Genomic DNA, 128,369 nt, shown 5'->3' with positions numbered 1-128,369 from the left:
GAAAATAATAAGGATAAGAAAAACAAAGACTCAGGATATTAATAATTATTCTAATGAATGATCCAATGGAAAAAAGAAAAATCCACAACACGAACAAGAATAAAGTAAATAACAACAACACTTACAGCAACCAACATAAAAATCAATTAATCAAAGAACAATAATAAATAACAACAGATTCAGATTATCAACAATCAACAACACACATTCCACACCTAAGTCTGAGAAAGTACTATGGTATTTCCGGCTGTTCTATTTTAGTACAACATATGAAATTCACGTGACGCAATACAGATAGGATACTATATATGCCATAGCGGCTATTTATTTGGGATTGGTCTTTAAAAGTATGATAAGCTTATCATTATTTCATAAAATATCATACTTTTCTTAATACTGACATAACCACTCCTGGATCGCTTATTTAGTGTTATTCCAAATTATCAACTAGATGAATGAGAAAATATTTGTAGTTTGCAAATCCTGTTTTTCTGTTTTATTTATCTGTATTTCCTTAATTTTTAATATAGGATTGCACATTCCATTTAAGTAGGACCTTTTTCATGATATCCTACGCTGATTAAGGACTTCTGAACTCACGTAGGCTTGAGTGATCTCGCCACCTGCAAATAATCACATGACCGATCAGCAAAACAGTCAGAACCAGTAACAAAAAAGAGACAAGCCCTAGTCTATGGTATACGTGTAAATTAAAAAAAATCACCTTCAGTAATTGGTATATGTAAGATATATTAAACTCGCGGATAATGTTCTTTAATTTGCCACTTAGTTTCATCGTTGTATACTTTACATGATTGGTATCATAGATGAAGCAGAAGACGCTTACTATTCAGGAGCATTTTCTTACCTTATTATCATTTTCCTCATTTTCCAGAGTATTCGTGTAAAGCTTTCTTTTGTTCATAATTTGCCCTAGTTTTGTTGAATTTGACTTTGGATAACAATTATGTTGACAAGTATTTTCTTGTTGTTAGCGAAACGTTTTGGTATCTTAGGAATATCACCCTGAGGATGATGAGAAATCGATTGTAAAGTACGAGTAGCGAAATATCATATTTGGACACGGTTTAATCAGATGAGCTATGTACATTGTTTACGAAATGCATGTTATATGATAATTCTCCGTGATACAGCTTTCATCGAAGCGATAATATCTGTAACCTTTACCTTAATATCTTGATATAAGTATGACTAAAGGGATGATAATCTTAAGAATGAAAACACTTGTCACAAGGTTGATTATTTGCTTCAAAATACTTTTCTCTAAAGAAATTTCGTTATATGACCAAAGTGACCTTGACCGTTGTTTCTGAAAGTAACAGAATTTATTCTATGTACAAGGAATGGGCCTGTGTGCCTTTTATATGTTGTTAAATACAGTCTTTGTCTTTCGGCTGAATAGGCATGGTTCTTGGTCTCAGTTGTTACAGCCATGAAGTTTTAGTTTTCTTGTTCTATTTAGTCTTTTTTGAATTGCAAACTTTGTGTTTCTTTCCTATCAATCATATTTTTCTTTCCAGATTTAGAATACACTTATCAGCCTTTGACTTAGGACTTTAAAATATAAAAAAAAACCAATCATAATGAATTAAATGTTTGAAGAACCGATGCACACACGTATGAATATAGTGCATTTGGTAATCTTTGACTGGAATCTGGATAGGGATCTGGAATACAGTACTATTTTTCATTCTAGATAATATATGTTGATCTCTTTGGATAAATAACATCATGTGGTGATTCCCTATATTTATGTAGTTCATGTCGTGACATTAAAGAACGTAATATATGGTCACCGACGTCATAATGGTAAGCGTCGCTTCGACACATATCATTTCTAATCGATGGGAATATATATATATATTTAAAGTGAATTCCTCATTTTTACAGCATGTTGCTTAAAGTCTGATAAATGAACATCTGTGCAATTTCTCTGTTGGATAAGTTGAAAAGAAATAATTATTTAGTCAATAGAAAATAAGCTGACAAAGTCTGGTGAAATGGGTAATGCGGTCAGAAAAAGGTCATTCAGTGAAAATAATCGAGTACAATTACATATCCATGTCTCCGTTTTGTAACAAGCATGCAAACATTTGGGTTGACTGGGCCGGTAAGTGAACAGTTATAGCAACAAAGGTATGTCCACTAAGGTCCAGAGATATTCCAAACATCGTCAAGGGACATTGGTTTGACCTTGATACCGAAGGGAACGAGGACAAATTCTATATATGGAAAATCGACCCACAAAGGATCAAATGAAGATTCAGCGCAGATAATGGTAGATTTAAGCAAGACATGACCCAAGATTTTCTGAGATTAGCGACTTAAGGAAGATAGGCCTGGTGAAGAATTTTAGTACATAGATATATAGGTATGTCTGAAGTTACAAAACTATGTAACACAATAACAAATAGAATGGCCATGCGGTGTCATGATTTATTTACAGAAATATCTGCAGGCAGTATTGGTTTCGAAATAAAATCGATTTGAGAATAGATAGTCAATTTTTATTGCAAAATTATTTTTAGGTTAGCTTTGCTTGTAAATTTTGAAATCTTAAATTGTACTCTGGTGTTGAATTATCGCTGTTTATTTCAAGGAGCATAGAATATAATAAGCTTAATTATTGAGTATTAAATGCATAAACATATGTGTTCACCGGTTTCCAAACATATTCCATTAATATGAAAATTATTGTTTTTGTATATGTATATAACCGTGAACGAGTAATACTTATGTATATCGTTATATAAAAAATAATTAAGTAAATCCAGCCTCAAACAACATATACTCGGCGCCAATGAAAACGCAACACTAAAATTTTGGACATAATATATTCTTCACAACAAGGATTAGATTCTTATTCTGCTGTATTTAGCCACAACACAATGCACAACAAAACTAACGAAATAATGGTCGAGTAATATCAACTCCTTGTCGTACCACAGGGCATTGTCGTAAAAGCATGAGTTTGCACGTCGGCGCTCTAAAGTGCGTTATATCCTTGCTCAGTCACTACTAGTGAACACTGTAGTTACAGGCAGACATTTTTCCGTCATCAATTTTTTAAATTGTCATCATTATTTGCTACAAATGCCTCGACTGACAGACAATGAAAGACACGAAGCTCGGGGTATGCTGGCAGGAGGGCTTTCTCAGAGGGAAGTTGCCAGGAGAATGGGTTGTTCTGCTTCCACAATCAATCGACTGGCAGAACGAGTGCGACAAACCGGATCCGTGAGAGATCGACCTCGTCCGGGGCGACAGAGAGTGACGACGCCAAACCAGGACCGTTACATTCGACTAAGTCACCTGCGAGATCGTTTTCAAACCGCGACAAGAATGGCTAGACAGACGATAGGAAGTCATGGCAGACGTTTGTCAGCTAGTACTGTGCGCCGTCGCCTTCGCACAGCCGGATTGGCGTCGTGCCGTCCATTTAGAGGAAACGAATTGACTCAAATTCGCCGTCAAAATCGTCTAAATTGGACAAGACAGCGCCGAGGATGAACCCAACGTCGGTGGGCTGGCGTCCTGTTCACCGACGAATCGAGATTCCGCCTCAGAGGAAATGACGGTAGAATTCGAGTGTGGCGACGTCGAGGTGAAAGGTTTTTGGACTGCTGTGTAACGGAAACGGATAGGTGGGACGGGGGCAGTGTGATGGTGTGGGGAGGTATCTCTTTTGCATACCGTACCCCTCTAGTAATTATTGACGGCAATCTAACAGCACAGCGCTACATCAACGAGGTCTTAACTCCTGCTGTTGTTCCATTCTTTGCTGGACATCCAAACGTAACGTTATTACAACAGGACAATGCACAACCACATACCGCTCGTATCACTACAGACTACCTTCAACATCAGAACATCGCAACCATTCCGTGGCCCGCGTTTCCCCCGGATCTTAGTCCGATCGAGCATCTTTGGGACCAATTGGGTAGGGCTGTGAGAGAGCGACCACAACAGCCCCAGACGCGTCGGCAGCTTGAAATCGCTCTTCAGGAAGAGTGGAGGAACATTCCTCAAATCAAAATTCAACGCCTTATTCGGTCAATGCCTCGAAGATGCCGCGCTTGTGTCGCTGCAAATGGTGGCCACATTAGATATTGAACGTGGTAATTTTGATTTTGGGCGTATGGACATTAGTCACCGGAAATCAAAGTATTCCCATGATGTAGTGCTGATTGCATTGAGTGAATTTTGTTATGGACATAATCAACTTTTAGGTATTTTATTAAATATTGTATTCAAAACTATAACTGGTAAATTTTGACAGTAATTTAAAGGTGTTGCGTTTTCATTGACGCCGAGTATATATTAATATACATGTAATCAGTTTACGTCATCATTTTTTTCATATAAAATGAATGAAGTATTAACAACAGTATGGACAAATGGTCAAACTTTCGAGGAAATCAACTCCTTTATTAAGACAAAAATTCTACACAAGTTACCTCACATATAAAGAACTATACACAAAGGCTATAAAAACAATGATTTCAAATGTCTCGATCATACCTTCGGCTGGTTAAATGCTGATGGCCTAGAAATAGCGTTTTTAAGATATTGTCTGAAAACTTGTCATTACATAGGTATGATATATAAATATATCTGTTTCTTAAATGACTGCAATTTGCGCAAAATATCTCATTTCCACATGATAATGGGGTGACTATTGGAGATTTTGTGGTCGCCACGAAGACTTCATCGGGAAATTTCCTAGTTTCTTGCTCAATTTGAGATTAAATCTGTTCGATACTAACTAGTATGACATGTATTGTATCGTTGGAAGACTTGCTCTATTTCTAAAAGCGACGTTACTTCCTTAGGTTGACCAAGATTTATATTACGAAAGCCGTCGATGAAGCAGAAGACGCCTATCCTTCCGGAAAGCATGGCCTTATTCTTTCTCTTGTTTTTTTCTTTTTTTTTTAAGATTCCTATGTTCGTGTTATGCTCCAACTCTATCAATTTTGATTAAGAATTACCTTTTTTCCATTAAGATTTTTTTTAGCATTTTCGAGTTAATGTTATGACATTGATATGTGTGTTAATGACTGGTTCTCCAACGAAAGACCTTGGCCGCTTGTTTCCTTGTCATATCAATCAAGGGCTGCTAATCCATAATACACGCAGGATCGTTACAACGGAAAACGTTTCGGCTGTTCATTTCTCTCATGAATATGACAGTATTATAACCAAAAAATATAAACTATGTTCTAACCGGTAACAATCTATGCAAATCTGCTTTTATATAGCCGTACAAACATGTAGAACATGTTTCTTTGGTTGTAAGGATAGTATTTTAACTGATGATTATGTTAATTGTTAGGAACAACGTAGTTATCACGTAAATATCAAGAAACATTGTTTCAATAAATACAGAATTGATTATATATTCCATCAGCACTTGCAATATGTGTAAGTTTAATACCATAAGAATATGTTTTGCAAAGCCCAGGAGTTTCGTCCGCTTTCCATTTCTATTATGATCCGTGACAACATTCTGAAATTACATCATTTGAATTTAATTTTATGCCAATAAGCAACAATGCATCCCCCTGAATTTACATGATACTTACACATAGATCCTTTTTTCTTATATTGGTACTGAATTTTCCGAGACGTTTTCAAATAGCGGAAAATAAATGTAAGAAATAAGAAATGAAAAAGTGAAATATAAAGAAATAAAAACGAGACGAGAATTTGCTGTGAAATATAAACAAAATCATCCAATTACAAAAAACAGCTTTTATTATATTGTATTACAACACATAATGATTAGTGGAACAAGCAATATATTCCTCACTGCTCTACGTATCCAGGGGGATAATTGATAGTATATCCGGGAGGACAGCTGGGAGTTTTGCAGCATTTACCCTGAACAGGAGGATTCAAGTGGCAGGCAGAGGGAAGATTCCAGTTAACACACCTAAAATACACAAAAGTAAATCATACATTATCGAAATATAACGCTATAGAATATTTTGACGGGCAGTTTTATCATCATTGTATTTTTTATGATTTGGAGTCAGATCTGTTCAGTTTTCGAAATTGTTATTGTTACTAACGTGTTTCGTGTTTTAATAACATTATATTTCATAGGCAGGATTGTATATATATGCTTGGCGGATGTTTTCGATATAAATTAAGACGCACATCCTTTTGGGACATCTGTTTATATTCTATTTGTGTCTTTTCATGATATTGGCCGTTGTTTTTTATCGATTCTAATGTTGATATATCAGTTTTCTCTAGATTTTTTTACAACATGTAACTAATTGAAAAATTGTATACGTTACGGTTGTTTTACAGTTAATGTTTTAAACTTTAATAAAATCAAAATGTTTTTCGTGAATAAAGCGTTTCATTTGAAACGTTACTGACGTACATTACCAATGTATTATTCTATTTCCTTGTGAAGAGAGCTGATGGGTATCTGATGTCTTTTCAATTGTCATTTCAATTCACGTTGAAGCTGAAGCATATGACTTAATAGGCATTGCCCTTCTCTCAGACTACAGGTCCGTACATCGGTTTTTTTTATTACTTTATTTTATTACATTTTGATATGGTCTAGGTTGCATTTTGATATTTTTAACATATCATACAACAGAGAATGTTAATGTCTCGTTTAAAGCATGAATTGCCGAATCGACATCACAATATGTTTCTTTTTTTACAATACCATTACATTTTGGATTTTATTTTTGTGTTTACATATTTTTACTATTTTTTTTTCTAAACGGACCACATTTTGTCGAGTACACCGAAGTTATAATGAGTGAGTAGTGTCCGCGTAAAACTAAGTCCGCTTCCTGGTTTCATATTAATTCTAAACATGCTAGTAATTTTGCTATTTTGGCTGTGAAAATATAATAATTAGAATATCTAATAGTGTCTTCAGGAAAATCAAATATATTTCACTCGTGTTTCTAATATTTAAACATGAAAATATTAGCCCATTCCCTTGGAGGAGAGTAATCTTATATTTCATAACTAATTGAAGATTACAAATCTAAACATCCTAAATCTGATTAAAGTGTCAAACTACCTGATGTAATTCAATAACATCAAAACTTGATTACATACAACTTGATTACATACAACATACAACTTGATTACATACAACTTGATTACATACAACTTGATTACATACAACATACAACTTGATTACATATAACTTGATTACATACAACATACAACTTGATTACATACAACTTGATTACATATAACTTGATTACATACAACATACAACTTGATTACATACAACTTGATTACATACAACATACAACTTGATTACATACAACTTGATTACATACAACATACAACTTGATTACATACAACATATAACTTGATTACATACAACTTGATTACATAAAACTTGATTACATACAACTTGATTACATACAACAAACAACCTGATTACACACATGTTGATTACATACAACATACAACTTGATTACATACAACATACAACTTGATTACATACAACATGATTACATACAACTTGATTACATACAACATACAACTTGATTACATACAACTTGAATACATACAACTTCATTACACACAACTTGAATACATACAACTTGATTACATACAACATACAACTTGATTACATACAACTTGATTACATACAACATACAACAACTTGATTACATACAACTTGATTACATACAACATACAACTTGATTACATACAACTGGATAACATACAACATACAACTTGATTACATACATGTTGATTACATACAACAAACAACTTGATTACATACAACATGATTACATACAACATACAACTTGATTACATACAACTTGATTACATATAACTTGATTACATACAACATACAACTTGATTACATACAACTTGATTACATACAACATACAACTTGATTACATATAACTTGATTACATACAACATACAACTTTATTACATACAACTTGATTACATATAACTTGATTACATACAACATACAACTTGATTACATACAACTTGATTACATACAACATACAACTTTATTACATACAACTTGATTACATACAACATACAACTTGATTACATACAACTTGATTACATACAACATACAACTTTATTACATACAACTTGATTACATACAACATACAACTTGATTACATACAACTTGATTACATACAACATACAACTTTATTACATACAACTTGATTACATTCAACATACAACTTGATTACATACAACTGGATAACATACAACATACAACTTGATTACATACATGTTGATTACATACAACAAACAACTTGATTACATACAACATGATTACATACAACAAACAACTTGATTACATACAACATGATTACATACAACAAACAACTTGATTACATACAACAAACAACTTGATTACATACAACTTGAATACATACATCTTGATTACATACAACATACAGCTTGATTACATACAACATGAATACATACAGCTTGATTACATACAACATACAACTTGATTACATACAACATACAACTTGATTACATACAACTTGATTACATACAACATACAACTTGATTACATACAACAAACAACCTGATTACATACAACTTGATTACATACAACATACAACTTGATTACATACAACTTGATTACATACAACAAACAACCTGATTACATACAACTTGAATACATACAACATACAACTTGATTACATACAACTTGATTACATACAACATACAACTTGATTACATACAACATACAACTTGATTTCATACAACAAACAACTTGATTACATACAACTTGATTACATACAACATAAAACTTGATTACATACCCCATAAAACTTGATTACATACCCCATAAAACTTGGTTACATACAACTTGATTATATAAAGATTTGTTTTGATTGAAATTTAAAACAATGACATAGACACCGCCAAGCTTGACTAAACATAATACATTTCTAAATAGAACTGTGATATAAAATATTAGCATGAAAAACACATTATGTAACAAGGATTAAACAATAACGTGTCTAATCATGTCAGTATCGAAGCATGGCAATGTCAATTATCACTTTTGTATTCTAAGTCAACAAACTCATATAAAGATCCCTACTTGTTTTTGCACGTGTAGTATCCACGACTTGCGTCCATGCACGTACATATGTACGTGCATCCGTCATCGAATGTCTGTCCTTGGGAATACAGTACGTTGTTGAAATAACAACCTCGAGATTGGCCTGCAAGACATTAAGCGTCATGGTAAATTTATCATTTATTTCTAGAAAACAAATAATAAAACTTCATTGTATAACTTATCAGCTAAACATATTTTTTACGAACAACAAAAATGATAATCTTCAGTAATTTTTTTTCACTTTCTCAATATAACGTGATTTTGTCATTTGAATGATTTCATCAAATAATGGCATGGGCAAATCAATAACTATATGTAATGAAAATATGCTCATGAAGAAATTAGCGATTGAATGAAAAAAAGTTAAGAGAGATGAATAAACAAAAGCAAGGGAAAATATTGAATGTATCAAATCAGTGCATCTTAACCATCAAAGGAAGAATAATGAATATGACTAATCAAGTACACGCCCCTGTGTGTTTCTCCTACCCATGCCCACCTCAAGTTATTACACCATACACTGTAATCATGAATAAGGATTTGCCGTTGGTGAAAACTGGAATTGCATTATACTTTAATGTTAGTACTATAACATCGCAGGTATACCAAAAGAAAAATCGAGTTTATTCTGAAATCCATTCAACTCAAACCACTCACATTAAAATGACAAAACTGGAACAGAACAAAAAAAAAAGAAATACAAAACAGTTCACAACTACAATTACCTGTATATTGACCACCTGTACCAGAACCAGTACCACCTCCGGTAAAAGAACCTTGTGACCCAGATCCCGTGCCACCAGTTCCGGTGATAGAGCCTTGAGACCCAGTTCCTGTACCGCCGCTTCCGGTTGAAGATCCTCCGCCGTTGCATACTGGCTGCGCACAACATTCACCTGGCGACTTCTGAAGGGTACATCCTTGGGGAATATTGGTATACTGCGTACATCTAGATATGATATAGTAAAAATTACTGTGAAACCTGTTATTTGCTAGAGCCTTGCCATTTCTCTGTTTAAGAAAAGAATAGAGGAAACTGCTTATTTTGTGTAATTCTATTTCTTTCTTTTTGAAATAGTGTTATACTTGTATTTGTGAGTTGAATGACATTTATTCATATATCAGAATTTCATGGATTTTTTACAAATTCTTTTTTGAAATTTGATGATAGATTTCGAAATTTACCCATCGTCTTTTTTTCCGTTCAGTGAGAAAATAATCAATGTAAAAAATTACATACACCATGACCATAATCCAAAAGATGAAAAGACTACTTTAACAAGGAATATTTTCAATATCAACTGATTAGATAAATAATGTTGTGTTTTGTTTATCAAACTGGTCTCAACTACGACTAGTTTCAAAGTAACCAACAAGTGTTTTAGCTACCGTATAGCTGGTAATTTCAACGGGTGAAACTTTTTGCAATTATCAGACAAAACGGTTGAATTATGTTTCAAAGAATAAAAATTTCGCGACCTTGATGTTAAAGAAAATTTAAAGCACACGTGACTCATTATTTCACGAATAAAATTTTCGCGGCACGTTAATGTACCGCGAAATAGCGAAGATATCGTCCTTTTAAAATAACCGGTTAAATGGTATTCAGAAGTAGATAGCTAAGGGATGGATTAATAACCAAGGGTTGATGATGAATACAGAATATAGACCACTTCCTTATTAATAACTTACCGATATTCATTCATCATTTGGATCAAATCAATCACATTATTGTTAAGATACTTTAGCATGTTGAAGCATTCATGATATTATTTGAAAAAAAATGTTACTTTCCTTAAATTTGATATTGATATAAATGCTTGTATAACATAATCCGCAAGTAAATGCGTCAATATATTTTTGCGTAGATGTCACTATTTTGATATACTCTGGAGCGGTTTTCATTGGCTGTGCCAGTCAGAAAGATTTAGTGGTGTCTTAATACGGACAATGGCATTACGCCACTATTGAAAATGACAAAAAAAAAATGAAAGTTTATGAGTTAAATGATTAAAGATGTCTTCATTTGTTTTGATTTCATATGTTTTATACAGTTTTATACAAGTTGTCTCGAGCTTTTAGATTTTGCTTGCCGAGGTTAGAAAAATAAAACGTTCTAAGACTTACTGCATCAAATCGCATACGAAATGAAAACGCATTTAAGATCCTTCTATTTAAAGTATTAAAAGGTTTGAATAACATACAGCTGTGTACAGTAGTATTGTCCTCGAATGCCGTCTGTGCATGAGCAATTGTATAAGCACGCGTCCTGCCAAATCTGTCCGGTGCTGTACAACTGCCCCTTATAGTAGCAACCACCAGCTAGAACAAAAGCAATGTTACTGAACAAATGTCATTAAGAAATTAGTAGCAGGAAGTATATTGAAACATTGAAAAAGCGACAGGAAGGAAAAAATATACAAATTTAACTTTGTGTGTATAAAACAAAACGTGTTGCATAGTACTATCGAAAATGCAAAAAAGGGGGATATTACGTGTACTTGTAAAAATAAATCTGTGGTTTTACAGCTGTCAACATCTGAAATTTCAAGTTCTCAAGTTTAAAGAAGAAAGGTTTTGATCAATCGGAGAATTAATAACTAAAAGTTGTAAAATGACATTATTTTTAACACCACAAGGTTCAGTATTAATAAATACTTTGTCCAGTGAATCCTTGATTTGGATAGGACGTTACAAATCCGCTTGTTCCGCCTTGTGTTCCAGTTCCAGTGCCGCCTGCGTTAGTTCCTGTTCCAGAAAATCCGCCTCCCTGAGTTCCAGTTCCGACGCCACCTTGTCCTGTTCCAGAAAATCCGCCTCCCTGAGTTCCAGTTCCGATGCCACCTTGTCCTGTTCCAGAAAATCCGCCTCCCTGAGTTCCACTTACCGTAAGTTGATCTGAGAAGATGTTTAGAAATATATTAATTTATTACAAAACTGGTCAGTTGTGACATTTCATACGGCCTTGTCATACGTGTATGATAACAATTTTCTGATATCATAAAAAGGTCACCTCTTGATGACATCACACACAGTTGTCTCGTTATTGAAAAACGTATAACGATTTTGAATTAAGTTCGCCATACGAAGAATTCAATTTGAGAGTTTTTGTTTATTTCTCAGAGGTTAGGGTTACTTAATCAATAGGTTCCTACAATGGTGCTGATGTAACATGGAGTCTATTGAACTTGTTAAATAATTTGATGAGTTTTATGACATGCACGTATCAAATCATTGAACCATATAACTTCCACATCAAAATCGACACCCGTGTAAAATCATCAATATACAGAGAGCGCAACAGAAATTGTTAGGTACCTGTGCTTGCAAATATCGTAAAACATTTGGAAAGTAGATATTGAATTGTAAATGACAGGATGTTGGCGACAATACGGTATTTAACTGACCACAGAGCCCACAGAAGTGGGGACAATGAGTTAATGCCCAGCTCGCGTAGGGATCTACGCAGGATGCTCTTGTGTAATCTTTGCAATTGGAAATAGAATCCTTGCAATTTCCGCTACCTACAACAAAAAACAAACAATAAAAGAACATCACACATGGTGAAATATATAGATTGAATAGATGTATGTCATTTTACCGTTTTTTCTTGACCATAAAATATTATTTTTCATAAAAGAAGGATGAAACAAACTTATAATGCGAGTCTAGAAGAAAGAAAGAAATTCATACTTTCATGTGATATCATTGTTTATCAACATTACCAGTGCCACTAGTACCAGTTCCACTCGGCCCTGGCCCGATGGTTCCTGTTCCGGTCCCTACGCTACCAGTTCCACTCGGCCCTGACCCGATGGTTCCTGTTCCGGTCCCTGTGCTACCAGTTCCACTCGGTCCTGAGCCACTAGTTCCTGTTCCAGTCCCTGTGCTACCAGTTCCGCTCGGCCCAGATCCACTTGTTCCTGGTCCTACACTTCCAGTTCCAGTCCCAGTTCCTGTATCTATGTGAGTGAAGAAATGTTATTATGCTTTATTGATATTGTCGTTAAATATCCCCCCCCCCCCCAATCCTATTCCCGTTAGGTGTTTACTGATATCAAATTATGATGTGAAACTATTCTGTTGATTAGAACAAATATTTCTCTTTCCTAGTCTGTCCGACTTACAGACAAAGGAGCTAAAAAGACAAAATTGGCACTAAAACACCCTTTCCTGATTTGTCTACAGTCCATCCGATCACAAATTGTGTAGTGCATTACTAGAATTAGAAAAGACGTAATTGCGGTAACATCCAAGAAATTACTGATATTTTGAAATTTCAGTAACCAAACGGTCCATGTCATTGAAGTTAATTGATGTGGTCACATTGCATGTAGAAGAACAAATATCTACTGAACTGCTATTCTGATCTCCGTACAAGCAGTAGTGTATTACTAATTACGAATATGAACATATCTATGAATTAAAGAAGTGCTGATACGTAGTGATACATTTACCTTGCGATTGCGATTCTACTGTACAAGGAAAAATGTTCAGCGATTTTTGGTGAAATGAAATCATCCATGATAAATATATGTTAGCGACGACAGAGGTAGCGAAATAGATTTACAAAAACCTTATAATATCTCAGATGAATAATATGTTCAGAACAGGCTGCAAAACTCTTGTCGTGAAAACCATACGCCATTTTGCATTACTGACGATTTGGAGACATCATGCTACACATACTGTAAAGTTGTAATATTCATGAGCGATTGAATTTTGGTTATCAAGGATAACGCGAAATTAAGTAATCCGCAAACATTTGACAACAATAAAAATATTATATTACGAAATACACGTATATCAATGCATAGATATAAGCAAAATTTAATATTTGGGAACAAGACGGTAGCGAACCATAAGCAGAACGACTTTTATCAATTAAACAGTATGTTGCCTTTGAAGTAAGACAAATGTATACTAGATTATTGTATCTACACTGCCGTAATACTGAAGTATGCATAATTATTGGAAAAAGGACAAGATTTTTTACTTACTACAATAGTTGCAAGTTACTGGACAATTAAACTTGGCCCATCCTATGTATTGTCCTATGCAACTATCCGTTCCGTAATCCTTGCAATTGGGTAAACGATCAACACAAGCAGTGCTGACGGTCGTTGTCACTCCTACAACAACAGTGAGCGCGCTTTTTAGGAACATCTTCACTTGCTAAGAATTATGTTTTTACGGGCAACGTTTTATGAATGTTGGGAGGACAGGTTAACACAATCTGTTATACTGATATTAACACTTTCACTTTATTTACATTTGTAGATGATGTTCATTACGTTGGCTGAAAAATGTACATTGAATAAAATATGAACAGCATGCTTCTGCCTACCACTTTTAATCTCCTATGGATAGTGCCACAGTTCCTTAACATACAACTGTACTTTACATTCCTTTTCAATCAATATTGAAAAGTACGAAATTCCTTGAATTACATTATAGGATAGTATATGTATTGATTAGTTGGTTGTCTTAATTCGAAAATATATATGTCCATAAATTAATTAAATGTCGAACATTTGTATGTTCTCGGTGCTGATCAATTTCTTAAGGACTAGAACACGTTCTGCTAATTCTCGAAATCGAGTGCTCACGAAAACGTGTGATTGTTTGAAAAATTGAGTTCTTTGAAAATATATGACTCAGTTGCTAAAAAGTTGTGCATCACTGAATATATTTACCTCTGTATTGACAGTAAGACTATTGTCACATTGCTAAAGTAGTGCAAAATCTCTGCGTCATTCAGTTGATGCAGGAGGTAAAGGTAGAGCCATTCTTCTTTCGTTAATAGCGCAAATATAATTCAAATATCATGTATATCCTATCTTTATATATCAGTATATTGACAGAATAATTCCTGTAATCAAATTTTGATCATTGTATGATCACCTTGACCATGTAAGACAGGAAAAAATAATATAGAAGTATATACTACCGGTGTTGCCACAGAATCCACAGTACTGGTTGCAGTTCTCCTTCGCCCATTCCTTGTACGGTTCGTTACAGGCGTATTGTCCGTAATTTTCACAATGCGCTAACTTGTTCCTGCATTGGGCAGGACCTACCGGTGTACATGCAGCTTTCTGACAGCATCGGTCGTTAGGGTCTGATGTTAAATGGCAATTATTGGAAAGCTGGCCAAATCTGGGACACCTATAAGGGAGCGATGTACATGTTGAACATTGTAACACGCATTTTTGGCCTCGTGGAATCGACGTAACGATAATTGCTTGAATACCATTTTGTTGTCAACTTGGCTCTTCATAATGGAGGAAAAAACAAGGTTCAAAATATCTGTTACGAATCTGTTTCCATTTTCATAATCCTTTGGAATTATAAATCATGTTTAATAAAACACTTCATGTGTTGTACACGACAGGTTTTTGATTAATAACATATGTATATAGGTATAAGTAAACATTTATGCTCAATAACACGTATATCTACAACAATTGGTACAGCGGTGAACCAGACTCCTGTATACCTATAGTTTCATTAAGCTGTTGGCTTTAGATAACATATTACTTACCCTGTTTTCTCCATTATAACTCAGTCTATTAAATCTCAATACTGTTAGCAGATTAATATATTACACTTTGATATAGCTTTATCTTACTTGGGTGACACCTATATTTTATTATGCGTTACGTCTATCATTCAAACGTTTTGTATTTCTACATTTGCCCCTTACAGCCCATCAATATTTCCTGAAAATTCGGTACATATTTTCCCATATGTTAGCAAAACTTTCTCTACCAAGATTGTTGTAACCACCTCACTAAAATGCCAATAAAGTGTCGTGAAAAATATTTTTTTTTGCTAAGCTTTTACAGCCTAGAGACCGACACAATTTGAATACCGACATCATACACAGTGCTATTCGTTAAATTTTTTTACTAGGAGACGCCACAATGTAATAAAACATTCATTTCTTATTTTTAGACTAGTACCGTCGCCATTGATATTTCCCTGAAGTCTGTTGTCGTAGCTGTTTAGTAATGCCACGTTTAAGGTTCCGAGAGATGTAGGTAAGTGAAGATGAATATTTTGCGTTTTTTTTTTCGGTCGCCATAATTTACAAGTTTGGAAATATTCTCCTTCTGTGTTCGCTTTGAGTTTGATCTACCACCTTGATGCTCGTTCATATGCCAAGCGGTTTCTTAATTGTAAATCATCTTCTCATTTGAGATTGAGCCATTACTTACCTGCATTTACGCGACGGGTGTCGTTTGTAAGGTTATAAGATGTCTACTCTTCCAGAAAATCTTGTTTTATTTGTAATATTTATGTAATTTTTCTCTTGTGCATATTTTGCTCTAGTTTCATCAATTTGATTTTGAATTTAACATTTAGGTATTTTATTTGTTCCGTTAACGCATTTAAGGGCAGTGATTACTTCCATTTTGGCCATGGTAGGCTTATCTCATAACGTCACAAATGCTCAAATATATTTGATATAAGCAAATAAACTTATCTGTTTCATACTTAAATATGTCTAGTCGTAACATTTCGGTTCACATTTAGCGCATCCAGTGATTATCATACACCTCACCTGCTCCCGTATGTCATACCTATTGGCACTCTCAAGCTACGTCTTGTTGTACACGTGTTTTCATGCATTAATTACCTGTCCGTACACCTGTACATGCCCTTTGTGGCGTCGGTGCATTCACAGTCGTAATCGCATCCATCCTGCCAGGTCTGTCCTTGTTGGTATATTTGACCCTTGTAGATACACGCTCCTACAATATTGATCAATGGCGAGAACTAGAAATAAATTCATTAGTTTTAGTATATTGACGATGAAAAAAACTAACGTAATAACATTATTATTATCATTAAATGATTCATGATAAAATTAGCAAATGGAAAATAAGGTATGAAACATGAGGAGAAATAAAACGTAGAGACATCACACAGTTTTGCCCATTATAATGTAAAAATAGCATCCTTATTGCGCTGTTGCAATGCCAAATTGGTTAACAATACAACTGGAATCCGTCTAATTTCTATATGACCATACATCATACTTAACTGAAATCCAAACAGACTTAATCCATTTTTCATACTTGCGTATCCGGTTTGAGATATATTGGGATTATTTCCAGCACTGGGCGGTTTGCCATATCCGGTTAAGGATCCAACGAATCCAGTTGGGTTCATTGACTGGCCCCCTAAGACTGGGCCACCCATTGATGCAGAGCATTGGGGTACACGACAACAAGTAGGATCCTTAGTGTCGGGAACAAATGAACAGCCAAGAGGCACATTGTCAAACCGAGCGCACCTTTTGAAAAAAATTTTTTTTTTACTATTACGTGTCCATATTGGAATAGTACGACTAATATCTTTGAATACTTATAAAGGCCAACGAATTTTTGGTCGGAAAACCTCACTTTTATCGGCATCTTTTCCCTTGGGTGATCCATCTAATGAATTTTCATTTGAGAAAAATAGTCATCTCTTGAGAAATAGGCCATGAAGATAAGCCTTCATAAATTCAAATTACCAGGAACATTGTAGAGGAATACAAAGTCGTGATATTCCGTTACTCATTTACTGGTTTGGATGGTTTTTTTTTTGGTTTCATTACCATGTATATCATATTAACTATCGTTAATTACTTTTATTTCAATAATAAAGTGTTTAGTTATTCAAAAGGTATCAGCATATTTTATTGGCAAATTAAAACTGATTTTACAAATGAACATATATTGCACGACTTAAAACGTAGTTATTGATAGTTCTTACCTATCGGTACACTGGTGATAGTGGTTCCTAGCATCCTCACAGCGACACTTGTAGCTGCAGCCGTCATCCCACTGCTCGCCCTGGTTGTAATACAAACCTTTGTACACACAGTAATCTGAAACAAATTTCATATAAAAGAGCATTTTCATTGTCATACTCTATGATAATATAAACAACGTTTTCGCATTTTTTGTCATGTTTTTAGTATCTTTACAACAGCAACATGTCCTACCTTTAATCAAAATACGGAAGTCAAAACGATATAGATATACGGTTAATAAAAATTGCCCCAAAACCGGCAATTCAATTGAGCAGGGAGTCCAGCTAGTGGACAAAAAACAATTGAAGGCTATTTCTGTAACATCATGTGTATAAATGTACATCGAGGGGGAGGGGATTTAACACTTACATGCTACAAACTGTTACTTTTTGGTACGTTAAATTTAATACCCGATGTAGACATGTTGCCTGATGTAAACAGTATACCCATCATTTCTTGGTATTACAAACAAACGATATTAAAAGAGTGGATCGTCTGTACTCACCTCCACCTGTAGGTGGTGTTGTTCTGGCATAAAATGGTGGTGGCGTCGTTACGGTTTGTGAAAAATCACAGGTGTATGTCTGGCAGCAATGATCGGCAGGATCAGGTATCTTCGTACATTGTGCTGGGAGGTTCATCATGCTCGGGCATCTACGTAATAGAAATCATACGTCAGACTAAAAACTCTTATATACCAAAGTTTTGATAAAATCATGTAACATAAACAAGTCGAGCAATCAAACAAAAACAACAAAAAAGGCGATTATATCATTAAATTCGCGTTATACAGCAGATTGACGTAAAAGGAAACGTTGAAACATGCCTATCATTACATCTGTACTGTCCCTGTTGAGCGTCCAAGCATTCACACCGGAAGTCACATCCATCGTCCCAAGAGTCTCCTTGGTGATGAACGACCCCTTTGTAAATACATCCTCCTAAATAAGACGATAGAAATAAATATCAGCTCCAACTCTAGTCATCAGATTTCTATCAGTCACCAACCTAACACGTTTTACAAGTTAAAACAATGCGTTTAAACTGCAGCCAAATGCGTGTTACTTTTAATGATGGAGGAGTCTAAAAGCTTTTGAACATCCCTTGTTGTTGATGTTTAAAAGTGGGCATAAACTGAACAGTTTTCAAGTTAAAGAGCGAAAAAGTCTGCAAACAGTAATTTTGTCCGTCTTACTTAGTTCCATTGTAACACATATATTGTCAAAAAAAACACCTAGGCACTAGGCCTGCTATATATACACAAAGTTTTGTCGCTGAGATCAGTTGAAAGGTTTTTAAGTTGTAGCTCGGATAAAGCCTCCAGGGTGGACGCACGGAAGGAGGAATCCCAAATTAGTATCCTACGCGAAGGATGAAGTAACGCTAACATGCTTTATTGATATCTGTATCTTATCATGGGTAGGTAACAAACTAGGTGACAGTGACTGTTGAAAATGTTTACGTGTCTCCATATTCATAAATGACAAGGCGCACGTAAATCCGAAGGAATTTCAGCTTCTTGTGTCTCACAATAATTTATTCTTAAGTATTTCACACACATTATAAAAAAACTTAAAATATGTATGTGTCATCTTCGACGGTGCGTACAAAAACGTTGACATGCATAACCCATGTTCTTGTACTATAAAATTTGACATTTTTCATACGATACCTACCTCCAGTCGATCCAACAACAGTGTGGCCAGCACTAAGACCAGTGAATGACGAAGAAGGTCTTCCAGAACTAGTTGGACCAGGTCCATAGGCACCAGATGCTACTGTCTGTGGAAGAGCAGCAGTGCCGTAACCCGAGTACCCTGGTTTGTAGCTAGGAACTGGTATGTGTACCTGTTGTCCATTGGCTCCATTACTACATGTGGGTACTTTGCAACATGGATCTTTTGGATCTTCTTGCAACACACATTGGACCGGTAGATTCTTAAAATCGGGGCATCTACACAAAGTAAGGAAGATAAATGTTTCGGCTTCTTCTTTTTACATGATCAAATATATGTTTTTCTTCGAAATGCAAATTATCTAATTCGTTTCATTCACACTTGGAAAACACAATTCATTGTTTTATTACGTGACTTTTTCTTTGTTTTCGTAGTATCTAAAACGAGCGTCGAAGGTAGATATATCAGAATCGTATTACTGCGTAATTGCCAAAATACTCTCTGACTATGAAACACCTCTGAAATATGCAAATTATGTTCAAAGTTTATGATTTACCAGACAAAATTTTAAATTTATATTTCGGAATAAATGATAGCGTCATGTTAACATATTACCTGCCCTCCCATTTGTAATATTTGTAATATAAAAAGGAACATAATTGAACGAATTAGGTTCAAATTGATTGAATGCTACTAAAATTGGTTGAATTTACTTGGGCTGACATCGGTATCGTCCAGTTTTGCCATCTTCGCAGACACACGTCCATTGACATCCGTCCGTCCATCGCAGACCCTGTTGGTAAAGCTTCCCCTTGACATAACAACCATCTGAAATTAAATTGTAGTTATTCTTTCATAATATTGCTATAGTCTCTATTTATACCGGCATTTTTTATGTTAGATAAATTACTCTAACAATCTATACCCCTAACGTTCTACTAGAGATTCAGTCGAGGCTTTATTCATGGAATACAGGTAAAAATATTTAGTTGAATACCAAGTTTCGCAAAAAATATTTTTCCACAAAGACAAATGCTACACACCAACTCTCATTGGAATACTGGAGGCGCCACCTGAGTTGAGACCTGGAGCCTGAGACGGCCCCCCAGGAACTGGTGTAAGTCCCCCGGGTCCTGTGGATCCACTGGTACCAGAAGGAAGGTTGGGTATGGGATAATTGCCAACTACTCCAGAGACAGTAGAAGACCCTATGAATGAACCCTGTCCGCCATCACACTGTATTCGTTGACAACATTGGTCTTTAACTTTCACAGGATTGCAATTAAGCGGCAGGTTTACATAATCTGGGCATCTAAAAATTGGAAATGCCGAATTTAATAATATCTCGTAATGAAATCAGGATAAAAAGGCAAATAGATTAGAAATTTCCTATTTATAATTTTGAATTGAAAAACGGTATCTAACACAATATGTATATGGTACAAGTTATACTTGTAATATTGCTTTCTGCTTCCACTAGATATATTTTTACAGTTCATCTGTGTTGCTGTCGATATCGCAGCATATAAATGTAGTTCCAAAACATCCCTTGAAGAAACATTTGGCTCCAACAACTGTATCCGACATTTGATTTTTCCGAGGACGATTCAGTAAATATGTTATATGACAAAGTTTATTGACATGAGTAGATATGTTTAAAGGCATGTTGCTGATGTAAAAATATGTTTTTATTGTTTGTTATCAAAAACAACAATTCATTCACAATCACGTATCTTTATCTTATTTCAGAACATTGAAAACAGACAAAACATCAAACTGATGAATTAAGATATGATCATTTGTTGCATAAAATATTATTTTTCTATCAGAGCTTTAAAAAATTCGCTAATTTGTCGAGTTCTACATTATTTCCTATCTTTACATCGTCGCAGGAATTAAGTTTTACATAGTACAGGTTTATGAAACAATGTACTTCAAAAACCATTGATTTTCGCTGCTTTCGTGTGTACTTTTTCTACGAAGTTATAGTCCATGATTTAGTAAAATTTTGCAAGGGTATAGATTTTGGGAATTTTATTTATTCACAAAATCCAGTATTTTTAGATTTAAAAACATCTATTATTTCACAGTGCCCTTACAATACAGCAACATACCGTTTGTTACATCTATAATATCCGTATTTGGCATTCTCGCACATGCATTCATAGTCACAACCGTCAAACCAGGTCTGACCCTGGGAATAGTCAACACCCTTGTAGATACACTTCTCTGTAAGAAAATGATAAAGGACAGCTTTCACTGCATCATATTACCATCCTAAATCTGCATATTTACTGATACTGATACAAGAAATATGAAAAGTTCGGTAGCTATAAGTCAGTTCTAGATGTATATTCAGTGGAAAAGAAAACTGCTATTTAGTGCAAAACAATATTTTTCATGTGTGAATTTTTTGAAACACATTCATAATTTCGATAATATTGAAAACAAGACACTGAACAAGTAATGAAAAAATCAACAATCAAAAATAAAAATTACCTGATGGCAACGGCTGAGTGAATTCCTCTGAAAGAAATCAGCGAAAATAACGTTTTCATAAATTTAGAATGAAATAAATTGAACATAAGAAATTAACTAACCAGTTACTTATGATTTCGTTAATTTTACGGCATACACATTAAGATATGTAAACTGGATCTTAATTTAGATTCAAATTAGATTAAACTAAAGCAAAGTATGAAAGAGAGAAATATCTGTAAGGTGTCTACTGGAAAAAAAAACACATGGAGAATGAGACCAAACTGCCATATAAGTCTTGGTCAGACTAGGTAAGTTAGCGATTACATGTTCCAAAACGATACAACAACGGAACCACCAGACACATTAACAAGCATCGGAGACGCCCAAATTCATATCGCAAAAATATATAGATGATAGTTTACTCAAAAGGCACATGAGAAAAAATTGTATCATAACTTGCAATCCACGTATGTGGCATTAATGGTTATGTACAGGGGCGTTTGAATACATTAATGATCTGTTTCAGCAGCAGACAAAACGATAATTTCTATCAACAACAGTGTTCAAAATTTAAACACGTTCATCAATGACAAGTTTCAACCAGTCTTTGGTTTCATTCGAGATGTTCACTTCTCCATCTCATTATTTTGGTGTCTTAAACATGAGTAAGTAAATGATCTTAGATATTTGGTTTAATCATTATGTCATTAATAAATGCAATTTTCAGCACATAATTATTCCGCATCATTATTTGTCAGATGTTTTTGTCAGAAATAACATCATATACAGTTTTGTACTTTCAGTCAAATTACAAAGAAATAAAACTAATGGATGATTTCAGAATTAGTTTTTAAAAAAGTATGCTTGTATACTATTTCAGCTTTTTTATCAACGAGTTATTCAACTGATAGACTCGAATATTTTCTGTCTGTAGATCCATTAGTTCCAAAGTAGGATATGTTGTCTCATTCTAGGTAAAAACTGTGATTATCACAGTTATCAGAGAATGCTGATCAAATCTCAAAGTAATCTCAGGTAAATGTTATGATGATGAAAGATATAATAGAATATCTTAAGCGCGCATCTAAGGCAAGGTAGATATGGTGGGTGATGACAACTATCTGAAATTATTATATCAAATCAAACGTTTGTTTCAAGAAGAAATTGTGATAACAGTTATCAAATCTAAGGTATGTTTGAAAACACTAGAAAGTCATTAAGTTACCAAAAAATAAATAACCAAATATAGTTTACCAAGATAATAATCGAAATTAGAAAGTTATATACTTAATGGAATACGGTTGTCATGCAGCGAATGGAAATCAAAAATATAACCGAGTCCGTAGATCCTGAGTTCAATCGAATGTAAGTTTCATAGATATAGGACGTATCTACATCATTAACTTAGGGAGTTTGTACTTACGACAGAAATTACAGAAGAGTGCACAGTTTTCCTTTGCCCATTCATGGTATCCAGAGCTGGTACACATGCTTGCTTGATACAGGTTACAATTCTTAGCTTTGTCAACACATGGTGCAGGTGCAGTCGGGGTCACACCTGCAATTAATTCCAAAAACGCATAAAAAAATAATGTATTCCAATTCAAATCAGTTATCATTGAACTACTGTGAAACGTAAACTTAAAGCCCACACTCTGGAATAGAGGAACATTGCCCTTTAAGACAGTTTTCCTTTATACAGAGATACAAATACTATTTTATTGAGCTTTAAAGCGGGTTTAATTGTATATAAATATTTTAAAGATTTTTTTGGAGAAAATATTTGCCCTTTTACCTACTCAATTAATACTTTAAATTTTTCTAGAGGGTACATGGATTATAACTCTTTACTTAATTGTCTTAATCAGATTCCGAGTCGGTATTTGGATTCAAAAGTCCTTTAAACACAGTTCAAAAACTTATCACTCACTGCATTGAACATATGTCATCATAAAAGTTACATGATATCGACATGAAGATTTGTTAACCCGAATATCACTTTACTGACCTACTCCTTTGCCACTGATAGCCCCAACACCGTTAAATGTTCCATACTGTTGGTTAAAGTCACAAGTTGGCTCCTGGCAGCATTTTCCGGGTAGCTTTTGAAGATGACATACAGGTGGTAGATTCTTGTAGACTGGGCACCTTTAAGAAGAAACCTCATAGCGTTGATTTTTATATTTACATTTATTCATCTGTTAAAAAAATACTTCAATGATTTTTTTTTCACATACGTTTCCTACATAATACAGGTGTTTTTGGGCCTTATTTTGGCTTGCATTTCAAAGCCAACATTTGAAATTTGAAGTGTTCATTAAGTACCAAATTTTGTGAAAACACATTATCTTTATTGAAAACAAATGCTATTAAGCTTTACAATTTGCTTCATGGATAAATATGTATTACTGTTTTACGTTAAGGGAATATTTGTTCGGGGAGTTGTCATAAGAGGAGAGGGGAGAGTTATGCTTGAATTGAATGGAACTATTGAAATTTTGACAGTTTTCAGTGATAGTGAATTCTGCGATTACCTCTATTCTTCAAAAGTTTATATTCACTTTGAAATACCATGTGAGCTAATTTATTTTATACGATTTACAGGACATTTATTCAAAATGCACAAAGTGCCAAATTTAAAAAAAAAAAAATACTCGTGATGTACTGAAATTGAGAATAATGACCACTTCTAACGTCCATTACATTATATTAGTCACTCTAAAGGGGCTTGGCCTACCTTGCTTGGCAGCTGTACATGCCTGCGCCAGCGTCCGTACATTGGCAGTCATATTGACAACCATCTTGCCATGTCTGTCCTTGGAAGTATTCATGTCCCTTGTAATGGCAGGTACCTACAGAAACAAGTGAATATTCATTTCTCTTGGTTAGTGTCTCGTGAATGTGAAGTGGTCATTTTAAGTCGGAGTCTATGAAAATGTAGGTGGTAACCGTAGTCAACAAATTTCTATAATGCAAGAGGACGGTCCATGATTTCAGCTACCTGAAAAACGTAAACCGCCCTCGGTATGAATCTACATCACCTGACACGATGACTTTCTACCGATCAGCCAGTTGTAACTAGACCATTAATAGATATTCGAATACAGAAATATAACCGCAAAAATACCATTTCAGATTAAATTAAAAGCCGATCTTAATCTAAACACATTAAATAAGCATTAACAACTATGACAATGTTTGTATTTCAATGAATTTAAATACATGAAATCAGTATTTATAGTCTTGCATATAGCTTTCTAAACAAGTATTCAATGTGTATCTTTTTCAAATGTATGTACACTATGTGTTGATTTAGATAAAGGCGATGAAAAGAACAATAAAATTACTTTTGAGTGACTTCAGGGATTACTTTCATTGATTAATTCCAAGCACATACTTATCCCGTTCAGATTTCCCAAACTTTGTCCACTCGTGGTCTGATAGTTCGGGTTAAAGTTGCAAACTGGCTGTAGACAGCACTCTCCAGCTTTTTTGGTGAGTGTACATTGCGGGGGAAGGTTATAGTATGAGGGACACCTGGAAATGGTAATGGCAATAAGTCCCCACAATAAATATATGTTGTATTTTTGCTAGTCAGTCAGTTTTCGATTTAGTACAAAATTATTTAGACGTTCTGTCGACTTTTCAAGTCGATTAATAGCAGATTTCGGCACTATAGATGTGAGGGCGAAACAACAGTCTTTGCTTACGTCAGCCTTCAAAGAAAGTTTATTATCATGACGGAGTTCAAACCGACTTTATGAATGACAAAAATCATTTAGGTTTTTGGATTGATAATGTTTTTGACGAGTCTGAAATGCATGTAAACATATTGTGCAATACCTAAATCCTTTTTATGTGATAAATTAAATCTCAAAGATTCAGACAAAAGGGAAATTCAAATATCACAAATAATAAGTATTCTCATTTTATGATCATGCAAGATTGTTGTGGGACAGCAAAAGATTATTTCAGATCGATTTTATAGATACACAAGCATGTAAATGTAACCCAGATGATAATATATTTAAAAAGATAATGTGTTGGAAACAAAAATGATAAATCTCTGGTACTTTTCCTTTCATCAATTGCAACACATGTATGTTGTAAAATTATTATGCGATGCACCAGGCTGCCAAACAGCCTGTAGGGGTCACTCAAGATGAATATGGGCATACCATCAAGCCGTCATCCTTCACTCATAATTCTAACCAGGTTTGAAGTATTTCCAATGGAAATTAAAAATTATGCTGAAAATTTAATTTTCCTAAATAAACTATATTTGACTTAATCCCCTCCGCACGGGGAAATATAACTGTGGTAAAACACCTCAAGATGCTACCATTAATGAGTAGTATTTGATTCCACCATATCTGGGGTTTGAGAAGAAGATTTTTGAAATTTTAGCCCCTTTTGGTCCCACCCCTCATGCCCCTGGTGGTTGGGGACTGCATAATTCACAATTTTGGTTTATCTTAGACCAGGGAAGGTATCTGCAAAACTTCTTTGAAACTTTGTTTCATTTGACCTAAAGAAGAAAATCTAATGGTAATTTCTTTTTTGAAAAACAGTTACATTCCTTATGCCATGTATATTTTGTTCTTTTCGGTTCGTCTTCATTAAGTGTTAATAACCTGAAGTTGATCGATTGGATATTTACATTCAGTTGATGACAATTATACGATGTTAATTTTTCAATAAGATTAATTTGTACATTAAAGATTGAATTGGTTGGAGTCTTATTAGTAAAAATAACATCCATAAATTACATGTTTAAGCGTTTATTGTAGCTGAGCTTATTTCATGTTCTTAAGCCTACTCCTGCAGTCGTAAATGACGATAACGCCGGACATTTTCGCAAATCTGGCAACGGATGCAATAGTTGTGTTTGCGATGTCATAACTTAACTGCATCGAAAGTAATCATATTTTGACCAATCAGAAAGCTGTAATTAAATTCCATGCTGACCGTTCAAACAAAATAACCTTTGATCTCTTTATACGAGTATAAAAGGGGCTTAACTTACTTGTTATAACAGCTATATTTCCCCTTTGAGGCATCGTCGCATGTGCAGTCATAGGCGCAACCATCAGACCAGGTCTGTCCTTGTGTGTAGGACTTTCCATTATAATAACATTTTCCGTCTGAAAAAAGAAATATCCAATTCTGTATCATTTTTTATCCTCTTCATCCAAATCCATCATATAGTAAACAAAAATCAAGAAAATATCAACTTGTCAACATTACCATATAATTCAAACTTAAATTCATTAATACTAGGGGAAAATATGAACTAAAGATAGATTTACACGATGACTCCAAAACAAGTTCAAAGAGAATTAAACCAGGTGTTCCGAAAGAGTAAGCGTCTTTTGCTTCATCAATGACATCCGCCGTGTAAAAATTGGTCAATTCAAGTAAGCAATGTCACATTCTCAACGCCACCAGCAGGCAAGTAGCATGATTTGTCCACTACCAGAATACAATACAAAACTCTTATTCTTTCTCATTCTAACACTTCCTGCCTTCCAGACTTTAAGCAATGTATTCCCTTTTGTAGTTAAACTAAAACGGACATTTCCTTCCAAGTAAGTTTTAATTAAAGATGAGAGGAAATGCTTTGCGACAAACATAAGGTTTACCTTTCCGGTACAATCTTAAACAAATACTTACAGTAGCCATTAACGCCATGAGCATTGAAGTCTGGGAAAAAAGAAACGTCAAATCAATTTATATAAAACTCGTTACGTACAACATGAGCAATCCAAAGACGTGTGGTTTACAATCGAGACAACAGTACATGCTGTAGACCTGTTGGGACAAATCTGTCATTTTTAGAACAATCATTTTATAAAACAAATAAAAAAATACATTTAAGATTATATCGTCATTGAAAAAGGTCATGTTTGCTTATATCAAAGTTAGTAAAATGCTTTATAACCGAAAATGAAACAAAAAATGATGTTAATATCCTGACTGTTTATTTGACTTTTTGCATAATTTGTCTTCGTGATTCATACCACACTGTTAAACAGTATTAATATTATGATATCATAATAACGTGCGATTTTCGGAATTCGTTCGGAAAGGGGATTCGACGGAAATAATACAGATCTTACGCAAAGTGATATTACGAGAAATCCTTCGCTAGCGACCACACGTATATTTGACGTTATATTTTACTTTTATGTTTTTAACCTTATAATGATGTCACATTTTAACTTACGACAGAAACCACAGAACTGTCTGCAATTATCATGGGCCCATGGTCCGAAGGAACTGCACACCTGCGCATCATAATCCCGACAGTTGGATAGTTTGTCCACGCAGTCTGGAGGAACTGTTGGAATGGCAGCTGCGGTAAATAAGAAATAGAAATGTTATTTGTTGAAGTCACTGAATTAATGCATATTTGAACAAATTTGTTAACATTATTATTTGGAATATTTATATCAACCTATTTGCTTCTTCCTTTGCTGATAAAATTATTTTTGGAATAATTGCTGAATATCAGTTACTTGCGTATTCAGTACTCGGTAAAATGTTTTATACAAGGTTCGATCGAGCTGATATAATTCATTTAGCAGGCTAATATAAACGCAAATGGACACATAATTACAGTTACTACGTTTTAGTGGTAATATTTATGTTACAACAAAGAAAACAATGACATATCAATAGAATTTTAATTCAAAGTGGCATTCGATCAAACTAGGGCAAATTATGGAGACTTCCGAATACTACAAGGATAATATCAATGTTTTTTTTAAAATGATCTTCGGAACAAAAGTGTCTAAGTTAGTTTAACATCATAAGAAAATTTTGAAGAAAAACATGAACTGCATGAAACAAAAATATAACGATATTATGATAAAATAAGTACACTCTACCGTATTGAAACTTTGCAGAGTTAAGAAAAGATAACACAATGGAAAATGGCTTTTGGTCAATGTGACCAAATATTCATATAGTTGAATATCATGAGTATTCGAAATTAAATACTAAATCACTCTTATATACGTAACAAAGGGGTAATAGAATGTCAATGTTAACACAACAATGGAGTTATAGAAAGTGTCACAGGTTTTACACAATTATGGGGTAATAGAAGGTGTCAGTGTTTTGACAACATTTGAGTAATAAAAGATGTAACAGTGTTTACACAACAATGGAGTAATAGAAGGTGTAACAGTGTTTACACAACAATGGAGTAATAGAAGGCGTCACATTGTTAACACAACAATGGAGTGATAGAAGGTGTAACAGTGTTTACACAACAATGGAGTAATAGAAGGTGTAACAGTGTTTACACAACAATGGAGTAATAGAAGGCGTCACATTGTTAAAACAACAATGGAGTAATAGAAGGTGTAACAGTGTTTACACAACAATGGAGTAATAGAAGGTGTAACAGTGTTTACACAACAATGGAGTAATAGAAGGTGTAACAGTGTTTACACAACAATGGAGTAATAGAAGGCGTCACATTGTTAAAACAACAATGGAGTAATAGAAGGTGTAACAGTGTTTACACAACAATTGAGTAATGGAAGGTGTAACAGTGTTTACACAACAATGGAGTAATAGAAGGCGTCACATTGTTAACACAACAATTAAGTAATAGAAGGTGTAACAGTGTTTACACAACAATGGAGTAATAGAAGGTGTCACATTGTTAACACAACAATGGAGTAATAGAAGGTTTAACAGTGTTTACACAACAATGGAGGAATAGAAGGTGTAACAGTGTTTACACAACAATGGAGTAATAGAAGGCGTCACATTGTTAACACAACAATTAAGTAATAGAAGGTTTAACAGTGTTAACACAACAATGGAGTAATAGAAGGTTTAACAGTGTTTACACAACAATGGAGTAATAGAAGGTGTGACATTGTTTACACAACAATGGAGTAATAGAAGGTTTAACAGTGTTTATCCAACAATGGAGTAATAGAAGGTTTAACAGTGTTTACACAACAATGGAGTAATAGAAGGTTTAACAGTGTTTACACAACAATGGAGTAATAGAAGGTGTAACAGTGTTTACACAACAATGGAGTAATAGAAGGTGTAACAGTTTTTACACAACAATGGAGTAATAGGTGTCACGGTATTTACACAATGAGGTAATAGACGGTGTCACAGTGTTTACACAACACATGAGTAATAGAAGGTGGTACAATGTTTACACAACACTTGAGTAAAAGAAGGTGTCACAATGTTTACACAACACTTGAGTAATAGAAGGTGTCACAATGTTTACACAACACTTGAGTAATAGAAGGTGTCACAATGTTTACACAACACTTGAGTAATAGAAGGTGTCACAATGTTTACACAACACTTGAGTAATAGAAGGTGATACAATGTTTACACAACACTTGAGTAAAAGAAGGTGGTACAATGTTTACACAACACTTGAGTAAAAGAAGGTGTCACAATGTTTACACAACACTTGAGTAATAGAAGGTGGTACAATGTTTACACAACACTTGAGTAAAAGAAGGTGGTACAATGTTTACACAACACTTGAGTAAAAGAAGGTGTCACAATGTTTACACAACACTTGAGTAATAGAATGCGTCACAATGTTTACACAACAATGGAGTAATAGAAGGTGTAACAGTGTTTACACAACAATGGAGTAATAGAAGGCGTCACATTGTTAAAACAACAATGGAGTAATAGAAGGTGTAACAGTGTTTACACAACAATGGAGTAATAGAAGGTGTAACAGTGTTTACACAACAATGGAGTAATAGAAGGTGTAACAGTGTTTACACAACAATGGAGTAATAGAAGGCGTCACATTGTTAAAACAACAATGGAGTAATAGAAGGTGTAACAGTGTTTACACAACAATTGAGTAATGGAAGGTGTAACAGTGTTTACACAACAATGGAGTAATAGAAGGCGTCACATTGTTAACACAACAATTAAGTAATAGAAGGTGTAACAGTGTTTACACAACAATGGAGTAATAGAAGGTGTCACATTGTTAACACAACAATGGAGTAATAGAAGGTTTAACAGTGTTTACACAACAATGGAGGAATAGAAGGTGTAACAGTGTTTACACAACAATGGAGTAATAGAAGGCGTCACATTGTTAACACAACAATTAAGTAATAGAAGGTTTAACAGTGTTAACACAACAATGGAGTAATAGAAGGTTTAACAGTGTTTACACAACAATGGAGTAATAGAAGGTGTGACATTGTTTACACAACAATGGAGTAATAGAAGGTTTAACAGTGTTTATCCAACAATGGAGTAATAGAAGGTTTAACAGTGTTTACACAACAATGGAGTAATAGAAGGTTTAACAGTGTTTACACAACAATGGAGTAATAGAAGGTGTAACAGTGTTTACACAACAATGGAGTAATAGAAGGTGTAACAGTTTTTACACAACAATGGAGTAATAGGTGTCACGGTATTTACACAATGAGGTAATAGACGGTGTCACAGTGTTTACACAACACATGAGTAATAGAAGGTGGTACAATGTTTACACAACACTTGAGTAAAAGAAGGTGTCACAATGTTTACACAACACTTGAGTAATAGAAGGTGTCACAATGTTTACACAACACTTGAGTAATAGAAGGTGTCACAATGTTTACACAACACTTGAGTAATAGAAGGTGTCACAATGTTTACACAACACTTGAGTAATAGAAGGTGATACAATGTTTACACAACACTTGAGTAAAAGAAGGTGGTACAATGTTTACACAACACTTGAGTAAAAGAAGGTGTCACAATGTTTACACAACACTTGAGTAATAGAAGGTGGTACAATGTTTACACAACACTTGAGTAAAAGAAGGTGGTACAATGTTTACACAACACTTGAGTAAAAGAAGGTGTCACAATGTTTACACAACACTTGAGTAATAGAATGCGTCACAATGTTTACACAACATTTGAGTAAAAGAAGGTGTCACAATGTTTACTCAACAATGGGGTAATAGAATTTGTCACAATGTTTACACAACACTGGAGTAATAGAAGGTGTAACAGTGTTTACACAACAATGGAGTAATAGAAGGTGTAACAGTGTTTACACAACAATGGAGTAATAGAAGGTGTAACAGTGTTTACACAACAATGGAGTAATAGAAGGCGTCACATTGTTAAAACAACAATGGAGTAATAGAAGGTGTAACAGTGTTTACACAACAATTGAGTAATGGAAGGTGTAACAGTGTTTACACAACAATGGAGTAATAGAAGGCGTCACATTGTTAACACAACAATTAAGTAATAGAAGGTGTAACAGTGTTTACACAACAATGGAGTAATAGAAGGTGTCACATTGTTAACACAACAATGGAGTAATAGAAGGTTTAACAGTGTTTACACAACAATGGAGGAATAGAAGGTGTAACAGTGTTTACACAACAATGGAGTAATAGAAGGCGTCACATTGTTAACACAACAATTAAGTAATAGAAGGTTTAACAGTGTTAACACAACAATGGAGTAATAGAAGGTTTAACAGTGTTTACACAACAATGGAGTAATAGAAGGTGTGACATTGTTTACACAACAATGGAGTAATAGAAGGTTTAACAGTGTTTATCCAACAATGGAGTAATAGAAGGTGTAACAGTGTTTACACAACAATGGAGTAATAGAAGGTTTAACAGTGTTTACACAACAATGGAGTAATAGAAGGTGTAACAGTGTTTACACAACAATGGAGTAATAGAAGGTGTAACAGTTTTTACACAACAATGGAGTAATAGGTGTCACGGTATTTACACAATGAGGTAATAGACGGTGTCACAGTGTTTACACAACACATGAGTAATAGAAGGTGGTACAATGTTTACACAACACTTGAGTAAAAGAAGGTGTCACAATGTTTACACAACACTTGAGTAATAGAAGGTGTCACAATGTTTACACAACACTTGAGTAATAGAAGGTGTCACAATGTTTACACAACACTTGAGTAATAGAAGGTGTCACAATGTTTACACAACACTTGAGTAATAGAAGGTGATACAATGTTTACACAACACTTGAGTAAAAGAAGGTGGTACAATGTTTACACAACACTTGAGTAAAAGAAGGTGTCACAATGTTTACACAACACTTGAGTAATAGAAGGTGGTACAATGTTTACACAACACTTGAGTAAAAGAAGGTGGTACAATGTTTACACAACACTTGAGTAAAAGAAGGTGTCACAATGTTTACACAACACTTGAGTAATAGAATGCGTCACAATGTTTACACAACACTTGAGTAAAAGAAGGTGTCACAATGTTTACTCAACAATGGGGTAATAGAATTTGTCACAATGTTTACACAACACTGGAGTAATAGATGGTGTCACAATGTTTACACAACACTGGAGTAATAGATGGTGTCACAATGTTTACCCAACAATGGGGTATTAGAAGGTGTCACAGCATTTTCATTGTATAGTAATACGTCGTCACCAAATAACAGTAATATTGAAACATTCACCCCTCCGCTTTTTTATTCTGAAAGCAACAATTTATAACAAAATACTACACTTGAGGAGAACAACACTCACGATCACATATGCGACATGTGCGAGCACATTGCGTTGTTGCCCACTGCGTGTAAATACCACCACAAGAACTCTTCGCATAGGTGTCACAGTTTGAAAGTTTGTCCTGACAAGGGTCAACAGCCACAGGTGGTGACACTACATATCAAAAGTCATTTTAGTTCTTAATGATGGCAGTGACGTTTACTTTTAATCGACAAAACAAAATCAATTCTCTTATCCTTTTTAGTTCACATCAAACTTTCATCAAGACATCATGAAATCTCAATCTGAAGACCAGTATAAGAGACCAATTAAAGTATGTCATTCTCTCCCGTTGTTAAGAGAGTTCATTCTCTTCATTCATGCTCTTTCAAAGAATTTTACAGATAAAATTTGGTTGTAATCCTCCGAAAAACGAAAAACGATTTTAAAGGTTTCATTTACCCTATAGCACCTGTCCTATTGTCCTATTAGATGCCAGACCACTTGTTCATACTGAATGTTGCGAACTTCATCGAACAGAGCTTTAAGCGAACCTTGGTCATACTCTCTTGATTCGAACAGAAGGAAAATAATCTTAAAGATTTACCCCCATTTCCGCCCTTGTGCTCGCCCCAACTGGCCCAATGAATGCTTTCCGTTTTCAAAAATTCGGCCAAAATTCCCTTACTTGAAAAATTATACTATATTCATCTTCTTTGCCCACCTTTAGTCTTCATACGGTGATGTCATAATTTTATTAAAATGGTATATAAATTCATTCAATGATGTCTGATGTTTAAGAGTGCATGGTATTATTCAAGTCATACGAAATTAAGAACATAAAATAAATTTCTTTACAGGAATAATACTCACAAGTCGGGACAAATGTCTGTGGTGAAGGTGGTATTACTGAAAAAAGTTGAAGGTAGGCAATTCAGTTTTGATGAATAAAATATATCAACAACATCAATATATATAAATATGATCGTCTGTTAATGTAATGGTAATGAATAAAATAGACTACAAAATCAATTAGATATCCGCACGGCCAGTTGTTTTTAGTACCTTGTGCAACTTATTTCCAACAAACAAAACTTTCACTTATATTAAGAGAAATATACCGCATTCATGTCCATAATGCATTTCATGATTTACATATTGTCTACTTTCCACTATGCTGAATACAAAACTGTAAGGAAAAACAATGAAATGATAAATCAATATTTTTAATAGCATATAAGTCTGATGCTCTAGTTAGGCTATTCAAATGCTGGAACCATATAAACATTTTTCATGAAAAAAACAAAACAAAAAACAAACAAACAAACAAACAAACAAACAAACCAAAAAACAAAAACAAAACAAAACAAAAAACACCTACCTTGACAAGTCTGCGAGGCAAACGCTCCTTGAATTTGTTGCAGTTTGCTGAAGTCATCAACAGTCATGACATGAGTGTTGTCCGGATCACTGGCGATATCATTCAACTCCGACTTACTGATGCCATGTCCAACACCAACAGAAAAGACATCGATTCCTTGCTTCTTAGTAATAGAAGCTTCATTTACGGTTGCTGGGTGGTTGTTCGAACGGCCATCAGTAATCACTATTTCGATGTTTGGAACACCGGGACGGTCACCGTTAGCCGTTGTAAACATCTTGGAATAAACCTCTTTCAGAGCATCTGCCGTATTGGTACCGCCGGACTTGTAAGGTATGTGGTCAATTGCTGCCATCAACGATGCCTTGTCTGTATATTTATCAAGATTAAACATGATATATGGTCTTGAACTGAAGGTAGTTAAACCTACCCGGATTTTGTTGCTCCCGATGTCGAAATTCTTCACCATACCTTTGACAAACTCGAGCATCTTGTCAAAGTTTGTCTTTCCAACACTACCGGATGAGTCCAGGTTAAAAATTATGTCGGCTTTGGAGCCAGCATGACAATCTGTCGGTGTAAAATGAAAATATTATCAAACGATAGATATCTATGAAATGAAAACCATTTTCAAAAATGAACTGAATGTCATAAGTAAGATAAGTAGATTCTTGATACAACACGCTATCTGTATTTCGAAATCAATTAATTTGAGTCCTATTCGTGACTAAGCTACAAACGAAATGTAAATATCGTAAGTGACTGCAAAATACGTTCATAATCTTATACACTGTTCCGTCAAAATTCCATAAATATGCGAGATATTTTCATATATTTCATATATTTTTCGTATATGGCTAAAATGCCACCCTCGTCAGAAACACGAGTTTTGAATATGGCGTCATTTTGAGCTATATATTGCATAAAGAAACTAGACAGAACATTGTCTTGGTTTGTAGCCCGTGAGATGTCCTGTCTTAAAAACAAGAGTCAGATATACTAAGACTCCTGGCACATGGAACTGCATATAGCTTTGGCTTATTCAATTTTCTTTTGACACATTTCAGTGGAATAAAATTCATTTTTAGATTAATCTGTGGACATGTGAGATTCAAATTGGAGGGAAACGCGCACTTAAAAGGCTCTCTTAACCGTTTGAAGAAAGTACAAAGCTTTTGTTAAATGTAGTCTACCTAAATATCCGGCATGGTATAGTTTGCTGTCATTTGAACTTCTTAAAGAATCATATAACACTGCTTTTGATGATATTAAACGATTTGTATCTGATACAGAGATCAATGTATGGGAACCGCAATACTCTTGAGCACGGGGAGTTGATTCCATGTATCAAATGGTAGGATAACGAACATGCATTCCCTTTATTTTTCACACAGATATCTTAATACAACACAAGTGGGCAACAAAACATACGCAGCCCTAAAATAATACAGAATATACAGATTAACCTAATTATTTGAATCTAAATATCTATATAATATTAACATATCTTGGGATGATTAAAAATGGAAAATGACAATATAACTACCTATCGTAAAAATGATTTTACAATTCTTTATCTTAAAGATTATAAATGCTATTACCAACGACAGCCCACTATTCTAACAGGTCAGAAGGTCAACACAGAAAACGTTTAATTCAACTTACTAGATGCAGTGTTGTTTTCAGGCTTGGATGCTGAAATAGGAAGAATACATGACAAAATAAAGCAATATACAATTACAGAAGATCATCCTTCTGTCATTCAACCATAAATGTGTTAAGAATAACCCAACTTTTTTTTATTCATCGGACTACCATAAATCAAACAAATTTTTGAAAAGAATTAATTAATCTTTTACCAATTAACTGTCAAAAATATCACCTTAAACAACTTGATGTGATAATTGACTTGTTTTGCATAACCTCTCCACATTGCAAAGAATTAAGACCGTCATCTATAAAGACGTCCATTAAAACATATAAGGTCATCTGTCTACTGAAAAACAGAAACATTTGCCGTTTACCGGTAACAATTCACTACACATAATGTGTAGAATATTCAATTTTTTCTGTAAAATAAGGTTAGTTATATGAAATTGTCTTAAAACACATTCTGTGTATGACACAATTCGGTAATTGGTGTTATCTACCGGTATTTAGTACTGTTGAATAGCGCACATGATAGTACGGAGAGTCGTTTTCCATCACACCGTCTTTTTATTAAGTGTGGCGTTTACTAGATATTCGGCACTACTTTTGTTAACATTGATCTGTGGAGGTAACGCAAGCATTCACATGAACAAAATATCAAACCACTTACCTTCACATGCTTTGCTTGATAGTGAACCCTTCATGGACGCCAGAGCATCGAAGTTGTCTGCTCTAAAGACGTATTGACTATCTGGGTCGCTGGCAATGGCTTTCAATTCAGCATCGTTGATACCATGGCCGACGCCAATGGCCAACATCTTAATGCCATCCTTTCGCGCCAAGTCAGATTCTGCTGCAGTCAGTTGCCTGTTGTTTGAATTACCGTCCGTTACTACTATAGCAATCTTCGGAACATTTGGTCGATGACCTGAAAATGTGCATAAAATGTTATCATTTGGCTTTTTTTTCTGAATATATCACAATGTTTTTACTCGTGAGGCAAACATTTAACAAAACATAATTCCAAAGAATTTAATTTGAAAATAGGCATCAATATAAAATTTGAATAAGGGGATGCCACTTAAGTCCTGTAACGGACTTCGACTGACCTGCCGCTGTCGTGAAACTGGTGTTATGAAGAAACTGAATGGCTTCGCCGGTATGTGTTGCCCCGCTATGGTAAGGGATTTTGTTTACAGCGGCAATGAGGTCGGCTTTCTGCAAATGCTCTCCAAGTGTAAATTCAGTTTTATGTGATGTTTGGAAAGTGTCCACGCCGATTTGGACATCATGTGGTCCAATCTTAAAGCTGTTGCTCACATTCGTTACGAAATCTAACATTTTGTTGAAGTTGGTCCTACCGACGCTACCAGAAGAATCCAACAAGAACACAATATCTGCCTGGGCACCACATTCTGTCAAAGATATTTGTTATGGCGACAGTTTATACTTCAAATTGTCTACTTCTATTGTATATTTCTTACAGTTTAGGTTTTAAATAAAAGTTAACGGCAAAGCACGGCAGAAATAGACCAATCATTTTAAATCAGGGATTGTATTTACCATTCTATCGATTATTTTACAATAATTGAACCGATACATAAAAACACATTTGAATGAAAATTTCAAAGCAATATCAATAAACCAATTTTTAACGTTAAATAAGTCATAAATGCTCTCATTAATTACTCTACCAGTTTCATTTTTGGGAGGTGGTGTTGCAGTCGCTTTCACTGAAACAAAAAAAAACATCAATTGTCAAATGTAATGTTTGGAAAATATCTAAGTATTGCATCACATTGTTTTTTATTTCGTGTAATTGACTATAAGTTCACCTGTACTGCTATCACAAAATTTCAATATTGGTTCAATCCTACGACACTTTTCTCTTCTGGCAGAGATTCGTTCTTACTATCACCATTGTTTAAAGTTTCTAGGACAAACGTCATCTTTGGAAAGAAAATAAATTCATTATGATTTTAATTGGTGTTTACTTTAAAAGTGTTTTTATTGCATTTGTTTGTTTCTGATATTTTTGTATTTCATTAGTTTAATAAAACATTGACAAATTTACCTTCACATGCCTTCTGAGCAAGTGTCCCTTTAATCTGTTTTAAAGCATCAAAGTTATTGACGACAAACACGTGCTGATTGTCAGGATCAGTTGCCATGGCATTGAGTTCGGTTGTCTTTGGTCCACTTCCGACGCCGACGGAGAAAACAGTAATACCATCACCCCTAAGGCGCGCAGCCTCAGTTGCAGTGGCTCCAGCACTGTTGGACATGCCATCAGTAATAACTATAGCAATTTGAGCGGCGTTTGGTCGTTCACCGTTTGCAGCTGTAAAACTGACCTCTCTAGCGTATTTCAGCGCGTCAGCTGTGTTCGTCCCTCCGGAAACATAGTTGATATTAGATATGGCGTTTACAATCGACTGCTTATCGTGGTACTTATTCAAATGGAACTCAAGTTTCGGCTTGTCACTAAATGTAACAACAGCAATCTCAGTTTCATTTGGACCAATGGTAAATCCTTGAACCATGTTTTCAACGAACTGTAACATCTTCTGGTAATTTGCTGATCCAACACTGCCTGACGAGTCAAGGATGAAGACAATATCAGCTGGTACAACGCCACATCCTGTAAACAGATACATAATGAATATAGAGTTAGATTTTTATTCTACCACAACATAACTAAGAATTTGCGAAAAGAATACTTTATAAAACTAATATAATATCGAAATTGATGATATTCTAACCAGATCTCTATTTCTCTGATGACGTCACAATGCATGTGATGCCATGACATTATGATGTCATTATTGAACATTATTAGCCACCAAAACACACATCTCCGTGATTACACGTTTGGTCTGAACAGAGCTGATATAATTAGTCTTATTTCTTGTCATTTCGTTTCTACTTAAGAATGAAAACTAATTGAAAAATTACTTCTTGTAAACATTGTACATTAATACGTAATCTATTTGATGTTTTTTCTATCGTATAGTACACCGAGTATATAATCATAAAAACACTGTATATTTAAAGCGTATATTTGATTATCATTAATTTGCTGCTTCCAAAATAACGTTTCATCCTTAAAGTGACTTTCTAATATGTAATAGATAAAACTTAATTCAATATTAAACATTAATTTTTCTTCAACATCAAAACGGACTGACAGAAAAGGCTAAAACGTTTTTCCAACCTGGTGAGGGCGTTGTTGGAATGGGCGTGGTCAAAGCCGTAGTGGTGGTTGTTGTAGGTGGTGGAGTAGGGCACGCATGGGTATTACATGTTCCTGTCTGACGATGTGGCCCAGTACATTGTGCTCCTCCGTTTGCCGGAGGTGGGTCGGAACATGTTCGCTCTTGGTAATGTGTACCACCTCCACATGTTTTGGTGCATGGACTCCAGAATCCCCATTTTGACCAACCGCCATCAACTAAATGCAATTGAAGTTTTTGAACATGTTTAAACTCATTATACTTTGCTTCATTCTAACATGTATTGAAAATGAGTTGTTTCCTTGTGTGTCTTTGTTTCATCTATCAAACAATATCAAAAGCGAACAAAATTTTCCGATATCGATGACATTGTAATAAGATTTCATGATAACACAAAACGGATCATAGAAAAACAAAATTTTGTTTTCTGAAAATCTCGAATCGAATGATTTATTTTGGTTTCAAAAAGGATCTTCTGTTCAATAGTCATGGCATGGTTTTCATATTTGTTTCGTAGGATAATATATACAATATAAATCAGTGGTACATGTATCTCCTAATATTTTTGTATTGTTACTATGAACTAAAAGTGAGGAACTTTGAAAATTTATTTGAATATAAAATTCATAGCAAGCTAAAATAGCCCGAAAAAAATTGCAGCATTGAATTCTTTTTCCTATAGAATGCGAAAGAATAAACGCTACAAAAGAAGTATGGAAACTGAATGACGGGAAAATCATTCCTTAACTAAACATTGTAGGTCAAACTTGATTTTATCAATTTAATCCTGTTAATAGAAAAAACACTTTGTTTTACGTTCAAATAAAAGGAAGCGTTTAATTTTAAAATATTATGAATCGTTCAGGACATAAACCGCCGACGTTAAGCATATCTTATCAAACTGAGCATATGACTTTCCTCTGTCCCCACGTGATGTTGTATTGACACCCACGATACCATATGTCAAATCTCAAGTAATGGCCTTCTATAAACATAGCCAATCCTAAATAATCATATCTATTTCCTGTCTGGTCCAAACCATCCTATATTATAACCTCGCTTTCATCCACAAATAGTTTTACACCTACACACCTGTCCACATGGCACTCTCGTATTCATCAACACATTACTTGAAACGATAATACTAGTCTATATTGTATCCACACTTTCATCTACATACTGTTCACAACAGATACATTAACCAACATTGTATTCTCGTTTTCTATCAACAACTTTTTAAACATCAGCCTATATCAAAGCCTCGATTTCATTTACATATTGTTTATAATTGAAAAGTCAACCCACATTGTACTTTTGCTTTCCATGAACACATTGTTTAAATCGAGAACACCAGTCTATAATGTAGTCTTGCTTTCCTCCAAATGCGTTTAAAATCAGAAGCTCTTGTCTGTTATATGTCCTGCTTTCAATCACATGATGTCTATATTGAATATATTGTGATATACTATTTCTACTACGTCGTACGACTTTTACTTTGTCAGCGATGTAATTCCGTCAATCTGTTATATTTGCTTTCGCTACAAGAACCTTACATGAACATGTATTATATTCAGTAATATTAATTACGAAATTGGACACGCGCCTTTGGCTTTGAGCATCAAAGAGTGCGTTCGTTTACCTAACAGACTTTAGTGAAGAAAAACCAAATATAGCAAATTTCTATTGAATACAATGAAAATTGACTGATAGACAAACACGTACAAAAAATCATCGGTAATTGATTTTTTGCTTTCATTAATAAATTTTCGCTACTTGAAAGAATTAAATGAATTCGCGAAAAAATATAAACCAAAAAATAAATTTGACGAAGAAAATCGTCGCCAGTTGCATAACTTAAAATCCATTTTTCAACCTTTTACTGGAATCTTGAACACCTGAACGATCGAAAATTGCAAGACAGTGAAATGCCGTTGAATGCTTTTACATGGTCTAACTTGGTAGACAATGAAAAAGACTTGTAATATACTTACTCTCACAGGCCGTCTTCTTGAGTTCGGCTTGCAGAGTCGTAAGAGCGTCAAAGTTGGATACCGTGAAAACATGCTTGGAGTCGGAGGCAATGTGACCTAACTCGCCATTATCGATGCCGCTTCCAATCCCGATTGCAAACGTTTTAATGTTCGTTTGATGAAGTTTGTCGGATGCAGCTATTGTGGCAGGTTTGTTATTAGACTGTCCATCCGTCATCACGATCAGGATATTGGCCACGTGATCTCTGTCCCCAGCGGCGTGAGTAAAACTGTTCTGGGTAACATAAGTAAGGGCCTGGCTGGTCATTGTACTGCCGGATTGATAGGGAATGGAGTTGATGGCGTGTACTAGGGATCCTTTGCTTAAATATTTGTTCAAATTGAACTGGTTGTGGGTCGAAGTGGAAAACGTTGTCACGCCAATTTGGACGTTATGGGGTCCAATATCAAATGAATTAGCAAATTTTGCAACAAAATCCTTTTGTTTCTGGAAATTTGACGATCCTACACTTCCGGATGCATCTAGTAAAAATACGATATCAGCAGGCACAGTTCCACAACCTGTTAGAGAAAAGAACGAAAGTATTAAAAAGATTATTGTTTATAATCCGAAATTTGCATATAAATATACGCGATACTGACAAATTCAAGGAAGAGATGGAACAAGGGGCCCATAGGGCCTGTATCGCTCGTCTGGATTTGGCTCGCTGAAATTACTTCATCAAAGCTGCAGGAAAAGAAATTCTAAATATCCAAGCACACAACACAAAACACATCTATTTTCCTATTTGAACCCAATCCTCTGCCCTTATGTGATCCGCCAAACCATTCATACCTCACACCAAATCTACAGGAGTAGTAGAATTTGAAAGAATTCTCCTTATTTATTATACAAAATTGATCCACTTCCCCCAACAATTCTTCAGAGTAAATTTGGTCAATATCCAATCATTCCTACGCGAGACGTAGGATGTTAAAGAACTTGCTCTATTTGCCTTGCTGGGCCCCAGCCCTCCCACACCAGGGAACCGAGACCCACCATTTGTACAAAATCATTTTACCTTCACAAAAACAATACTTCATACCAAATTTGGCCAAATTCCAATTATTCAAACAGAAGGAGTAGGATTTTTATAAACTTGTTCTATTTAAACTGTTGGACCCCGGCTCTCTCGCCCCAAGGAGCCGAGACTAATCATTTGTACAAAATTTGTTCTTTTTCCCAAGATTTGGTTTTCAATGACCGAAGTTTACAGCACAAAAGATTTGAAGGGAGTTAATTGGTTACTTCATAAGCTGATAAAATCGCAAGAATACACCCACTGGTCAACAAAACCAAATTTCAAACTCGAAGTCGACAAAACTGGGTTAAAATCTGAACAAATGCAAGATTTGAACGGTGATGTGAAATAAGACAATACGTTCCATCAGAACAATCAGTTTATTATAGATGACACCAACAAAGTAAATATTGATAAAATAATGGATAACATTATCATTAAGTATAATGATAAAAGTAGCTCCTAATTTAAAGGAAACAAATGCTATAGTGAGATCAAACCATTTGCGGTAACAAGTTTTTAAGATCTGCAAAGATTCGTTTAACGACAATATGTCATATCAGTAAAGCGTACACAAATAACACCAGAAACATTTAATGCTGAGCGATGTCAACACGTCAATCACATGACGAGAATTTCTCGGTCATTTCAAGTAAGCTCTACTTTTATTTCCTAGTACGATTATGATTATTTCCAGGTAAGCAATATATAATTAGGTTGCATTATAAATATATAAACCCGAGGAAATTAATGAGGAATATGCTTGACGTGGTTCTCTGAACACATGAACCACACAATAATACATCGTATAACATCACATCATGTCTTACTCCAAATTTTGGACAGGACCACACCATCAAGATAAATTCATTTATTTGAAATTAAAAAATGTACATTAAAGCATTCGATAACTTTTGAAAAGTAGGAAATAACATCCACATTTGCTTCGCCACATTTTTAACAAGTTATCAAAACAGACACAATAAAAATGTCCATTGAAATGACAATGAACGCACTCAGATGGGATATTACTAAAAAGAATTAACAACAAAATACCGCGAAATCAAGAGAAAAATTCTATAAAACTACGACAAAACTAGAACAAACGACAAATTTACACGGAGACTTCTGTAAAAAAAAGTAAAAGGATAATAGGATCTGGTGTTCAGGAAATTTACTCGTCGTTTCTATCGCCGACGAATCTCGTCAAGTAAATCAAGGTCAATCCAGGTAAGTAATGTCACGTTCCCAAATGAAAGCATGTTTAACAGTAACGGAACCATGAGCACCAACTACGCCCAATTCTATTCTGACGACCATAAAATGTACCAACAATCTGCATTAACCTGCATCACTCGAAACCCTGTGTTGTGAGTTCATCTGCCTGTTGTCGACATCATGACCCGTGATATTAGGAACAAGTCCTTGAATACCGAATCAACTGCAACAAATAGTATCGATTGGATAATCAGGGTTGTTGCTATCTTTAAATGAAGAATTCGCAACAGAGAAATCAATATTGAAGAAAAGGATTGAGTTAATAAGCGACTGATCTAAACGTGTTTTGACGAAAAAACGTTTTTAATCATTGATATTTTCTTATGAGCTATTGTCGACATTATTGTATTAAGTACACATGTACTGATAAAATTTGACGCTGGTCTTGACTATATAGTATTCCTACTGTAAATACCGGTGAATCAATGAAAAAACACAAAAAACAAAACAATATATATATCATGAAATGGCAATAGATGTTTGAAGGAAAATAAATTTTAAAAATACAATAAACTCTTCCAATAGTCCAACAATGCGACATTTTACTCGGTGCAACTTACCATGCGATTCAATTTCGCTTCAGAATCTATGAATGTGACCCACCAAATAGAAGACTCCTAAAGATACTTACAGAGCAAGTGCAATATATACGTAATTCACAGAAAAGGAAAATCTAAATAGAGTTATTTTTAACCAATAAACATGACCATCATCTGATTAAAGATTGAAGATTGAAGGTAGACCAATCAATCAACAGTATTTCCTCTTTTTCTGATGAAACTTGTATGTTACTTTTCAATTTCTATTCAAGTCAATTTCATTACATGATCAAACCACTTCATGATGGCCAAGTGTTTTTAAAAACTAGAAGGCAACCACGGGTTATTTGTCAACATATCCTCTTAAATTATCTCCTATTGTTAAATGCATACTTGCCTGGATTAACTGTAGTGGCGGCACCATTGGCCATATGTAGACCTAGTGCACACCACAAAACTACAACAGCTTGCAACATGTTGACGGTCCAAATCCGCCGCAAAAAATAAGAATTCGTTGGTACCTGCACCTATAAGAATAAGACAATGTCGTTTATCAACAAAACTACATCACGTGGTACTTTTCTGCAGATAAGTTTGAACGGCAATGGGTTCATGTCACCGTTATTGCATTATCTTGTTTTAAAAATGCACCGCCTGTTTATTCAAACTTGATAAAGACATCACATCAGTATTTGCAATACTTCCTTTCACTTTCTGTTTCATTTCTTCTCATGATGTTAATTTACCAATATAAGTTTGATTTCACAATTATTCGTTACTGCAAAATATTAACATACAAAATAGGTTATTTTAAAAATGCACCGCCTGTTTATTCAAACTTGATAAAGAAATCACATCAGTATTTGCAATACTTCCTTTCACTTTCTGTTTCATTTCTTCTCATGATGTTAATTTACCAATATAAGTTTGATTTCACAATTATTCGTTACTGCAAAATATTAACATACAAAATAGGTTATTAGTGTCGTCTCGTTAGCAAACAAAATGCCATTTAACAACGGCATGGTATAGACAGTTACAGCATGTCAAACGCCATGGATTTTACATATGTTGTGACAAAAAGAACACCTCAACGCCAATCTACATGGCAACAGAATCACTTCAATATTCCATTCAATAAACTTGCCCTTTCAAGAAAAAAAATATATTCGCTACTTTTTAGCAGGATGGGTACGCAAGAAAAACATTACTTTTCCCATTCACTAGTTATATTTTGTTTTAATAATGTTGGTAAAGTTTTGGTAGCAAATACAAAAAGCAGGCAAAATAACAAATATTCATCACGTTTTGTACGTATTTGAGAAACATGTGTTTTGACCTATCATCCCTCAATGACCTTGTAACTATAGAACATTGCACTGTCACTGAAATACCTTGTAGAAAGTACAACACTTCGGATTGAGTTAGACTGGGCTCAGAGTTGGGTCATGTATTGAATGTATATTCTTGGTGTTGACCTTTAAGTGAAGGCCACAGTGACCTATAGACAATGTACTACACATTAGCTTCCATTAAGATAACTTTAACAGCTTAAATGTTATTGATCAGACAATAGTATTTTAAAAATTACGTCCTGTCACAGTGACCTAACGGTAGTACAGTGCACATCTGGGTTAGGTAGTAAAGGTGTTCTGCAACTTTCGATAAGATAACTGACGGTTTAAAAGTTATGATCCGGATACGAAATCATCAGAAAAACCAACACTAAGATATTCTCTTCTTTCTTGATTTTGCCTCATATTGGACCTTAAACAAGAATGTTCCTCCAAGGGCAGTGATAGTTTCTCAATTATACTTTTCATATCTAAGGGTTATGTATGTATGTATGTATGTATGTATGTATGTATGTAAGTGCGTGCGAGTGTGTGAGAAGGGATGAGTTTCAAAGACACTCTCTTTCTGATTTCAGTTTTTTGCAAGGACATGATATCTCATCTACTTTCTTTGATTTGGCAGGAATTAAACAGTTTGTCCCTCGGAAGCAGAGTGTGAGTGTGATTAACTAAAAATTTATTAGACAAACTATTTTCTTCTAGATTTTAGAATGATTTAATTTACGGATTTTAATGTTGTGTGTTTCTTAACAGTGTCCTCACGCAACATGTTATTTTGGTAGGACGACATTTACTGCCAAATAAGAGTAAGTCGTAATTAATTATTTTCGATATGTATGTACATATGGACAAAAGATTACCTTTGCGAAAATGTCATTATTGCTCTATGACACAATTAGCATTAAAGAAATACCTTAATAAGATACTTTTTAACGCTTCAAACGTCGTGTTGATACAGACTGTATTGTATCTAAGCATATACGTTTCAGAATTTCTTTGCATAACCAGAGTAGTGACTCAGGCCTTCAAACGATAAGACGTTTATATAAAGCTGAACATAATGACACGTGTTACGTTCCCATTTTGTATTCTATTTTCAAACTAAAAAGGTAATTTTAAAGCAAAATATATATGTTCGTGTATATAATCACATACAAAACCAACACCTTTAGTCAACATCGAGTGAAAACGAGGTTACCCAAAATAATGATTTGTAAAGCATTGTAAATATACCACATATATGTGTACAATTATGTATGTTTGGAATATGGAAATTTATGTAGGCTAAATGACAGAGAGGAACTAACGAGGATATCAGTCAAATGGTTACGCAGATATCCGAAATACAAGGGGTGTTGTGTGTGTTTGTCTTAGGGTGTGTCTGTATGTCTGTTTTTTTGGTTTTATTTTGTTTTGTTTTGTTTTGTTTTTTCTTTCTTATAGGGTTCCTCGTCCTCGTATCAGCCACCGACACCGATTCATTCGGTTACTAAAACACATTGTCACATAAAGTTTATTCCAATCAGGAAAAATATTTACTCTTTTAAAAAATCAAGCTACACATCGTCTTGTATGTAGTAAAAACATTTTTTTTATCTTGAACTTATGCGAATGAGTACCTCAGGGTCACCTAGGCTAACACTGAAGTGCTTATCAGGTATCACGTCCGTATTGTTGCCTTTACTGACGCCTTGTGCATGCACAGATAGTGCACAATAACAGCTCCAGAGAGTTATCGAGTAAAGGAGTGTACGATGCCTGCTTTGCAGTTCGTCCGGTTTTAGTTAAAATTTCCCTTTCATGCATAGACGTCTTTTTGTGTTATTGTACAAAAAGAACACAGTAATGCAGAAGGCAAACCGAGGCTGGTCTCATTTTTTGGAACACTAAAAAAATAAGGTCAAGTGAATTCGTTTATCTCACCAAAACCTTGCATCACACCATTCAAAACTTCTGAACTAGATAACTCTATTCTATTATAATCAAATCTATATCTATTGATACTGTATTCATTAAAGAACGTGTGCATACATTTGAACCGTGCCACTTAAAATACAGTAAAATAGTAAGTACAAGTTTTAACATAGTTAGAATAGTGATTCTGATGAATTAACAAAACCTTTCCCTGTCTGAAAGTGTATTAAGGTGTACTACCTTCCGGTTCTTCAATGTCAATAAAAAGGACACGCTTTGCAATATCGGTGAAAACCTGGAATATGAACATGACCCACTATGTGCTGTTGTAGGTTTGTTCTCCAGGGGTTCTATCTCCCAACAAAATTTAGTAGGACAACAGCCCGACCAAGGAGGCTCTGTCTGGTTATACCAGTTTCCACCAATATTATCATTCTCGATGCGTTTCCTGGACCAATAAGAATTAACTAAAAGCATAATATCTGAAAAATTGATAACAGTTTACGCTCGTCAGTGTCAGGAATTTTTAATATTGGCCAAAGATCGTATACCAGTCGATGGACATTGTATAGTCATTAATTCTACAAGGATATTTCTTTTTCTTACTCTTTGTAAACAAAAATGCGATGTTGTTTACGCGTCACGTTACTTTACGTAATACAATGAAAGTTCATCCAAGCTGTATTATTTCATTTTACTTTGGTCAAAAAATCACAAACTATAAAGCATAGTCAACTTGATTCTGTCCAGTGCTTCCAAACTGTGTGAGCAGACTAGATATGTTGAACAACACAAAAGCCCGCGGCAGCAACCAAGGAGACATTTTGTCTGTCTTATGAAATAACATTGAAGACTTGCCGGCAGATCTTATAGTTGAGAATCAGAACTAAAACTGATGATTTGTCTCCAGATTTTTTTTTTTTCTATTAATATCCAATATTGGTCCCACCGTTTTTGTGAAAATTTGAATTAAATAAATATGATGACCATAACTCAAAAGAGAAAAGAAAAAACTGACCATAAACAAATAAGAACCTGATCTGCATATCATAATGGTACATCTATATACTCACTTAAAGTTCTTTAAGAATCAATGAGCGGAAACGAATTTAAGACGGAATGACAGACAAGCGTAATACTACATGCCTCCGACCATGAAATGTATGGAATGAGGTGTACTTCACTATCATTCTATCACACTTAGTGGCTACCATAGAAAAGGAAATGAACAAGTAAGGCTCTGCCGGAGAACTAAGTCATGTGACATAGAACACAGCACTTGATACACATGTATTACATGTTTTGCATGACTGATCGTTACACATGACCTAAGTCCTGCAGTCCGCAAAATTATGAGATAGCATTGTATAGCGCGTTTTCTAATTTTTTTTTTATTATTTTTTTTTTGGGGGGGGAACACATTCAAGTAATAATTTTGTCGAACAATCAAACAAAGATACCTATGCTCATTTATCTATCCAACAATTGCCGGTCGAGATCATGTTATCAGCTATCTATAATAAGGTTAGACCCAGTGTAATTCTCAAACTTTCAGTTAACGAGATATAATGCCAGTAAATCACATTAATACTCGTGTCAAAATTTATCATCAGAAATCTAATACTTCTCAGAGGAATGGTTTATCTTATCACAATCATATTACTGATCTTCCTAGCGGGATATCAGAATAGTTACATGTATATGTTTTAAGTACAGGATAATGGAACTCAGTCTGACTTTTATTTTCAGTGTGGTTAAAGTATTCTTAACAAAACAAAAAAAAAAGAATAATTTTATGTAGTTTAACTTATTCTTTACTGTATCTAATTCTAAACTTCTATTTTAAGTTGCTAGTCACTCGTGTGTCTTTTGTACAATCATTGAGATAGCAATTGGTAGGCACTGCTGATGGACATTTAGACCTCGAGATATGCCGTAATCTACATGCCACAGTTTAATTCGTTCGAATAGTGGCACGGTTCAGAATGTACTCATGTACTTGACATTGTTTTGAAATCATGAGATACATAACGATTACGAAATCTAAATTTTGAATTTTCTTTTTTTTTTTTCTCTCATCAATATTGGTGTTCCTCAGCCAATTCCTATGTTTCAAAATTTAGTCCCTTAGCACACTGGCGAGTCCTAAAACGCAAAAGCAATGACAATCTTATCTTCCTGCTACAGTACTGCAAAATCAGAAAGTATTGTAGGGTTCAATTTTCACTTTTTTATTTTTCTTTATTTTTAAATACAATTTCGTTGGCACATGATTTCGTAGATAAATATAGTTCTATAAAACTGTTTATAATAGTTCGTAAACATTGTTGGTTAAGTGTACCTACGAAAAGAATAAAAATAAAAAAACACACACACACAAAAAAAAATTAATGACTTCACAGTATACCAAATCCTTTAATCTTTGAAAATAAGATATCCAGAATTAAGGTATTAACGATGGAACAAGAAAAACATTTGTCTCTGTTATCATGGACATTGGTTTGACACAGTCCACCGTTTCTAGAGCTTGGAATGCAAGTTAATGATATAAAACGACAATTAATTTTCATGGTCTTTCCCGTTGACGGATTAGCGAGGCAACCTGATGACAGAGTCATTCCTTGATCTACACCGAGGGACATTAAGGTCACATTCGACGACTAAATTATGATGTTAGTGGTTATATTTAAGTATCCATTTATTTGTTATCTCTTTATTTATCTATCTACACATTACCATACTTCTGTAAACCTTGGATTGACCAAGAGTTACATGGCATTTGTCGTTCATGAAGCAGAAACGCTTATTCTTCCGGAACATCTGGTCTTATTCTCCTTTGCACTTTTTGGGTAGTCTCCGCGTAAATATTTCTTTTGCTCACATTTTTTTTAATTGAGTTTGGATTATGACTGTGTTAACATGTTAGTATTTTTCCTTCTTCTTCAAAACCTAGAAGGAAGAAACGCTGTTTTTGTACGTGTTGTGACGGTGGTTACATCAATATATCTATAGTATGTTAACTGCTTTATGATAACCGTTTGTTTGAGTCATACAGGAAATGGAATTTACCTTCTTAATATTAACTGCAAAAAATAGCACGAATTGGAGAATGGACGCAGGCAGAAAAAAACGGGTTTCAATTAAATATTGTTAAGATTTACCAGATGTAAGTGATATATTCAAAGAATCTAAAAATAACACTCCATTGCGTTTGGAACAGATGGAACGTGGGCGCAATAAAATCTTTTAACGATTATGGTGTGGTTAGATATTGCTGAATGTGAGGCTGACTTGAGACTAGTACATAACTCAGTAGCTTTCATTCAGCTACAGTGTACACTTAGATTTATTAAATGAAAAAATCTACAATCATTCGTGTTTAAAATCTATCAAAGCGCTTGTTCGCGATAAATATATGAAATTCCCAATCTAGATTCTAATATTTTATGCGATAATTTTTTTCCTTGTGTTTTCTACAGCCTACTTCAAAATGTATGCCTTTAGTATCCCCGACGGATCCTTGAGGACTGAAACAGGTGCGTGATTCAGATCAGTTAGTTATCTGGCTCTTTGGTATCTAATTCTAAGTTTGTACTGAAAGGTGTTATTCACTTGTGTGTCTTTTTTTGAGTGCAATTAATAAATTTGACATTGAGAAAAAAAAAAAACAATCAAATTACATGTTTACCCTAATAAAAGTGGCTTCAAAACAGACATGACCACAACCTGTATTTTCGGTATAACAATATATTTTCTGTCGAGGGGATATTTTACAATACCAAATAAACAGAGAGGATTTTTCATTATGATAACGTCGTTCTACATAGCCGCCGTTGGGTATTTAAGACGATAAATTTCGATAGTTACAGTGCTATGTAAACAAGACTGCCTTGTTTGTGGTTTTATTACAAATACCACAAGCTTGGGTGTATTGGTGTGAATGCGAAATTTGCGGTAACTTTTCTTTTATCGCTTTAACCCGATAAGAAAAACTGATATTGAAAAGACTTATTTTGAATAAAATGTTATGATAGCATTTCATCACTAACGAAATACACAGAATTTTATTTTAAAGTTATTAACGTTTTTTTTCAAAGTTTAGTTAAGGGACCTTAAAATTTGTTTTCAGGTCTGGTGGGATTTTATGAAACGAATTCGATATAATTTTATTTTTCTGGGCCATGGCAAGCAAAAATAAATGTTCAAGGCAAGTTCCATAAAATGCCATATGAAATGAAAACAAATTTAGTATATTTTTATCATATAACTCAGTAAAATAATATTTTGACAGATTCTGAAGTCAAATGTGAAGGACCAAAATCAAATGGAGGCAGTCACATCATTGTATATATTAGAACTATTGACATCACAATTAATCTATGACTGACACAGCCAATGCTCTTAGTCAAGAAATCGCCTTTCTCTTCAGCCTTACTTGTACACAACTTAAACATAAAGTTCTTGCTCCTTTAATGTATACACATCTTCAGTTTATGCTACATTTGACCCTGTGTCTTTCTACCCCTTCATTTCAGTAAGTCAGTCACTCCTTTTCCCATATGAATTACAAGTAAGTTTCGTGTTTTCTTCTCTGCAATCCAGAAAGTCACCATCCTTCTACTCCATTGAAAACAAAAAAAAACAAACAAAACAAAAAACAAAAATTAAAAACAAAATAAGTTTTTTTTCTGATCATTTCAATAAGTCAACTAGACACCAAACTCTTTCATTACTATAAGTCAAACTGTTCTCTCCTACAATCCATTGACAGTAATGATGTGCAAACTTTTAAGTTCATCCTCATATATAAAGCAGTTATCAGGTTTCTTTCATTCCAATTCAATGAAATATTTCACACAGTCAATCAGACTCTTCTGTATATTCCACAAGCAAGTGTATTTATAGTGACCTTCTTTCTCTCCCAATTTTCTATATTCATCAAGATGTCATTTACAGTACATGAACTATATATCCAATATATAAATAGAAACAAGACTTCTATTTTTTCTGAACACTGCTGGATACAAATCTTTTTATGTACCTGCATAATTAATCAGAATTTGAGTTAACTAATACCTTATTAGGAAGTATGCATAACAATGACATGTCTCATGAGTATGCAGAAAATTTCAGATAAGCAAAATCAAGATTTTTGGATTCAATTCTCAATCAATGTTAACTCTTCATTACAATAATGCCTTCAACGCCACTTACATGTGTACGTTTATACCTATTGTTTAAATGCTGATAGTACAGGTATGTTACATGTGTTATTCTGTTGATGAATCTTCATTTGCGGAGGAAACTAAGAGAATAAGAGTGACTTTTACCTCTCCTTTTGTTTGCATTATGAAAACAAACAAAAATACCAGTCTTTATCAACTTTTAAACTGGTTCTGTTTTCATGTGTGGAATATGAATTTCATACAGATTTAACTTCTGAGAAAAACTCTTTGAAAAAACAAATGCTGAAATTCAAATTCCAATGTTGTAGCTTAGTTTGGTTAGGGACCAAAATAATAGAATGTTGTTGTGTATATATCCAATGAAATCAGGAAACGTTGATTTTTTGAAAACCATGAAATTTGTGTCCATAAAAACATGATTTAATGGTATTTGTCATCGAGAACATCACTAAAACGTTGATTTAAGAAGTAGGATAACTGTCACCTAAACTCACTCAATAATTACAACCATTAGAACTGAGTTAAAATAACTTTATTAAACCATTATTTTTTTCATTCTGAACATGACTATATATCATATCAACATAACAAAATATTTCTAGATAAAAGATATACACAATGAATTAATATTTAGAAATTCTGCCTTCAACCAAATTTATTTTCAGAACATGAAATGTTTCGTTCTAATTTCAGAACACATATTTCCATGAAACAATAATATAATAAACATTCTTTTCAAAATATTGTTACAAGAAATTAAGCATTTCATTGACATATGTTGGTTTTTACGAAAAAAGTATGAAATCCAACAACATCTATCAAAAAGATGTTTTTTTTATATGGCAGGCCAAATATCCACACCAAGTTTCTCAACAGTTATCAAATTCATGTCAAAATTACCTCTATACCAGGAAATTAAAATATTCGTAATAGCAAATTGTTTGGAAAAATTATACTACAAGAAATTTAAGTAACATTGTCTGTGTTCTTCGTGAATAAAGTGATGCATTATTTTCTCACATATAAGGGTAAAGAAACAAAATAAAAAGAAAAAAATATTGGTGATTTCAGAACAAATTCTTTTTTCAAAATAAGCCATGCAAACAAACGGAGACACTGCAGTAATTTTTGCACCAATACTTCAGATTATCTTAATCCTCATTGTAATCCATCACAGGAGATATCTTTCCAACAGAGTGAATTTATCGTCAATATCAGTGTCATTTGAAATCCTCAGCACCAACCTCAAAGTTTATCCTCCATTTATAATTTGAAAAATTGACAACAACGTCTGACTGATAATCATCTGACTTTATCACAATGAGGACTTGTATTTTATGAAGCGTATGAGATTTGTCCTGGCAGTTGAAATCACCGGGAAGTGATCTCCCAAGTCTTTCCTGTTTGTCTTCATCTGTTGAAAAAGACAATATAACCGCCAAATTAATTTTATTATGAAATGTACTGGAAAAACCTCTACACTCTCACCCGAACAAAAGAAGACAACTTCATTTTCCATAATTTTGAAAATTGATCTGTATGCAATACAAAGGGTAATAAATATTTACCAAAAAAATTCTATCTTGATTAGACCTTTAACCTAAACCATAAAGCATACACACATATTTTATATGGTCAAATGTCCTGATAGAATTTAAGTAAAGGTCTTACATGATCCAAGTCCATACTATAAAACTGAACGCATGAAAACCGGGTATTCTATACAGCTCTCATCTTACAAAACTTGTTATCGATGCGAATACCATCTTTATTACAGGATGTATTGGTGGAAAATGGTCCAAACTTCAATGCATAAAACAAGAAATCACAGAGGGGTATAGGCCCAACCATCATTTGATATTCATTTGTTCTTTAAAAGTTGGTTATTTTTCATCATTTCCTTCATTCCTCTGTTTTTGCTCTTAATTACATGAAACTTGAACATTCCTCTTGTGAACCAACCGACCCCTACACACGACATTTGAGAAGATACATCAAATATTTTTCAAGAAATAGCGATAGCCAAAATTGCTTAGGGATGATTGAACAATGGACGACAGACCATGGGCTTAAGCTGATTTCAATAGCCCACCATCTTGGTCAAAAAGAAAACAAATTCCAGGGACAGCCAAGCCAACTTGAGCAAAGGGAAGCAACTCTAAGAAATTCAGTTTTGCTTTTTTGCTGATTTAAAGTCCTCTGAACGAGGACAGGACCAAGGAAAATGACTTAAGGAGTAAGGACAGGACCAAGGAAAATGACTCTAGAAATGAGGACAGGACCAAGGAAAATGACTTGAGGAGTAAGGACAGGACCAAGGAAAATGACTAGAGGAATGAAGACAGGATCGAGGAAAATGACTCGAGGAATGAGGATAGGACCAAGGAAAATGACTCGAGGAATGAAGACAGGATCGAGGAAAATGACTCGAGGAATGAGGATAGGACCGAGGAAAATGACTCGAGGAATGAGGATAGGACCAAGGAAAATGACTCGAGGAATGAGGATAGGACCAAGGAAAATGACTTGAGGAGTAAGGACAGGACCAAGGAAAATGACTTGAGGAGTAAGGACAGGACCAAGGAAAATGACTAGAGGAATGAAGACAGGATCGAGGAAAATGACTCGAGGAATGAAGACAGGATCGAGGAAAATGACTCGAGGAATGAGGATAGGACCAAGGAAAATGACATGAGGAATGAGGATAGGATCAAAGAAAACATGAGAAATGTTAGGACCAAGGAAACGACACGAGGAATGAGGACAGGATCAAGAAAAAGGACTAAGTATGGGTTGGTGAATAAATATATATAAACTTAAACTAAAAAACTTAGATGATACAAACAAAAATTTGTTCTCAAAAGTAGTCCCTCCTTTCTTTCCTGCTTACTCTTACCAACATGTACAAAATGCATGCATATAGGGAGGTTTTGCCATTGGATAAATATTGTATAAGGCATCCTAAGGAGTTATCTACCTTTGATTTGAGTAGTGGGAGGAGCTGTCGCAATCTTTCGAGCAGCCGGATCTCTGACAGGATGTTGTTGAGGTGGTCTTCTCCGAACACATCAAAGATGGCATCCAGGGCCTCGGCTACAACCCATAGTTCTCCATCGCGACAGGCCACCTCTAACAGGAACTGCCCAAGGTTCTAATTAAAGAGTTCAAAGTCTGTATTATGGCTAAAGCTCAAAGATTATGCTTCATATTTATTCAAAATTTCAAAATAACTTTTTTTTTATTTTTCCATATAAACATTATGAAATTTAATATCTTTATCATGTTGCTTACCACTAGCATTGGATGTGGCTCTTTGTTTTTGGCGAAGTGGGCTCCAAACGTGGCTACAATCCTAACAGCATTAACACGAATATCTGGACCGTTACCTTGCTGTCCCATCTCATATAAAAACTGTAGGTCCTGTCCAGTAACCTCCAACAGCTGTCAACAAACAGCAATTTTAAGTTTACATCATAGCACAGATACCAACATCATACAAAATTTGTGTCACTGTTAAAATACATTTTTCACACACACACTTGTACACTGTACTTAAAATTTACATATTTCCAAAGTACATATGAACTGATATCTGCAAGACGGACAGAAATTCATTCATTGCATTTTTATTGAAATTTGGCTAATAATTCATTTTGGAGATTGTTTCAAACCTTAACTTAGAAAAGTAAGCAGCCACTTGTGAATATAATATGTGAATATCTGATTTAATATTTCAATATCTAATATATTCTACATTGATCATTTACACTAAAAAATGTAACAACAGATGATTGTTTACTCTTGAGAGGTAAAATGCTTTTTAGAAATTAAAGTCCAACGTACAACCTTGAATAACGACCAATGAGACTTTAAAACACTGTTTCATTTCCATTCTAAAGCTTTTATATCTATACTCCATAAAACCCAGTATACCTGTACACAAACTTCCTCTCACTGACCAGGATGAGACAAAAATTGTATATATAACACTTAAAGACGACACCCCAAAAACTTGAAAACTAGTCGACCTCAAATATAAGTCTAACATTAAAATAAGCCTATAGTTTCTTATAGAGATAAACCTACATTTTAATTATCACAGGTAATAAAGAAAAGCCACATCTTCAGTTTTTAGAGTAATTATTGTACCTTTGGGGACTCATGTTCCGCCAACTTCTGTATGACAGCTCGCATAGCACTAGTAACGGCTTCCAAAAGGTCGTTACGATCTCCGTCTACAAATTACACACATACTTTAACACATTAACAGATGCTAAAAATCAACACAAGTAATAATTCCGAAAGTATGACTGCTTTTAATATTAGTATTTCATTCTGGTTCTCAATGATTTTCATCTCCATTAAAATGTTTTAATCTTTATGGTGACAAAAAATGTTGTGTTGCTTTCATTAGCATCTTGGTATGCATTGTTTTATCATAATGCATCAATCAAGGGCAGGAAAATTGAATTACAACACCAGGAGGCCCATGGCAAGTACATCATAAGGTATATTATGGATGAATTGTGTCTACAGGTCTGTTGAATCAATGCAAAACTTTTCATTTCATGGGCAATTCACAATGTGCTTTAATGCATTTATTTCTTATATTTTGTTATTTCATTTCTATGCAAGTTCTTTTTAAAAAAACAAACCAACAAAAACAATGATTATTATGTCAAGTATTTTTTTTCAAAGCAGCTGAATGAATATTCAATGCTCAATTTTTTGTTTTATTTCTTTAAAAATGTTATGAAGATTTTTGTACCCCATAGAAATTTTCTTTATTTTTATAATGAATACACACATTATGACTTTTAATGAGTCCCAGGAAACAGTTTCTGACCTCACACTATTATAACTACAAACAACCATCACTCAAGTCTTCAGAGATGATTGCCTGTAACAGGTAAATAAGTCCTCATGTTTTACACACACAAAGCAGCAATAAGTTCTACAACATTGACCTTGACTTCATTAGTCACATGACTATAACTGAGGTCAATGAAACATTTTTTACAGATGTTGACTCGTCAAGATTTCATTCACAATTCCCATGAGTATACGTATTCCAAAGCAGTTTTGCATTCAAGAAGTGTCTGAACAACAGGACAGATTATTTCACACAAAGAAAGCCTTCGTTGAAAAATTTGAAGAACAATCTCAAACAAATATCACTATGGTTGCAAAATTTAAAGAGCAATCTAGAAACTTCTTACTGCAAAATCATTAATTTTTGTTGAAATTTATTTTCATTGAAATTATTTGTATTCTTAATCCACAAAATCAAATGCCCGTAAGCTGTAAAATTATTTTAGGTAAATTTATTGAGCTATATTTACTCACAAAATCAAGTGTCCCTGAGACAACATTATTTGATAAATCACAAAAATTGAGCTCCACAACAAATTACAATTTTACAGTAATTAAGGCCTTTTCAGTACTCACCATGTTTGGTGGCGGTCAGTTGAACTAGACCCTGCCATACACTATGAAGGTTATCCAGGCCTCCTAAGGCTTCAAGATCTATAGAACTGACCAGGTTATTTACACACAGTAGGGCATGAACTTCCAGCTTCTCAAACCTGTCAACCATATTGTTAAGCTATCAAGTAGTGTCAACTCTATTCTAAACACAGAGTCTACTTCATTGGCTCATGACATTATGACGATTCCTGAATGAATATCAACCTTACCAAACTGTTTAATGAAAACACAATTGAATGTATTTTGTATCTATTTTGCATTAGTCACATGTCCAAGGAGTTGTCACACTACTTCAAATTTAAGTCAGGAGGTGGGCTTATCACTGGACCATGAAATCGTTTTTTTTTTTCTAATTTTACTGAACATCAGTTTACAGGTGGATGGACTTTTTACCAAGCCTGGGCTTATTGTTGGATAAATATAGTTCTTTATAAGTTTTTAATTTATTCAATATGACATGGACAGGAGTGCAAGATTCTATTTTTCACATACCAGAATACTCAAACTTACTTGCCTGAAGACAGGCAAATTTTCAGCTTAACAGGACTATTTTTCACTGTCAAGACAATCCTATGATATAATTTAGATCTGACATCTAGCGAGTGTTTTTATATGCGAATCGTGTGCTTTTGGACATTCATTTATTACATAGAAGGACAGACAGACCAGTTACACCTGTCAGATCAATTTACCTTTTCACTAAATTTTTCTGCTGATCACTCAGACCCGTACCATCCTCCGGTAGAATACAAGGCTGAGCTTTCTTCAACACCTTTAAAATACCAAAACGATAATATCTTAAAAAGATCCATTCAACCAACTATATTCACTTTTTGCCCTGGCAATTCTTAATATTTTTCATTTTTCTTCCTTACATAACAATACATTATACTTCATTACAATGAGTTAATAAATACAATGCATAACCAAGAGTTTGGCAATTTATCTTGTATTCAGCTACAGTAAAATATATCATTGTCCTTCATCTAAAACAATTCAAAATTTTCCATAAATATCTGGATTATTTTAAAATTGAAGGGAAGTTATTATGTATTGGATTCTCTTGCTATATCTGGAGTTCACAAAACTGGACCACTGTCAAATCATATATTTTCTTGGGGAATAAATTTTTGAAGTTTTTTAAAAAAAATATTTTGTCGAAATTTGATTTCTTGAATAATAGGAGCTTAACAAGTCTACTAATACTTATTTGAACAGTTCATAGACATATAAATTAATGGATTAAGTGTACCCTGGAAATAGACAAAAATAGATCAACCACAAAAGTGAATGAATTCATCTACCCTTGTTATCAGCTGGTGGAACAGTGAAACAATTGCATTTAATTTTCATAAGATAAGTTGCATCAAAAGTCTTCACTGCCATCAAAGACATCAGCTACTAAATAATTAAACTTCTCACGACTCATGAATATTCATATTTTGCGATAGTTCAAAAACAAAATCTTGAGAAAGCATCTAACAAAGATAATATTACTCAAACAGTTTGTTAAGTTGGAAAGTGATGACTTAAATGTGTTTTAGCTTTCTATACAAATGATAAAAGAACATATCATCTGATTTTTCCATCTGTCACTGACAGTAAGCAGTGAAGACATCCATGAACACATGAAATTCTTACCTTGCTAAATATCTCGTTACTTAATATTGCACCTTGAATTTCAGATGAAACACATAAAGGAGACTGAAAAAAAACCATTTTGAACTGATCATGAAAACACAATGGGTGAAAATGAGATTACAAATATATCAGATAACTATCATTTCTTTTGTCTTCTTCTCACCAGTTTTAGAGTTTCACTATAAATGCAAGCTGTCCAGCACTTCTTGACAAAAAATTAGGGCTAATTTTAGGGCTAAAATTACAAAATTTTAGGGCTTTAAGGCTAAAATTAGGAATTTTGTAACTAGAATAGGGAGTATGAAAGCATTAAACTGACTTACCTTTGAAAATTTGACAAAATAGAAACTAACATACAATGCCTTAATTGCAGGAAAGGTGTCTTCCAGGGTTTCAGTGTCCCAGCTGCCGTTGGCTGTGACCTTAAGAATCACACCTCTGTCACTCAGTCACAACCAATAACAATCTGGGTATATAGATCCACTGGTCAACTGCCTTTTATTGTCTACCCTGAATCAGAACTACAGACTACATTAAAATACATTTTAAGTATGAATTTAATGAAAATATTTTCAGTAAATTGTAAGAAATATAAAAAAAGTAGGAACTGACGCTAAAAATTAGGGCTTTTTTTAGGAATTCCCTTTGAATTTTTCATTAATTTTTTTAGGAATTTTAGCAAAACTGAAAAAATTAGGATTTTTTTGAAGTTTTAGGGATGCTGGACAGCCTGTAAATGTTTTACTGGTCTCCAATATTCCTCTATACATTATCATACTGGTCTCCAATATTCCTCTATACATTATCAATGTATGTAGGTTATCTTTAGACACAAAAAAAACATTGAAAATTATGATTAATCAAAACAAAAACAAAAAAAAAACCCACAAAATTTGACTGATAAAAATGTAAATTATAATTATTAAAAAAACAAACAAAAAATAAACAAAAACAAACAAACAAGAGGCCCATGGGCCTTAACGGTCATCTGACAAAAAGCAAGCCAAACCTAGAAAGTGGGTTGAGGTCATTCATTTGAACAAACTTGGTAGCCTCTCCTCCAAGCATCTTACAGGCCCAATATCAGCACTCATGGACTTTTGCTTGTTGAGAAGAAGTCGTTTGTATATTTTAACATATTTGACCCCTGTGACCTTGAAAGTGGGTTGAGGTCATTCATTTGAATAAACTTGGTAGCCTTTCCTCCCAGCATGCTACAGACCCAATATCGGCACTCATAGACTTTTGCTTATTGAGATGAAGTCCTTTGTATATTTTAACATATTTGACCCCTGTGACCTTGAAAGTGGGCCAAGGTCATTCATTTGAACAAACTTTGTAGGGCTCCATGCCAGCATGCTATGGGCCAAGTATTAGCCCCCTAGGCCTTCTAGTATTTGAGAAGAAGTTATTTAAAGATTTTGACATATTTGACCCCTGCGACCTTGAAAGTTGTTCAAGGTCATTCATTTAAATAAACTTGGTAGCCTTTCCTCCCAGCATGCTACAGACCCAATATCGGCACTCATAGACTTTTGCTTATTGAGATGAAGTCCTTTGTATATTTTAACATATTTGACCCCTGTGACCTTGAAAGTGGGCCAAGGTCATTCATTTGAACAAACTTTGTAGGGCTCCATGCCAGCATGCTATGGGCCAAGTATTAGCCCCCTAGGCCTTCTAGTATTTGAGGAGAAGTTATTTAAAGATTTTGACATATTTGACCCCTGTGACCTTGAAAGTTGTTCAAGGTCATTCATTTAAACAAACTTGATAGCCCTTCATCCCAGCATGCCACAGGCACAATATCAGCAATCTGAGCCTTTTGGTTATTGAGAAGAAGTTGTTTAAAGATTTTAACATATTTGACCCCTGTGACCTTGAAAGTGGATTGAGGTTATTCATTTGAATAAACTTGGTAGCCTTTCCTCCCAGCATGCTACAGACCCAATATCGGCACTCATAGACTCTTGCTTATTGAGATGAAGTCCTTTGTATATTTTAACATATTTGACCCCTGTGACCTTGAAAGTGGGCCAAGGTCATTCATTTGAACAAACTTTGTAGGGCTCCATGCCAGCATGCTATGGGCCAAGTATTAGCCCCCTAGGCCTTCTAGTATTTGAGAAGAAGTTATTTAAAGATTTTGACATATTTGACCCCTGTGACCTTGAAAGTTGTTCAAGGTCATTCATTTAAACAAACTTGATAGCCCTTCATCCCAGCATGCCACAGGCACAATATCAGCAATCTGAGCCTTTTGGTTATTGAGAAGAAGTTGTTTAAAGATTTTAACATATTTGACCCCTGTGACCTTTAAAGTGGTTCAAGGTCATTCATTTGAACAAACTTGGTAGTCCTTCATCCCAGCATGTCACAGGCCCAATATCTACACTCTGAGCCTTTTGGTTAATGAGAAGAAGTTGTTTAAAGATTTTAACATATTTGACCCCTGTGACCTTTAAAGTGGGTCAAGGTCATTCATTTGAACAAACTTGGTAGAGCTCCATGCCAGTATCCTCTGTGCCAAGTATTAGCCCCCTAGACCTTCTAGTATTTGAGAAGAAGTCGTTTGAATGAAAAGTTTACGGACGGCGCACGGCGGACGGCGCACGGCGGACGACGACGGACGAAGCATGATGACTATAGGTCATCGGACCCTTCGGGTCCAGATGACCTAAAAATGAAAATTATGATTACATTTGGATTCACTTTTAAAAAAATATAGAATGACCTCTCAATTAAGTGTACCAGAAAACTAGATACTTACAAATAAGTTATCATCCATGGTTTCCTCCTCAAAGTCAGCATCATTGATCTGGTCATCGGACTCACTGCTATCCATGTCCTCCCATGCTTCTGTAAAGGTCAGCAAAGTTCAATTATAAAGGTCAACAAAAAAGGTCAACTATAATGTAAAGGTCAACAAAGTTCAATTATAAAGGTCAGCAAAAAAGGTCAACTATAAAGGTAAAGAAAGGTCAACTATATAGGTCAACAAAGACTATCTTTAGGGGCAAGTGACAAGATGTGTGTATTATCATTACTGTGTGACAGGATAGGTTTATCAGTCTGACTGTAGGTTTTTCTTACATTAACTTGGTCCTCAATTTGAGAATATGACATTTCCTAAATAAACCTAACACTATCAAGAGGGTCCAGTCTATCAAACAGAATAAGATTACCCTTTCAGAACATCTGGTCTTTCAATCTTTATATTTCTGTAATGGTCCTTCACATAATATTTCTCTTAGCTTCTTGGTATACATATATTCTCATTTCATCACTTTTCAGCAGAATTACAGTTTTGTTGACATGTCATAAGTTCTGTTTGTTTTTATCAATACTTACCTTCTATACAACAAAGATTAGCTGATATTTCCAGAGCTATCATCTGAGCTGATATAAAATGTTCTATGTCCTGCAGCTTGTTTTTGACACTGATCTGAAGTTCAAAATGGGAAATAAATTTCCTTGTAAAATATGAATATCTATAAATCTGCGAAAAATATTTAACATGTAATGTTTCAACATATGTCTTATTTTTTTTTTTACATGAAAATGATTTTATGAAGAATACTATCGGCTCATGTCTCTTTAACATACTTTTAACAGATGTAATCATTCTACAACGTATTATACTAGGAATAAGCCAATTATTACATACTTTATCTTCACTGATTGGACTTCCTGCAGAAGTTTCATCCTTCTTTTCATCATCTTTTGATGCCATCTACAAGACAAAGAGACAGGTAGTCAGACTGGTACAATAGCACTCTGGCACTCTACTTCTAGAGGGAATGATCTTTTAGCCAATGAACTATTCTCTTTGGGAGCATTTATTTTCCATGAATCTGTTTTCTATGGGATCAACTTTTTTTTGTGGGAATGGCTACTTTCTATGGGAAAGATTTTTCTTTGAGGGGAGAACTTTCTATATAGAAAGGAATTTTCTTTTTCTGAAGAACTGTTCCATATGGGGTGGACTTCCAAAAAGGAACTGTTCTTTATGGGGAGAGGTTCTTAAGGAAAAAACTATTCTTTATGGGAGGGATTTTTCTTTGTTGGAAAATTTTTTCTCTAAATGGAAGAGATTGAATTATGAAAATAAAAAATCAGAGAGAATTTTCCTCCGTGAAAGCTTACCTCTCTCAATCTATCTAGACAAGCAGTGAAGTCATCTAAAGCCTTAATATCCAGCACCTCAGATACTGAAGTCAGTATGTGAGTAACAAGATTGCCTGGTGCAGTAGTGAGCTCTGAGCTCTTAATATTAACCAATATGCCTGAAAATTTAAAACATTTCAAAATATCAATACACTGAAAAGGCTTCACTTTCGATATATCTGAACTAAGATAAAGGAAAATTTGAACAAAATTCTAAAACGTTTTAAAGGATTAAAAAAAAACTACTTCATGTATCATTTTTGTATTTAACATACCAGTATACCCAAATCTGTCACCTAAAAAAGGAAGCATTCCCTTTGACTTTGGAATTTAAATCTGGAAGCATATCTAGTAGGTTTAAAGGTTCTTTACCTCAGTTACATGCATCAGTTCTTCAGCAGTTACAAAACAGAAAACTAACATTGGTGGTATAACAAACTATTTTGTAGGTAAAATATCTACTTTGTGGATTTTAGGGAACGCTGACACAATTTCTAGAGATTGAAATTTGACATCCATCATGCACCGTTCACAGCAGAGTGGTTTAATGAAAAATATGCAATTTTCATTCTTGGTACTTGATTTTGTGAATAAATCACGCTACATAATCCACAAGTACTATAATCAGTCTCACTTTTATCTGTTTATCATTTTGTGGATTTATAGAATTAATAACCACAAATTTAAAGAAAATTAACTCACCACAAGAATTACTGATTATACAGTATCTGTGTTTATCAGACAATAAGCCTTGGAGGCCACACAGATATATAATTCTGGCTGAAAGTCAGAGGAAACTTACAACAGGACAGCAAATAACATGCAATAGGTGGGCTTATTACCAGGCATCTGTTTGTTGTCAGGTAAATACAGTGTTCATATATTCTAATGCAGGAAGATATAGAGTGAAAAACAAGTCTGTACCTGTTGCCAGTGTTTTGAGTAAGATGTGTCCAGCTGACTCTGAGACTTGGCCCATCAGGTTCAGTAGCTGCTGTATAGTTTCCTGGTTCTCAGCACATGCACGAGTGAAAGGGAGGTTATCCTCAGACACCGTGTGGAGACACTGGCCTACAAGATCAGAGAGGACAAATATCAACCAAAACCAGATTTTGTTCCCATTTTACAGACTTATAATTTCTACCTTATTTTGGACCTACTGAAACTTTTGAACTGTACATGACCATATTCAAAGTAGAGTTTCCTCACAAACTCATATAAAGAGGCATTCTGTTATAAGTCAGTTCTGTGTGAAATACAGACCTACTGCTATAGACAGTGGGAGATCATATACTGTGTGATGTAGACAAGGCATTAAGATGGCACCAAGTCCTTCTTTGTTGAAAACATCAACGGCAGTCTGTGTGGCCTCACTGAAACAGTGCGAGAGTACATAAAACTACAAAAGCAAAGTTACATGTAATTGTGCAGCATTAAAGGTTTCAAAAAATTCAAAATTCTGATATAATGAAATTTACTATCTCAGAATCACTCCAGTTTACCGACATGTCTCATTGAAAACCAACTGATTCGAAGATCTTATTTTAATTAGATTACAAACAGCTTTAATTATTTTAGAATATTACTGACTTGATTTTTACCAATACCAGTAATTACTAACTAACAACATGAAGTCAGTAAAACATGAAATCATTTCCTCAACATGCTCTTACTTAAATCAGATCCTACTAACACTTATACTATTGTACATAACATAAATAGATATAAAAAAATCAACTTGTACCAGGGACATATTAAAAGTTAAAACATGGAACACATGCATATAAAAGATCAACTGTTGATTTGCTTGTGTAGATTTTTGAGTAAAATTTAACAAGGTCATGTCAATCAGAAACAGATACACACCAAAGGTTCCATAGGAGGTGTGTCCCTTCTATAAATGCTTCTGTGTTCATGTCTTTTTGTTTCTTTGTTGGTTTCTCAGGTATCCATCCAATGGGATACTACAATCACAACAACACTGAATAATCTCTAATGGCTTCTAGTGTCTGTAATTCTCTCCCTCTACTTTCCAATCACACCATTTCATTGGAGTTATATATTGTGACTTAATTTCAACAAAAAGAAATGCAGAAACACGATTTTAAAGTCTTGGAAATCCATACAACTGGGAATACACTAAAATATTTTTTTCTCGTTTTTTCATCATCTGTAACCACAGGGGTGATAATTCATCAAACATTTACCATCCTTATCAAAATTGACTTTTCTCTCTCTTTTTTATCATGGTAACTGTGAACTTAAATTAAGAGAATTGGTCAACATGTATAAATGTTATTTCTAAAATCCAAATGGTCATATCAGATTTCTTTTGTCAAATAACAAAAACATATATTTTAACTAGTATTGGTTGCTAAGAGCAAATGTCGTGTAACAGTCATATGTGTTGTCAGACATGATATTTCAAATGAACAGATATGTTTTGTTGTTAATGTAAACAACAGAAGCAAAAACTAAAGCAATACAAGAAATAAGTTTCATTGCTCCAGAAATATAATAATCTGGATTTTTTTTATGCATGCGACCTGTCTAGATGAAGAGGTTGAAAAATACTTACTTGCTTAAAAAATGCCACCAATGGGGTCAGGACATCTTTGTGAACCATCTCCTCACATACATCTAAGCCACCATCAACACTGAGGTTTCTGGATACACCAAAAATGATCAAATACATATTTACAAGAGAAAAGGATGGTGTATAATGAAACACAAGTGCAGAACTTCACAAAATAAAAAATTAATAGAAGAATTTTGCCTTTTTCCAATAATATTAAAATTATAAATATAACTAGATGTGACAGAGCAACACAAAAGTCATTGTTGGCAACCATAGAGAAGTTAAGCAATGTACTCTTAACTCATAAGATAAAATACAGAATCTATGGTAAAGAACATGAAATAAAAATGAAAGTTTTGTGTGCAGATTTTGTTTTTTTGTTTTTTTTTTCAATTCGACAAGGCTTTCCAATATTGATTCCCTTTTTTTGTATTTCAATTAAAATTCTTGAAGTGAATACCTATAAGTCTAGAAAAAAAGAATTTGACCATACCCAACTCAGATCTTGACCTGTGTATTTTTATCATAAAAACTATGTACCGAGTACTAATATCTGTATCTGTTAAAATGAGTGGAAACAAAATTATGACAAGACAACAGACAAGAATAACACTACATGTCCTGGCCGGTGGGGGCATATAAAAGAGCAGTGGTACAAATGCACCAAAAACAGACAAAAGACATTTAAGGTCTGAATTGATATTCATGTTCTGATTTTTTGTGTTGTGTTGCACAAATTTAGATACTGTCATTGATCTTGCTGTAAGAATTTACATCCAATTTAATTTCTATTTGATTTTCATTGCATTCTTACCGCAGTGCCCCCAGTGCGCGGTGCCGGACCTGTACACTAGGATCGAGGATGAGGGGTGCGAGGATGCGGACGACATTTTGTTGCAGTAGACAGGTGATAGCCTGAGGTTGGGAAACCAGGCCAGCTATACCTGTACAGCCACACTCTCTCTCATCCTCATTTGTACTGGTTAGCTGTAAAACAATGAAATCACATTCATTACTAAATAAGAGCTAGCTGTTTCACTTAAAAATGGTAAATAATTTAATGTATTCTACCTGTTAAGCATTATGTTCACTTAAAAAACACAAATGGGATGTGCTTAATAAAACCATATGTACAGTGAAAAATTACCACTTAACACTCAGTGGAAAAATTAAAATGTTTTTTTTCTTCATTAACATACCTTTATGTAGCCATTAAAGAGTGAATATTGTGTTGGCAGATCAGTGTAAGGATCTTTTTTATAGGTTTTAATTTGTCCACTCGTGGATAAAGGTAGGGGTGGGCTTCTAGGGTCAGGTGTTTACCAGGTCAAATATTCGGATTACAAGGTATGACATTATCTTATCAAAATATGGAAAACGACACATCTTCCTACAATAAAATGCTGATGCAGCATTGTGTTTAGGAGTTAAGTTTCTTCACTTTCTTGTAGGACATAAGTTTGAGATCTGTTGACATTTCTACGTCAAATAAATAGTTAAACATAGAATGGCGTTAGCAGTGACATATATATTGGTTGAGAGAATCTACACCAATGTTATGTTAGGACCGACAGACTAAATAGGCGGGGACAAAACTACCCAAAACTTATAAGATGTATCCAATCTGATAGATAACGCTGAAATTTGCAAATATTTGTGCTGTGTCTATGTCTTTCTTGTATCAGATTTGGCCGTATAGCATGTACAGGTTATGATAAGAAATTAACATATTTGGCAACAAATATATTATGTGGCTGTATGAAAGTCTGAATGAAAATGCGTTCATCATGTGTAAATCCTGCATAATACATGAGAAAAACATATACATCAATACATCAATCAATATATATATTACATTTTCATATTCCAATTTCAATAAAATATGTATTAAAATCTGCCTTACCATTTTTTGTACCATTACATAAAAAACTCCTTACACATGGTTAAGACAGGGTTTAGTCAAAATGTAATTGATGGGCATTATTTATCATATTAATTTACATATGCTTTTTAATTGGGAGCCTAAGACTGGTGATCTAATAAAATCACTCCCTATCTGTCTTTCTGTAATTCCTTCCGTATCCCAACGTAGGGGAGATAAGCACTGTATGTACTGCCAAAGCCAACATGAGAATGACATAATCTAAACACAAATGTTGTAAATTTTAGTGTTATCCATCACATTTGGATATATCGTATGAGTTTTGGGCAGTTTTGAATAACTGTTGAGTAGTTTTGGGTGATTTTGGGTAGTATTGGATATTTTGTTGATTCGACAGGGGTGGACACATTCACATTGCAATGTCAATCCTAGTAGCAGGAGTTTAAGCACACATATGTAGCATTCAAATGATAGACCTGTCATGTATCACTGTTCAAGTGGCATGGATCTCAACAGTTTTCACGTCAGAACTTATTCAAGACATTGGGATAGATTACACATAAGGACTTCTAACCCAGTGAGCATGAATGTAAAGTGTATCCTGAATAATTGTACATCATTCTACATACCACAGGAACCAGACATTCTATAAGTAAATTAGATTTACAATGCTCCAAAAACAGCAGGAATTTTCTGTGATTCATGTTATTTTTGTAGTATAATAACAACACTTCTCATATACAACTTCAGATTCCTGCTTTCCTGTGTAAATATGTTGGGCATTTTGGTCAAGATTTTCCGTAATGTGAGTTGGGACCAAAGACTAAATTCTAACATGCTTCTGCTAAACGTTCTATGAAACACACCTGATCACAGCATTTTAGCCAATGTCAAAATATAAATCTTAGGCCTACTATTTGTCCATCTGGAAAACAGTAACATGACAACTCGGATGCAAGTGAAGTGGTCAGTGACGAATGATTTTATAACAACAAAAGGCTAACTCGTTACAAAGAAGCAAACACACACCTTTTCAATAAGATTTTGAATTGTAGAATTTGATGCGATGGTTTTGGTCTCTTCCAGCTCAAGAGCCGCTTCAAAATCTTTCACACTGGGCAAACCTGTAGGCTGGGGTTTCTTTGATTTGAACTTCTTCGCTTTGCTTTTACCCATAATTTGTTTCGGAATATGTTATTACACTATAATGACAACTATAACAGGACATGTCGCAGATCCAGTTACTCTCAGGATATACACGTGTTTGACAAACGTATGGATGTCGCCATTATTACAAACCGGAAGTGGAAAAAATCGTCAAATGTGGAAGGGGCTAAAAACACGCATCACATAGGACGTATCTGATTACTTACTGCAGATGACGTTGTCATCAATTGCAGATCAATAATGGTAATGTATTTTGGAAGATTAAATATTTGTGAAATTAGCTCAGACTGTAAAACAAATGTGTTAGTGTGCCTGGTGGTTCCGGTAGTATTGACTTTTTTTTCTCATTTTGGAACGTAGCGTAAACCTAACTTAATTCAATGAGACTACATGACGCATGCAGAAGATGCTTATCCTCGTTGAACACGTAGTCTTGTTTTTCTTGTACTTTTCTAAGTTAGTCTCTCTGTGTAAATCTTTCCATTGTTCATATTTGGCTTTAGTTTTATCGATTTTGAATGTGAATTAAAATTCTGTTAACATATCAGTATTTTCTTTGTTGTTTTTGTCCCGTATAACAATGTACTGACTCTAAGTAAAATTTCTTTTTTTTTCTTATTTTGAATTAGTATCTTATTCTACATGACTTTCGATTTGATAAGTGAATTTGTGAAACGATTTTCAGATTTTTTTCCATGTAAGGGAGCCTTGAGCGAGCTTTAATGAAAAAATTGTTAAGTAATGTCGCCTCTTTATCGATTTTGAACTGCCTAATACATAACTTCACTGTTAAGCGCGTGTGTGTGTTTTTTTTCTCTTCAATTTGCTTTAATCTTTGCAAGATTTTAATAAAAACAACGACACATCCAGATTTTTTCTACTTCCTCCTCCTCTTTTCATCGATCATCATCATCATCATCATCATCATCATCAGATTATGGTCGAATGGCGCAATGGTAACAAAGTTGTCTTTCGCCTTGCCGTCCGGTGTTCGATTCTTTGAACAGATATGGGCTTTCACAAGAGTGATCAGTATAGGTTGATATAAACAAAGTTTCCATATACAAACATAAAACATAAAGGCAGAGGAAGAAGAGCAAAACAAACGGAGAGAGAGAGAGAGAGAGAGAGAGAGAGAGAGAGAGAGAGAGAGAGAGAGAGAGAGAGAGAGAGAGAGAGAGAGAGAGAGAGAGAGAGAGAGAGAGAGAGAGAGAGAGAGAGAGAGAGAGAGAGAGAGAGAGAGAGAGAGAGAGAGAGAGAGAGAGAGGGAGGGTTAGCATACGCTACGTTGTGGGGAACTCTCACCAGTCTTAGGACCAACGTTATGGGGTTCATTCAGTTTGCGGGGAATTTTCTAGTTCCCCACATTTACATATGGTATATTTTCGTGATCCTAGTGTAAATCTGAACAAAATGAGGCCAAACATGGAAAATTCCTTATAATACGTATCATGGACTATCACTTCACCGTAAACCGACTGTCTAGGAATCATAGGTAATTTCCCATTTGGTACCTCTTTGCCATTTCCTTAGATGCTGTATTTCTTGGCGGGAAAAAATAGCGGGAAATATATATCGCTTTATGGGGAAGATTGATGCCCCCTCCTCCGTTGTTGAAAGCAAGACCTGTTCTAGAAATGGGACAGACGGATGGATGGAGGGAAGGAAAGTGATACCGCATTAGAAATCCATTTTCCATGGTTTTATGCTCAGCTATGTTATTCACGAGTTATTATTACATACAGTGCGCTTTGTTGAGAACAGAGACGTATGTAACACGCGTACGTTTCTGCTGAGAAGCACGTGATGGATATTGGACAAGTTTGACAGGTGTGTTACGGTGCACGTGCTGAGTAAAGCATGATTCGTACGACGTGATGTATACAAATTGTATCGGCAACAGAGACGTTGTACAATTTTTGAGCTAAGTATAAATCGTTACCGGTACAATCGAACCAAACAACGGGAAAAGGGAGGAAGAATGATGGGAACAAGGGAGTGAAGGAAGAGAAAGGGAATATCGGTTGGAGATACATTTCATCTGAAGCTTCCTGCTGGCACGTTCTCTAAATTGACAGATTGTGTGGCGATTGAAACAACTGTCGGCATTTTTATACTAGTTACAGTAACTATAAAACGCCACATGTACTTGGGAATGCATACAACATTTCGAGGATATTTGTTACAAGTCTCTTGCTCAAATCGGAGTCTTCTGTCACTGATTTAAATGTATTAGTCGACAAACTTCTATTTCTCGATACGTGTAAATCGTCACTGAATGCCATCTACAGGAAAGGTCGTCTGAAAACTTTTTGGAAAACTAGAAAATGAAAACGGTTTTTGTTAAGAATGATTCAATCAAACTACAATCACATAGAATTCCAACATTTAAATGTAATAGATATATATATATATCCTTTCCATATCCAATCGTATTTATATATCATGAACACACACAGAAATCGTAATGTTAAAGATATCCAAAGACATTATAGAATATGCATGTATCTTTTTGATGTATAATAATGCGTCATAAAAAAACATATCTAACCAAACAGTGACTAGTGGCTTATTAGACATGATTATTAAATATATAATGATTAGCTAAGTGTCAAAGGAGGAGTGAGGAGAGGGATGGGGCAAGGGTTAGGGTTGGGGTGGGGATCTGTTATCATACCAATCACAGTGCAGTATGCTTTATAATGACTTATTCAAATTATTAATCTACAATGTAGATTGATAAATTATAGGTATTTTGTTATGTACAAACAAGACTCACTGACGGACTGGGAAAGATGTGTAGACCGATTCTTTACAGACATACCAAATTGAAAGGAGCACGACGAGGTTGATTCCATTTTCTAATCGTATCGTTTACATACACAATGAGAAATTATTGTTTTTTTTTTTTTTTTTTTTGTTTTTGTTTGTTTTTTAATCAACACACACACACACATGTATATATTTACGAGTACTGCCATGTTTACCATATTTCAAGTTTCATAATATGATTGCATTTGTTAGTTTGATTTTGAAAAGTATCATTTTTACGTTGTGTAAATAAGGGGAATAACTCGTGCCGATCATTATTCAACTGAATGATTTTTTGTTATAAATACATCTATACACATACATTTTATTTTTCTTGTTTTTAAATATTGATTTGATTCCAAGTCGAAATATGCTTGTATTTGTTTTATTTGTTTGAATTAAAGAAAAATTCCAGAGATTCTTTAATTTTTATATTATAATATTTATCACATTTTTAACCGGTTAAATACATGTAAGTGTTAATTTCATTACTTTATAAACACATGGGATTAAGAAATGAACGTGCTAATGCTGAAATTAAATTTGATGTGTTGTTTGAAATGTTATTTCAATATGTTTCACAATACTGAATCCAACCTTTATATCTTAATGTATAGTTTTGGTATAGATGAGTTGTCTCCCCTTGTAAAATATTTCCATTGTTTTAATACAGAACAAAGGGACCATGTGGACAGAGTGATTTGATGCTGATGATAGAGGGCGATGAGCAGACTACTGACGGCAACCCACGACGAATCCAGGGTCTCTGGCCGGCGGTACCCTTGGGCACGCTCAACGGGCCAGGTGAAACTGGTTAGGGACAGAAGAGACGTCACGGACTCCGTAGTATGTTTCTCACTTATAGCAAATCAACACCCTGAGAAGTGAAGTAAGTGTTAATTTTTATATCTTAAGAAGCATGAAAATGTGTTAACTCCCCTGCTTATGATTTTTAAAAAGTATATAATGAAGTAGCCCAAGTTCTGTATTTTTTATGTAATCTTTTTCATTGGAATTCATCAAAGTAGGATTCCGTTATTGAGAAAAGGTTCAGAAATAACTGCTTGTCTTATCCAATAAATATAAATATTGAAGTTTGTCATGTTTCTTAAAAGGAACTTAAGAAATGCTGATATGAAATAAATTTCTTGCTTGATAGGACTACAAATATATTTGTTAAGTGTCCGTATTTGTAAGTGCTGCAGACGTCATCAGTTAAAATATTGAAGTTTGTTACAACAGAGTTACTTCTCCTTGTTTTTTTATATATAGAACAAATACATCTGACCAAAAAAAGTGTTGTTTTAAGTTTCATCATATTGCATGCTGAAATGTGTTCTTTTTCTTTTAATTATGAATTTCTTGTGATATATAGTTTTTTTTTTTTTGATACCCTTAGTTGTATTGATCATGAATACTTGTTTCTCAGTATCCACTTGAAGGAAGTAAGTCAATTGATTCTCATTTCTTCCTATTAGTACTTAGTCCTACTTGTTACTTTACTTTCAGTTACTTTCTCGATTGTCTGTCACTACTTGTTGGTTAACTCTGTTAATTTTCCTGTATATCATGTTAGTACTTGTTGCTCCACTTTCAGTTACTCCCCTTTATTGAATACTACTAGTTACTCAACGTTCAGTGTTTCTTTCATTTAGTTGCTGTTACTACTTGTTATTCTATCAAGTTACTTTACATTTCTTTATTGCTGTAAAAACCTTTTTACTCTTCTTTCAGGTTATTTCCTTTACTGTCTGTACTACTTGTGAACTTTGTTACTTTCCTGTATCACATTTTACTACTTGATACTCCCCTTTCAGGTTCTTCTCTATATTGCCTGTCACTACTTGATACTGAACTTTCAGTTGTTCCTTTTATTGCTCATTTCTACTTACTTTACTTTTAGTTACCTTCCTTTTATCACCTGTTACTGCTTGTTACTCTTTCCAGTTACTTTGTTTCTATTTATTACTGTAAGAACTTGTTACTCTAATTTTTTTAGGTATAATCCATTATTGCTTGTTGCTACTCGTCGACTTTCATTCACTTCCCTTTCTTGCCCGTTACTTCCTGTTACTTAGCTTTCTGATAATTTCCTATATTGCTTGTTACTACTAATTTTCCCTTTCGGTTACGCTCCTTTTATTGCCTTTTAATAATTGTTTTTCTTTCCAGTTTCGTTTTTCTCTTAATTCTGTAAGAACTTTTTACTCTTTTTGCCTGTTACTACTAGTTGAACCACACTCAGTTACTTTCCTAATTGCATGTACTACTTGTTCCTTAACTTTATTTCCCTGTATTGCATGTTACTGCTTGTAAATCCTTTTTCAGTTACTAGTAGTTACTTGATTTTCAGTTCTTCCTATTATTGCTTGTTACTACTTGTTACTGTACTTTGTTATTTCCCTGTATTGCTTGTTACTACTTGTTAATCTATTTTCAGTTACTGCTAGTTACTTGATTATCAATTCTTCATATTATTGCTTGTTACCACTTGTTACTTTACTTTATTTCCCTGTATTGCATGTTACTACTTGTTAATCTATTTCCAGGTACTACTAATTACTTGATTTTCAGTTCTTCCTATTATTGCTTGTTTCTACTTGTTACTTTACTTTTAGTTGCTTTCCTTTATTGTATAAAGTATTTGCCACTCTTTCCAGTTACTTAACTTCTCTAATCTGAAAAGACGTGTTACCATACATTCAGTAACTTTACTTATCACTGTCAGTACTTGTAGCTTGAGTTGTATTTGTTACTTTTCTGTATTGCCTGTACTACTTGTTTGTTAACTTGATTATTTTCCTGTATATCATGTTACTACTTGTTGCTCCATTTTACTCCCATTTATTGACTGTTTCTATTTGTTACTCAACGTTCAGTGTTTCTTTCATTTAGTGGCTGTTACTTCTTGTTAATATACTTTTTAGGTACTCCCCGTTTATTGCCTGTTACTACTTGTTATTTGTTCCAGTTACTTTGCATATCTTTATTGCTGTAAAACATTACTCTACTTTCAGGTTATTTTCTTTATTGTCTGTACTACTTGTTTCTTAATTTTGTTACTTTGCTGAAACTACTTGATACTCCTCTTTCACTTACTTCTCTTTCTTGGCTGGCACTACTTGTTACTTGTCTTTCAGTTCCTCCTATTATTGATTGTTACTCTTTGTTACTATATTAATTGTTACTTTCATTTCTTACCTGTTACTGCTTGTTACTATTTCCAGTTACATTGGTTTCATTTATTGTTGTTTTTGCACTACTTTCCTTTATTGACGGTTAATACTTGTTACTCCACTCCCTTTTTGCCTGTTGCTACTTGTAACTTTTAGTAAATTTTCTTTACTGCCTGTTACTACTTGTTACCTTACTTTCTGTTACTTTCATTGATCACATGGTATAACTTAATTGTCAGTCACATTACTGTGTTGCCTGTTACTACTTGTTACTCTACTTTCAGTGTTTCCCTTTAATTGTTCCTTAGCTTTCAGTTATTTTTCTTTTATTACCTCTAACTACTTGCTCCACTTTCAAATTATTTTCTTTTTTGTCTTTACTACTTGTTCCTTAACTTCATAACTTTCCTGTATTGCATGTAACTACTTGTTACTCCACTTTCAGTTACTTTCCTCTTTTATACCTGCTACTACTTGTAACTCAAGTTTCAACTGAATTCATATATTTCCCACCTGTTACTGCAGTTTCAGTGACATTTATTTATCAACTGTTACTACTTTATACTCTACTTTCACTCTTACTTTCTGTTGTTGCCTGTTACTACCCGTTACTTCACTCTGTAACAGCAAATTACCTTTATTTCATTTTCTTTTGAATTACAGATTATATAACTAGGAAACTGATTGAAAAAAAAAAAAAAAAAACAGGAAGAAAGACTGAGTAAGTTTGCCTGCATGTCCCCACTGCCCCAAGAAACATGTACGTCTGTTGATGTATTGTAATCTGTATGGAAACTTAAAGACCATTCCATATAACTACAATTTGTTTTAGAATTTTCATCAATGCATTATCATTGACTTCTGATCCATTAAATCAATATAAAATTACCCATTTTATTGTATTTAGAGAAAAATACCTGAATGTGTACTTATTTCATTCTTGTTGGATCCTTATTTTTGACAATATCACTTTCCCCCAGCCCCATCCCTGCCCATTCTTCTTTCATCAAAATGAAGAAAAAAGAGAAGATTGCCTAAAAAACACCAGTATCATTGTAAGTATTTATTGTCAATTGCTTTGATTTTATTCGATTTTCATTGTATTTTGAAATCTATGGAATAGAAGAATGGAAATGTGTGTATGTTATGTTGATTCAAAACGCGTTAATTTTTCAAGTGCCAGACACAAGACAGACTACCGTAAGTATGCAGCATGCACCCGCTATCCATTTCCACTTGACTAACATTTCTGTTATAGCACAAGATCAATTTCAGAAATTCTATCATTTAGTCTAACCATGACTTATTTGAAAGACTAGGACAGTCATTGTTTATTAATGTAAAACAAGTAATATCCTACGACAAAACTATCATCAACATTATACTGATGATCATAACATGACTTTAAAGACGACTGAAATGACACAAACCGATCTATGTTCCGAAAACTGACACGACACCTACAGACCTACGTACAGAGGACTGACACGAAACCTACCGACAGACTGACCGACAACGGACAAGACGCCTACCGACCGAAAGACCGACAACAGACACGACGCCTACCGACCGACTGACCGACTACAGACACGACGCCTACCGACCGACTGACGACGACGGACACGACGCCTACCGACCGACTGACCGACGACGGACACGACGCCTACCGACCAACTGACCGACAACGGACACCACTCCTACCGACCGACTGACCGACGACGGACACGACGCCTACCGACCGACTGACCGACGACGGACACGACGCCTACCGACCGACTGACCGACGACGGACACGACGCCTACCGACCGACTGACCGACGACGGACACGATGCCTACCAACCGACTGACCGACGACGGACACGACGCCTACCGACCGACTGACCGACGACGGACGCGACTCCTACCAACCGACTGACCGACTACAGACACGACGCCTACCGACCGACTGACCGACTACAGACACGACGTCTTCCTCTTCCAACTGACCGACGACGGACTCGACGCCTACCGTCCGACTGACCGACGACGGACACGACGCCTACCGACCGACTGACCGACAACGGACACCACTCCTACCGACCGACTGACCGACGACAGACATGACGCCTATCGACCGACTTACCGACTACAGACACGACGCCTACCGACCGACTACAGACACGACGCCTTCCGACCGACTAACCGACGACGGACTCGACGCCTACTGACCGACGACGGACACGACGCCTACCGACCGACTGACCGAAGACGGGCATGACGCCTACCGACCGACTGACCGACGACGGACACGACGCCTATCGACGACTTACCGATGACAGACATGACACCATCCTACCGACTGACTGACGACTTACACGACACCTATTGACCAAGTTACCAACGACAGACACGACACCTACTGACTGACATACAACAGACATGACACCTACCGACCAACATACCAACTACAGACACGACATCTATCAACAGACAAGCACGAAATGTATCATCATCAAACTTATAATGAAAAAAAAATAAAAGATAAAAACAAAATGAGACATATCCTTATATTACTTTTAGATTGTTTATATGAATAAGTTGTGAAGGTATCACCCTTTTTGCAGATCGTTAAGTATCAAAGTAGATTAAAATGTGAATTAAATCTTGTTTCTTTTCCTGTGGAAACATGGAGTAGCTAGTGATGTCAATGAACCTGATCCTGTGATGTGGACACAAGCAGCAGTGACCTCATGATATTTGGGAGGACTAATTAACTGACAATCATTGAAATACAAGAGGACAAGGTACCAAGGAGGATTTTGTATAAACATGTGTGACTCTACTGATTATATCTAACATTTTCAACATCAGTTTCGTGCAGGTTTTAATAGTAACACTGAAGAACATTTATATTCTTGATGTTACCTTGTTATATTCCAAAAGGCATCATTTCATAATTCCTTTCATAAAACAAATAAAATTATCTGTAAATTTTGCCTGTTCCTTATTCGAAAAGAATGTATGTAGATCCCATAAAAATCATAGCAGCCATAAGGCATTCGTATATTTTGTTTATTAAATTTGTTAAATTCAAATTATTGTTGCTTTTTTAATTGTTTCAATTGTCATTGATTCTTTCAATCTCTACCTCATTTGCTTCCCTGCTACATTTGCTTCTATGTTGTACGTTACTGTTTGAAAAATTATTTAAAAAATACATTCATGGCTGTATAAGAAAATAACAATTCCATGATTGTTCTTATCCAGCTAACTGCGGAGGTAGATAATGTAACAATTCCATGATTGTTCTAATCCAGCTAGCTGTATAGGTAGATAATGTAACAATGCCATGATTGTTCTAATCCAGCTAGCTGTATAGGTAGATAATGTAACAATTCCATGATTGTTCTAATCCAGCTAACTGCGGAGGTAGATAATGTAACAATTCCATGATTGTTCTAATCCAGCTAGCTGTATAGGTAGATAATGTAACAATGCCATGATTGTTCTAATCCAGCTAGCTGCATAGGTAGATAATGTAACAATGCCATGATTGTTCTAATCCAGCTAGCTGCATAGGTAGATAATGTAACAATTCCATGATTGTTCTACTCCAACTAGCTGTATAGGTAGATAATGTAACAATGCCATGATTGTTCTAATCAAGCTAGCTGTATAAGTAGATAAGATGATGATTCCATGATTGTTCTAATCCAGCTAGCTGCATATGTAGATAATGTAACAGTTCCATGATTGTTCTAATCCAGCTAGCTATATAGGTATATAACAACACAATTCCATGGTTGCATTAGTCCAATTAGCTGTAAAAACACTCCTCTAACATTACAATTACATGAAGATTGGCTATGATACACTTGTACATAATTATATATACAGAACATGTAGTAAGTAGCCATTGATTACTTCCTCAGAAACAATCACATATCATGAGGAAATGAAACCAAATTAATGAAACATCTACAATATCCAAGAGTGTCGGTTTCAATATTAGGTGAATTGTGTACTTTGTATCTTTGGAATATGTAAAGCAAAGCGTAACATTAAATTATTATAGCTGGTGACCAGCTTACAAAACATTTTAAGAAAGGTCCATCACATTTCATTTAGAGCAACTTGGAGGAAATTGTAAACTTCTTGCCTAATGACACAGGTGTTCAATGATAATTGGAACCACCCCAGGAACCTTGGGTCTTCAACTGAGGTTGTATAGTACCAGATAAATTTAATGATCAACTGGAGACACCACAGCGAAAAAACTACCATATTATGACTGTACATTAGCACATATGTCTATCTATAATCCAACATTACGACAAACTCACAAAAATACACGTGGTACATTTTAAAATCATGTGAAGGCATTACATTTGGGTAGAATTCACTACTAATACTTATTTGTAAATCAACACTAAAGTGTCAATTTTCTTCAACAGACAAGGACAACATTTATTACTGTGGCATAAATGAACTTGTACAATTTTTCCACATTAATTCCACTCAAAAGAAATACATACAGACTGTACCAACTTACAAATTGCAAAATGTACAAGTTCATCCACACTCAGACCACTCAAAAAGAAAATCATACAAAATCCCCTACCCAGTGGTACACAAAGATACTACAGCATTATTTTTATCAAGATTGGAGACGTAGTGACCAAATAATCAAACAAAATTGTAGTCAGAAATTTGTTTGCAAAAATTTCAAACCATTAGTTTCTGATAGTGGCAGTGTAATCGTTAGTTTTCTACTCTGTGTTTTAGCATTATTACAGTTAAGAAAACATTTCATGCATTAAGGCAATATTCATATTTACACAATATTTGTTATAAGCAGAATCATCTAATTATAATCCACAATGGTAATTTCCATATTGAAAAAAAAAAAAAAAAAAAAAATATGACCGATATTTTTGTTTCAGCAGATTTCAAATAATATCTTCTCTAATACAAAACAATCAATAAAATTTAAATATAAACTGAATTCTTAAAGAAACATAAACACACCTACACACAGCTTTGTCTTCCTATATCTGTAAAATAAATTTGTGAAAGTTTTACTTGCATTTCTAAATACATTTCACATATCTTCTCATACTAATACTTCATTCCATTAAGGCTGTATGCTGCCTTACATTGATAATTAAAAGCAGATTTATCTCCATTCTCGTCAATTTTTTGTTTTGTTATTGCTAATATGTCATTATTCCACAAGAAATGTTATGAAGTTATTCACACCTGAGACAGAAGTGTATAAAAGCCATCAGACTATTTTGTTCTTTTAAACAGAAAACTGAAGTTGGTTTGTGTCGTTACACAATAATTCTAACCTTCTGCCATTATCTCGTTTATTTGATTTGGAATAGGAGCGAATAGATTCTTCTATCATCTTTTTTAAAATACTGATGGCAATTTCTACTCCAACCATCCATTCTTTTCTTTTATTGCACAAAGAATCTTTTTAGGTGGACATCACATATAGTACATATATACTACATTGTACAGCTGCTGCTGATATATTTACAGCTAGATGTCTAGAAACTCATTATTGCATATAAATTTCTTGCTTTTAGTGTGGGAAAGTGTTATATAGATATTAAGGAATTATTCTATTCAGATTTAAATTAATAAGCTTAAAGGTAAACAAGTATATTTTCATTTTAATTGAAAAAGAAATAGATTTATCTCCCCTTACAGAAATAATGGGGAAACTAACCAAATATAACTAAATGCATACTAGTAAAATACAATATGAATATTTGTTTGATAGTGAAGTATTTTGTTGTTCAAAGAAAAAAATTAGAATCAGAAGGTTAGATTTTGAATAGTGTTAACACAGACATTAAACCCTGTAAATCAATAAATCATTTTTAAGCATATTTGTGAAAATGAATCAAAACTTATTTCAAGAAATGCTGGTAATAAAACCAGACAGTAATAATAAATTGATTTAAAAACAAAAGTAGACAATACCATTTGCAACTTCAGTGAAATTCAATATTTTTAAAGTTCAACTAAATTTTTTTCTAAGATTTAGAGGCAATACGAACAATATCAACAGCTAAAAGCCCCTGTTTGAGACACGCCTGTCAGCACAGAACAATTTTATCCTTCAATTTTTTATAGTGCAATGGCCTGAATACATTTATTTCATCTTAACAGTTAACATGTGTACATTACTTATAAAAAACTGGAAAAGGCTAAAAAGATTTTTTTACATAACTTTACACAATATAAAACTACTTTGAACCACTGTATTTCATACTTTCAAAAACAGTATATCTGTTCAACATGATAATGAATCAAACATTTACTTCATAGCACAAAAGCAAACTTTAATCTGAAAAACAAACCTAGATTGTATTGTTCTGCTGAATATGAATGTGCCTTTCACCGATTTGGTTTAGATTACTCTATTTGAAGACATGCAATGATGTCAACTTTCCCAACTGCAACTCAGCATCAATAATAAATAGCTGAAGCTGGTTGAAGTACAATCCTGCTTGACAGACATGTAGACCTTCGTTCAAGTATTGTCTGCTATTAGTATGGAATGCTGGAATCTGATCAGTAGATGTCATGAAAGTGTGAATCCCATCAACAGAACAGGACAGCGGGATAACAACTGCATTAACATTGTTCTAAAAGCTATAAAAAATAGCCTTTACATTATTTGATTTTGATCACCAAAACTTTATCGAGTATACAATATAAAATTTGATGATATTATCTCATGATTATGATATAAACTGATTTTGTGAAGTTGAAGTCTCAAGATGATCTTGATGTTTGTTTGCTTGGATTTTTTATTTTTTTTTTTTATTTTGACCTATTTACCTAGACCGAGGACCACCTGTGTAAAGAGATCACCCCTATTGAGACCACCTGTGTGAACAGACCACTTATTAGTCCACTTCATGTTAAGTTTTAGCACTACACTGTCATAGTACTGATTCATAGTCAAAGAAAAGCTTGTAATTAAAGTAACACTAAAATGCATCATATTTCCATACCTACAAGACAATTGTACACTTCACAGAATTTTGTTTCTTTGTAATGTTCACTGGACTTTGGATATGCTGGGGATTTTTTGGTTAGTCCTGAACCAAATTTAATAAAATTTTACATAAAATTAGGAATTATATGCTCCCCTCCCACAGAGCTCTAAGCAGGGGACTAAAAAATTATCAAATTGATTCAAATTTCAGAGATGGAAGGATTAAAGATGATTTACTAAAATGTCAAATTTTTGCCCTTAGGGTTTCACATTTCCCCTTGGGTAGGAATTTACTACAATTTATATAGGAATATTATCTTCTATCTTCTTCTGCCTTTCTCTGTATTTCTGTTCATGTTATAGCATCTCTGTATTACCCGATATAAATTCCAGCTATGTCATTGACTTTTTACATTTACAAACAAGAAAATTGGTCTCATCATTGAATATTATGAAATGATTGCCAATCATGGTGTTCAGGGTCTCCAACCCACAATATGACAATGGGAGAATGGAAATCATTTTCAAAATTGTCCTCTTTGTAATAAAATCAACATGACGCTGTAATTGAACTATTAACTGAGGTAGATGATTAATGACCCTGGTGTCTTATTTTATAACAGACAGGTTTGATAAGCTACCATCAAAATATTACATAACTGAACTAGATACATTTATCTTACAAAGATCTTTTACTTTAGAGATTTTCCTGTCAAATTGAAAATTCAAAAAGGTTTTTTTTTTTTTTTTTTAAATAGGGTATACAAATTATTATATAAACATTTTCCTATAATTTCTATTGACGCACTTAAATTGTTGCCAAAATTTGGAATATTACGCGTTTAAAATTTGCACAAAACTTTAAAATTTGTTTATGTCTTTGTGTCATTAATTAATTTTTAATGCACAATGTCACTTCAAAGTTGTGAAAAGAAAACTGTAATGGCTAGTTAAGAGTTATCTCCCCTCTGTCAATATTGATGTTGTCAGAAACTACCAAAGGATATCAGCTTGAAGCTATGTATTTTTAGCAACAATAAAAAATGCAACATTATACACAAATTCTAAATTTTTAGATAGCTTCATGCTTTCTTGACATTTTTCCAAACATGTAAAATTCTTAGATATTCCCCTGTTGACATCAAATCAAAAGAATGATTTCATTTCTGTATTATTATTATTATTATTAAGTTATTATTATTCCTTTTATGTCCTCCAAGATAACATAAAAAGAATAAATACAATTAAAACACAATCAACATTAAAAAAGAGTTAAATGTACAAAGCAAATCATAATAATGTAATTGAGAAGTTTTAAATATTTGATACAGAAATCTTAAATTTACAAGTCTGAAATATTCCAAATCTTCTTTCAACATTTCACAGTTAAAAGTACCTGCCAAGAAAGTATTTGCTAAGTCAAAGTCTGACAAATTATTCAACCACATCATGAAATTTATGCCCAACTTATCAAATACGTGACATCTTAATTCATCTCAAATATCGATATATAAAATACAGTTTAAACTAAATATCGATATTTTTCATAGCAGTGACAAATAATATATGTAATAGAATCATCGCACAACATACCACAGTAGTGACACAACTCCTCATGGTTCAAAATGCAAGAGCTTACACATATTTTTAAAATACACTGTATATAAATATTGGGAATACTTTACTGCTAATTTCCGTGCGTGATGTGTTTTAAGCTTAAGATGGATAAACTCTGAAAAAATTGTTGTCATAGAGAATGATATTACGTATGAATAAGGTAGAACCTGGATTAAGGGTCAATTATGCATATCAAGTGAGTTACAACTACACATTTACAAAGGAGATAATTCTCATACAATAAGATGGTGGATGAAAAAAAACCTAGTGCTTGCTGCTAAAGCAGTATCAATTTGAAAATTGAGGGAAAACTTTTTAATATCTACGATTTAAAATCCTAAAATCAACAATCAAAATTCTTTAATAAACATTTGTTATGGTATTAGATACACTTGTCTTGTCGAAAATGTTCTCCTACTTAACAAATACGTGCTAAAACTAAGGGCTTTCTAAAAATTTACTTATTTTGCCAATGCTAGTTAAAAAAAAAATCAAACATTATAATTTAATGTTGAGTATCGGGAGTGAATTAGTTCATGTATTTGGTTTTTAAATAATGAATTCAAACATTATTGATAGTCTATTTTGAATCAAATAAACTTTTCTGGTAGTCTGTTCTGAATAAGGTAAAACTTTAGGAGCAACGCATTACGTGTATAGTGGATGAGAAATTCTATGAGAGGTTACAGCGGATGCGAGGCATTATAAGGATCATATCATAACGGGCTTGAAGTATTAATATCGAAAGTCAAATTTTATGTTTGGTCGATAATGCTAATGAGAAGTGGAGATTATTGAAATAAATCTATTACATTGCCAATAGGACATTTTACGGGAAGTCTTGTATAAGAGGAAGTGTAATCTTTGTAAGGTGTAGAAAATATTGAGAAGAAACTGTCAGGATGGGGCAAATAGTACAAGTAGTTAATGAGTGTATGGTATTAGGTCTCAACTTTACTAATCACTTATGGTATTAACAAAGTTTGCTAACGTGTATTTAGTTATATGAAAATTAGAACATAGTGTACTATAGACCACGTCAGTGTGTAAACTCACAAATTCACGAAGTCGATGTATGTATTATTGTGAGCCATGGCACTTTTGAAATTAATTAAGATCTGGCACGGGAAAGTGATTCTGTAAGTCCTCTTCGCAATAATGTTTTCTCTCATTTCTGGGAGGGGTTCCGATATACACCCCATAAAATAGTGAGATAATTCTCGGACTCCTCATAATGTTTTATACTTTATAAATGGCTACTTCAATTACTTTTCATGTTATAAAATGAGTGTTGACAATGTTAAATATCTGATGAATGATATCTGATAGTTAAATGCGACTACTGCCAACTAGAAAAATGTTCTCCCCACAGCGAAGTAAAACTTGCCAATTCCGCCTAAACCACATTTTGCGCATAAGAGAGAGAGAGAGAGAGAGAGGGGGGGGGGGGGGGGATGAGTGCAGCAGCTAAAGTAAGGAGAAATTTTGTGCCGTTTGAAAAAAAAAATCTTTAAAACACCGTTTGTTTCCTACATTGGTCACAATTCTCTTCTCAAAATGTGACCATAGTTACTAATGGCGATACGTGTGCTAAAGATTTTTTTTCATACGCATGTCAAAAACTTTGAAGGGATGAATTGTCGGTCCGTCCTTTGTAAACTTTTGTTTGTTCGTAGATCTCATAAATCAACCGATCTTTTTTTACACTGGGTAGGCTTAATCACTATGACATGAAGTTGTATTTTCCGGAACGGAGAGTTTTTCGGATATACTTGGGAGAATTTCTGCCCTTGTTTTCATTATGTTAATGATGTCCATAGATCTCTCTAAATTATATACCGGATGTTTTTTTTCAAACGTCGTATACTTAATTCATATGACATGATTTTTTGTTTTCCTACGTAGCAATTTTGTATGGAGATCTCCTTCGTCAGTTTTTCACCAAATTTTCTGGAACTCGGTAGGTCTAATTTATACCATAATTAACCCGTGTTTTCCTTGACATAATTAATTGTCATTTATCAGTTTGGGGAAGACTTAATGCCATATGTTTTCTTCAACATTTTCATCTTGTCCTGAGATTTCTCTCAGTTTTCCATCCACATATGTATCATAAATTTGTATACTTGAATTTCTCGTTAAAACAAAAACACATATATATAACATCGTTTTGACCCATTATTACCGCTTATCGATACAATGAATTCAGACACTTATTTATTCCGTGACATTCGGTGAGTACACTTTACAAATACTTGTACGTGCATGTTGTACCGCTCCGCTGTACTTTTGTTAGGTAAAAAACCTAGTAGTTGTATTTACATTTTCCATGTGCATGAATGAGCTATTGTACTACATAGTTTTGGTATAAACGGTATTTTATCATTTTGGTTGTACGTGATGGTATGGAATCGATTAACATACTAGCATTGTATAATACACATCTTGGGATGGTGCTGACTCACAACATCACAGTCTTTTGGTGTATTTTATGCCTCATCTTTTCGGCTATATTACATTACGGTATTGTTTACGTTGTAAATATGTTTGTACAACATGTATGACATTGTTGTTACCGTGTCTGCCATGTAATTCGTCATTTAACACAATCCCATCACTGGATATATGTCTTTTTTGTTGTTATTTATATATAATATACCCAAAAACATATCTCGTCATGGCACAATTATCGGGATGGAAATTATAACATCAAATTCATGCTGTAAACCTTCGCTATTTTTTTTATTCACGTTGGATTTCCTTAAAATTATCTAAACCTGGTTTTGTTTTCTCTTCGGTGAACTTTTTCTAATACTATATTGAAAAATATATGTTGGGATTTTTACAGGAAATATATTAAAATCATACTTCTACCTGTTTCGTCACACTTGCATTTGCTTTTGTTTTCCTTTTAAGAATATTTGATACTATATATAAATCTCAGTAGCAATATTCATTCTTAAAGAACTTCTCAAAACATGACATTTTATCTCATTTTTACACATGACCGATTTTCACTTACAAGTAACATTGCCAGTAGTACTGATCGGTGATTGTTATGTCCAACCTTGCAGAAAAGATTCGTTTTTGCAACCTATAATTTAAGAATGGCAATGACCACTTTGAATCAAATGAACAATCAGTTGATACATGAATGAGGTGAGTGACGTATATTATAGTAAATTAATAGCATAACTATACTGTTTTGAGTTTAATTACGCTGATTAAACCAATTTATGACCACAAACTTGTGACGTCATAACTTATCTTAAGACATGAAGAAACAAACAATAACATCGTCAGTAAATTCTTATTTTATTGTAAAACCGACTGTATTCGTACCATCCTTGTAATCATTATCAATATTCCTGTAAACAACATTGTGCATGGCATGCACGTACATGATCAGTGGACTGGATTGTGAAAACAATGTTACGTTTGAAACTTCCGTCTGTAGGAGTATTGATCTAGCTGATAATACTCTCGATCCGGAAGCCTTCGGCATTGATAAGCCCATTTTATGGCTATGCATAAACATCCTCTCCATCGGATGGAGACACTCCCGTAGATTGTCACTCTAATGTAATAGACTTAGAGGAGTTCCGGACCATATACCAGTTTGGAAGTTCTCATACTTCGTCATAGGGTTGTTATTGTTATTGAAAATGATTTTGCTTTCTATCCTACCAATAACATAATTGTAACAGAAATTCATATTTCAAATGTAAGTCAAGATTGACGTATTTATATATATGCACTTAATGTTGTTCTAAAATTATCTGAAAATTACGAAATTTATTAAAACAACCGGCAAGTGAACCTTCCCATCCTGTTAAGACATTTCTTTCGATCACCTTGTGTTGAAAATCTAGGCCTCTAGCATCACTGATAGTCCTAGAAGAACGAAACAGATGTATAATGTAGCATCACTGACGAGTCTTAGAAGGACGAAACAGCTGTATGATGTAGCATTACTGACGAATCCTAGGAGGAAGAAACAGCTGTATGATGTAGCATTACTGACGAATCCTAGGAGGAAGACACAGCTGTATGATGTAGTATTACTGACGAGTCCTAGAGGGACGAAATAAATGTATGATATAGCATCGCTGACGAGTCTTAGAAGGACGAAACAGCTGTATGATGTAGCATTACTGACGAATCCTAGGAGGAAGAAACAGCTGTATGATGTAGCATTACTGACGAATCCTAGGAGGAAGACACAGCTGTATGATGTAGTATTACTGACGAGTCCTAGAGGGACGAAATAAATGTATGATGTAGCATCGCTGACGAGTCTTAGAAGGACGAAACAGCTGTATGATGTAGCATCGCTGACGAGTCCTAGAAGAACGAACCAAATGTATGATGCAGTTTAATTCATTGGATGGCTATAATGAATGAAACTCTGAATTTGTATTAAAATGTGCTACTAATTTGTGTGTATTTTGTGAAGTATTTTGAGTTTTTAATGTTAACTGGAATAGAGTAGAATTCGGTGAAATATCAACAAGAACACTTTCTTTCTTTGTACTCACTACACTAGGACGAGTTGTTGAATAAATACTTTTTTTAATGATAAGGGACAATAGAAATACAGTCAGTTCACATTTTCATTTAGAACTACTATCCATCAATGACGTCTAATTTTAGGACAAACTGAATGCCTCAGTAGTGATGTATCATCAACCAATACAAAAACCATAATTAACATACAAGTAGACTGTTGATAAACAAATTAAGAATACGAGACACGCATGTTAAAAAGAATGGTCCGATGTATCACAAAAGGTCAAACATGCGTTTTAGATAAGGACATAACGTGACTGGATATTCAAATGATTAAGGAAAGCTTCAACTTGCAATGAATCTCACTGATATTACTTAAATTGTCGCCTCCGCAAATCGGCTGGGAATATTTCATAATCAGGAACTTTGTGGATAAACACGAGAACTGCTTCCGATGTGCGTGACGTGCCTCCCCCGAGAGTCGTCAAGCGCTGACACCAGAACCAATACTGGCTGCCATTTTAGTAACTACGTTGATGTGTTATGTACAGCAAAGTGTTTGTATGATTACGAGAGACATTCGGGAAGAATATGACCCCCGAGGGATACTTTATGTAGAAATAACCCCAATTGTACAGGTCATACTTGAAGATCAATTGCCTTATCACTTAGACTCAATACATTATGTTTTTATTCTATCTTGTCAACATACAAACCATAAATCTTATACAATTGTCATATGCAATTTACATCTGTTCGATTTTATACGAAAAAATAATAACTTTTTTTGTAAATATTTTTATTTATGGTAATGAATCCACTGTCTGGTTTATAGCACCAGATGATCAACCCGGGGGTCTAACGGGGAGGTATGGAGGGCTACTGTTGGAATAGAAAACATGTTTGGCACAAGTTCTAAGGATGGTGACTAAGTTATTTTGGCGTCTTGATAAAGCTGAACCCGTCCTCGATTTAATTCTCTATTCTATATCTGTACTTATGGCAATAATGCGTCACGTGTGGCTATCCAGTTTGAAGTAATTGCACATAGCTGTCCGTTAGAAGTCAAATGCATGGATATATTTTGAATTCATGTATATGGTTCATATTTAACCATCCTAACTAAAAAGAGGTCAAAAGTGAGAAAGTTTATTTTTTCTCAGTAAAATCCAGCTTTCTACTACAAGGGTACAGCATAATATTACTGTAGTTTTCCATTATCCATGCATTTCGAAAAACATGGATATTTCCTATGTAATGTGTGTTAAATCCTTATTGTTATACATTTCTCAGTGTTATAATTATAACATTAAGGTTAACCATATTGTAATAAATTGATTATTGCAGTAATTATAACATTTGAGGTTAATCTTATTATAATAAATTGGCTTGTTGAAATAACTATAACCTTATTTTGATAAATTGTCTATCGCAATAATTATAACATTTGAGGTTAACCTTATTCTAATAAATTGCTTATTGCAAATACTAATACTGAAACGTTACAGTAGCTGTCAATATTATTGTTTATGTAGTAAAATGAAGTACATAAATTAACAGAATTTGCACATAAAAGTTCATGTTTAGTAAATGTATCTTAAATTTCAGACTCGGAAGCACTAAATAGTCTTGTCTTTAAAGTAATTCTTCTCGGAAAATTCAAACACATTAAAGTCACATGATCTTCAAGTGCTGTATGGCACTGATTTCAATAATGTATACATGTATAAGGTTTAGTCTTAGAATTATGATAATCATGTGTCACACTTGCATGTGGAAATTCTGTCCGTGTTTTGTTCCAAAACTCTTAATCTAAGTACATGGTACCATGTGCATTTGTATGAATGATTCAAAGAAGTGACCACAGCCAACGCGATGCAAAAGGAAGAAATGACTATTATAGCAAACAATGTCACAAGGAAGAAATTGACCTATCTTGTATCAAACTTGATGCCAAAAGGTTACCTCTCTTATAACACTTTGGACGCCTAAAGGAAAAGAGGATATAAAAACATATCTAAAATACAAAAACAGTATGGGAGAGAGGACTAATCACAAAGTGTGCTGTAGATGTAATTCTGCTCTTGCTCTTTGTGCTGTTGTTCCTTGACATTTGTGTCATATCTATAGAGTTCGTACATTGCCTAACTTTTGGTGTAAAGGGTGGCGAGACTGGAAGTTGAGGTATTGTTCAATGTGTGTGATTTTCCCAGTAGACCAATATTTTGACTGCGCTGTCAAAGGTGTGAACGGTGTCCAGGAAGGGGAAAGCCAGTGATTTTTCCTGGCATTTAATTTTGATGATATTGGTGGTATCTCCCTGCCTAACTAGTTAAAGTGTACCCTGAGAGGTCAGCTATGTTGACCTTAAAAAATAGTTCTGCACATGAAATACACATTGCCGAAAACGCGAATGCCGTGGAATGTTCCGTTACTGAGAAGCGTTGACCTCGTTTTCGGGCACCCAAACCTGTGACGTCATAAGTTCAACGTGATTGTGATCTATTTTGGGATTTTCTGGAATCATTTCTTTGTTTATTTACGTGAAAGTACTTCTTATCTTCGCAATATGTAAGGTAGTGAACGAGGGGTCGGTGAGTTAGCGCTTATATCCGCTAAAATGGCTTCCTATCGAGGAGGGAAGCGGTGTGCAGCGTACGGTTGTCCTAACACCAACAGGGGTGGGGTGTCGATGCATGCCGTCGATAAATAAAACTGATTGTTGATGAAATAAAAGTATATTTGTTATTAATTCTACAACTAAACACAAAATTGATAGGATTGCCTATGGCTTGAGCGGTCATTGGAATATTATTCCTTCGTAATCGTGAACGCCTAATACACGGAGTAGGCCTAGTCGTGAATGTATGCATAGTCCTGCACAAACGCGATTTCCCGACGTCAGAAATTGTTGATCGAGAGTTAAAGATAGTAAAATTAGTCCAAAAACACACCCAATTTTATCTTGTTTCTTTGAAACGACGATTCACTGTTCGATACATGCATTCACGACTACTGGCGAGGCCCAGTAAAATACGTGCCAATCGGGGTCGGGAATTTTCTATAGTGCTACTATATAATAGTAGCAGGAAAATTCTCAGGACGAAAATTCCCGGGACCTGCCAATCTATGTTGCCCAAGCGATCGTCACTTTCCGAAGGGTTATTTTCCTCCTCGCTGGATACATCGTCTTGTATTTCCGGTTCAAATCGGTAGGGCTGGATTCCGTCTTCAGAAATATCATCAACACCATAATCAGACTCGTCAAAACTCATGTTCAAATCGCTATCAGGTGCGGTGTCGTTGTCACTGTCAGTCATGTTGGCTGCCATTTCTGTTGAACTTATGACGTCACGAGTAGAAGCGCCTCGATTCCGCGAAAATGACGATTACGCTGATTAGGTCTGAGCGGACAGGTGAAAATCGACAATTTTGAGTTTTAATAACTCGACACCAGGGCGACGGATTTTGACGGGGTTTTCGTTATTATTATCTTTACGGCATTCTTAACATCATATCTAAATATAAAATTACACTCAGGGTACACTTTTAAGTTTTACCTACTATTGTACAATTACTTGTATCGATACTTCAGTAATGATGTAAGTTCTTATCAAATTGAAAAATTCTTATATTTCACTGGCAAAAATCTATTGCAGGATGTTTTCCATTAATAACAAATACAAAAGTTTTCACGTGTTTGTATGTCCATATCACAATCCTTTCTGATAAAGCCTGAAATTTATAGATCATGTCGATTGCATATACATATATCTTCTATTCTGAACGTCAATTAAATCATCTACGGCAGTCACTGCCCTAAATTTGTACTTTGTGCAATGAGACAGTTGTCGCAAAACGTCATATGTCTAGCGTGATGATTTCAGCCTCTCTGTTGTGAAATTCCAATTTTTGTACAGTAGTATTTTATTAAATAATATTATTTGCACATCTTGTGTAGAATAGAGACAAGCAAAAACCAGAAAAGATTTAAGATAAAATAACCAGAATTACAAACTAATAGATATAACGAATGGTACTTAAATCTGGAAAATTGTACTAATATTTCATTTTGACAAAAATGAAACATGGAAAGTATAGGTACACCGTTCTATACCGACATAACACTCTTCAAATGCTTGTTATCTTGTTATCTCAGCTACCTACTTGTCCTCTTCCTATTCATGCCCAGGCGCTAAATTCTTGACAAACGGTATGTGGACACGAAACACAATCGTAGGAAGCAAGAAAACCTATATCAAGGATTATCTAAGATATCGTGACGGGTAAATTTCTCAATGCATATACAACTATATCTAATCGCCATCATTTCACCAAAAGCCAAAAGTCACATACTCACACAAACAATTGCGGAAGTGAACATTTTTATTTGTCTCTTCTTGCTCCCGCGAAATTTTCGATCGTTTCCCTAACTACCTTTTGCTTCCGATATCGAAGTGTCTGCAGGTGGAAGCGATTTTTTTATGTCGCCACTAATCAAATAATTTAGCGATTCGCGCGGAATGAACTCTACTTCCAGCATTTGAGTGATGTACGGAGACCAGGCGTGGGCTGGTAAGATCAGCAGTAATTCCCCAAGGAAGACACAATACATATATCTCTTACATTTGAGGTCTTTCAAACACACACACACACACACACACACCTGTCAAAGGCATTCTATTGAGTTTCAGCGAAATTGGCAATGGTACTCAGTCTTGAAGGCGGAAAGTTTATGAATGCAACAAATACAAATTTAGATGTAGCTATATCTGGTTGTATCTCTTTCCCTTCAAAAAACGTAATTACTTTTACTATTCTATTTTTGAACATCCAAAAACTCCTTAAAAGCAAATAACTGGTTGTCAAATAAAGGAAGGTTATGACTATTTGAGTTTGATCACAAACACACGTTACTTAGACTTAAGCTTGTTTCCACTGATATCTCAATATATATTTAATAGTGTCTCAATAATAACAAATATATTTCACAAATGTGTCTAGTACTTTAGTGTCCCTTACGACAGCGCAGTACGATTGACAGATACAAAAATATTATTCGTACGAGTGAATAATATTTGTTATAACTGAATACACTCTTAAGTATTCTATTTGTTACATTTTCACAAGCAAAACATCAAGATTACTAGCATAGTTAGAATTGATGTAAAATGAGAAAGCTGACTAGGCTTTTCGCGGATATTACTCACTCATTATAACTTCGCAGTGCGCGACAAAATATAGCTCGTTTAAAAAAACCATCAGAAATATGTTAAGACAAAAATAAATTTCGATGTTTTTATAAACACATAGACATTTCTACTTATTCTTATAACTACAAACAAGATTTTCTGTAAAACGTTCAGAGATTTTAATCTGTGACAAGTTACTTCGCGACTGAATATATGGCGGCAACCTACAGTTGTCGCTGTTGATGACACGAATCCCCTTGAAATCATCTCTGATAAGGTAATTTGCGTTGCGTTGTTTGCTTACTTTCCTGGAAATGAACGTTTACCATGGAATTGAAAGTCCTTTCACAAGTAAACAACCCCTACAGATGTCTGGTTTTGTGTTTTTTGTACCGAGCTTCATTATTTGTCAATGTTATCAGATGGTTTGTGTTCTCTCATTTCATTGGCTTAAGTCTGCAAAAGTCTTATTTTTCACTAGTGGAAAATAGCGCTTTTGTTAATGAGATATTTCTCTATATTTCACTGACAAAAAAGTAATAAACGTTTGTTTAAAATTAGGCACATGTATATAGTACATATGTGACCGGATATAAGTACCGATGTCAGATGATTTCAAAGTTTAATACCTTTATTGACACAATGTAATTGGGAGAGATTTTTATCTCCAAACACATTAACTTGGTATTAATGAGTTACATATAAAACGAAAACCACAATTTGTTCAAAAGTTTATTGATAAGTGACCTGATGTACTGCAACAAAATATACCTAGAAGTACGATACTGTTATAAGAAATTTATTCACATAGAGTTGTCTCCCTTCCTATTGCACCGTAGATTACACCGACGCATTTAAAATCAGAGTTTCTATATATAATAAAATTTTGCTATCGACATGAAATGATATGATTAACAAACGATTATTCTAACAAAAGAACTACAATATATCTCCACGGGAATCTTTGATATAAGGGAGACTAGACAATTGCCTTCAGAAGATTAGTATGCTTGAAGAGGTGGATTGTCATGGAAACCAGACAGAATTGGCCACAACAAAATATTAGACTGGAAGGCATGTACATAAAACGGAGACTGGACAGAACTAACGACAGGAAAACAGTGTACTCAATGCATGGACAAATGACAGTTGCTGGACAGCAATGGCAATAAAACAGATGTACTGCAAGGCTTTGATCTATATTGGACGCTAGACCAATCGAAGATATAACTGGTGATTGGAGATGGTGAACGCGGAGGCAAAATCGGTCTTTGAAATAACAAGATGTTATATAAGGAGACATTTGCTTGCACAAATTCAATGGCAGCTGGGCCATTTATCATTTCTCTGGGCACCGAACATTAAGGTTCGTTGTCTGTGAACTAAGAAGTATCCTTACAAGGAAAATTCTTAAAATAGATAAGTAATTGAATGAAAACTTCGTAGGAAAAAAAATGAAAACAAAATGAAAACCAGCGTCCTAAAAATGCATTTTTTAAATGTGTCATGCAAACTGCGCATCTGTCCATCTGGCTCGATCAATCTTTACTTGCTTAATATACCTTTTTAACATGTTATTTTAACATTTGGATGTGAACTCTTTACGTAAGATTTAAACAAAACCCAACAAAACCACACAAATTTGAATTATCAATGAAATCCATGAAAACATATCACAAGGGTCACAAGTGTATGCTAAAGTGACTAATAAGTCCACAAAAAAGTTATTCAGTGCCATGTAATCGATTAACCAGCTTAACTGAATTCACTAATGCTGATAAAACTGCGGACGAAGAAATTGTTTGTTATAAGTAGATAGTGTGTGAAGATAAAGCAGCATACAGGCAGTGACATTAAATTATTCCTTCTGCGAACCAAAGAGCCCTTTGTGAAATTGTCACTACGAGCACACGGACTAGTATGGAAAATACATAGCTATGTCTTTATTGTTCTTGTGACATATTGAAGAGAAATTATGACTTTGGGCCTATTCTATCTGGTCGTCAGTTTGTTTTCCTGCTTGTCCAACACCTCCTTATCATTTGTTATCCGTATGACATGCAAATCGCTGGTTGTGTCAAAACATTCGACATTTACTTAACGCGATCGACTCCATACGTGTATACATTAATCAATCAGTTTTAAGTTACATTTTATAATTGATGTCATTAATCATAATACAAATACACGAGCATCAAAAACAGAAATTCTGTTGAGGACTTGTGTATTTAATCTTCTATTCACACCTGGGGTCAAACAAAGGTGGTTCAATAACAGAGGCAAAACATCAAGTGGCCAGTAATGCTTTCAGCTTCTATCGATCACAATAGCTGCCAAGCGTATAAATGGTTCTCCTTTTCAGTTCCTCATGCGTGAGAGGAGTAAACTTTTATAAAAGGGTGCCACAAAGAAATGTCAAATCCATCGAACAATAGCACTCCAACGAACAGTGACAATTAGAAACAGACTGCCAACATGGTCCTTTGAAACATTTCTGGTGACAAACTATCGTCAAAGTGAAATTCATTAAAGATGTCGATTTCTGTTATCAGTGACATGACGGTATAAGATGTCACCCATTCAAGGATTTGGTCTGTGAATGGTGCATGATGTCTAGTTTCATTACACACTGCCAGGTGGCTTAGACCTCGCGAGATCACATGCAGATCTCTTAAAATGTTCTTGTTTCTTCTGTTCCTTCGCTATTGTTTAGCGACTTATGCTTTGATAACATAACTGATATTTCTTTCCACTTTACCACCCACAGACATTAAAATCCTCATAGAAAAAAACAATCATAGGTTATTGTTTCCGACATGCCAATGTCTTTTTATTGCTTAACATATTTCTTCGTTTTATTTACTTATTTACGACGTTTTTTGTTTCTCAATTTCATTGTCTTAATCTGATTTTGAATTATCAGTTTACTGTTTGACTATCGAAATAAAACATGTTTTTTGACAGCCATGTCGGAAATACTTTTGATTTTATTTGACAAAGCCATCATGCATTGAATTTTGTGATAATAAGAAATAATAATGATAACTCATAACGCTACCCCACTCCACTCCCGCACATGAAACAGTCGTAATTCTTGATTTATGAGAGCTTTCAGTCTTATTTGCTTGGGACTAGTTTTTGTATACACTGTGTATCTGTCGCATGTTTATATCGACATTACTGTAGGTGTATGATTGAACGCCAAGCTTCCTGCACAGTAACGATATATATACAACATGTACATAGAAACTTCCTTCAGGGTTTGTAGTACACTCCGATGAAGTTCCGGGAATTCTAGTATTGTCTTGGGAGAGGAAGAATGAGGGGAGGCAGATGGTCTCAGTGTCAATAGCCGTCATAAACGCAGTTTTTCGATAGACCCGACCGCTGTGAAAATGGGTCATCAGGGAGAGTCAATCATGTGTAAGACACAGGCATCTGGATACATCCTACATGTGTTAACATATCAACTAGTTATATTATAAAGACAATTTATTTATTGTGTTTCCTACGCGTGTTTCAATGGTTTTGCCAGTCTTTAAAAATGGTACTGTTAGTTTTCTCAGTATGTCTTTTCAATCTTCAAGAACCATTATTTTTTTCTTTTCATTTAATAACTATACACATGCTTCCGAAAAATACACACAGAAGGTCATTCAAATTTAAAAACAATGAAACCAGGTCAATTTTTTTTAAATGCACTGAAAATGTACTTGAAGACTTAGCCCATGTGTTTCGGAATATGAATCCTCTCCTTCATCGATGTCACCCACCATGTACATGGTCAACACAAGTAAGTCTTGTCGATTTCTCAAAGGATAACAAGGTAAACAAAAGCAATGGTAGTTTAACATTGTTGATAGTTTATATCTGTCAAGTTCATGTTAGAAAGCTAGGGCAATCGGTTCATGAAGTAAAACGACCCATTTCATTATGCTTATAAACCTATGGTACTTAACGCAGAAATGACGAGAAAATTGTTAACACAACGTACGCCTGTCAAAAATCAAAACAGTTTGTTTACGCGAATGCTCCGGACATTCCTATTATAAAAATCCGAAAAGATTCATTTTTACTTTTCCATATTGCTTTCTGAAAACACCCTAGCAATCTTAATTTTCATACATTTATGCCGTTCTAAAGTGCATATTAAGATGTTAGATGCGATATATGTGTAATGGTTGGAGATAATTTAAACTTTCAGATACAGACCTCTTAGTGAGGGATAAGAATAACTGTGTTCTATATACAGACTTATGGAGATGGAATAACATGCTGGTAAATGGGGACATTAGTCAACCATTAATTATAGAATTAATGCGTAGGCAATTATGCTCTGGCACTTATTTGTATTCGCAGTTGGACTTGATACCCATAGTTCATCTAACGGGCCATTTAACAGCACCGATAGAAGATGTGTGCTCGTAAGATCGTACATTTTATCCAAAACTAAGTAAACTTACAATTGTATCGACAGAAAAAATGAATCTTCGACATTCCGGAACAATGATGCCGTGTTACTGGCATGTCTCACTTGGTAAGCTAAATGAAGCTAAGTAAGATACAGTATAACGGATGAAATCTTTTAAAAGATATATAAAACATTATTGAAATCACAACGATCATTATTCGAGTTTAAAAGTGAAAACGCATTTTTGAAGGCGTTATCGAAAAAAGGATCATTTTGAAGTTAAGATGTTGCATAAGCTAGCTCTAAGTTTGAAGAAATAAAGAAAACAGCACCGCTATCAGGAAAATGAAATATGCAATTTCCAAAATTTCAGATGACTGATTTGTTGCATTTGAAAAAAGTCATTCATTAGTTCAAGTGAAACATCTTCATTTGAGATCGACACCAAAATTGCACTTCAATATCAAAATGCATGAATAATAAGCTAAAACGCCAAAGTATGTGAAATTTCTTCCCTTTCCAGATACCTGGAAATGCATTTTTCTGTATACCAGTACAATCTTTAATCTTTAAATTATAGTATTAGACATATATTTAATTTATTGCTTTACTCAAAGCAGTAATGGAATAATGTACATGTATCAATACAGAATATATATAGACCATTCAGGCTGACAGATGCAGTCGTGGCCTTATGCCAGAACCATAAATTGCTTGTTTATAAATTCAAAATATGAACACCCCTTAAATTACTTTGTGAAATGAGATCAATATCTATTTAAAAAGAAAGAAAAATCGGGAGGCTAAAGGGGAGGTTGTGGATCAAGCTGAAAATAGTAAATAATGCGATCACTGTTGACGATTGTCCATTGATTAGTAATTCCAGTGGTCAAGTTTGAAGGTTGAAATTAATAGAAAAACGTCAATCAAGAAAATACCAACGTGGCAAAATAATCAGAATTCAAACTCAAATTCTATAAAACTAGGGCAAAATATTGACAAATGAAAGATTTATACGCTGAAAAACCTACAAGGATAATAAGATCCGACGTTCCGGAACAGTGAGCATCTTCTGCTTCATCGACGACACACGCCATGTACACTTTGGTCAATCTTAAATATTGCTTGGTTCAAGCAATCTCCTTCAAGTATGCTTTATCTATTATTGAAAATAGCAAAATAATTATATTTCCGTGTTTTTTCTAAATAGAAAACTGTGAAAACGAGGTTACTAGGGAAATATGCTTTTGTTATCAACAGTAAATCAATGCTCCAAATACTACTGTAATTCAAGTCTTGAGTATAGACCTCATGAATCACATAAACTATGGACAAAGTATATCACAGTCGGTGGATGTAATCATCAGATCACTCCCAAAAGGCACTGGGTAATTTTAAGAGAGCCGTCAACGGCCGTGAAACTTCAGCCAATTCTGGTATTCGCTGATGTAGAAAAAACACACGTGGCATTTTGTATCGGTCATCATATGCGACTAGACAATATGTTTTGACAGTTTTAGGTAAACTAATATGGTGAGTTTGAAAGCTCGCTTATATTGTATGATTTCTGTTTCGGAATTACTTGAATGCAATGCTTGATATTTGTGCTGCAAACATCAAAGTTTGCATTGTTGGATCAGTTTGTAATTTGTTTTCCCATTAGAAAATGTAATAAAAAGGCAATGGTTTCCCGTTAAATATAATCATATATTCACTGGTATGTTAGATCATATCTATATTTTATGCGCGCGAAAAATATAAATATTCTGTCCTGTAAAAATACATGATATTAAAATGCAAACCATTAAATATCTTCTATGTATCAAAGCAAACGACAACTGCATATATCTATTCGTATAAGCGTTACTTAGCGCATCGAAGTCAACGACATTTGATATTCATGATAACTTTTTCATGGTAACGTTATATCAAAGCAATTATTTGGTATTCATGGTAACGATATATTGTTTACTTGTAGTATTAGCATCAATGTGATAGTGAACCGAAGTCATCAACTTGTTTACATTACAATGACATTGGACATTTGTTACACAAGCGTAATCATGAGCGTTAAACAAGTAACTGCCATTTCGTATAGACTGGCATGTCTTGACCAGTTGCGACAGCTCAGCTAAATACCAAATGTGAGGTGGTATGAAGAGGGATATTCCGCAGAAAAAAAGTGGTTAATAAAAAGAGAAACATCATAGTCTGACTTTAGTGACTGCTGACGATCATGCAATGTGACAATAGACACAACCCATACATGTACATCCTATATGCAGGACAGATCATGTATGGTAGCTGTGTAGGAGGAACATTAATATATCTGAGAAAATTATATTTATCAATAGTACCGTTAGCTGTCGAATGTGACAGCATTTGTAAGTGAAAATGCATTCAACACCATACCAAATTAGATGAATTTCGTTGGTATATTTGAAACTTGTAGACGAATTTTACAATTTTTATCAGTCCCTTCCAAGGATTTATACCATCGCTGACGAGTCCCAAAAGGATGAAAACTGTTAATAACTTGTGTGTGTGTGTGGTTTTTTTTTTTTTACAATATTCAAACAAACTGCATTTACCGATAACTTTCTTTGTAACGGTACAGTCGCTGAGCAAAATCCTGATAGCCTGTTATATGTATTCTATCACATGTCAAATACCTGATTCTGACCGCTCCAACATTATTTACAGCGTTATGGTGCTCGTAGTCTTCAGTTTAACCGACAGTTTTCCCCTTCATATCTGTGGATAATTTCTTGTTCTGAAAGTAAATCCGAAACTGACATGAACAACAGTGACCAGAAAGCATCGCACTGGTTGTTCCAACTGCATAAGATATATCATCACAGGTCACTCTACCGATGATATAAAATTCTTTCATAATCACTGCAGTGGTGATACAAGTTTCCATCAGATTGACAAATTTATATTGTTAAAAAAGTATTTGCCTAAGGAAAATTATGTTTTATTTTCGGAATCTAAATTATGAGGTGTACAATATCTTTCCTAAGATTATTGTAAATGATAGTTATTTGTTCTTCTACCAGTATATGATGTGAAAGGTAAGGCCAATTATACTGGCATTATATAGCGACAGCAGCAGACATGACATATAGTACTAAACGTTTCAAAGATACGGTTTTGGAATTTTCCATATATCATTGGTTATAATGATGAAAACGCGAGTGAGTTAAAAGCAAGCCGGAAGCGTTTTTGAAATTGCGTTAATCCTGAATTGATTGCTTGAAAAAATGCAGCGGGAAACTATTTCATGCAATATGAATTGGTTTTCCATAGATGTGAAATTTATTGATTTTATAAGAGAATGTGTTTTCTATATGCCAATGTAGCTTTTAAGGAACAAAAATTGTGAACAAGGTGCTTAGTATTTACTTCTTTATCTTCACTTAAATACAATCCAGCAATGACACTTCTACAATTGACATATAGAATCAACATTTGTTTTACTATGGGATACACAACAACTATTTCATATGCTTTATAATGGATATGAATGACATTATTTTTCAGACGAAATATTATAACGTACTCTAGCATCTATCAAAGTGCAAACAAACGGGAACCATTTTAAAGTTATTCTTAAACAGCAAAAATGTTATTCAATAAAAGTTGTGAGCAATCTCGAGGACTGATATATCTAAATATAGAACGGTAAGGAATCCGCTTTTATTAATTCGAATTTTCAATGCTGCAGTTCATCTGATTTCAACGGCTTGTTTTAAAGGAGGTGAATTTCGAGCAAGATGTCATCTGACGGGCAAACACGTGGTTTCGATGAATGCATGTTGATGAAAATTATTAGGAAGTTTAACTGTCGTCATAATGACCTTGTTGGTTTTTTTTGTTTTGTTTTTTTTTTTTTTTGTTTTTTGTTTTTTAAGTACCAGAGGTTGTATTCTGTTCACTATGTTTTTTCTGATTTTTGTTTGGATATTCGTGCTAATGATCAATAGTAGGGTATCTGCAATAATTCACATACTTGGCCCATATACATCCAGAGGGACAAGGTGACTAATAATTCTTTGACAACGGTACAGATTTAAAGCTCTTGGACACAGCTGATCGCCATCGAAATTATTAGGGATCCCGACATTTTCTTATCCCAAAACTAAAACCAACGAATTGAAATAGATAGTGATAAACACTCTAAACAAAATGTTTGGCTGAGTGACTCGCTGCATTATTTTCATTCTCATTCGTTTAGTTTATAAGATCATTAGTTTAATGCAATGGAGCACGATAATAATTGCGTAAAAACGAAGCAAACACTTTACCTCGTGGAGCTCCACTGAATTCATGATCTCATAAAGAAACAAAATTTTATTGAAAATATTCATATTTATGAAATAAGAATCAAAAGAGCCAAAGGTAAATTTATTTTTGTGTCATCTGCTTTCTAAACAATGTTGACGTTTTCATTAATGCAGAACGAACATTTACAAAAACCGTTGACATAAAGCTAAACCCCGCCCACTTTCTCCGTGACAATATAAGGACAATTATTTTGAAGCATTACAATAATTGTGTTCAAACACAATTTACTCACAGTATCATATCTATTACAGCAATTTCAAACTTCACTCAGGTCATTACCAAATTAGGAATTGTAAATATTACTAGTTTTTTTTTCAACGTGCCGTACGTGTTAATGTTAAATACTACTAGATTTATGTATTCATTTTTTATTTGTTTATCTATTTATCTAAAGTACATGTATTTTGTCAAGAAGCCCTGACGAAGAAGAAACATACGAAGTTTGAAACCGTATCTTCCTAATTTTCTATATTTTGATTTGAGAATGATCTATTACAGCATCACTATGAATTTCATTATGTGTCGTTTTATACGTACAACAGGTGTCAAGCTAATCATAGCGGAAAAGCAATTATAAATTTATACAAAAATACTCCCCCATTCACTCTATACATTTTATGATCGTGTCACATCCGGTATGATACCGATAGCCAATGAGAATCTTTGGTTTTTAGAAGTAGATATTTTAACTTCCTCGTGTGTTAACAGTTAGAAAGATCTTTTCTAATGTTCGATCGGTTAAGCGTTAGGTTAGTAAGCTTGAGACACAAGGTCTGATTCTTAGTTAATGTTATAAAACAGGAAAATTATGATTTAGAGATATAGGAAATGTTTGTACAATATCTAATTGATTTCATTTATTCCATTGATTTGATAATAGCGAATATAAAATGACTTACCTTGATATATAAAGAATAAACATTGACACCGCTGACGGACATGATGACTAGGATCAACACCATTGCCGGGAGCTGACCTAGGAAGTTAACTCATCAAATATACAAGTGAAACGATATTTGATGACATATACATTTCTATCAATTAAGAAAAGTTGACTCTAATGAAGGTTAGGCTGCGGGACAGGCAGTGTAATAATGGTGTAGTATGATAATTTAATTGTATGAGACGTAAACATGACGTTTCATAAACAATTTCAATAAGTATCGGTCCTTATTTTATCTGGTAACCGTTATATGGAAGCAAGGTGATTAAAAAAGAGATGACTTTTAAAAAAGTCAATCGAGTGTATAATAAAGGTATAATACAGAAATATGAAATAAACATAATTCTTAATTCGGAATTATGGACAAGGAAAACAATATTAAACTAGTTAATCTAAATAACAGAAAATGTTAAATTAATTGTAGGTTTCTGCAGCAGGAAACGGCGGGAAGGCGAGAAATCCCCTCCCTGTCCCTCCCCTGTTTTAACCGATGGGAGTGGATAAAAAAGAACTTTAAGCAGAATTTACTCAAAGGGAAAATAAAGAAAGATGTGATCCAATAGAATTTGTATACTTTTTATACAAATGCTGTCTATGTTCAGATAGTACCAAACCATAAATACAAAAAGGGCGTCATGAAATAAATTATATAATACGTGGGGAGAAGTTCTATTACAATCCCTCTACTTAGATGACATAATAGTAAAACTGTTTATGCCCTGCTAGTTAGGAGAAAGCTTTTCGAACGCTGTATAAATAGTACCATTAATAATGATATATATCTATCATTTACAGTTTTTTTGCCTTTGCCTTTGTCTTTCCTCATTATTCAAGATTCATGTTAGCTAAGCCAGTCGAAAACATTTGAAATGTGGAAACTGTAATAAATCTTTTCGTGCAAGATCTATTTAAAGAGTATAATCATCTCTAAGATAAATCGTTGTACTCTTCGTTTTAGTTTACATCGACGCAATGTTTTGCTCCACGATCGAATCTTTGTAAAGAGCTTCTAAAATTGAATGTATGTAATGCTTAAACTTTCCTACTAACGTATTTGCATCAACATATATGATAGACATTTAGTTATACAATGTGTATATTGATATTAGGGAATCAGAATGAATACAGCAGCATATTCCTATAGTATGCTCAATGCGTGTGTAAGGTATATATGTCAGTAATGAAGCGAACATTTTACGGTTAATTCATTTGACCTTAGTTGCAATGCTTGGTGTGAAACAGACATGGCCAATGCACGTGAAATCAGCCTACCGTATTTCTCTAAATGAATGTATAGGATGCTACATGCGGTGAAAAGAAATATAACATAGTTGCACGAAATCTTTTCTGAGAAATGTAAAATGCACAGATGCTTATCGTTCTGTAATGTCTATGTTACTAGTATTGATTCATTTTCGCGGCAGTAGCAAGACGTAGATTTGGGCGATGGATATTGCACGTGTAGTGGGTACCTTCTCGGTGGATTAATTGCGGACTACAATAAACAGTTTTCATGGTGAGGCAAGAGATATTGTGTAAGAGGGGGATATCGATGACATCAATGCTTATTTAAAGTCTATGTCATAAGAGATAATCATTGATCTATACGCTGGGTAAATGTTTAGTGGGTAGATTTCAGAGAAGCAAAGCGATTTTCACATTCGGTGTTTTTTCACTGGGAAAATTCACGAGAAGACCCGTACAGCTTGAACATTGGGTATATATAGGGTTTACATGGTCGATTTCACGAGGGATCCGAGCGGGTTGTACATTCCGTTGGTTTCTCGAGTGGACGGGAACGACTTCTACTGTGGTTAGCTTTTATTCATGAAATTGCACGAGGTGGTCAGAGCAGCTTGTACATCGAATACTATTGCAGGTAGGAGGCTTTGTGTTGATTTTAGGCAGATTTACAATGACAGTTTATTATTGTCACTCTTCAGTTCTTACCTCTATTACCCATTTCTATTTTCTAATTTTTATTCATTAATATATGTCAGTCTAAAACACCCCGTGATAGTGCTTATTTACCAAATTCTTGAAAACACATAAAAATTCAAATTTGCCGCCAATACTATATGCTAAACAATGCTATATCCAGTTTCACTGGATAAACAGGAACTCAGGTTGTTGATATTATTTGAAAATAAGAATTTATGTCTATTTGGAAATAAAAATGATTGAGCTGACAGACAAAGGTTTGGAATGGTTTATTTCTGAGTTCTGTTTTAATTTTCTACCATTAGGTATGCTGCTGCCCGTCTCGATGCCAAAGCAATTGATATCATTCATTATCTACACTTAAACTTTAAACACAAGTAAACCGAAAAGAAGTCAAAATTTCAAAGTGTGTCGTGTATTTGCATTTCTAAGCCACTGTAAATGCGTTGCTGGTTCATTGTGTCATCAAATATCGCGAAATATGGAGATTACGGTATCACTGAATTATCGTTTCGTTAAGAAAGCCGACGTTTCCTTTGTCTGTAATGCACTGGAATCATTGCTAATCAGGGGATAATGTTCACAGTTAGAGAGAGCAACGTTCTCACTACTACAGGGCAGCACTGTCTAGTTAAAGAGTCCGTCATGGCAGCCAATGTATACTGCATTAGACAGTCTATGACGTCAGACAACATATACATTATATGGTTCAATTACACTGGATATATTTACAACGTTAATGTTGTGAAAGGTCATTAACTATAAAAACATACATTTATAATATTAATTACTACTATAACAACTTAATTAATGGTGACATTACTCTAGAAACTATCTATTACATCTTCACTGCGCGGGTATTTTTCTTTGAAAATAATGAAATCAACCATTAGAAAACTATATATTGCGCAGTATATTCTCATGGGATATTAACAGAGGAGTCGTATGTGTGTATATTTGGATAACATTATTTGGCAGTGCTCAATAAGGACTCTTGATGAATGTGTTGGCAAACCTTTGTCTGCAGTTTGAGAACTATTGTAACGTAAAGTTTGTGTAAAATCCTGTTAATAATTTTGCAATCAAATGCGTTTTATGGCATATTGCACAACATCTGTTTTGTTTATTATAATATAACACATGGTTGGTGAACTACCAGCACTGAGAGTCAAATAGTGTTTAGCAATAACATTGAAAGGTATGAAATATGTATAAAAAAGATTGTGTGCATTGCGTAATATGATTAAACGTTATACACTAGTGTTCTGTAAGATATTGCTGAGTAACCAACATTTATAGATTTACGGTAAGATAGCATGAACCTTGTATTGTGTTAAATGAAACAAATGAAATATCGATATTCCCCGGAAATTGTTGATGCATATTACTTGAAGTGTCAGAGTGAGTTAGGGTAGTAAATGTTTCAAATCTTATATACGATTATAAAGGTTCTAATTTGTGTACCTGCAGTTTATTTCATTGACACTGCCTTGTGTTAGGGGGTTGTAGTAGCAATTAATTGAAGACGAAGTGATATTTATGATTCAATAAATACACGTGTTCTATGTTAACAAATCAAACACACGTGTATACAATTGGTACTTACCAAGATGTACGCTATTATGTGTTCCGATGTTGAGATGCTGATCACTGATTGATAACGCAGCGATGCATGATGATGAAGACTATGGGTTTTTTATGATAGCCAGATTGATCTCAATGATAAATAATCTATTTTTGTACAATATGATGTTTGACGTATTTTTGTTCGTTAATACTGGTGATTCTTTTTTTATTCATTTGGGAGCGTATCATTACTTATTTAAATTGCTTCGGGTTAATGGATGTCGTCGATATAGCAAAGAACACTTAGTCATATTGTCGTTGTATTATCACAGAATTGCCTATGTAAATACTTCTTTTTTCCCTATTTTGTCTTCCTTCAGTCAAATTTGTATTTGAATAAAGATTCTTTTTGACATGTCGATATTTTCTTTGTTGTTATTTTTTCTATTCTAAGAACACGTCATAATTTAGCTGGTGTTGCAAATGCTAAACATGTATGATGAATACCGTATATGAAGAAAAAGATATATACTCGTCCGGAACACCTCTCTCCTTATTCTCCGTTTAGATTTCTTTTCAATGGTCTCCGTATACATGTTTCTGTTGTTCATTGTTTCAATTTGAAGAACACTTTTGATAGAATGTGGGTATTTTTTTCAAATACTTTTGAAACATACACTTTCGAAATATGCACTTTTATGAAGACTATTGTTCCTTGGTCGTCACGTGTATATAATAATATGGGATTAATTATTTCCTCTGGAACATATCAAATCCCGACGGGGTTTCACATCAGTAATTGGTGATGTCATTCGTCAGACAATTGCAATTCTTGAACAAACAAACGTTATCTCATCGATGTCACTATCGATTTTTCTTTCTTTCTTTCTTTTAACAAATACTTTAAAATTCATTCCGTGATATTTTGTCTTTGCCATTTGTCAATCTATAATTATTCCATCTTAACGTATAGATGTTATATATAAAACAGATTTATACATAAAACATTACAATAACCAATATCACGGCGGAACAGTCCCATTGCATAATGTAAAAATCTATATTTCTTCATTATCCAAAGAGAAATGTATACTTTTAATGAACAGGTGGTGAGCAGAAAGATATCCGGAAGTAGAGGGCGTTCATCAGCAAGGGTAATTAACTCTCAATATGCTCTCCAGAATTTCAATTACCTTCTCCCAAGCAAAGCGTCCAGAATTACATGCGTCTTAGTGCAATCTACCCACTTCCCTACGGAAATCCTAGCAAGGACAAGACAACACTTGAGTTCTCTGGAGAGATGCGTGCCTACACAATCACTCTCGTGGAGTGTAAAAGTGTAAAACGCGCCTGTCTTTACATATGCTCAGTATTAAATGAACATTAAAAATCACGAGATAGCTAAACATGTACACAAACATGACTTGTTCAAAGATTAATTAATAATATACTTTACACTTCTTTGTACTGTAAGGCATGCGGCATATGACGTTTTATAGCTACCAAGTTAGTGAAAATGATTCATTCTCAAAGTCAGGCGTGACAAGATCATAATATTCATTTTATAGTGTATTGTTTACTTTTGAAATATTACTCCTTCAAACTGGAAAATAAAGATTTAGTTGCATTACAGTAACCATTTTTACAAATATATTGATTATTAACTACTAAAATAATGTTAAATAATCGAAGTTTAACTGTTCTGATAATTTCATCTCCTAGCAAATGCACTCGGATGCTTTTGTTTTACCTTTCATACAAAGAAATCCGCATACTCTATTCATTTTTACACCTTGTTTTCGACTGTAATCAAATTGGTAAAGCCATTGAGTTGGTGTAACTCTATATTGATTGATCAATACTGAGTCAATTTCTAATATCTTGCGTATTTCTAGATTTCCACTTGTTCTTTCGTCTCTAGTATTTCTGAATAGTCTTAGAATCCATTCATATTTGGGTCACCTTTGTCTTTACAATATTAACACTTGAAAATGTCAATCCAAAATTGCTCATATATTTTGCTGAATCATGCACATGGTAAGAGAGAGGATGTTTTAGATATCTACGGTAAGTAGAAATATATTACATTTGACACGCACGTGTACGCTTGTCCACATTACACAATGTCATAAGCATAGTATGTATTGATTCACGCTGCTTAGCACTGAGTTACGAGACATAAATAGTTTTCTCTCAACCATCTGGGCCTGTTCCTCTCCGACTGGGTTACATGATTTTGTACCCTTAACCATGTGCCCTGTCAACGCCAATGAAATCTTAAATAGAGAGGCACAAAAAGGAGACACATTTTTGTAAAAGTTCTTGATATGCTTTGATTGAAATACATTTACATTAAGAGGCATGTTCATTGAAGCGTAGAAATTCATGGAGTTACGAAAATTCTACGTTTATATTATATCGGAAGTTACGGCAAACACGTATACAATGCAAGCACTAAATGTCCTCTACCATCCGTTTCTTATTACAGAACACGCGATTTACTCAACGTATTTGCATAACGCCAATCAATCTCCTCCATTGCCTGTCGTTAATTTTTTTAGTAATCTAAATACTTATCGTTCGATTTTGAATCACAACCTAGAGTCACAATGGTCACGGATTCTTTGATATAACCCTTGAAAATCGAATCCTCAAGATGTATCGATCTCTTACCACGTCTGTGACCACGTCAGTTCTGTTGATACTGATAATTTCGATGGTCACTGGTAAATGGGGGAATTTTTAATGTGAGAGCCATACCAGATTCTCATGGATGTAGACTATTAAGAGGATAACGTTATTTTATTGGATCGATAATAAACTGACTGCTATGCGTGCCTTACAGTACGTAACTTTCAACGTCAGACAACTTTGTATCATAAATACATCTTAACCACAGAAACTGACATGACAACTTATTTCCGTTAAAAACTGCAAGAATCTTTAATGTGTTTTAATATCATAAAATCATGACAACCAGGATGGTACAAAAGACACGCAAGCAAATAATGCCTTTCGATAAAATGTACAAATGCGCAATTAAATAGTAGAGTCAACTTGCGAGTTACACTGCATGAAACAGCTGCTAAGTTCTTCTAAGGCTCATTAGTGATGCTAAGAGCTAAATGGCTGTCTTTGAAGTTCATATTTTGCTCTAGGTTTATTGAATTTGAGTTTTGGTTATGGTTAGGTTTACATGTTGTTATTTCTTGATGCTATTGATTTAGCTATATCCAAGGCCGATTTCATGATTACTTTCTATATCCGGATACTTTGTTAACCGTAGATACTTCCGGTTTTCGGTAGCATAACATAGATTTATTTGGTAAAACATACATTATATTACATACATACACATACATGTATTGCAAAACAATTCATGTTTTAACCAGGATAACACAGTTAATTCCATGTACTTATTTCCACTGTGGTTCCTAAAAATAAAAACATTACAATACAACACCGGATACAAATATTATTACATAAAGTAAAACTATTCCTAAAATATAATGTTTCTAAAATGAATTAAAATGATGTTGAATAAAAGTTCATGCGGGTAGTAAGAATATTATAATATCACAGAAAACAAAACATTCATTATGCATTGTCTGTAAAAAAACGTCGAACACGGTTTTTAAAGTTTCGTTTGTTATTAACTGAACGAATGTCTGCAGGAAGCGAGTTCAAGGCCTTGACTCCATTAAAATAAATGTTTTTGAAATTTGACCTTTACAAGAAGGCACAACAAAATTCAATGAACAGTTTTTGGTACCATAATTATGTCGGTCACATACCTTTCTAAATTTAGATGACATATAACTTGGGGACGTTTCACGAAATACATTGTACATGTGGTTCAGACATTTCAACTTTCAAATTGGATTAGACATTTTGGTTTACACTTTCTCTAGGACCAGGATTACAAATAAAACGTACACACCTATTTTGTGCACCCTGTAACTGAAGCTTCATCTTAGGACCAGGCTGTGCAACAATAATCAAAATGTACAAGAGAATTACAGAGTGATTTTCTGATGTCTAATGGAAGATCACTGCATTGTCTGTATAAAAAATGAAGTCTGGAATTAACTTTTTTCACTAAGTTTTCAGCAATACTTTTGCCTGTTAAACAATTATCTATATCGATACCGAGATAGCGCACTTGATCTGAGGTTTCAATAGATTGACCATTCACGGTTATTTCAAACGAGTTAATTCTGCAAAGTTTTGGCTTTGTACCAAAGAGAATAAGTTAAGTTTTCCCGAGGTGCAGAGCCAGTTTGTTATTTACAAGCCAAACGTGACAATTTGCCAATTCCTCCGATAGTTTGGTTTTATTTCCCATGGTCTTTGCTGGAAAACACAATTGCTCTATCGTCTTCGTAGAGAAGTAATTTGAAATATTTACTTATACCTAGTTCCATGTCATTGACATAACAGGGGTCCCAAAATACCCCTTGGAGTGCCCCACATGTAACGTTTTGAGACGTAGAACAGCATTTTGAATAGAGACGATTTGGTCTCTAGAAGACAGATATGAAGAAAACCAGGATGTACACTCAACCCCATTGCCTTTAATTTGTCACATAAAATTATATGATCGACAGTGTCGAACGCTTTCTGTAGATCCAACAGTATCATGCCTGTATATAGGCCTTTTGACGATTGACACTTTAAATGATCAAATAGGTGTAACAGGGCCGTATCTGTAGAATGATGTCCTCTAAACCCAGATTGATGTTGGTACAATAAATTGTCATCCATCAGAAAAGTATTGAGTTGTGAATACACTGATCTAATTAATATTTTTGACATAGTTTTTAAAATACTGACCGGCCTATAATTACCGGCATCTGTTCTAGATTTCTTTTTTTATAAATATGTGGAACTCTCGGATTTCAGACTATCTGGTACAACCTGGAAAGAGAGGGATAGATTAATTACATGGTTAATTGGTTCTCGCGCCATCTTTAATAAAACAGGCAGAAATATTATCTACGCCAGTACTCTTGGACAGGTTTTAATTTGTAAGTTGATTGAAAACGAAATCATAGGTAACAGGTGTAAATGAAAATGTTATATTACATTTTTTCCGATAAAATAATTGTAACAACTCTTAACAGGTGCCGTAAACATCTTGGAAGTTTGGCAATTTAGCAACTAATGTTTCAGCAACATTTGTGTAGAACGTATCAAAATAATTTACGTAGTATTTGAATCATGACAGAAAACATTATCTATTTCCAAGATAATACTGAATTGATCCATTTTTGGAGCATGACCCATGTCCTTCAGTATACTCCATAGTTTTTTATTGACCCTTTGTTCCGCTATTTTGTCTAGGTAATAGCTTGATTTAGCAGTTTTAATGCCTCTTTGTATTTAGTTTCAGATTTTACAAAACTTGATGTATGTTTCTTGTTGTCCGTCTATCCTGTATTTATGTAGCAGTTTGTCTCGTTTTTTAATATTTCCCAAAATCTCCCTATTCATCCACGGGTCTGTCGTTTGCCTGATGCGCATTTTCTGAAATGGCGCAAGATTGTCAATGATATTTAATATTATTTCACTAAGGCTGTTCCATGCTTCATTCACGTCTGTTATAAAAAAGAAAGAGAACCAATGAATATATAGAAGTTTTTGATAAAATCATCCGTGCTATAGTCTGTCATTGAACGTATTCTCATAGTTTTGTGACTTTTAAACGTAGGTTTCAAAATTTTTCTCGTCCAAAATAAGGTAAAATGGTCACTAAAACCAGTAGGAAGAACACCATGATGGGTTTTTTTCAGGAGAATTTCATTAAATATGATCAATAGTAGTTGCGGAATTAGATGTGATCCTGTTGAAATTCATTATAGGTTGTTTCACATTTAGTTTATTTAAAATCTCGTTGTAGGTTTAATACAAAATATTTCTATTCTGATGGACGCAGATATTGAAACCGCCCAAAATTATGAGTCCCTCCTTAGGATCTATAATTTAGTTAAGTTTAGTTTATTACCAGTGCAGGATCGTTACGATCCTCTATACCGGTATCAGTGATACAATGATAATGTTTATAATTATTGTCATTTGAGACGTCAGATCCAGGAACTACAGAATTTCTGCTTTATGATTATATACCAGTTCTTGATTTGCCCAGCGTTCATCTAATCTATTTTTGAAAGAGTTAACTGTTGGTGCCGACACAATATACTCCGGAAAATTGTTCCATATTTTGACCACACGCAAAGAAAAAGAATGTTTCCTGATGTCCAGTTTACAGTGCTGCATGTAAATTTTTTGGAGTGACCCCTTGTTCGCTGAATTTGAACTTTGTCGATCCACAATTTAAGGAAACCAGCAGCGTTACTATCACAAAAATTGTTCGCAATTTTGAAGACTTTAATCATATCCCCACGAACCTCCTGAATGCCAATGTTGGTAATTTTAGGCGTTTCAGTCTTTCCGAATAAGTCAGTTCCTTAAATCCTGATAATTGTTTTGTTGCTCTCCGTTGCACTGCCTCGATCATATCTATATGTTTGACTTTATATGGATGCCATACACTAATAGAATGTTCCAGATGAACCCTAACTATTGTTTTGTACAATAATGGGAAGTTATGTTCATTGAGAAATTGAAACGTTCTTAGTGCAAACATAGAGTTTTCTTTTTTGACCTGTGTACTTATGTGTTCATCAAATGATAAAGAATTGTCTACAATTATTCCTATATCTTTTTCTTGGTAGACTTCCTGTAATTCTTCGTTATTTAAATAATATTTTCTGTCTCCACTTTGCCTGCCAATGCGCAAAAATTTACATTTTTGAGGATTAAATTTCAATTCAATAATCTATAAAATTTGCAATTTCCTAAAAGTTTTCAATAAATTTGTCATTTTTCGGGCCTCTATAGTAAACGCTTGATTTGGTTTTGGGTAATGAAATGTTAATCCAAGCAGACTCCGTTATATCATTTGGTATGTCCTTTATTGTAAAACCAACATCATTTCGGATATAAATACTCACACCTCCGCCTTTTCTATTTCTGTCTCGTCTCACAGTAGGATAGTTGTCTATGTGTATCGAGGGAGCCGTGACCGTGTCGTCGAACCAGGTTTCTTTTACAAGTACAACCGCACGCGTATTACGTGCAAGCGATCTCAATTCAGATATGTTCAGTAATAACGATCGTATATATATGGACAAAATGAAGGCCTTTTTGTGGAATTTTTCAAAGTCATTGTCATTGTTCTGCTCATTCCAGGGTGGGAATGAACGTCGCAACATTTTAATAAACATGTAAACAAAAGCGACAATTTTGATTTGTTTACTTTTTTCGTAAGCTGTTATCCGTGATATCTTCGCTTCAGAATTTCAAATTGTACAAACACAGTATTGCTGGAGTTGTGGCTCTCAACCACGATTATATATGGATCCTTTGGGTTGAATAGTTGATTTGAAGTGAAACTTTCATTGTAATTTGATGTCTGCGTTCTTAAAAAGGTCAAAGGCCATCTTAACATCAAAGTGTAATTTGCTACTACAAGATTATAATTATAATGTTAACATTTTCGCAGTTTATTCCTTATAACTTCTTCAAAATAATTTGTATGTACTGAAATCATGGCACTTTGACATAACAGAGGGTAAAATAATGTACCGACACTTAAAGTCCCCTCGTATTATACTGCCAATTCGAAGGCAGGTTTGAATTGACTACGTCCAACAAAATTGAAAAATATGACAAAATTTCAAATTAGAGAAAACTTCGGTGATGGATCTAAAGGTACATTGAATTTGTGAGACATGGAAGGCGACTGAAGGAATTCCGTTCGATCGAAATGACTACCAAAACCATATTGAGAGGTGAACTAAATTCAATAAATTAATTTGATCATGATTTACAATATTGAAAGACTTCAATTTTAACGTCAAATTAATGTTTCTATACTGAATTATGCTATCATTCGAATAAATTTAAACGTGGCTTGCATGTTACAGCAAAACCACGGACTTAGAATTCCACATATAAGAGTTTACATATTACACATTCTCGTATTAAGATATATGTTTAAAGACTAATATAATGTTTCAATTATTATAGGTACTTTCATTTTCCCCCTAAAATTTGACAAGATCTACAAACATAGTGGACGGGTGTTCACAATGTGGACCTCAAAATTTGAATGTCAAGGTCCTTGTGCATTCTTACATTGTAAAACATATTAAGATGAAATTTCAAAACTCTAACTGCTTTGGTGTAGTATTAATTTATCTAGCTCTCTTTAAAAGATCATACTAACCCTGCTGATAACAATACTTTAAGTATATGGAACCCCAGATCATTGTCAAAGGGACATGATACATACTTCTGTATAGGTGTATACATAGTATTATCAGGTAAATACTTTGGTACTTGTATGTAATTCTGTTCACAAAATTTCATATAACATAATGTAAAGAGTTTTTTTCTATGACTCAGCTTGGTTGTATTTTTCATGAAAGTAATACAACGGTAAATTGCTTTTTTACTTCAGTCTTATTTTCAAAGTATCTAATTTTCGTGTTTTAAGGTCATCCTTGAAAAAAGTGGAAAAATAAGAAGCCCTCAAAAATGGCATTTCAGATTTCCTCTGACTTGAGCCTTATTTGTATTTTTCAGGCATATATTTTAGTTTCCTTAACCTATCAAGAAATGAGTCTAAGGGCTTAAATTTTGAAACGTTGCAGGCGACTCAGGAAAATTCATACACCTAATAACTTCAAAAGAATGTCCAGTTCATATGTATATTCGAACCTTGCCACTATTCGAATGAATGGAAACCTGGCATGCAGGTTCCGACAAAGTTATTCATATAACCAAATGCGATGCATACACTTGAAGCTGGCTAACTCTATGAACATTATACAAGATGTATATATGAGGTGTTTACGGTGAACAGGTGGCTGCTCTTTAAGTGTCTTGCTGCACCAACACAGACTTCCTGACCCTGTCATAAATTGTCTGAAAGTTTTTTTTCTATAACGAGAGCCAAGTTTTGTGAGAGTTAAATTTCAAAAAAAATCTATTGTAATTAAAATAAGCCAATTTCTAGTTACGAAGTCTTCCCATGCCTGTTTGTATGACAGCAACGGTAAATCATTTCACGCCTCTGCCTTCTAATTTATCTTACTGATAATAATGTATTGTTATGCATCACACTACGGCAGCCCGTATCAACCACATGCAAAACCGTGGTCACAATGATAAGCGAATATCATATAACGGTAAGAAAAAACACCTGGTTACTGTAAATATTCACTTCCATATCTCACTCGAATGACTTCATTATCTACCGGTATACGATCAAGGCATTGCTGAGTATCGCTGATTTGCTGAGTAAATAACGATATTTTTGAATTTCATTCATGATCCTGCTTTTGTCATATACAATATTACCCTTCGTTTATATTAAATAATAACCCAATGGATAATTGAGACCTCTATTGTTACCGCCACATTTGGAAATTACACATTTCGTTCGCTTGTTGGATACGAAGTTAGACATAGTGAGGGAGGACAATCCCATTCTGGGGTAGTGTCTTGCCCCTAGACACAACCACACAACACAGGATGAGCTTAGTGTCTTGAGAAACACACACCGTCCCAATAGAGGATTAAAACACACACCTTTAAATGAAGCTGGAAAGTCTTGGCCCCAGCTCCTACAATCTTCCATAACCCGGATAACAGTTATATAATCGATCCTATTACCAGACATGTGTTGCCACGGCTAATTTGCTGTTTCCGTAAGAAATCTCCTTGATATCGAAATTGAATTTTTCATTATAACAGGCAATTCTAAATTATCTTGTTTCTACTAGGCATACTTCGTTGGGTAACACCAAAGGTGTGCGATATATTGACCTTATCTATCGCTCATTAAACCTTCTCTCATCTGCCGTACCTAACAACGTGACGTAATACATATGTGGCGCGAACATTTCTGATATAGAACATAGCCTCTATAAAGCTAACATATATGAAGCCTGTTTATTGCCGTTTTGAATAGAGTTTTACATCCATGTAACAACTACGCAAAAGATTTGTGTTTGAAGAGATATCATTGAAAGAAAAGAAAAGATGAAAAAAGCAGTTGATTTATTCAATTACTTTCCGCAAGAGGGAGCCAGGGATGCAAATGTATGCAATACGCTTCACAGTGTTTAACAATAGTTCATTTCATTCCCAAATGCACATGGTACGTAACATCCGTTCATGCTATGTGCCATCAACTAGAACATAATATGCAAATAATTTTATCAGGAATCATCAAAAATTAATCTAAAAAACATACATATGGAAATGTATTAACTATGATGAGAGTCGAATAGGACAGCTCACGGCAGCTTTATTTCTAACCGAAACTTTATGTTAAATAAGGACCAAGTATTTTAGTTGCCAAGCAATTATTTTTCGGACCATACAAATATCTCTAAGGAAGTAATTAAGAATTGTTAGCACACCATGTATAATACATTATGCATGTTGTTACCATGATGCATGATACACTTCAATACAGGTACAACAAGAAATTTAAACGAATTTTCTTGTCCACATCGTTTATACAAGTGCGAGTTCAATTGGGCATCCATTTTGTCCCGGAAGCAGTAAGTGGCGCCACTTGAGCGTCATTGGCAACGCCCATGACAACAAAATGTTGTTGTTCCAAAAGCAAATCATTGAATTAATAATTATGTTTTTGATGCCTTTTGTAAGGGTTATAGGAGGGGTTTTGCCGGGGTAAGTTACCGCTCTGGAATCTAGCAAGATATATGAGCGAGCACTGGAAGGGTATATGTGGGTATTTAGAGAAGGAAGTATCAGTTTTAAAACTACTAAAGTTGTAGAATGATGTAACTGCTATAATGGTCATTCCAATGGATCTGCATTATAAGAAAAAAGGTATTTGCCAGTGTAAACGACCCCTTCTTTCCTTCGGCCTTCCCTATGTTGACAGAGTATGCGGGTCCGTATATCCTGTCACTATCTAAAACATTTATTTTACAACAAAATCCAAAACATATCTGCAACAAAAAATGGACTCGGAAAGATAAAATACTTCATAAATGAATAACTCTTACACGGTGGCAAGTGTCCGAGAAGAACGGACGAGATAGTTGTATGATTTTTAAAGGAACATTGACACGTACAAGTTGGGCGTAGGAATTCTTCCTACTGTCCCAATGGCATGGTCGTTGGAAGAAAGTAAATTTGATATCTGATCTTTTTTACCCTAAATTATTTTGTTTTTCCCTTGACACTTCCTTGCTTTTGACCTTTATTTTGAGTGTTCGCCACTGTGAGAAAGGCAATGGCTTCTATCTCTTGGCTTAGTCTTAACAAGTGAATACAGGATGGTGAAGTCTAGGTTACATGTAGGTTATATTTGCTGGGTGCTGAAGGTAGTATATTTCTTGGTGGTAAAACTACAAAGCCGGCCTTCTAATCACAAAAAGGCTTACATGAACAGGTTGCAACCTCCCAAATACTTATTCAAACATGCATAGGAAGACCTTCACATTTATATTGATGGGTCGTTAAGCAACATAAAACTGCACTATATATATATATTAAGAATACAATTGCATGATCTTTTTTATATTCAAAGGTGGCCTGTTCATGTGGGTGACATAAACATGTACCCGAGTGAGATATTACAGGTTTAAGTCAAGTGTGATTGTATGTCATACTTAATGGCTTCATGTAATTTTCCTGTAAGCGTTAAAATGTCCATTGATCTTAAAATTATTCACGCAAACAGCATAACCTTGTTTTCAATTATATCCACTAATGTCGTCTCGAGGCCTATTAAGTGCATTTCCAAAATATCTGTTGCTTTAACCTTATAAACAGATAATAGAAACATTTTTATTCCTGTATGGTTTATATACATTTTCAGGCAAAATTTTACCATGAAGTTGTCAGTTTCAAATTATGTGTCATTATAGCATGCAACTAAGTATAATTGACAGAATATGGCCCCATACGCTTACCGCTCAAGGCGCTTTCCAAGTGAAATACTAAGTAATGGTGTCTTCTATCTCATCCAAGAAAAATGGATTATGTATTAACATAAAGGGACCATAAAAGAATGATAACAGCTTCCCTAGGGTAAAATATGCTATAGATGATAACGAAAATAACATTCTGGGCTGATGAAGCGACATATCCAAAGGCCATACATGTATGTTTACAAACTCTATCATCACAGAACCAAACGTAGGGAACAGTCGTAATAGATCTGTTTGTTATGACAATATATCTCCACTTAAAGTAACACCTTTTTCATAGCTGAATATGAACAACATTGTTCTTATATGATTCTCGGTACATCCATGTTCGTGAAGCATGGATTTCTCGCGATTAGTAGAATATTTTTGACAAACTCATCTAAAGGGTATCGACGAAAGCTCTTCAACCATCTGTACATGTGATACTTCTAACAAAATAACTGAGATCATACATGCGTAAAAGATTTGTTAAACATTAAGGTTTCACGAAATTGGAATTTAATGATAATAACTTTGAGAACACCATAGAAATACAGTAACATATCGACTTAAACAAATGGAATATGACGTAAAGTGAAGGTGACTTAGTTTTTATCTCTTTGACCAGCAGAGAGCGTGATTAGAAAGAATTTCTCTGACCAAGGTGAATCAAAATTAAGATAATTTGCAAACGACCATGCCGGTTTTACACTTCTCATGTTAAAAACGTCGTTTGAATTATCGACCAAAATGGCGAAATCGATATCTTTCACGACAATTACAAAAAAAAAAAAAAAAAAAATTGGGTGTAAACAAAATCTTTATTTCAATTCAACTGAACGAAGGCAAATTATGAACATATGGAAACAACTTTAAAAAAGAACAAAACCTAGTTTAATTCGTTGTCAAGTGAGGGTGTTATATTTTCGTATTTTGGAAGAAATACAACATTTTATTCTATGTGATAGAACATTTGCCGATCTGATTTTCTTTTCCTCAAACTATCGTTAACGTTGACTTACAGGGTAGCCCTGGGAAAATAGCATTGGTTGCTGGTTATTTCTTTAAACATGTATTCACTCGTGTCGGTTCTATAATTAGTAGTTGTACATATCCTGCCTCTTCAGATTTTCAGTATAATGGATGTTTAAGTAATTCGTGTGCATTATGTAACGTGTTGCTTTCCGTTAAATTTCAACGAGAATTCATCCTGGTAATCGCTTATCAGGTTATGATAAGTAGCTTTTATATTTACCGGATGAAAAATAAATATGAAATTACTTGTAAATGTAATATGACAGTATATTTTCTGATGTGTGAAACTATAAACGATAAGACTAATTAATGCCGGTCCAGTGTTATTTCGAAAACTGTCGAATTAAAAATGGCTTTTGTAATTATCGAACAATTTTTATGTTCATGTGATCGATGTATAGTAATAAATTTTCCGTTTAATTTTCAATCCGTAAAATTAGCCAACCATTTTTATCAAACCGCACAAAATGTGTGATCCTATCGCACAGTTGTACGCACGATACTGTATCGTGCGTGTGTGCGCAATATGCGCTCGATGTATACACGATGTACACACGATGTCTTTGGAGTGTTGTGCGTTCATTAAGACTAAATTAAGATTTTCTTGACTTGTGAATTTAAACAAATTAAGGTAGAACTCAATTACATGCTATTCGTTGGATTAACTTATAGATGGAGTCTAGATTGGGACGTATTTGTTGGAAACTTGGCTCAATCGATGCCTTGATAACAACAAAGAAGAGTCGGCCAAAACTTGAGCTGAAATTATGACAATATCACAGTTATAAAATTTAGAGGAAAACTCGTTGGAATGAAGAATGTGTAATAAGAATTACAACCAGTCATCAAAACGTACACATGTACTTAACGTTAATAAAAAATTTCTGATATATGAAAATTCAGAAATCCATTTAATCCCCGTCTGGGTTTTGACTTTTCTTTTTGATCACTTTGGACTTTCCTCGGTCGCCTCTTAAGATTCAAAATTCAGAAACTCTTAGAAAGTTTTGAAACTTTTAAGTTTCACAATTTAGGCCCTTAGCATCACTGACGAATCCTAGAAGGACGAAACAGCTGTATGAAACAGTTAACTTAATTGTTTACCTCTACTGTATCTAATTAAATTATTAAACGGTTCCATTCACGTGTGTGTGTTTTGGATATCTTATTTTGATATCACTTTTATCATTGGTACTCACTATTTGGTACAATACAAGTTCTGTTATACACAAATACATATATATCTTTTGACTTTTAAAGGTTTCTTTTTTCAGTTCGTGTCTGCTATACTGCTATAAATGTCGTTATCATACATATACACAAATAACCATTATTTCTATTCAAATTGATAAAATATTTCAAATTAAACTTATATATGGTATATAAATTTATGTATTGCTAATTGATGAAATTACAGAAAATCCATAGAAAAACGTGCATTTACTATTCAAGCATTGGTAGAATTCCACATATGTTTTCCTTAAAGTACAAATGTTGACTATTGTTATCTATATCCGAGGCAATAAAATCTGTTCGCCACGTGCTCCAGACAAGAATCTCAAATGGAAATGGTAAACCTCAGTGTATCCTGTCCGTGTATAAAATATGCACACTATCAGATAAGGGGGAGTGTTTATTTGTTTATCGGAAAGTATATACTGTTTTACTTGTAATCTGATTATGGCATACAAGCACACTATATCGGAACCACAAATAAGTATGTTATAACCATGGATACCATATAGTATCATTAATGCATCATTATACCACAAAGTACGTGATAATTCACTTATTTAAGATAATAGTACTGTAAGACATAAGTATTGACAATCAAATCATTTTTATGTATTTGAAATAAAAAATTTTGGATAACTATCACAAACAAAAGAACCCTACTAAGTCTTCAGACACAGTAAACCAGAAGGAAACAGAACCCAATACAACATAATTAGCAAAAAGTACAGTTAAACTTAACTTGTTGAAAACGTTTTGCACAAATTAAACGTTTTGATGGGCTTCTATCTGATTTACGACGTTTTACCGGAAGTAGAACCATTTTCAGTCGTTGCTAAGCAACTCTTCGCACGTCATGTTAGGTATGCAAGGTCATAACATTATGGATAATATTGATATACTGCAGCACCCACGGCCGGGCCCGGAATGATATTTCATTCCAGCTGTTGAAATATGATTCATTACTGTAATTAGAGTGAGCGCCTCTACGTAGTGAGACCGCGAGGCCCTGCTATCCCTTGGTTCAACAGACGTAGATAAACTAAGTGTCTACTATAGTTTTTCAGGTTTTAATTGATATGGAAATCTAAGGGAAGGGAGACTGCGGCTACTTTAGATATATGCCTTAATTAACAGTCTTTTTGTCTGTAGACGTCATTTTGTCTCTACTGCTTAGCAAAGTCACTTGTAAGAGTGTCTATTTTCTTAACTCAAACACGGCAATTACCTGTTCGTATGCAATATTCTGTAAGCTTTATAAGCTGTAAACTAGGAACGTTTGACCCATAACATTCCTAAATAACGATTTCTTAAGTGGTTTTATCTTTCATGTGAAAATCAGGAGAGTATCTGGGTTACTTTATCGCGTGGCACGATAACAAAACAGGCCACAAGTACTGTATCGCTTTCTATTTCCCTATAATTCACATTTCCTTTTGATCCCATCTTATTCGAAATGCTTTTCCTGAGCATTTTCTCAAGGCCGTCTTTGTCGCATTTCCCCCGTACTCACCATCTCCCATTTCCATTAATTTCCTTCAGCTTAGGGTTACTGTCAATCTCTTGTTTTCCAGTTCGCCAATCCGTCTTTTCCCTTTGCTCCGAACCCAAGCACCCACCCGCAATGCTAGTATAAACCTATATATTGTATCGGGTTCTTAATTCATGCAGAATCTTTTCTTCTCTTCATGTTTTTAATTGTCCCCGTTATGTGTTCTTTATATGTGTTCCTTTTTTCTTCTTCTTTTATACGTCCACTCCTCTTCCACCTCTTTGCATTGCTGTATGTCCTCTATGTCTTAGTTTCCCTTCACCCCCTATAACGGCCCCCGTCTATCATTTCTTATCAGTTACCGAGCTCAGTTCTGCAGTATCAGAATCTGTTACACAATAGCGTGAGTGGGAGAGTAACTTTTATTACGGCATTATCCTTTCAGAAAGACGCATTAAACCGTGTATTAGTATCTTTATGGTATTTTCATTTTATCACATGTTTAGAAAATGTCTCCCAGCGTTAGAAAACAATACATATAGGTCACACGTGCTGGAGTATCATTTGCTCGTGTCACCCCCATTTTAGATATGAAATATATCTGAAAGCAAAATTTCGTTTAATATAATTTAGCACAAACCAACATATTGTTAGGCAGAATGATACAATAGCTTCAGCTGAAAGAGTAATTAAAGCAAATTAAAAGATGATGAGACAATTTAAATGAAAAGACGGTCTAGAGCGATAAAGTTATAAAAATGGTTCTTCTGTGCTTACAAGCATGCTCGTGTTAAGTAACATATTCAAATACATTCGATGTGATATCGCGTTAACGCGGTAATAGACAAAATCGGACAAAAACTAGGTAGGAGCCACTCCATGGATTACAGGGGTGAAAGTGAGTGCAATAACGACGACAAAAACAGCGTAACCAACAGCAACATCGCCAACTCCAACAACAATCAATGACATCTGCATCAGACATTTTATCCTCTAATCTTGCTGTAAAGCATTTACACGGGATTGTCAGGACACAAATCTGCAGCAATTGAAATACACGTATGTTATTGATTATCTAGAAGACACGAGGAAATAGTCATTAATTACGCACTTCCGGAACCTGGAGCCAAACATGATGGATAGAACGCATTCCAACTTCCGGTTGGGACATTAGCGTAAGTAAGACCATATCTGAAACAGGAAGATATTTTCCATCATTCTAATTTTGTACATGATTTATGTATCATCAACTGTTTCAATTTCGTAAAACCTGTGTATTGCAAATAGATTTCGACGAATCCGCATTGGATTTAATTGACATAAGCAACCATTTTATTTCTTCGTTTTCCCAATGATTTGCATCTGATTTGAAATCGGGGTTACGTTACGTCACATTTTTTAAGTGTTCTTACCTTACAGCTAAACCATAAGAATCGTGATTGGTGACTCAATTGCATGCTTCCAAAATGTGACAAAACTTGCCATAAATGGCCTCTTCCCATTTTGTGTAATGGAAAGATGTCATTCAAACACGCTTTCGACATGATCTTTGAAGAAAATTACATCATACAGAACAAATAAGGTCGTCCCGCTCAAGTCGGGTCCGTATTCAAATGTAAGAGTAGGTCATCAAGTACAAATATTGAAATCAAAGGTTAAACTGAAATGCAGCAATGTCACAAATGTATAACACATGACTACTTATGTACAACATCAACAGGAAGAGTAAAACATAATTGTCAAGAAAGCGTTAGAATTAAGTTCGCATAAGGGACATAAGAATAAAAAAAGACGTCACAAAATGCAAATGGCATGATCTGATCTCATAATAACCTTCACTCTGGATGTAAAGCGTTATTGTTCTTGTTGTCTAATTCAATAGATCTTATACATACAAAGGTAGTCAAATTAGGTAACAAATAAGGACAAACTCGTTGTGCGTATAAATTAGTAACGGGACTCATGAATGTTTAATTTGATCTATTAGTCAACAATGCAGAAGGTTCACCAGACTATACAAACGATATACAGTTGTAAAAGGTTGAATTAGATACATTAGTGCTAAATAATGAACACAATTGTGCCATCCAAATGTTTCGTCATCCGAGGTCTTGTCAGTGAAACTACATCATACAGCTGTTTTGTCCTTTTAGGTCTTGTCAGTGAAACTACATCATACAGCTGTTTTGTCCTTTTAGGTCTTGTCAGTGATACTACATCATACAGCTGTTTCGTCCTTTTAGGACTGGTCCGTGAAACTACATCATACAGCTGTTTTGTCCTTCTAGGATTGGTCAGTGATGCTACATCATGCAGCTGTTTTGCCCTTTTAGGACTGGACAGTGATACTACATCGTACAGCTATTTTGTCCTTCTAGGTCTCGTCAGTGATACTACATCATACAGCTGTTTCGTCCTTTTAGGACTTGTCAGTGAAACTACATCATACAGCTGTTTCGTTCTTTTAGGTTTCGTCAGTGATACTACATCATACAGCTGTTTCGTTCTTTTAGGTTTCGTCAGTGAAACTACATCATACAGCTGTTTCGTCCTCCGAGGACTTGTTAGTAATACTACATCATGCAGCTATTTTGTCCTTTTAGGTCTTGTCAGTGAAACTACATCATACAGCTGTTTTGTCCTTTTAGGTCTTGTCAGTGAAACTACATCATACAGCTGTTTTGTCCTTCTAGGATTGGTCAGTGATGCTACATCATGCAGCTGTTTTGCCCTTTTAGGACTGGACAGTGATACTACATCGTACAGCTATTTTGTCCTTCTAGGTCTCGTCAGTGATACTACATCATACAGCTGTTTCGTCCTTTTAGGACTTGTCAGTGAAACTACATCATACAGCTGTTTCGTTCTTTTAGGTTTCGTCAGTGATACTACATCATACAGCTGTTTCGTTCTTTTAGGTTTCGTCAGTGAAACTACATCATACAGCTGTTTCGTCCTCCGAGGACTTGTTAGTAATACTACATCATGCAGCTATTTTGTCCTTTTAGGTCTTGTCAGTGAAACTACATCATACAGCTGTTTTGTCCTTTTAGGTCTTGTCAGTGATACTACATCATACAGCTGTTTCGTCCTCCGAGGACTTGTTAGTGATACTACATCATGCAGCTGTTTTGTCCTTTTAGTTTTCGTCAGTGATACTACATCATGCCGCTGTTTTGTCCTTTTAGGTCTTGTCAGTGATACAACATCATACAGCTGTTTCGTCCTTTTAGTTTTCGTCAGTGATGCTACATCATACAGCTATTTCGTCCTTCTAGGTCTTGTCAGTGATACCACATCATACAGCTGTTTCGTCCTTTTAGTTTTCGTCAGTGATACTACATCATACAGCTGTTTTGTCCTTCTAGGACTGGTCAGTGATACAACATCATACAGCTGTTTCGTCCTTTTAGTTTTCGTCAGTGATGCTACATCATACAGCTATTTCGTCCTTCTAGGTCTTGTCAGTGATACTACATCATACAGCTGTTTTGTCCTTTTAGTTTTCGTCAGTGATACTACACCACACAGCTGTTTTGTCCTTCGAGGTCTTTTCAGTGATACTACATCATACAGCTGTTTCGTCCTTTTAGTTTTCGTCAGTGATACTACATCATACAGCTATTTCGTCCTTCTAGGTCTTGTCAGTGATACTACATCATACAGCTATTTCGTTCTTCTAGGTCTCATCAGTGATAATACATCATGCAGCTATTTCGTCCTTCTAGGTCTTGTCAGTGATACTACATCATACAGCTATTTCGTTCTTCTAGGTCTCATCAGTGATAATACATCATGCAGCTATTTCGTTCTTCTAGGTCTCATCAGTGATGCTACATCATACAAATATTTCGTCCTTCTAGGACTCGTCAGTTATACTAAGGACCTAAATTTCCAACCTAGGAGGCGACTGAGGAAAATAAAAATTAATAGAAAGAATTTTCGATATCTAGATTATTAGGTGCTTAGCACCAAAATACTACTATATATAACTTCAGAATGTCAAGTTCACAGTTAATAATCTGACCCTGCCATTAAAACGATGTAAATGGTTGTTCAAACGTTGAATTAGAATGTACATATTTTGTATTGTATCTTATGGAGTGCAAATTTCACGATGAGTTAGTAAAAAATCAGAACAGAATGTCTAATTGTGACTAGGATGATAAAACATGCATTTAAAAAGAAATTTTGTCATTGTTATTTTTTAATGATAGCCATATCACACCGATATACGGTCAATAAAATCACTTCTATTTGTCTAGGCTAGAATCAGTAGCAACAATCCTTTTGTTTTTTTGTGTCTTGACCTTTGACCTACGGCTATAGGATCTTTAGTAGACAGCCTGTACACACCGGAAGTGGACGGTCCATATATGGTTGGAAATGTATGCTATGGCCAATGGATTATTCATAACACCACTAAAAAGATGTTAAAAATGGCGATATTACATATTTCTAGTATGGATCCTTCGTAATATACCAGGAACACCATACGAAATTCATCCTAGAAACTCAAATACAGTGGAAACTATAGAAAATATAACTTGTCTCACAGTTTCTGTTTCGCCTGGGGTTGTCAGTACATTATATTTATTTACAGTGATTGGAGTAAAATTTACCTATACTAGATTTGGGAAGGTCTTGTCGGAAATAAGAGTAATATATAGCACTTTTATTATTCTATATTCCTGTCATTGGATACAAGCATTCACTCACATCAAGTGTTCATACCTACAGGTTACACGGCGAAATCAATTAGATGATAATCGATATTAATTGATTTTACTTTAAAGATCTCGCGACGAGTTTGATTGGCGACAGTAAACATCTGGCCGTCCCGACAACAGTCGAAGTAGGTGACAACAGTTATTCTGTGATACGGTCGTTTCTGAATACAATTGGAAACTCAAAAATTTTCTTCGAGTGATGTTTGCGGATTGATCTTATCTTCAGATGA

General features: G+C 34.4%; 2 protein-coding genes across 2 annotated transcripts; both read right to left on the bottom strand.

The window, feature by feature from the left end:
• Nucleotides 1–9,074: 9,074 nt before the first annotated feature.
• Nucleotides 9,075–15,685, bottom strand: LOC132546817 (uncharacterized). The gene is made up of 9 exons (XM_060210533.1): nucleotides 15,672–15,685; nucleotides 15,078–15,295; nucleotides 14,128–14,259; nucleotides 12,853–12,933; nucleotides 12,535–12,651; nucleotides 11,823–12,025; nucleotides 11,332–11,449; nucleotides 9,853–10,076; nucleotides 9,075–9,230 (listed from the first exon to the last, which is right to left on the bottom strand). Exons 1-9 carry the CDS (start codon nucleotides 15,683–15,685, stop codon nucleotides 9,075–9,077), a joined length of 1,263 nt encoding a protein of 420 aa, XP_060066516.1.
• A 1,080-nt stretch (nucleotides 15,686–16,765) lies between these two features.
• LOC132546816 (uncharacterized) lies at nucleotides 16,766–70,226 on the bottom strand. Its single transcript, XM_060210532.1, is given in 45 exon segments — nucleotides 16,766–16,884; nucleotides 17,212–17,429; nucleotides 17,894–18,008; nucleotides 18,439–18,587; nucleotides 18,760–18,874; nucleotides 19,610–19,887; nucleotides 20,323–20,437; nucleotides 20,653–20,921; nucleotides 21,724–21,838; nucleotides 23,514–23,648; nucleotides 24,090–24,238; nucleotides 24,828–24,942; nucleotides 25,488–25,627; nucleotides 27,117–27,234; nucleotides 27,764–27,793; nucleotides 28,317–28,445; nucleotides 33,648–33,782; nucleotides 34,990–35,559; nucleotides 36,655–36,684; nucleotides 37,310–37,567; nucleotides 37,749–38,054; nucleotides 38,334–38,372; nucleotides 38,714–39,280; nucleotides 39,854–40,090; nucleotides 41,864–42,424; nucleotides 45,139–45,268; nucleotides 45,488–45,519; nucleotides 48,328–48,458; nucleotides 54,516–54,610; nucleotides 56,174–56,347; nucleotides 56,488–56,637; nucleotides 57,346–57,431; nucleotides 58,645–58,781; nucleotides 59,376–59,455; nucleotides 60,325–60,387; nucleotides 63,095–63,183; nucleotides 63,676–63,769; nucleotides 63,992–64,057; nucleotides 64,471–64,610; nucleotides 65,416–65,562; nucleotides 65,755–65,864; nucleotides 66,358–66,455; nucleotides 67,070–67,157; nucleotides 67,884–68,056; nucleotides 69,981–70,226. Coding segments are annotated over 45 exon segments (7,242 nt in total). The 5' UTR covers nucleotides 70,128–70,226.
• Nucleotides 70,227–128,369: the final 58,143 nt, after the last annotated feature.

Source organism: Ylistrum balloti, unplaced genomic scaffold (assembly GCF_031769215.1).
Source record: "Ylistrum balloti isolate Yb309-2 unplaced genomic scaffold, AGI_CSIRO_Ybal_v1 Utg369916, whole genome shotgun sequence".
NCBI classification, from domain to species: domain Eukaryota; kingdom Metazoa; phylum Mollusca; class Bivalvia; order Pectinida; family Pectinidae; genus Ylistrum; species Ylistrum balloti.
The sequence above is the reverse complement of the archived record's forward strand: the minus strand, read 5'-3'. Positions and strand labels throughout refer to the sequence as shown.

Coding starts and splice junctions, on each gene's coding strand:
- LOC132546817 (XM_060210533.1), bottom strand. Junction 10,077..11,331: donor CAATACTACTGTACACAGCT/GTATGTTATTCA, acceptor TATCATATCTAG/ATGTACGCAGTATACCAATA. Junction 9,231..9,852: donor TACAGGTGGTCAATATACAG/GTAATTGTAGTT, acceptor AATGTCTTGCAG/GCCAATCTCGAGGTTGTTAT.